The sequence below is a fragment of the Prenolepis imparis genome, unplaced genomic scaffold, assembly GCF_030444845.1.
Source record: "Prenolepis imparis isolate NDT839.2.m4 unplaced genomic scaffold, iyPreImpa1.0 SCAF_3, whole genome shotgun sequence".
In the NCBI taxonomy this organism is placed as follows: Eukaryota; Metazoa; Arthropoda; class Insecta; order Hymenoptera; family Formicidae; genus Prenolepis; species Prenolepis imparis.
The window spans coordinates 2,562,570-2,678,348 of NW_028141161.1; the positions used below are offsets into that span (position 1 = coordinate 2,562,570).

Genomic DNA, 115,779 nt, shown 5'->3' on the forward strand with positions numbered 1-115,779 from the left:
ATTCAGAGGCGATCTATTCGTGTACTGATTATTATTTAAAAAACATCCAGTGTACTGGTATTATTTAAAAAACATCCAGAAGCGATCTATTCGTTACTGGTTATATATATAAATATATATATATATTTTTTCTTTTTACATAAATATTTCATTCTACATGCGGTTCGCATGTCTAATTATTAAAAAATAAGAGACATTTATGTCAAAATATTATATATTTTATTTCATAGAATTTTTTATCAATTATATAAAAATAAACAAAAGATTGTACCTATTTTTCAAAAATTGTACTATTTTCGAGATTAGCAATATTTTACAAAATACTAATTTATTATTTTTTCTTTTTAGGCGACAGTTATTGAAGCTGATCCAAGAGACGCATGACTCCAAGAGTAAAGTTATGGGTTCTAACAACAAATCCATCGTTTATCAAAAATCAGTGGAATCACTTCCAGACGCAATGGATTTGTTAAAAGTTAGTACCCAAACAATGCAATGCCTGGAGTCAACTTCAAATACAGGTATGTATAATCAAAATGTCGAACTTTGCGAAGATAACGATGATTTCGTTATCGAAAAAGGCCGCCTGGATATAAATCGTATCCAGGAAAACTTGCCCGAAGGCCGTCGCATTGTCGATCTTCCTTTTCTGTGGACTGAAATCCACAGAACATTTGATAACCATTCGCGAGGAATAGAGTGCCAATTTAAAGATTGGAAACTCGTAAGCACTAATCCCGATGGGTTATTAACACAGTTAAACTTTAAATGCCAAATATGCAATCATACAGATGATATATGGACAGAACCGAGAGAGTCGAAAGATGTATTGGACATAAATACAGCCACTGTAGCTGGAACTATTACGACTGGTATCGGTTATTTTCAGCTGCAAGAGCAATGTGCAGCCATGAATATTCCCTGCATGGCTGAGGATAAATACATTAAAAATAGAGAAAACGTAGTCCATGATTTCGAGAAAACCGCTATGGAAAGTATGAAAATGGCGGGCGAGACTGATAAGCAACTCGCTCTCGAAAGAAACGAAATTATTAATGGTATTCCGTACATAACCGTTGTAGCGGATGGTAGTTGGATGAAAAGATCCTATGGTACCGTCTACAATTCACCTTCTGGTGTTGGTGCCATAATTGGTTTCCGCACAGGAAAAATTCTTTTTATTGGCATCCGCAATAAATTTTGCGCTGTCTGTGAAATAGCGGAGCGAAAAGGTATCGAACCCAGAGTTCACCGATGTTACAAGAACTTTGATCGCAATGCAAGCTCCACGAGTATGGAGAGCGATGCCATTGTGGAAGGTTTTAAAAGTAGTCTCGAAATGCATGGACTAATTTACAAAACTGTTGTTGCCGATGGTGACAGTAATGTATATCAATCCATTATAAACAACAGACCATATCACGAACAGATGGTAACGGTGAAAAAAGTAGAATGCACCAATCATCTGCTTCGCAATTTATGTAAAAAATTAAGGGTGTGTAGTACAGACTACGCAGCCAAAAAGAATGCGTGGCTTTGTACAGCTGCAAAATATTGTAAGAAACAGTATTTTAAATATACGACAAGAGGGGATAAAGGCAGCTGATCTACGAAGAGAAGAAAAGCTGCCTCAACATCTCAAGGCTACGGAATTACAAATAGACATATTGAATATTCCTAGCCATGTATATGGTGAGCATAGACGATGCAAAGAACGCGGTCTTATGTGTTTAGAAGATCGTGATAAAAATTATGTTCCACGTTTGAAATTGCATGGTCTCTATCAAAAAATAGAGAATGCTGTCGCGTATTTGAGCGCCTATTCTGATAGCTTGTTATTAAATTTAACAAACAATGCTGCAGAATTATTCAATTCAATAATCTGCAAAGAAATAGGCGGTAAACGCATTCATTTTGGTAAACGGGGCTCTTATAATGCTAGAATTGCGGGAGCAGTTGTACAATTTAATACACAAAATGTTATGTCGCAAGTATATGAAAGCATGGGTAAGAGTATTCCTTCCATTATCGAGAATCTGGAAAAGCGACGACAAATAAAAGTTGCAAGAATCAGAGAATCTCGAAAAGAAAGTGGAAGGAAGAAATTCAAACGAGACTCAGGAACAGACCGTTATTATGGTCCGCAATCACAAAAACCAGATGTTGCACCCGATGTGTTTGAACAACTTCGTCAAAATCATTTAAGAAAATTGTTCGAAAACGGAAATAATTGGAAACAAATTGAGCGTGATACTATACGTCAAAGAGAATCGGAATTGTGGCACGTATTGAGAAATGAAATGTTGACAGCTTCTAATTTTGGAACTGTATGTCGTATGAGATCAACGACGTCTTGCGCAGCAGTTGTCAAAAGTATCTTATTTCCGGCAGCAATTGACACCGCAGCTATGAAATATGGTCGCGATAACGAGGAAATCGCAAAGAAAGAATTAGTTGTGAAAATAAATAAAGTAATAAAAGCATGTAGATTTTTCATTGATAATGAAAATCCATGGTTGGGTGCATCTCCCGATGGGCTTATAGACGAGGATGGTGTGGTAGAAATAAAATGTCCTATGTCAACAGAGGATTTAACTGCGAAAGAAGCCATACAAACATTGCCTCACTTGAAAAGCATTATTGATAAAAGAAATCCTGAAAAACTGAATCAAAATCACAGATTCTTTTATCAAGTTCAGGGTCAATTAAATATAACACAGCGAGATTATTGCATTTTCGCTATATGGACATCAAAAAGCTTATTAGTAATACGTGTCATGAGAGATAAGACATTTCTTTTGGAGAAATCACATGCTATCACTATTAACACGTTTTTATAACGAATGTATGCTTCCAGAAATCTTGGATAGCCGGCATAATAGACATATGCCAATTAGAGAACCACAATATATTATAGAAGCAAAAGAAGAAGCATGTAAAAATAAAAATGCTGTAAATGAAACAATGCAAAATGACAAAAGTGGAAAGTGTTATCAAAGCGAGCAAACGATTATTGTCGAGCACTACTACCACTATTGTTCCAGAAATGGAGCAAGATGACGATTGCATTATAACTAATTACTCGAATGAAAAACGAGATCTAACTGAGGATGACATGAAAAGACAAAGAAAAATGTTAGATGATGTGATACCCTCTCTCTTATTAGTGAAGAATAATATTTTGCCCATAGATAGTAAATTAAATGTTGAATCTTTAGATCTATTTTTACGCATTGTAAGGGAGACTTGTTGCTTTGAAACACAAAGTGTGTTATACTTAGAATACCCGCACATAATTGAAGCTAGTCGCAGCAATAAAAGCTTACAAATTATTGGTGGAAATTGTACAGATCATTGGCGGTGTATTTATTTTGATGGCACTAAACTTCACGTGTACGACAGCCTACCTGGTAGTACGTACGATAAATTGGCTGCTAAAGAGAAAGAATATATTCGCCTTCGTTACCCCAAGATAAATAAATATGATATAATTTTCGAAAAAGTACAAACACAACCGGATTGCACTTCTTGTGGAATTTATGCTGCGGCTTTCGCTACAACTGTAGCCTTGCAAGGAAATCCTTGTAGTGAAAAATATTCCAGTGACGTAAAATGCATGAGACGTCATTTAGTTAACATTCTAGAAAGCAACAAATTATTGCCTTTCCCGAATTAAATATTTTTCATTTCACCATTATGCTTCAAAAAATAAGCAATGATAAGATAAGATGATAGAAGTTATCTGTATTTGTCATTGTATAGAATATAATAACATGTAATTGTTACTCTACCTCGCAAATGCAAATAAAAATCTCGGAGAGACGATGAAAGAATATTGGTTGCGTTCTCACGGGAATGGGCGTTGGAGGGGCCCATTCTATATTACAATCACAATTTTGATTTTGTAATATTGTTTCAGTATTTGAAACAGAAAAGATAAGATAAATTAATTAATCAATTTATATAAATTATAAATACAATTCCATGAAATCGAACAAGAAATGACCTCGAAAATATCGAACGAAACTTTTTGCACATGAAATATACATAAAATAAAAAGATTCGTGTTTTTGTATTTGTCTAAAATACTTTTTTTGTAGAAGTTATAAACAACAATTTTCGTGAAAAGTGAAAAAGTTGTCAACTTTAATTTATATCTGTGATTATATTTGTCGTAGAGAAATTTTCAAAAATGCGTTTGGAGACAATCTTTTTTATAAAAATAATTGCAAAAAATTGCTATTTATAATTGTTACAAATAATTAAATGTAATTATTTTTTGAAATAATGCTATTTTATTCTCCACTTTATTCAGAAAATGTACATATTTTTTAATTGTTTTATATTTGTAATAAATAAATCGTTGCGCCGTGACCGTTGCGCCGTGATCACGTTATTGGCTCGACCAGATAGCATGGCGCATCGATTTCTTCGGAAATCTTTTGTAGGAAAAATGTATAATATAAATGACATAATTTTTGAATGTAATCAACATTATATAACATTATACAAATTATATTTTCATCGACGAATATTACATTTTAGAACGCGATATTTCTGATAAAGTAAATCATTACTGTATGATTTGACCGTTACTTTTATTCTTACCCCTTTCTGAATTGCAAGGATTATCAGAAATATATACTAGAACTAATGTAATATTCACAAAAAATATGATTTGTATAATGTTGATTACATTCAACGTTACAAATTATATCATTTATATTGTATATTCTTCCTATAAAAAATTTTCGAAGAAATCGACGCACTATGCTTGGTTGAACCAGTGAGTCACGGGGAACGTGCGCACGGCGAATATATATAAAAAAATAAAATATATCGATTCTGCATAAAATAAAAAATGTACACTTTTTGAATGAAGTGGAAAATGAAATAGCATTATTTCAAAAATTTTTAAAAGATAACAATTTAAATAAACAACACTAAGAATATAAGTATCTTAGTGTTTAATTCACGCCGGCTGAAAAAGGCGTTATTTACAAATAGTTATTTATCAAGGCAGGGAAAAATATAGAGTCGAAGGGTCTGAATAGCTCAGATGGTGAGAGCAGTCGCCCGGCAAGCGAAAGGTCTCGGGTTCGATTCCCGACTATTCAGCGACTTTCGGATCTATATTTTTCTCGCCTATAATTCTGAAGGGGGTTAGAGGGGATCTTTGGAATTAAAAATCTCGAATTGAGATTGTTCCGTAATAAAGTCTTGGCGGTGTAGCAAAATGTGTGCCCCGTGCACAATTAGTTAATTCCAACGAAAAATTAATTTTCGTTGGAATCGACATCCGCGTACGGCTCGAATAGCCTATCTATTACCGATTTATATTTAAATAAACAATTTCTTGCAACTATTTTTATAAAAGGATTATCTTCTTAGCTAAATGTATTTCTAAAAATACTATGCATGATAAATATCAAAGATATAATTAGTTGACAACTTTGCTTATCATTTTAGATGAAAATTTTGTTGTTTATAACTTTTACAGAAAAAGTTTTTCGGACAAATAAAAAATACATATAACAATATTTCCTTATAGATGTTGCGTGAAAACAGTTCAGATCGATAAAAATATGAGGTCAAAAAGGTCGATTTTGGTCTAATTTGACGTGGAATTGCCCATATAAACTACATAAAAAAGTTATTATTGATTCTCGATCAAATCGATTCCAAAAATAAATCTGTACTGCACAATTTCTTGCATAATAATATCAAGACCATACGTATATATATGTATATGTTCATATTGTATAATGTATATACTCTCACACATATAATTATCATATATATATATATATATACGAGGGTTGTCTGAAAAGTTTCCGACCTCAACATGAAAATGGCAGCACTCGTAAACAAAAGTTGGGGAATATGTTTGCGCATGCTTTGAAAGGTACTCACCAAAATTTCAGCCATTTTGGACGCGCAGTTGTTGTTTGACAATCATTTGAGTGAGTCGATGTGAGTGTTTTTGTGAAAATGGAAAAAATCGAGTATCGAGCTGTCATTAAATATTTGTTTTTGAAAGGCAATACGCCTACGCAAATCAAAGACGAGTTGGACGCTGTGTACGGGGACTCTGCACCATCATTTACCACCGTGAAATTTTGGGCTGCTGAATTTAAACGTGGCCGTACCAGCTTGGGTGACGATGAACGTTCGGGACGTCCAAAAACTGCAACCACTGACGATAATATCGCTCAAGTTCACCAAATGGTGCTAGACAACCGTCGAATTAAAGTTAGAGAGATAGCAGAGGCTATGAACATGTCCAAAGAACGTGTTTGTCACATATTGAATCAAGATTTAGGCATGAGAAAGCTGTCCGCGCGTTGGGTGCCGCGTTTGCTCACTTTGGACCAAAAACTACTATTTGGACTACTATTTGGAGTACTATTTGGACGGGTTGAAGAGATCGGAGCATCGCTGGGAGAAGTGTATAGACTTACAAGGAGACTATGTAGAAAAATAAAAATTAATTTGAAGAAAAAACGTCTTGTATCTTTGTTAGGTCGGAAACTTTTCAGACAACCCTCGTATATATATAATGATTGATATCCTCAAAAAGAAATGCATGTATTGCCGATGCATATTTACGTTCAAATCTATATGGACGTAGCAAAAAGTGACTCTACGGTTGCGTTCGGAAACGTCATCGAGTGCATTCCCTCTCTCTCTATATCATTTCTCTCTCAGTGATATAGAAAGAGAGGGAATAATGCACTCGGTGACGTTTCCGAACGCAACCGTAGAGTCACTTTTTGCTACGTCCATATAGATTTGAACGTAAATATGCATCGGCAATACATGCATTTCTTTTTGAGGATATCAATCATTATATATATATGATAATTATATGTGTGAGAGTATATATACATTATCTATATCATTTCTCTCTCAGTGATATAGAAAGAGAGGGAATGCACTCGGGTGACGTTTCCGAACGCAGCCCATGTATGCAATGTATACATGGATTTCTAACCTAAGATGATCGATAATGTGGAATTCAAAATGTTAGTAATTACCATTCGATAATCAGTCGGTAATTACCAACATTTTTAATTACAAAATAGTGGCGCTGCTTTTTTGTCGGAGTTCGTCGTTCGCTCGGGGATCCCCTTAAGTCATTTTCCAAAAAGTATGTAGTAAAACATTTTTCAATTTAAATATGTAACTAAAATTTACTCATAATTCATGATGTCTCTTATTGAAATACCTTTGTAAGCATTGTAAATTAGCATTGATTTGAGATTAACAAACATTTTAAAGTTTCTACTAAAAATTTACAAATTTGTGACTTAACACAGTTTACTTCTGAGATTCTGATATATGCTGATATATTTCATATACATGATATGGCACATTACTTTAGCAAGGCAAAATAATTTTGTTTATACTATCAAGATGACAGATTTTCTAATACGAAAATACTAAAATAATAAAAGCTTACAAATTCAGAAGGAGGCTATATGGAGCCACGCGTAGGATGTAGGTACGCAAATACTAAAAACAAACTTATTGGAATAACAAATTTATTAAATCTAAACGTTTCGGTACTTTCTATGAACCTTCTTCAGTAAATTTAATACAATAAATTATAATGGGGAATCTACATACTGCCGCACGCAGCGCAAAAACCGTGAGCCCCCCGATCGATACCCCACTAAATAGACAAAGTGAAATAATATGTCATGAGGTACTCAAAAGTGGACTCTAATGAAGAGTGTAGTGAGGAATTTCCGAAAGGGGGCTCATTCTTACTTACACACTCATCCATCGCACATTCACACGACCGTACGCGGACGCGTCCGACGCACGAGTGAAGAAGATATTCGGTTTGATGCTATTTATAAGGCGCCATACAATGGCTCATAGCCTGTTATCGAAGTCAATGTCAAACACAATGTGTGGACTTTATTTCTCTCCCTCTCTCTCTCTCTCTCTCCCTCTCCCTATCCCTCTCCCTGGGAGATATTTACGTACGGTCGTGTGAATGTGCGATGGATGAGTGTGTAAGTAAGAGTGAGCCCCCTTTCGGAAATTCCTCACTACACTCTTCATTAAAGTCCACTTTTGAGTACCTCATGACATATTATTTCACTTTGTCTATTTAGTGGGGTATCGATCGGGGGGCTCACGGCTTTTGCGCTGCGTGCGGCAATATGTAGATTCCCCATTATAATTTATTGTATTAAATTTACTGAAGAAGGTCCAAAGAAAGGACCGAAACGTTTAGATTTAATAAATTTGTTATTCCAACAAGTTTGTTTTTAGTATTTGCGTACCTACACCCTACGCGTGGCTCCATATAGCCTCCTTCTGAATTTGTAATTTATCAATGCAGGGAGCCTACATTGTTGACTTAATAAAAGCTTATTTGTATATTTTATAACTTTTTCTATTGTTGAGCGATTTTAGCGAGTTTAGCGTTTTTCTACAAACAAAAAATATCTAATAGATACTATTTTAATTAAAATTTGAGAGAAGTAATTTGAAACAAGTATCTCTTATTTCTTATTTCATTGGTAGAAAAAATTTAAAATTTAAAAACTTAAGAAATAAATGTTTTGTTTGTATCAAATTTAATTACAAGTTACAAAATTAACCGTAAAATTATTTTTTATATAAATTTGGATATTATTTTTAGTTCTGTGAATCTGTCATTCCATCAGCTTTTATTTTCTCATCTGTAAATCGAGAGTTTAATAATGTCTGAAATTAAGAAGCATTATATGAGAGCAAAGAGAAAGCGTTTTCAAGAAGAAGTCTTTTCTGATCCTGAGCTTGATCCTGAGCCTGATCCTGATCTTGAGTCTAATCCTTCTAAGATAACTACAAAAAGATTCCCCTCTGAACCAACAAATATAAGTATCCCATCAAATATAAATATCCCCACCAATGACACACAATCAGAACTTTCTGAAAATAACAATTTAGAATCAGATCTGTTTTTACATGAGTCTATTTATGAATCTGATAAATCAAATGAATACTTTCCACTTTCCTTCCACTCATCCTCAGATTCAGTCGATTTTGATATATATAAGTAATTTTCCTCATGACAATATTAAAGAAAATAATTCAGAAGAGAATATAGAATTAAATTTAATACAGTGGTCATTGACGCATAATATTTCGCATGCAGCATTAAGTGATTTATTAAAAATATTAAAAATTTGTATTCCTGAATTACCCACTGATGCTCGAAGTCTTTTAAAAACTTGTCGTACCGTTGTAAGTAAAGTTATTGAACCTGGGCAATATTATCATTTTGGTGTAGAGAAATGTATTAAAAATCTTATAAATTACTCAAATGATTTTTTTAAAAATACTGGAATTATAGAACTTGGAATTAATATAGATGGTCTGCCTTTGTCAAAAAGTTCTGGAAGTCAAGTTTATCCTATTTTATGTCGGCTTGTCAAACATCATAGTAATGTAGATATGATTGGCACTTATCATGGTTATGAAAAACCTAAAAACGCTAACAGTTACTTAAGCGATTTTGTTGAGGATATATCAAATGTTATCAATAATAGAATTATTATCGATACTAAACATTATTCTGTCAAAATTTCTTATTTTGCATGTGATGCAGTGGCGAAAGCTTATATTACCTATACAGTCATATGGGTTATTATTCGTGTACTAAATGTTATGAGGAAGGTATTTATATTAATAATCGTGCTTTCCTAATACAAATCATTTACGTTTAAGAACAGATACTTGTTATAGATTAAAAGTTCAAGAAGATCATCATAATGGCACTAGCATATTAGAACAGATTCCTGGTCTTGATATGATTAAATCTTTTCCATTAGATTATATGCATTTAATTTGTCTTGGAGTCGTAAAAAAACTAGTAGTAAATTTATGGTGTTTTGGAAAACCTTCCGTAAAATTATCATATCGGGATATTGCAAACATATCTTCTAATTTAATTAATCAAGCTAAAAATATGCCAATAGAATTTAACCGTAAACCTCGATCATTACTTGTAGCAAAAAGATGGAAAGCTACCGAGTTTAGGCAATTTTTGTTTTACACTGGCCCTGTTGTACTTCAAAAAATATTAAATAATGATAGATATATAACTTTTCTTTGTTTACATGTTGCAATAATTATATTAACGTCTTCCAAATATTCATCATTTATTGATTACGCTTCTAATCTTCTTTCGTATTTTGTGAACACATTAAAAATTTTATATGGCAAAGAAAATATATCTCACAATATTCATAATTTGTTGCATATTTCTGAAGATGTAAAAATTCATGGCCTATTAGACAATTTCAGCGCTTTCCTATTTGAAAATTATTTGCAAACTATTTTAAAATCTATTCGTAAAGGTGAAAAACCGTTAGCTCAAATAATTAAAAGAAAAAGCGAACAAAATTTCCATCAAATTCAAATAGAAAAGACAAAGAAAAAATATCCTATTTATGAAAAGGAACATTTTGAAGGTCCGATTCTTAATCTTAACATTTGTAAACAATTAAAAAAAATTATTTTACAAGACTTTGTGTTGCGTATAAATCATCTTAATAATTGTTGTACTCTTATCAATGGAGACATAATTTTAATTGAAAATATTGTGCATTGTAATAATGACTTAAAGTTAATTGGCAGAAAATTTTTGATTGTAGAAAATTTCTATACGAGTTCCTGCGAATCAAAAGAGATTGGAATCTGTTCTGTTGACAATGTTGGTGCTGTTGAAATATTTAATGTAGCAGATATTTCATTTAAATGTGTAGTATTAAATTGGGAGGAAAAACATGTAGTATTTCCATTAATACATTCAAACATTAATTATTAATGTTATCATCAACAATTGCTACTATTTTTTATAGCAGAAAATTTCTCAAATTTATGGAAAATAGTTTTGTTTTAATAAATTTGTTCTTTTCCTATAAACTGATTTTTAAATTTAATTAATTTTAAAGATTAAAGATTTTATTTTATAACTTTCCATTAACAAATTGTTTTGTTTTTTTAAAATTGAAATTAAATGTTGCATTGCCTACAGTTGATTAAGAAAAAAATCAGTGGATGGTTATTCTTTTTTTTTGCTCTTTTTCTTTGCTATTAAAATTATTGAAAGTTACACTCTTGATTACGAGTTGTATGTTTTGGTTATTTTTAGTTGTTTATGTAGAAGGAAAATGTGCGAACAAACATGGATTGTAATACAATTTGAAGAAGATTGTTCTGTGGAAGCAATACCTCAACATGGATTCAAGGGCAGTTTTGCCATTGGCCTATATATTCAAAAGACAAATTAATGAGTGCAATAAGAAAGCATGAATCGTTAAATACATGCTGGCTTAGCTATAAAATAAGAAGTTTTAGAAATTCTACTTTTGGTGAGTTTTTATAATATATTTAAAATAAATGTTAGATTAAAAGGAAAGACTAAGATAAAATATCATTGATGTAGTAAAGCGAGCTATATGAGAGCCTGGCGCGGTATAAATAATGCGTAAAGTGTTTATAATAGATATTTACTTTATTATTTGTACATTTCGATTCTTGTTCGATCCTTCATCAATGAACAATTAAATAATCAAACTCTACACGCATTATTTAACACACCAGACTCATGTAGCCCGCTTTATTACATCTAAAATAAATATATTTACTAATTTTGATTACATGTGAAACAAATGTAAAATAAAACAATTATATTTAACTTTTTAGATGACTATTCCAAAGAACGCTCAAAAGAACATACCGCTGAATTTACGAGCGACTTAAATTCTGAAGTAGAAACTAATACTAAAAGAAAAGTATTTCAGAAAGTTTTAAGTTCTTCTTCATCAGAAGAGAACTTATTACCACAATCACCAAAATTAAAAACAAAAACTAAAATAGAACAGAAAAAATTTAGTTCTTTAAGAAAAGAAAGTTCTAAATCAATTGATGTTAATCAGTCTGCATACGAATTATCCAATACAGAAAATGGTAAGTTTTTATAGATTTATAATAATATTTATAATAAGCATATAAAATTTTAACATTTTTTCTCTTGTTTTTCTTTCTATATATGTATCTTATATTTTTTAAATACTTTTTACAGATAATTCAATTCTTGATGAAAATGTAGATTCCCAAAATTATGAAAGAGAATTAATTAGTAAGTGTATTTTATATATAATTTCATAGTCTTCTATTCATTTTATAGTTTTATACATATATTTAGAATAGAAATAATTTCGAGAGACAGTGCAATTTAAGAAACAATAGAAAATTAAATATTTTTATTTAAAAATTTAATTTTTATTTTACAAAAATTGGTTAATATACATATATATATATATATATATATATATATATATACATATGTAATTTTTTGTAGGTACGCCACGCAATTCACCCTGCAGTTACTCCAGTAAGAGAGAAAAATTTGATGGTAATATTATATAAACATTATATACACACACGCATGTACGCACACACATGCATACATACTAGTACATATACATATATGCATACATACACATACATACATACATATACGTGTGTGCGTGCGTGTGCGTGTAATGACTAGTACATTTAAATATAAATTAAAATAACTTTTAGAGAAGACTGTTAAGAACTTAGTGGCTCAGAATTATTTAATACGAAGTGTGGTTCTGGATATATTATCCGAAGTCAAAGATATTAAGTTGCAACTAAAGAATAATTCTCAAGAAATAAATACCAAAGAAAAAGAACAAATTTCAGTATTCAGTAATAGAGTTATAAATTTTCCGCTTAAAACCGAAGAAGATCTTCAGACAGTGGAACTCATTCTAGAAAATGATGACGAAATTACTAAAGAGGTAATTTTTAACTCAAAAACCATGTCACTACATTTTTAATTTTAAAAATAATTTTCATTATACAGGGTGTTAAAAGTGTCGCTCAGCGCCATTCGATAGAGAATGGAAATCTAAAATTTCTTTTGTAGCTCCGCGCTGATTGACTGATTACAATAATTAATTGCGGCGAAACTATTCATCAGTAGTATGTGGGCCACTATAGTGAGTCAAAACAAACCCCCACCACTCGGCCACTGGCGCCAGAGGGGCGTGGCTAGACAGAGCTTTTCGATCCGTGATTGGTCGATCCGCTAATAGGGGTCATTAGGCCCAGGGCTCTGATAGGCCTAACTATAGTGGCCCAGCACTCTGATTGGTTGGTTTTATTTTTGGGAAGAGAGTGTGAGAGTAGGCAGGGTTTTTTAAAAAAGCCGACAAAATGGCGATAAAATATCGTGGAATAGCGTAGCAGGCCTGGGGATTATGGCACCCCACCCCGTCTATGATAGGCTTTAACTATAGTGGCCCAGCACTCTGATTGGTTGATTTTTTTTTGGAAGGGTAGAGGGTGAGCAGAGAGCATTTCTGAAAAAAGCCGAAAAAATGTCGATAAAAAAACGCAGTATAGCGAAGCCGTCATAGAGCGGTGGACCCCGGTGATCGTGTATAGCGCTGAAAAAAGATAAATAAAAAACGCACTAATTTCGGCTGACCGTCGTTACTCGGCGTCGCATTGACGGGTAACGTCGGCATCGTCGCTAATAAAGAAAACAAAAAGATATACAAAAAGTACATGCGGCTAGCCTCCGCTTTCAATTTAGGCTAATTATCGTCACCTCGGGTAACAAAAAGAGGCCTAATAGAAAACACGTGCATTCGAGTTCGCATTCTAGTGACGCTACGTAAAGGTTTTATTGCTGAAAAAAATAAAAAAGTACAAGCGGCTAGTGCCCGCTTGTACTTTTTTAATAATTTCGGCTAATCGCTTCAGCGTCGCGTTGTCGGATATTATCGACACCTCGGATAATAAAAGGAGGCCTAATAGAAAACACGCGCATTCGAGTTCGCATTCTAGTAAACGATACGTAGGAACAAATAGGAAGGGTAACATTCGCTGACAATGGGCGGGTAATAAAACAAAATATGTTCGGGTATCAGAGACTGAGACGCAATATTTAGACAAATGTCGTTGCCGAGACCGTAAATTACGCTAAAGTTTTTAAAAAGATCGAGTTTCTATTTCGCTATGAAGTAAAGGGTAGAAGATATGGGAAAAATATAAAAGAATTCAAGTAAAAAAGTTTCACACACATTTATTATTAATTTTTCATATATATTGATATTACAAATACATAAAGTTAAAAGCGATACATAAAGTATGTTATTAAAATTACTGAATTAAATATGATATCGGTTAGCAACTACGTTAACACGTTTCTTTTCAGCGAAGAAAGATTTTGCGAAATAAATGTACGATTAATCGGTCGTTGTGTTCACAATTTTCGGTAAATAGAGTAAGAAATTGATTAAGATCGTAACCGACAGACATGTAATATAGAAATACACAGCTTGCGACGACTTTATCAGCCTCGGGAACGCCGATCCCGAGGGAGGGGGGTCGGGCAATCTCTCAATTCAAAGTTAATTCTCAGCCCCTCGTTAACGGCATGAATTTCGGTATCAGGAGGGTTCGTTAAATCGACGAGCCTTCGATAACAGGGGTGTTCGGTAACAGACGGTTATTAGGTAACCCGGTATGTTCGCGAAACAAACAGTCAATCGATAATCCGTGAAAGTAGGATCGATACAAGTAATTGGGCGCCAGGCGCGATTTCTCGCGCCCCGGTATCGATATCGGTACGACGGAAATCCACGGGAGTCCGGCTTTCGCCCAGCTCAGTGTGAGGTAGAGGGGCGCGGTTCCTAAATTAATCTATGGGTAGATTCTGGAGAGGAGGAGATATAAAGATCGACACACACCATTAGTGATTTAACAGACATATTTTAATTTAAGAAACACCTCTCAATATATTTTTCTCACCTATTTTTCCATTGTAAGTACGAGGTTAATTGATAATTAATCAAATGGAACTCAGTGATCTCAAACCAAGAGATACTGTTCCGAAAAATTAAAAATTAATTTTCGCGCTTGGCTCTATTGGCCGACTTCTAAAACATCAGATTTATTTATTTATTATAACATATATTTTAAGACAAACACATTATAATTATACATATAGATGGTTCGGTGGGGTTTACGATACCCTTGACAATGTTTCAGTAGAAATATAAGTGACGGTACTGGAGTCGGAAACAATAATCGCTACTCGCTATAGCGCGATACAAGCATTAACGAAACTTCGGGATTCTGATACACGAACAAATTACTGTGGAAAACGACACCAGGTAGTCGACATACACGCGGTACAAAAACTAGCACATTCCTTAGCGGGACTCGGATAACGCGCGTAGGACCGGAATTCGACAACACTTTCCGACCCGAAGGTCAAACAAACATCATATAATCTGAATCGTTACGGAAGTGATATCGGAACAGTATACGGTAATTTCGCGAACATTTATGCGACTCTCGCCGAGTTTTATTTAACGGTACGGTAATCAATAACTCGCAGAGCGCACTCTCGCACAAATTCCGTTACTCCCGGTAATCTAAAATGAATCGATAGGTCGCTTCTCGATACGAGTGCTTTTCCGGAAGCGGCACGATACGGTATTATACGGGACGAAACGGTACATAAATTAATTCTACGACTGTCGGTGACTACCTCTCTGAGAGGGAAATCATTCGCGCTCCTCGGTGTAGCTGGTCTCGCGTTAATTACAGAGCGATGAGGCTCCCTCCCGGAATCGGTAACTATAACGTCGGCTCGCGGGTTTTACGCCGTGGCACGTAACCACTACACGACACGGCACGATACGACACCAGCTTGACCGAGAAGTATTACAATTATAACGGACTACCTGAGTGGCGGCTTACAATGAATTTTTCGGTAGCTGTTGGATCCTCTTCTGGTTCGCCCGCTCGATAGCACGGATCACCAGACAGTGCTTCTCTCCGAGAGAGCCTCCCGGTCCTTCGAGTCCCGCGCCAATTTCCCGCGCATCCTGTCGATATTGGTCTCTGTGGGGGTAGTGCTGATACGCCCATCGATCCCTCCGGCTCTCCCAGTAGGGTAGCCGTGGATCTCGGGAATTTATTTCGATGATGATCGATGTCGTCATCCTGCCGCATATCTGTGTCGGTCTATATACGGGCGTCAGGGGCGGACGTGGCAGGCTGGCCGGGCCGTATTCCAGTCCTCCCCTGATTGCTCCTGCGGTCGATCCGGGGTCCTCCACCCATTCTGCAGCATGAGGGTATCCTTTTTGCTGTTCGTTATATCTCTGAAACAGGCGGTATCTCAGGCGACTGTTAGGAGGGCGGGAGCGACGGGAACTCGATACTTGACCTGGAGGGTTTGATGTTCGTTCTTCTATAACTTCCTCGGTGTTCTTCGGTACCAGGTCGCCTCCGGGGTTTCCGGAGTCTTGCTGCACATTTTCGAGGTTGCCCTCCGCTCAGGCAGTCGTCTTGCGATCCCCCAAGGGTCGCCCTGACCGCGCGGCACGGTATCGCGAAATAAAATTATAAAATGCAAGGTCGCCTCCTCTCAGGTACGCAAAGTACGAGGGGCAACCCCAGAATCTTTAAACCCCCCCATCCCCCCGGGAGGGCGGTGGCCATTGTGACGGCGCTCACGTCACAAGCTATATTGTCCGCAAGTTTGTAAGAAAAATCCTTGTAGTTGTCGGGTATTCCATCGATGGATGATGGAGTTTCGTCGTAGACGAAGGAGAAATCCGGGCTCCAGAGGCGGTATTCCGTAGCTGTCGAAGTAGGTGCCTGTTCCGTGTTCATCGAGGAAAAAGGCGACCCAATGTTCTCCAGGTCGTTTATGATCGTCTGTATTAGCGACGATAGGCTCGTCCACACCCTCGGAACTCTGTCGGCGGGATAGACACCCACATGCTGGGCATCGATATGGCGCAATGCTCGTATAATTTCGCAAGAGTTCATTTTTTCGACACAAAGACGAACGCGTCGATCCTGGTATTATTTGAATAACTTCGGTTTTTATTTCTCCCGCAAATCTTTCTTCTTTTTCTTCTTCTTTTTTAATTGTCTGCTCGACGCTTGACAAATTTTTTGTCTATTATATTATCCGTTTGAGTTTGAATATTATGAATTAGAACGGGATTGACATTTATGTTGCTAGCAGCGTAACCCTTGTCGCAGTCAGTTTTCACGCTTTCGTAACCATTATCATCGTCGTCGTCGTCGTCGTCACTCAATTGATAATTTTCGGGAGAACTACAAGTAGTGGGCTGACTAACGCTGAGAGTATCGCTGCTGCCGGTATTATTTTGATCAAGTAACCAGCGTTTAAATTTGTAAGCGTTATGTAAGGCGCAATGAAATATCTGTCGAAATCCGTGATGAGTGCAATATTGTCCACATTCTTCCTCCAACAATAGATTTTTGAATGCTGGAGAGATACCTTCCAAATTATATATCTCTCTGGAAAGTAGATTTCGCAAGTAATGTGCTTTTTCACTGCCTCTAACGTAAATGTGACGCGTGTGGCTTATAATTTCACGTAAATGCCGCGTAAAATATTTTGGATTAGCCTCGCCATCGAACCATTCGATCCCATGATAATTTCGTGCGAGCCAGCAGTTTTGTCGTCTTACTTTTTCGGGTAATTCAGCGAACGGATAGGGCGGTATCATAATCCAATGGTCGACGATCGGTGCGTCAATCGCGACAACCGCGACTTCCTTAGGAAGAAACTTCTCGCTCGTATCGCGGAAGCCTTGAATGTCAATGACTATACCCATACTGCGAAGAAAAACTTATACGCTTTCGTTGGCGAGGTTTAAGTTTTTCACGAACCGTCGACGAACGCGTCTCGAAGGAAACTGATATTCCTTTTTGTTACATTATAAGTTTTTCTTCTCGTAAAACGCGTCGGCGAGTGGAAGTGGAAGAGAGCGAGGATAAGAAAAATACAAAAAATTTTTAATCGTACGTTGCGACGAGAGACATGTAAATGCTGCGATAAAAAATTTAACCGGAAAAATCGACGATGACTTGACGAGACGAGTCTATTTCTATTACATTATCAAATATGCCGTAAACAATATAGTTAATTGTCTCGGTGAGCGCTTTTTTGAATCGTACCTCTAATCGTAAACTGCCGTGTCTTACAAGATTCCAATGCCCGGCGCAATTAGCGGACAAATCGGGTGTGAGATCAAAAGCGAAAAGCGTGTATCCCTTGGAATAATCGTCTCTACTTATGGAATTTCCCTCGTTTAAGAAATGGATGCCCGTTCCCGAGAAGAGCGTTTGATAAGCATCGACGTAAAACGGTTTTTCCGGCGAGAAAACCGGTTGTAACGGCCTACTAAGAATTTGCGTGCCGTCGACGTACAGAGAGAAGAAATTTATGCCGTAATTTTTAAAATTAAACGGATTTAATTTTCTATCTCCGTTAAATGCTTTATTATTAACAAATCCGACTATTATTCGTTTCGGTAGTTGTCCGAGTATTACGTTATCTAATGATTCGCCCACAACACCGCTGTGAATCGTGAATGTTTTAACCTCGACTCTCGTAAGCGGATATTTAACTGTAACTTTACTCAGCATTCTAGCATGCGCGAGTAACACTCCGGCACTTATTTTCGCCCTTCTCACTAGCAAGCTGGCATCGAGAATATGTATTTTTGACGCGCTGTTGCTTTCGATGAGGCAAAATGAATCTTTCGAGCGGACGAGTCTCAGTCCTACTTCCACTCCGTTAATTAAGAATTTGTCTTGATTGAAAACTTCGCAATGGAGATGTCCTATAAGATCTATCGCTCGCCCGTCGCGAATGTAATGGGCGCGTCTCGCGAGAGCGGTATTGCCTTTCGATTCCAGCGATTCGTCCATGCGACCCGGTGTATCCGCGTCCCATAGACATAACGTTAGATGGGAAGTTTTTGCGAGTGAAGAATAATTTAACAATGCCTCGATGTACGCGCGGTACGCGTAAGCGTTGTTTGGAGGCGACACGAGCTTTTGATTGAAATACACGTCGACCTGATTGAAGATGGAATGAAAAAAATGATTTACGGAACCTACGGCGGTATCTGCTGTTGTGCCGCTTGTTCCTGGAGCTCGAGTCGCTGATTCGTCGCCCGATTTCACACGTACGCGAAGACTCGGCAGAGTATGCGTGAGATCTAGATATTCTTTTCCGTGACCGGGGACGACGAATTCTATCGGTGAATCGTCCGAGAGAGAGGTCACGGGCTTGTAATGAATCCATTGTGAACTCTCGATACTAGTTTGTGTGGGCGGTAGGGAAAAGAGATCGAGTTCAGTCTTTAAACACTCGCTCGAATGTATGTGAAGAAAAGACATACTTATTCTCCGACAATTGTTTCGTCGTCGCTGTCCTCGTCGCGGTTAAATGCGTGTAAATTAAAATAGATTAAGAAAATATATCGGATACGGTACGTTTCTTGCCGATTTTACGTCGTTTCGTGGACGTCTTAAATCTTTTTACCGTCGTACGGGCTTTCTTCCTCTTATTCTTCGATGATTTTGTTTTCGTCTTCTTTTTCGTCTTGCTTTTCAATAAACTTTTCTTACTCGAGCGACGGCGTTTAACGATGCGCGTGTCGAGCCCAACAAAGGGAAAATGAGCTACGTGCATTTTCGCATCCGATTTATATCCCGAACCTTTCATGAGGCTAGTTATTTTTTCTTTAGCTTGTCTTTTAAGATTGTTACGCGATTCTTTAAAGCGATGTTTGGCCGCTACCTTAAACGGAGCATTGTTTTCTACATCATCGATTATATTAACGCCCGCGCGTAAAGCTTCTTTACCCACAGCCCGCGCAGCAGTACCTAAAAAAGGCAGCACGCGCCTGAATAATCCTCCGAGAAAACTCCCGGTACCGTGCCCTCGTTGATAGGGCGATCCGACGAAAACTCGTGGAATTCCACCACCGCGAGCTCCTCCATTCTGTAAATCGTCGTAATACGTCGAGTAATAATCCATCAACAGAGAACGAACGAACGAATTTTTTTTTCTTTTCTCTTTCTCGTTTTCTCTGTCATAGACACCGAGTATTCTTACGATATCTATTCGATACGTCTAAAGTGCAATGTCACCGTCAGCGTCCCGAATTCGAATGGTATACTTTGGCCCAGCTGATCTCTTATATCTATTTCGATCGTACGGAAACACGTTTGACCATGGACGTAAGAATACCTGGACGGAACGTAAAGTACCCTTTTAGACGCGGGGTGTAGTTCCTGAGGGGTGAGGGGTCTACGGTTGCGTCCATTTCAGATGCCTCAGATTTAGCGTCTATTTTCACGTCGCACGACGTTAATCGAGACATTACAACGATCACATTCCGTGAAATTATCCGCTGTCATTATCCGCTATCAACATTTTATTACGCAAATAATAATTTATTAATTAATAATTCATATTAATATAGTGATTATTAATGTAGTGAGTAAATTATATAACATGCCGGATTGTTGGGCTAAAGGCTGTAAAAGCCGAAATAACAATAGCCGGAAGAATAGAATACAAGTGCAATGGGAACATTCTCATAATAAAAAAATTACATTTCACAGGTAAGTGTATTTAAGTACAAATTATATATGTCATATATTAACTGTTTTATTGTTAACTTTTAATACTAATTGTATAATTATAGAATACCTAAGAATCCCAAAGAACGCCAAAAATGGCTCAACAAGATGGATCTGGACGATAAAGTACTAAAAAATGCAAAATTGTGCTCGCTACATTTTGAAGAAAGCGCTTTTGACAGAAGAGATGATTACTATATTAGAATCCGATCTGGTGTCATCCCATCTGTATATAAAATTTCAAAGAATTATCTAAATTATAAATATATAAGGTTAAGGGGCCTATTCTGTAACATTCAAGGTTACAGAATAGGCCTCTAAATATGTAATATTTAAGAAAGTTTATATTTTTACAGGGAAACACAAGTGTGAGTGACACAGAAGCTCCAAAGAAGAAACAAAAAGTACTGAACACAAGAAATCAAGAAAATATTGATATTGATCCCAAAGTATTTGACGTAGAAGGTATGTCTATATATCAATAATGAAAATAAATTTTTATAAAATTGATAGCACAAGAACAGAGAATAATCTGAATAATGATTCTTTACAGAAACTGTAAAAGATTATTCTGATTGCCATTCTAACAATCTTGAGTCGACGATAGATAGTACTATTATTAGTATTTCTAGCACTTCTGAAGGTAATTATTCTTTTTTGTTAAGATAATTAGTTAAAGATAATAATTTTCTTGAAATAAATAATTACAGATATTTAGTTCCATTAAATTATTATATATTTTTATATATATAGCGATTGATACAGTTTCCCAACCAAGTACACCATGTAAAGTTAAACATCAGGGAACGGCAGTTTCACCACATTTATCAGAAAATACGCCAAGGAAACAAATATTGAGAACTGCATTGGTCAATACAAGAAAAGATTTTAACAATAAAATAAAATCTCTGCGACAAAAACACCGAAGATCAATGAAATGCACTGCAAATTTGAAAAATGTATTGGCATCTTTAAAGAAGAAACATCTTGATTCGCAACAGTTGGACACTTTAAACGGCATAGGTACATTTAATAAACAATTATTATTCCGTCAAAATAGTAAAATACATAAAACTCTAACGCGTAAACAATACGAACCCGAGTTAAGATCGTTCGCTTTAACATTACATTTTTACTTACCACGAGCGTACGCATTTGTTAGAAAGAAATTTAATACATGTTTGCCACATCCTAAGACAATTTGTAAGTGGTATAAATCGGTCAACGGTGAGCCGGGTTTTAATAAAGAAGCATTAAAATCGCTCAAACAACGCGCCGAACTAGTAAATTATCCTCTTTTCGGCGTTCTTATATTCGACGAAATGGCCATAAGACGACATGTCGAATATGACGGTAAAAAATTTATGGGGTACGTCGATTTAGGTCCTGATATTGATTGCGGAGATACTATAGCTAAAGAAGCATTAGTGTTTTTAGTAAATGTAATAAATCAGTCTTTCAAAATTCCCATAGGATATTTTTTGATAAATGGATTAAATGCCGAACAGAAATCCAATTTAGTTACTTAAGCATTAACAGCTTTACACGAGCATAATATAACTATAATAGCAGTGACTTTTGATGGAGCTCCTGTTAATTTAGCAATGTGCAATATTTTAGGATGCAATTTAATACCTACTGTGTCTTTTCAGACTTATTTTTCTCATCCAATGACACAAGAGAAAGTAGCAGTATTTCTTGATCCATGTCATTCTCTTAAATTATTACGCAATTGTCTTGGAAATCATAAATCAATAATTGATGACCAAGGTAATATGATCCGTTGGGAATATTTCATGAAGCTTCATGAAATTCAAACAAACGAAGGGTTACATTTAGCTAATAAGTTAAGAATACAACATGTACATTACCAAAAACAAAAAATGAAAGTGAAACTTGCGGCGCAAATCTTTAGTGCCTCTGTAGCTGATGCAATAGATTTTTGTAGAAATGATTTACAATATCCCGAATTTGCAGATTCGACACCAACAACACGATTTATACGATTAATAAATAATCTTTTTGATATATTTAATTCGATGAATATGAAACAAAGAGGATTTAAACAACCATTACATGAAAATAATAGCTCTATTATTATTAACAAATTAAATGAAGGTTATAATTATCTTTTACAATTGCGAACAACAAAAAATGGTATATTGTTAATTGAATTAAAAATAAATGTGGAATGATCGGTTTTATGATGTGTATTAAAAGTTTATTAGAAATTTACAATAATTTAGTTGTTAGTCAAGATATTTTAAAATATATACCGTGTTATAAATTTAGCCAAGATCACATTGAATTGTTTTTCGGTTGTATAAGGGCTCAGGGAGGTTGCAACAACAATCCAACAGTTCGGCAATTTAAAGCCGCTTACAAAAAACTTCTTATTCACACAGAGATTGCAGATATAAAAACCGGTAATTGCATCCCTTTGGATGCTATTGCAATTTTACATGTCTCTTCAAATCCTGAAAATATTATTAATCAGTCGACTCCAACATCACGTTTATTCGAAAATAGCAATTGTGAAGATGATAATAATAATAATTTAGATTTACCATTTTTGCCAGGCACAGTTTATCTTTCTCAATGTTCTACTCGAATAATTGCTTATATTGCTGGTTTTGTTGTTCGCTATTTGAAAAAAGTAATACATTGTGATACTTGTGTCGATGCTCTCTGTGGGAATGAAACACATGAGGAATGCTCTTTTATTAATATTAAGAATCGCGGAGGATTGACACTCCCTTCGCATGATGTAATTGTTATATGTAAAATAGCAGAAACTGTTATTCGTTTTGCTTTACGTGAAAGTGGCGGTAAGCGTTTATTTAAAAAAATGACTGAAGCTTTTCTTTTACATTAAGTGATGCATCGTTTTATTGGAAATAACAATATATTTCATAGTTTGGAACAGCATTCCTGCGATCAAACTCCATTACAAAATCATGTGGTTCATCTCATAAGAGCAGTTGCTTCTAAATACATTCATATTAGACTATACTTTATAGTATAACGGATAACGAAAACAATATAAGTATAAGACAACAATTTAACAAAATAGTTTTGTTTAAAGGACAATAATATTTATTATATAAAGGATTAATTTTTTAATATAATATTTAATCAATTACATATTATGTGCGCAAATGCAGTCTTTACGAAGCCAAGCTGCATTTTGCATAATATGTGATTGATTAGACAATTAAAAAATTCATTCAAAAGGACATTAAAACATTTTTGCAAAGTTTATTAAGTTTATAATGTTACGTTTAATAATATATATATAAATATAACAAATATATATATGTAAATTGTAAAACAATATGAATAATTTTATTTTATTATATATATATATACATATATATATATATAATAAAATAAAATTATTCATATTGTTTTACAATTTACAATTTTATTGGATATTATATACATATATATATAATATCCAATAAAATAAAAATTATTCATATTTTTATATATTTTATATATGTATAACAAATATAATATAACTCAAATGTTAAGTACAAATATAGTTATATAATTATTATAATATATTCAAATATATAAATACAACAACATATAAATATATAAATTTCTTTTATTCGTTTTTTTCGCGTGAGAAATAAAGCTTTTTCGTTTTAAGTTTAAATAGATCACACTCCGTGAAATTATCCGCCGCCGCCATTTTAAATGCCTCATCCGTGTCAATAGACATTTCATTCCTCTCACCCTTTGTGCTTCACCCCCGCAGTATTGCGTTCCGTCTAGGTATTCTTACGTCTATGCGTTTGACGCCGCGTGATGTATTGAGCGGGCGAGAAATGTCTTATCTGAGTTGACGCAAACGCGTATTCATTTCGCGAGTCAAGCGCGACTATTCGAAGAAGGGGAGATTGTACATCGCCGGTAATGTAAGGTTCGCAAATGTCGCAATAGACAAAGAATTTGTCGGGAATACCTCCCAACAAACTACCCGGCTCGTTGGCTATTATCATACGAAAGTGCGTGAGTTCGTAAAATAGCAGAGAATGCATCTCTTCATCATAGACCTGTAACGGCCAGCGTCTCGTCTTAGTCGCCGTCAGTCACGATTTTCTTTTTTCCTTAATCATTATTTTATTTTATTATTTATCTTCTTCCTTGCCACCGATCTTTAAATTATATTTTACACGAGATTCCACTATAATCACATTTAATCTCAACGCGGTAATACGAATAAATCGCATCTAAATACTGCCGACAACAATCGAAGGAATACACAACATCGCGCCTGTCAAAACTAGCAGACGACAAGGCGGCCATAATAGAACGAGAGAGAGTTTGGTGAGAAAGCTCTCTTCGATTAAAGCGGGAAAATTCAAATAGCCTAATAAAACGATTTATGCTCTTTTCCCTTTTTCAATATTTAAACGTTAATTTAATATTATTATCACTAGACCATTCATGTCTAGCAGTCAAACTACGATATATAAACATATTTATAAAGATATTATTTTAGATATATTAATAATTATTATATATTAAGAATTACGTACGTATCATTCAGTGAAGTATTGCAAATAAGATAGTATATGTAAGACGCTTACATTCATATATATATATATATATATATATATATATATACATATATATATAAAACTTTTAACGCACACAATCAATTCAAGATTACACACATACAAGTGCATATATGAAACTAACGTAGACATACGCGTATAACATATACATATGCATCTACGGTATAACTCTTTATCGATAAAATCATGAACATAAATGTGTGAGATTCTAAATTTAAATAAACCAGACGGATATATACATTTTAACATCTTTATTTAGACATATTATTGAATTTTACAAATATATATATATATGTCAACAATGCCTTATATCAGGAATTATAAACTTAAAATACTGTACATGCACTCATATATATAACTAGACTTAAATTATTAATGCTATCAAGTTCACTTCAATATATATATATATTTGCTAATATTAAAATGGTTATAACAACAAATGAGAATTCACACATACATGTATTCACATTTACATTAATTAGCGACCAACGATATTGATACTTTAACAAGGGTAATAACACAATAACATTTGTAGCCAATGTCGTACGATTTAACGGTTTATTTCAAACGACGATAAACATACTTAATTACACAGTCTTAATGCTCTTAAGGACACGATATTAATAACTTAAGAATCAAAACATTTTTAGAAATACAAATGTACTGCGCAAATATTCTAAGAAGTCAGCAAATATACCGAGAATGTTTATATTTTCGCGACACGTGTCTCATCGACACTGGTCCACGTATGACTACCGAAAAACTGGGGGTAGCCCAAAAATATGTATATAACCGCTCGCACATTCATTAAGATACAGATAGAGCAGAACAGATCATTACTGAAAATATTATCAGAGATATACCGAACAGTCTCAATAAATATCATAATAGTTATATCGATTTCTAGATACGATTCGCATTATTTAAGATTGTTAAACAGTTATACTTATACTCATAGTGATACTTATAAAATATATATACGTGTTATAATAAAATTAATAGTAATATTTATAACTCATTTATTCACATATCTGCGATTATCCAGTGTCCACAAACTATCATCGTAAGTATTTACAGCATATCTAATTCATTCTCTCTCTCTCACAGTGAACATTTTAACTTTTCACGATCACATTTTAATTAACCTTTCAAACGAAATTTAATCTTATACTAACAAGTGAAGTGACTTAACTCTAACAAAAACGTTCGAATAATAAATTAATTATTAATACGGTACGCTAACACTCGATGCGACTCCGCGACACTCGAATCTCTTCGGCGTCGGTCGATACTCGCATCTTTCTACTGTCGCTCCACTCGTCGAACTCTCTCCTTATTGCATGATATCTTCAACCTAGAAAATAACCACAAACTCAGACTGATACATACATATATATATATATCTCAATTATTATTTAAGAAGATTTTACACTTATCTGATAATAATTCGATCTTCCATTAATATTTTTATTCCATCTACCGCGCGCCTTTCACAGAACGTCGTACAGCTCCTATCCTTCTGAGCGCCTCCGAAAGGGCGAGCAATCCTTGACATTAGCTCCGTTTCTGTACCCATCTCTCGGAGAGCGCCTCTTTAAGGGTGAACTTCTATCTATCCACAAGGTCACGCCTCTCTCAGGGCGATACACACATCCATCTCAACCTGTAATTAATGAAAGACAGAATCAATTAACGCTATTTAAGAATTAATTAAACATTAGTAAATGTAATCCATAGGTGAAAATATATATATATTTTAACAATCTAACCGACGAGTTAACTGATTGATAACAGGACATTAACTGGTGAAATATAACAATATGGAAATCGTTAATATTTACGCGCTTGTTAATTATTTAGTAGCAAAATGGGACCCGGAAGAAGAGCCGGCAAAGCTCATCTAGTAAAACGCTTGAGCCGAGCGTTATATACCGGAGACTTTTCTCGGACCTGTCAAACTCGCCCACTATCGGAGCAAGTGCAGATTTTGATAGACTACCTCGCCTCTCGGAAGAGTGAAGCCGACGATTCGGAACCGGAAGTAGTTTTTGAATCGCTGGCACGGAAACGACCCAAGGTCAAAAGTGTCATATTACCGCGGACATTCCGCATTATAATTAAGCTTCCCAGGGAACCGGAAGTCATCACCCTAGACTAAAAAGAATAAACATATTTATATAATTTGAAACTTTAGCATTATTTTCTTATCACTGGCAGTAACATAGTAAATAAAAAATAGAATTCATTACTCACATTTCCTTCAAGTAGTATAATACCCGCACCTAGACTGAAGCGTGCGTATTAATTCACATTAATAATAATTATGTCATCCTGACACGTGAGCCAGGCTTGTTATCGCGTACCTTTGTAGAGTAACGCAAGAACGCGTCAAAAATCTCCCACCAGGACGTCACAGACCCACGAAGGTAAAACGTCGGGTATAACGGAACTACTTTCGATTTTAACTAGCTTTTCGTTGTTATTGTACATTTCGATACCGATTTCATTATAAAACCACGCGGGTAACGGAGATGGTACAGTGGGTTCGCTATCGAATTGAACAAGATCTCTGCGCTTGATGTGTATATCAAAGCCGAGTATGCGGCGAAGTTTGTCGGAAAAATTTACATAATGCGTCATACTACATTTATTTTCTTCGCAGGCACATTTCATGAAAACTTTACCACCCATGAAGACGTTGAAATGCCAAACGATATGCGAATCGACAGATTTAGCGGCGTAATTCACACTCTCGATAATATCGCGCATACATAAGTAAATACCCGCGGGTACTTGAGATATCATAGCCTTAACTGTCTTATCGCGCTCGTTAATATCGATGAATCTGATTAAACCTTCATTATTTCGTATATGTAAAAAACTACACGGAAACTGAATCTCCGTGAGCGTTACTTCCCAACGTCCGTGTAATTCTATACGCTGGGGTAATTCAGTGGTGAAACATGTGGTTGTATTTTCCGGAAAGTAACGCATGCTACTGTTGCTCGGGAGAATCATGTAAAATTCTTCTTCCCTCATTTTAACTCAAAGATCTTAAACTCGAAGCGGGTATCCAAGAGTCGAATTTGGAGGGATATCCTTGCCAACTAACTAGTAATTGTTTATTGTTGCCACGTCCCCTGCTTTTTATTACCCGCTCGACGATAAATTCTTCCCCTTGCAAATCTTTATTGACCGGAGTTAATTCTTGTTCGTAAAAAATTCCGTCTATATCCTCACCCGTTAAATCGCTTAATTCATATACGCGTGGTTTTTTCCATTCGAGAACGCGGCGAATTCGAAATATTTCTTCGCTCCACTTTGCCTCGTATCCTTTCTCAAAGACTACTTTTGCCTTACTGACACGCACGTGATCGCCCTCGTTATATTTAGCCTTTTGTTTATCGCCATGATTCTTTTTCTTCTCGTTGTCGTCCTTCCATCGGCGATTCATATTTTCACGCGCGATGCGTGCATTTTTCCGCGTAACGGCTGCGGGCTGCATTTTAATAGAGGTATGACGAGTATGGTTGTAAGCGCAAACGATATCCTGTAAAACATCGATGTAGCGTCGCGTATTTTTATGTGTAAAATAACGCCACATCCGTTCCTTGAGCGTTCTATTAAATCGCTCCACTACAGCTGCTTTAACATCGGGATTACGGGTTACGCGAAAACAAATGTCTTTTTCTTTTAAGAATTTCTGTACAGGCTGCGCTATAAATTATTTACCTTTATCCGTCTGCAGATAAACAAGTTGGCGATCTCTGTTTTTCAAAAGTACACGCTGAAAGGCTTTTGTCACGCAGGTAGTTGTTTTGTCGCGTAAAGTTCTACCCAAACGAATTTACTAAGGACATCTATAATTATCAACAAATAAGAATATCCGTCATTATAGCTCTTAAGATTACGAAGATCGATCAAATCTGCTTCCCATAAATCGTCGATATTTGTCACGTTGTAATGTAAACGAGGAAATTTTGTCGTACTGGTCGATGTAGCGTATACGCATATTGCGATTTAAGCCATACGACGACATCGTTGCGCGTAAAATTTGGTTTAGCAGCTCGAGATAAATTCTCCGTCGCGGAATAGCCTGCGTAATGCGAAGGAACGTAATACAATTTTTCGAGTTCCATTATTCGAGTTTATTCCAATGAAATAAACCCTTCTTTTTCTTAGGCGAAGAATTCGGCACTAATGTTTTATTATCGTCGCTGTCGTCAGTGGCGGATTAAAACACCGTGTCTCCTTCGGTCTCGTTTAACTCCCGACCGTATGACTTTGAACGCGACAGTAAAGTTTTCGGAGTGGAGCTTCCACGTGGTGACGTTTTCTCAATAGCAGAGATCTACGTGCGGACGTAGTCAATAAATCGCGATTCCTTATAAGATTGGTGGGTGTACCTATGTCGCGCAGTAATTGCGCAAATTGAAATCTCCCGATTGCTTTTATCGTTTTTCTCTCGCATATCGCGTCATTTATAAGATCGCTAATATTCGATCCCGCTACAACGACGCCGTCTATAGTTACGAGTCCGCGTTTATCCCAACTAATTTTCGATGACGGGATATCTAACAAATATTTCAATAAGGCGTTTGCTTTGGAACGATAAGTTTGCGGCACGCTGTTGAGTATTTCTTTGATTTTTTCCGCTGATTATGCACGTTTCTTCCCGAAACTACTTTCGCTAACCGTATTATTCTGCTGATTGAAGTATTTCCATAAGTTTGTATTTCCATAAGTTCGTCATCCAAACATCTCGGTATCTTTATCCTGATCGTCTTCGCCCCCGTCATTGTCAACATTACTAGCGTCGTCGGCATTATTGCGCGTATCGTTGCGTGAATCATTGCGTAAGTGTCTTTTCGTTTCTCGAACAAAGTGAAGATAACGCTGAAGTACTTCTTTATACAATTTCCATCTTTCGCCTTCATCGAGGGGAGTCGCGAGGTTGAGAATACGCCACATTTCCGCGTCGAGTCGCGATAAGGGGGTTCCAGGAGTTCGTACGGTGTTATTATTATTAGCATTCTCCTCATTCGATATCATTGTATTTTCTTTCTTCGGCGAGTTATCCAGCATTGTTGTAGTCTTCGCTATTTCCGGTTGTTATTGATAATGTTGCGTTTGTCGCATTCTTTCAAGATTTTTCATAGAAATCAGTACCATTTTTTTGCTCTGTCCATTATTCCATATGGCGAACGAGAACGCTTCAAATATTTTTATTACTTCTTTTCTAGTCACGGAAAAACCAAATATTTGCAAAGTTGTATTTTTTTTTTTACTCACCGATAATCCGGGATAATACAACGCTGAGCAAAGGAGCAATAAAGTAGGGCAAAAAACCTCCGCGCTGAACCAACAGATTTCTTTTGGTTTTCCAATTGCCGCGTTTTGCAGCGACGCGTCGAAGGATAGATTTATGCTTGACTAAACGTGTTTTTTTGTGACTATTGAGCGGCACGTTACTTTTAAGAGTATTATAAATACACTCTTGAATACACTTTATGAGATTATTGTCGGCGGTACGTAAGAACGACGCTCTTTGATTTTTCTTCAGATAACATAGAGTTTTCAAAAGGCAGCCATTTCTCTCACCGTTTGGCAATTTTTATCGCGTCGTCGACGTCTCTTTTTACTGTCTTTTTCCGCGTGTTACCATTACGCTAAAGTTGCGCAACTGACAAGTCTCACATGTAAATGCTGACCTTTTATACGTCCTCCGTTACTGCTCGACTAATCGATCTACGAGGAATGTAGACGTAATGCAACGTATCGCTGGGAAAAATGCACGTGCGAAATCGATATTCGTCTGGAGTCGATTGTTTCAGATCGAGCAATAAATACCCGTGAGGTCGCGAGGTAGCGTCGTAGTATGCTTCTTCCAGAAATTTCGGATCGTCGGGATATACTTGACGCGCGAGATGACGAATTTGAGCACAATCGCGCGGATTTTTGAAAACTACTATATAATTAGCGTTGAGAGATATATCGCGTTGTCCGCGACCTTGGTGGAAGAGATTTTGCGAGATGAGTATAACGCTAAGATTCTTATAATGGCTTCCTTTGGTAAATAGATCTACGATAGCGTCGCACGATGACGATTCCCTCATAAGATCGTGAATTATCACTAATTTTGGAGATAGTGGATCGTTTGAATAATCTTCCGGGCACGGTAACCCCTCGCGAAATTCGATTATATTTTTCTTCATTTTTAGCAAAGTATCACCGTATCCGTTCGTATGTACATCGTTTGTTTCTTCTTCATTATTTTTACTCGTGTCGCATTGCAGGCGCTGATACGCATCTTGCCATGCGGCGTAATAAAATAAAATTCTCTCGAATCGAACATCGGACATGCCGGATAAATGACGAAGAAAAGTTTTCACGAAAATTGTTTTTCCGCATTCCGTAGGTCCGCAGACGATCGACGTCCACGGATGTTTCCATCGTACGTCCATTTCGCGAAATGATTAATTTAGGTTCTATTCACGAGTTCATAAATGAAAAAGTTAACGCATGCGATTTAGTAACTATTGTGTGTGTGCGTGCGTGCGTGTGTGTGTGTGTGTGTGTGTGTGTGTGTGTGTATGTGTGTGTGTGTGTGCGTGCGTGTTAAAAACGTACGCGCGTGTCGCATATATTTTTAAAATATTGAAGAGGAGTAGATATACTAGGAGAGTTCTAACCCACGGGGCTCCGAGGGGGGTGCGGGGCGCGGGGGTATCTCTTGGCGCGGGGGCTGACGTCATGCGGGGGGGGGGGTTCTCCGTGGCGAGGGGTATGACGTCACGCGGGGTGGGGGTATCTCGATTGTGCGGGGGCTGACGTCACGCGGGTGGAGGGGATGTTTCGACAAAGGAGGGGGAGTTTTCTGAGTGCAATATTTGTAGATGGATATCTTTACGACTTTTTTTTTTATGAGGGATCCTAGACATTTTCCCAAAAAGGTATAGAACAAGCGCCGATGATCGACAATTTTGTACCCTCATTAGTATAATTTTATTACGGAAGCGCCGATGTCCGGCTGCTCGAACTTGTCAACGGAGCGTTCTAGAATCCATAAAACTATGTTCTTCATTTTATGGACATTTTATCATTAGGAAAGAAATGAAGATTTTAGGGCCAACGCTGCGACGAACATGTTGAAACGTGATTAGGTGCAAAAGCGTTGACGTTCGGCAGCTTTGTACCCTCGCGGAAAATCTCCCATAAAAACGAGAGCGAAACATTTTTTCTTAATATTTTTTAAGGAAGAATGCAACTTATCGGCGCCAACGTTCGGCAGCTTGTGTCCTTACTCCTCTATCCATAAAACCGATATCTCGGGAAACTATCTTTTGAGATACGCCAAATGTTAGAAAAGGAGACAGAATTAGGTGAAATATATAAGGAGGATGAGAGCGCGTCAAACCATAGTACGATTTGAAAGCGTATAGATGCAGCAGTGAAAAAAGTTTAGTGGTTACTTTCTTGTGTCAGAAGTGTCAGTGGCATAATAGTGAATAAAAGAAATAATGGAAAACATCGAGCAGAACGAACACGACCTGTTGGAGCGGTCCCGCCAAGTCACCACCTTGGGCGAATATTTTGCATGGGCGCTGCGCTGCGAGGAATTTATCAAATTGCTCGAAGAAAACAGCCGTAACAAGCGTCCGCGACTTTCGATTGAAAATAGACAATCTTTGGTGGCTAGAATCGCGCGACTCGAGGGTGCAAAAATTCGATTGCAGAAACAGTTTGTATCCAATGGTAGTGAATACAGTGGCGACAATAACGCGGAAAGACTCGTTTGGCGAGAGATTGATACGGCGTTCGAGAACCGCATCTTAACCGGTGCGGTAATAAACAATAATTACATCGAACCTCGTCAATTTCTCGAAGATGCCAAAGACATTGTGATCGAACACGTGCAGAAAGTGATGCAAAAACACATTAATGTAAAAGTGAATACCGTGTTTAATGGCGAGTTTGTGTCCGGTGATAAACGCGCCAACAAAAGTATCAATACAAAAAACTATGAACTCTTTCGCACGTCCGATTTACACGAGTGGTACGAGCGCCGCGTTATCGAGCCCACGCTAGCATCGCTAGAAGAGTTTCAAGAACGCGATAGTGGTTGGGCGTTGTTACAAATAATTAACAATATGTAAGATATGATTTGCCAGTCGAATTTTTAAAACAAGGTTAAGATTTTATTGACCAACACTGACTAAGACTAATTCTTATATTCTAAGACTTTTTATTTGAGAATAATCTCAATTCGAGATTTATTTCCCGAATCCCCTCTAACCCCCCTATAGAATTATAGGCGAGAAAAATATAGATCCGAAAGTCGCTGAATCGGGAATCGAACCCGAAACCTTTCCCTTGCCGGGCGACTGCTCTCACCAACTGAGCTATTCAGACCCTTCGATTCTATACTTTTCTCTGCCTTGATAAACAATTCCAATCAACACCATTATTAGGTCCAGGTGTGTAAATAACAATATGTAAGATGTGATTTGCCAGTCGAATTTTTAAAACAAGGTTAAGATTTTATTGACCAACACTGACTAAGACTAATTCTTATATTATAAGACTTTTTATTTGAGAATAATCTCAATTCGAGATTTATTTCCCGAATCCCCTCTAACCCCCCTATAGAATTATAGGCGAGAAAAATATACATCCGAAAGTCGCTGAATCGGGAATCGAACCCGAGACCTTTCGCTTGCCGGGCGACTGCTCTCACCAACTGAGCTATTCAGGCCCTTCGATTCTATACTTTTCTCTGCCTTGATAAACAATTCCAATCAACACCATTATTAGGTCCAGGTGTGTAAATAACAATATGTAAGATGTAATTTGCCAGTCGAATTTTTAAAACAAGGTTAAGATTTTATTGACCAACACTGACTAAGACTAATTCTTATATTATAAGACTATAATTCTATATCGCCTATAATTCTATAGGGGGGTTAGAGGGGATTCGGGAAATAAATCTCGAATTGAGATTATTCCCAAATAAAAAGTCTTATAATATAAGAATTAGTCTTAGTCAGTGTTGGTCAATAAAATCTTAACCTTGTTTTAAAAATTCGACTAGCAAATCACATCTTACATATTGTTATTTACACACCTGGACCTAATAATGGTGTTGATTGGAATTGTTTATCAAGGCAGAGAAAAGTATAGAATCGAAGGGTCTGAATAGCTCAGTTGGTGAGAGCAGTCGCCCGGCAAGCGAAAGGTCTCGGGTTCGATTCCCGATTCAGCGACTTTCGGATCTATATTTTTCTCGCCTATAATTTTATAGGGGGGTTAGAGGGGATTCGGGAAATAAATCTCGAATTGAGATTATTCCCAAATAAATGTCTTATAATATAAGAATTAGTCTTAGTCAGTGTTGGTCAATAAAATCTTAACCTTGTTTTAAAAATTCGACTGGCAAATCACATCTTACATATTGTTATTTACACACCTGGACCTAATAATGGTGTTGATTGGAATTGTTTATCAAGGCAGAGAAAAGTATAGAATCGAAGGGTCTGAATAGCTCAGTTGGTGAGAGCAGTCGCCCGGCAAGCGAAAGGTCTCGGATTCGATTCCCGATTCAGTGACTTTCGGATCTATATTTTTCTCGCCTATAATTCTATAGGGGGGTTAGAGGGGATTCGGGAAATAAATCTCGAATTGAGATTATTCCCAAATAAAAAGTCTTATAATATAAGAATTAGTCTTAGTCAGTGTTGGTCAATGAAATCTTAACCTTGTTTTACAAATAATTAACTTGACTATAAATATAAACAAGTATAATTCAATGCGCGCAGGGTGTTATCTAAACTTGCCGCGAGAAATTGTGACAAAGAGAGCGGTGGTGAACATGCGATCAACGGACAATGCATGTTTCGCGTGGTCAGTGGTGGCCGCTCTGCATCCAGTTGCAAAATATAGTGAGAGAACATCGTCATATCCTCATTACACGACAGTGCTCAATCTCCAAGACATTGAGTTTCCAGTGACCATAAATCAAATTAAAAAGTTTGAACTAGCAAATAATATCTCCATCAATGTATATAGTATTGAGAATGACATCGTCCCGATACGTCTTTCGGAGCAAAAGAAAGACAAGCATGTCAACTTGCTGTATGTGCAAGACAGTAACAGCGTTGGACATTTCGCGTGGATCAAGAATCTATCCCGGCTTGTCAGCACGCAACTGAGCAAACACAATGGTCAAAAATATATCTGCGATCGGTGCGTATATTTATTACAATAAAATTATATATTAAAATAATCATAAATAAAATTTTAATTTTTTCTTTCATAGATGCTTACACTATTTCGGATCGAAGGACAAGTTGCAATCACACATGGTAGACTGCGGAGAGATGAACGACTGCGCCATCAGATTACCAAGCGATAAGGATAAGTGGCTCAGCTTCAATAACTACAACAGAAAGGAGCGGCTTCCGTTTGTAGTGTACGCCGACTTGGAATGTGTTTTGGCAAAGACTGAAGAAGCGACAAATTATCAACATCACAAGGTATTCAGCATCGCTTATTATATACATTGTTCGTACGACAACTCGTTATCCGCGTATAATTCTCGCCGTAGCGTCGATTGCGTTTCATGGTTCGCCGAAGAACTTAAAAATTTAGCGTTACGTATAAAGACTATTTTAACAACAAATATTCCCATGGTAAATTTAACATCGGACGAGTGGAAAAAATTTCACAGCGCAACGCATTGTCATATATGTGAAAAACCATTTGTACAAGACGATACACGCGTACGCGATCATTGCCATCTGACTGGACGATACAGAGGTCCCGCGCACTCAAATTGCAATCTAAATTATAAAGAATCTTTTTGTATTCCAATAGTTTTTCACAATTTATCTGGTTATGACGCACATTTCATTATCGAGGATATAGCTACAGCGTTCGAAGGGAGCATTGAATTACTTCCGATAACGAAAGAAAAATATATTTCATTTACAAAAGCGGTCAATAGTACCAACGATGACAAAGATTGGAAAGCTTGTATAAAATTACGTTTTATCGATTCATATAAATTTCTGGCAACAAGTCTTGATAAATTAGCATCTTTTTTGAATAAAGAAAAACTCAAAATTTTACATTCTGAATTTAAAAATTTACTGACAGAAAATTTTAATCTATTAACACGAAAGGGTGTCTTTCCATACGAATATATAGACTGTGTTGACAAGTTACAAGATACATGTTTACCGCCGCGCGAATCATTTTACAGTTCTTTAACCGGTGGCACAATATCCGAGAGCGATTACGCGCACGCCGAGAACGTCTGGAACCGATTCTCCCTTCGAACGCTAGGCGAATATAGTGATCTATATTTAAAAATTGATGTCATGTTATTAGCAGATATTTTTGAAAACTTTCGCGACACTTGCATCGCGAGTTATGGACTCGACCCTGCGTATTATTATACTCTTCCCGGGTATACATGGGATGCCATGTTAAAACACACAAATATAACATTCGAATTGCTTACCGATATCGACCGATGGTTATGTTTATCGAACGGGGTATACGCGGTGGTTTAAGTCAATGTTCCAATAGATATGCCCATGCTAATAACAAGTACATGCAATCGTATGATCCGTCGAAACCATCATCATATTTAATGTATTTAGATGTAAATAATTTGTATGGATGGGCAATGTGTCAACCGTTGCCTTACGCTGATTTTCAATGGGTCAATGACATATCTAATTTTGACATATCATCTATCACGCTCGATTCGCCTATAGGCTATATCCTCGAAGTAGATTTAGAATATCCACAACATCTTCACGACATGCACACTGACCTACCGTTTTGCCCAACACGCAATAAACCACCCGGTAAGCGGGAAGATAAGTTACTCGCGACATTATACGATAAAAATCGTTACGTGATACACTACCGCAACCTGCAGCAATGTACGCATCACGGCCTTCAAGTTACAAAAATACATCGCGTATTACAATTCACTCAATCCACATGGCTTCGCGGTTACATTGAACTTAATACGCAATTTAGAACTCAAGCAAAAAATAATTTTGAAAAAAATTTATATAAATTGATGAATAATGCAGTATTTGGCAAAACGATGGAAAATGTGCGTAATCGTGTCGATGTAAAACTCATCACACATTGGGATGGACGATACGGAGCAGAGGCAATGATAGCGAAACCAAATTTTCATAGTAGAAGCGTCTTTTCGGAAAATTTAATTGCTGTAGAATTACGCAAACTCGAGGTAAAATTTTATAAACCAATCTATGTCGGCATGTGCATACTCGACATCTCTAAAACGTGTTTGTATGAATTTCATCATGAGTACATGTCACCGCTCTATCGTGACAGATGCCGGGTAATGTACACCGACACAGATTGTTTAATATACCATATTAAATGCGAAGACGTGTATGAAAATATGAAACGCGATATCGCTAGATTCGATACGAGCGATTACACTGCGGACAATGCGTACGGTATACCGCTTGTGAATAAAAAAGTACCGGGTCTAATGAAGGATGAAAATAATGGCGCGATAATGACCGAATTCGTCGGGCTTAGAGCAAAAATGTACGCGGTGAGGGTGGACGGCAAAAAGGACATTAAAAAAGCAAAAGGTGTCAAAAGTAACGTCGTAGCGCGTAGTATAACATTCGACGATTATACGCGGTGCCTGAATGACGAGATTGAAATGACACGTCAGCAGTCATGTATTAGATCGAAATTGCATGAAGTGTATATCATCCGCGAGACAAAAATTGCTCTAAGTCCGTACGACGATAAGCGGTATATCATACCTGATTCGACCGACACATTACCATGGGGACATTACCAGATACCCTTATAAAATATAATGTAATATAATGTATGTGCGATATAATGTTATGTAACATATGTGTATGTATTTCATATATTGGAACGGAAAGGATGTATTAATAAAGATCTTATATATATTTTTATATTTCAAATACTTCATATATTTCATAAGTTTTTTTTTATATGTTGTACACATTGTATATTTTTTAATTTTTGAGTAATTAATAAACAATATTTTTCTCGCCTATGTTTCCGTTGTAATAAGTCGAGGATTATTAATTTGATGGAACGTTGTAATCTCAATTCGAGATACCGTGCCGAAAAATTAGAATTAATTTTCGGGCTTGGCTCTGTGGCCGATTTTAAGAATCACATTTTAGTAATTAATAAACAGTTTGTATGAATTAAATCACATTGTCCTTATGTATCCAAGAGTTATGCGAATTGTCAAATCCCAGCCATTTTACGTAAATCTCGTCACTCCTGCGCAGTACTTTCTCCACAAGATATACGTCTGGATAATTCGCGCTATGCAACTCGTGCTCGTAAAACGCTCCAGCGACAGATGTTTTGCGATAGTCCTCGAGTAGATAGGTTACGGGATTAGTACGCTGCACTTTAACAATTTTAAACACTTCGGTTGTCCAATTTGGTGTGTAACCCTTCTCAAAAAGTTTCTTGTACTTGCTAACGCGTACCGGGTCACCTACTTTGAATTTCGCCGGAGCGGCAATCTTTATGTTACTATATACCGTTTTTAAAAGTTTATCAGCGATCGCGGGGGTGACGTCGGCGGGTCGCATGCTGATCGTTCGATGCTTGCGCGCGTTGTAATCCGATACGAGTTCCGACAACGCGTCGATCCACTTGTAAGTTCCGTTCAGCGTAAACATCTTCCACATGTCGTTCTTCAGCGTGCGATTGAATCGCTCGACGACCGATGCCTTCATTACTGAATATGTAGATTAGTGATTGATGTTATGTTTCCGCATAAGCCGTTGCACGTCGGCGTTGTAAAATTCCTTCCCCATATCGGTTTGCATGTTTCTCGGGCATCTCTTGCTATCTCGAATTATCTCGGCGATAGCGTCAGCCGTCTCGCTTCCACCTTTACTCTTGAGTGGTATGGCCCACGCGTACTTGCTCAACACATCGATGACGGTGAGTATGTAGTGATAACCTTTGTTGAAACGAGAATACGGACGCATCTCGACGATGTCGGCTTGCCACAGATCATCGTATCCCCGCACTATGACATGTCTTCGGGGAAAATTTTTCCTTGCCGGCGCGTGCAGTTCGTTCACCAACTGCCGTCTCTCCAAACTATGTTGTTTCTTCGCTTCGTCGATTTTTCTCGATCGCCGTTTGTCGCTCGTTTTATGATTCATTTTCGTTTGCCGTTCTTCAATAGCCGTTCCTGACCCGTTCTTGAGCCGTTCAAAGCCGTTTCTGAGCCGTTCGTAGTCGTTCGTAGCCGTTCTTGAGCCGTTCTTGCGTTGTTTACTTCCGTTCTTGACCCATTCGAAAATCGTTCTTGATTCGTTCGCTGCCTTGTTCACAGTCGTTTCTAACCCGTTAGTAACCTTTCCTGACCCGTTCGCAGCCGTTACTGACCCGTTCGCAGCCCTGCTTGAGTTGTTTGTAACCTTGCATGTAGCCGTTAATGACTTGTTCATAGCCTCGTTCGCAGCCCTGCTTGAGTTGTTGATAGCCTCGTTCGCAGCTGTTGCTAGGCCGTTCACTACCACTACCACTCATTGTAGTTAGATAGTAGTTCGATAATCCTTCGTAGCTGTTCGATAATTGTTCGTAGCCGTTCGATAACCCTTCGTAGATGTTCGATAACCGTTCGATAGCCGCTCCTAACCCGTTCACTGCTGCTCATTCGGATTGATAGCCGTTTCTGAGTTAGCGTTAGCCGCGCGTTGAAGTTCGTTTATCACAATCTGTATTGCCCGCACATCCTTCTCGAACGAAGTCAGCTTCTCATCTGATTCTTTCTGTTGATTCATCAATCTTTCAACGCAGGATTCCACATACAGTTTGTTGACGGCATCGGTGTCAGCCTCAAGTTGCGCTACACGACGAATCTTCCGCGACCTTGCGTCATAGTCCGTAACGACGCGACACAGAGCGTTTTCGTGCACATAACTTTTCACCAATCTATCCCAAGAACCGCTTGTGCCGGTTGCATCATTTCTTGGTTCGAATAATCCAAATTTGTTGATAGGCATTTTTTTTCCCCCGATACGAGTGACGCTGATCGACTGATTAGATTTGTCGAGACACCATTCAATTTATAATAATGCCTGCTTTGCGAAGTTCCTCGATGATCGACAGGATCTCAGATCGTGAGCGTTGTGACCAGCTCGGCGCGAAGCGTCCAGCAATCGTACCCGATCCACTAGCTCGTTGGGGTCATCCCAGTGTATGTAATCGATCTTATTGTCGGTTAGCGCCATCGCGTGAGGCATGAATACTCCCTTTCCAGATTTTTTCTTTTCAATCGATATCAATGGTGTGATTATATGTTTGTACTTGTATCCCCTGTTGCTTCGTAATTGGCCTTGTGTGTCATAATTGCGTTTATGCGCATTCGTCGCCAATAATATGCTCTTGTATTTATGCATATCATCCTCCGTGTAAATGTCATCATCGGGAATTCTCTTGAAGATCAACTCGTATCGTAATCCTGGTGTACCAATGTACCTCACTTTGTCTATAATTATAGAGTCATATTTGTCAATGTCGAATCGTTTGTTACCGAGACGCATTTCATCCTTGTCGAAATAGACACCGTACACGTGATCGATTTTCCTTTCTTTGTCGCCACCGAGGAGAGTGCTCATGTACTCTTGTCCCAGTGGTCCCAAGTGGTTTCTTGACCTTCCAGCGTTTGTAATGTGTTTCGAACAAATGATGTTTCGAGCGTGCTGCCCGAGGTTTCGAAAACATTTTCGTTTGCGAGTGTTTCGGGTATCATAGGTTGTACGATTCTCGTTGTCGCGAACGGTGTAGAGGTTATCATCGGTTCATCCAGTAAAGCATCTGATGTACGCGGTGTCGATGAGCGATTCGGGTTTGACCTTTTCCTCTTTTTCGGTGTCGCATCATCCTTCTCCTCTTCCTCCTCCTCCTCCTTGTACCGCATGATGGGTAAGATTTTAATCTTTGCGGTACTTTCCGGCTCGTTTTTCACCGCGATCGAGTTGTCGACAATCTTTTGTAGCTGCTCAATAATAGGTCTAAAATGGGTCTTGACCGCGATATCGTCATCGATCTTACCGGTCTTCAAAGCGCGATGTTTCTTGCGGATTGATTCACTCGTTTTCGCAATCTCCTTCGCTATCTTTTCACGCTCGCGAATATTATCGCTCTCAGCCATGTTGACAGAGTGTCGAACGCTCGTGTTTCACCTCTCTCGACAGAACATCGGCAACGACTAATTGTTTTGCGGTATCGCGAACACGTTAAATCCGTTTCTGTATCGGCCATTCGTAAGCGAGCTATCCTTATCTACTAGAAATCCATACTTTTGCTGCCAACAAGTACGACATAATTCACTGAAATTCTCGTATGACATGTCGGTATTCACGTGATCGTTGTACACATGTTTCAAGTTGGTACCATCATGTTTAAACAAGATTAGCAGGTTTGCGTTGTCGCGTATAAGATGTTTCGGTATTCTTGCGTATGTTTGACAGAGATAGAACCAGTCGACGTTCGAGTGGCGTCCCATTGAAAAGTATTCTCTTATCGTATTTTGTTTGTCGCACGCCACGTCATCGAAAACGAAAATCGAGTTTGGACATGCTTCGCTCGGTGGAATGACGTCACTGTTATTGGAGAATGTAAAATAGCCGATTTCATCGATCGACGTCAACAAATTCTCCAGATACCGATATTTTGGCTGTTGCAGCGACTTTGAGTACACATACACGTTTTCAAAGCGGACGCCGTGCGGGCTTTCTATCACACTAATCAACACATTAGATTTACCGCAATTCGAGGGGCCGCAAACGATCGCGCGTATAGTAGTCGGCAGTATCGTACTGTGTCTACGCATCTCCGCGTTGTCCCCCATCGATCGTAATCTGGCGTCGTAATTCGTCACGCGTATCGCGAAAGGTAGTCGCACGAAATTCATTTTCACACTCCAGACTGGATCGAACGTCTGCCTATTTATAGCTGTGCGGAACCGTGAATTGCTCAGTAACGAAAAAATGTTTGTCTTGCTATCAAGTCCTTACGATATTTGTAATTTGAGCGCCGAACAGCTACAATTTGTGTCGAAAACAGTTTCATTGCGAATGTACGGCAATTACGTCCACTGCGTGTGGGACAAGCTTCCGGAACATATAAAGGCGGATTTGGAGGTTCAAACCTATCGCCGCTGTTTCGAACATTACAATCGACCGTGACAGCGAACGCACATTGACGGTCCAGCGCCGATGATAAAAGAATGCAGCGAATATCAACGAAAATAGGTAAAGGCCTATTAAATCACGCGATAAACGCACTTCCGATCGAATTCCATATCCCCGGCTATCAGTTTTGCGGTCCGGGCACGCGACTACAAAAGCAATTAGCCAGAGGCGATCGAGGTATCAACCCATTGGACGCGGCGTGCCGTGCACACAATATAGCGTACTCTCGAAGCAACGATCTCATCGAGAGACACGCGGCAGATAGGATACTCGCTAAGGAAGCGCGCATCGTTGTGAGAGATTCGACTCTCGGTGAGAGAGCCGCCGCTACAGCTGTCTGGGCAGCGATGAAAGCCAAGACGAAGTTCGGTATGGACCTGAAGACGACAAAGACGAAGACGAAGAAAAAGATGGCGAAGAAACGAATACTTCCGGTAGCGAAACGTGGGGGTGTATTACCGATTCTACCAATGTTGGGCGCGCTCGGATCTCTGGTCGGTGGAGCGGCTGGTGTAGCAAAGATGGTGAACGACGGAAAAGCTGCACAACGTCAGTTGCAAGAGATGCTACGTCACAATCGCGCCATGGAAGGTCACGGATTGTATCTCGCTCCATACAAACACGGACGAGGAGTTTCAACGAGCAAAAGGAAAAAAAAACGTCAAAGAGACGCTAAAAATGCCGCAGGGCGTAACTACCAACATACAATTGCTACAACTGGCAAAACGTATGCACATTCCGTATTTTAGAGGTGTTTTCATGCGTGATTCATTACCGATCGGTGGTATATATATCGAAACGAGAGCGGCATCGTAAATTTGGATAACGCTAAAGGATCGGGTACTCATTGGGTAGCGTATGCAAAGAGGGAGGATCGCGCTATATATTTTGACAGTTTCGGCAATCTTCGACCGCCGAATGAATTGGTGCGATATTTAAATGTGACAAAGATACAATACAATTACACACCTGTTCAAACTTACAATCAAAGCATCTGTGGACAATTGTGCTTACAGTTTCTCCGAGCGGTCGATGCACGTGAATTTAAAGACTGACATTGCGCTATTTATCTCAGTATTCGTTTAACAGTTTAGTCAACATGTCTATGACATTTACACTGACCGGTAAGAGTAGTGTTCTCGCGGTAAACTACTTTCCCGCCGTAGATTTGAGCGACGATGAATAGGAGTTAGATCTAGCGGATTTTGAGACTTATCATACGATATCGAACGTGAATTCCTCGAATAATAAATTTTACTTTGGCAAAGATGACACGGAAATTACGATTCCCGAGGGATCGTACGAGCTGCAAGCGATACATGAGTTTTTAAAACATGCAATTTCACGAAAACGTCCGCGACACGCTGTTCGTGACGATAATAAAAAACACGCTGACACCACGCATATTCGGACGAATGACGACGGTGACTTTAAAGATGGAGAATATCCGATAGTGCTCCGCGCTAATTATAATATGATGAGGAGCGAGATTAAATGCGCCTACAGAATGAATTTTAGCAAGCCTAACAACATTGGATCGCTGCTAGGATTCTCGAATCGTATACTACAGACGCGAAAATGATACAAGTCGGACATGCCGATTAATATTATCAACGTGAACATTATCCGCGTAGAATGTAATGTGACCGCGGGCGCGTACAGCAACGGCAAACTCGTTCATACGATACATGAATTTTCACCGAGGGTACTACCAGGATATAAGATATCGGAAACACCGGCGCACATCATTTACCTGCCGATCATCGTGCGGAGCATTACGGATTTAACGTTACGCGTTGTCGACCAGGACAGACGATTGCTCGATTTTCGAGGAGAAGAGATCACCATTAGATTGCACGTACGACGACGACAGCGATAACGTACGTGTGCGGCGTATGAGATGCTCGTTGAACGGATCGAAAGACACGAGAGATAACACAATCTTTATGGAGTCAGCGACAACAACAACAACATCGACATTCATTAATATCCAATCATCCGGTTGCACTAAGAAAAAGAAACTGAACGCATCAAACGTTGCGTTTTTACAATCTTTGGGATTCGCGGTGCGAAACATCTGAACAATGACCGACATCCTCAACATCGGAGACGAGCCAATCTTCGACGATCGCATCGTCAAGATCGAGACTCACACGTACAACCCGTTCGCTAATACAACACAGTGATGAGATAAGAATACCCATACAACAACAGGATCTGTATACGTTGCCGTATGAGAGTTTCCTATACATCGAGGGAGAACTAAAGATAAATAAACCAGCCGAAGGATCTGCTGTGATACTGGGAAATAATTGTGTCGCATTCATGTTCGATGAGATTCGATACGAACTCGATGGCGTGGAGATTGATCGCAACAGAAACATGGGAATAACAAGTTTGCTCAAAAACTATGTAACGATATCATCCGATAGAAGCGTGATTATGAGAAACGCCGAAACGTACGAATGGAAACTTCAATTTTTGCGTACCGCTCTACATGTTATTGGGATTTTGCGAGGATTACAGACGAGTGGTGATTAACGCTCTTCATGAGTTAATCTTAATACGATCGCGCAATGACAACAATTGTCTGGTTGGAGATTCGACGCTGGAGCCTGTGATCAACATATTCAAGATACAATGGCGAATGCCACATGTGTTGTTGAGCGAGATTAAGAAGCTGTCGATGCTGCGCGCTCTGGAAAGCGGACATTACCTCAGCATGGGTTTTCGCTCGTGGAATCTGTATGAGTATCCGCTATTGCAGCGTACAACCAAGCATTCATGGGCCATTAAGACAGCGATTCAGCTGGAGAAGCCACGATATGTTATCTTCGTTCTGCAGATAGGTCGGAAATACATCATGTCTGAGGATATGAGTCAATTCGACGATTGCAAGATGACCAATGTGAAACTCTATCTGAACTCGGAATGTTATCCGTACGACGATATGAATCTGGATTTCGATAAAAACAGATGGTCGATTCTGTACGATACGTATGCGCGTTTCTGCAAGAACTATTATGGATACGAGTATCTCGAGCCGAGTCTCACCGTCTCAATGTTTCTACGTAACGGTCCGTTCGTGATTATCGATTGTTCTCGACAAAACGAATCGGTCAAGAACGCAACCGTGGATGTGAGATTGGAATTCGGGTGTAAGGAGAATGTGCCGATGAATACTACTGCGTACTGTCTCATCATACACGATCGCGTGATCCAGTACAACCCGTTGACCAACGTTGTGCGCAAAATTACCCAAACGCACCAACAATTTAGAGAGAGGAGGAAGCATAGCAGAATATAGATCAAAGTGTTATGAGATGGTTGTCATTCTTCGTTTTAACTGATGCATCGAAGAGAGATCTCGTCATGTCCGTACCAACGTTTGTGGATCTACAGGGGTTTATCCTCAATAAACAATTCATTGTAAAGGAAGCGGAAATCCTGAGAAGAGGATTTATTTTATCACATTATTTTTTCACATGTCCTGTACCATGGGGTGTGCTCATAAAATCGGAGAGACACCAAGCCTCATGGTTGACTCAAAATCATCATGGATTACAATGGAAAGATGGAAACGTTCCATATAGCATGGCTCAGCGTTTGATTACAATAGCTATCGTTGGTGGACCACATGAAGAAGAAGAAGAAGAAGAATCCTTTCTCGTATATGTAAAAGGACTTGAAAAGCGAGAATGGTTAGCCGATATATTGGATGATGCGGGAAACGGTTTCATTATTGAGACCTTGGATGCTGATTACGACGATATCGAGTCTCTAAATAATCTAGATGTTAAAAACACTATGCGATGTGGAAAACATGTTAAGAATTGCGCATTACAAAATGTATTCAAAATATTTAACTGGTGGTCGCAACGCCAGAAAGAATTGCAAGATTTGGAAAAATAAAATATTTAAACATTAATGTTTTATTTCTTATTCCCCCTTCTCATTCCTTCCCTCGCGAGTCGTTTAAGAATTCTTTTTATCCGAGCACCGTCTCTCCCTTCTCCTAAATTTCAGAGCGCCAATTGTATTCTAGAATCTCCCACCACATTTACCCCACTACTTTGAAAAATAAGTGTCACGTATATTCTTAATTTTATATGATTAATGTTGCGTTAACCGTTCGTACTGGTGGTTCACTTTTAAAATCTGGAAATATGTACTACGCTGAAAGAAGCAGTGGCTCCGGCAGACTTGTGAATAATTACGTACCGAGTCGTGATGACACTCCATCGTTTGAGAATAAATGTGACGAGTAAGTTTTGTTTAACTTCTTTCTATCTTTATATTTTTTTTTTACATATTGTATTATTTTAAACTAATTTCGTTTTTATAGCATTTTGTTGGAGCGTCGTGCGGTTCGTATACTAGGCAGACGATACGCATTGACAGCTACCGAGTTCAAATTCCTCGCAATTGGTATCAACGTGAATCCACCGAGTTACGTGGAGATCGTTATAGTAGATCATCGAGGAAAGGAACTGATACTATCTCTCGAAGCGTGGAAGGGACTCTACGAGCAACGTCACAATATCCAAAATTTTCTTCGGAGCGACTCGAAAGATGTCCACAGTTTTATAAGCGTTGGACCACTAACAGTGAGATTTCATACGATTAACGACGCCAAGTTAATAAGTCTTGAATCTTCAAATGTACGCATGATGATGATCGAATCGACGTTACACCGTATGTTCGATCTCGATCCATGCATTGATGTAACTTTTGACCGATTGGTTAAAATTACCGATACAGTCGATATCAAGTTTACACAATTTTCAAATATCGCGTCCAATGTAACGAATCCTAAAGAAGTATCAAATGTAATACACACTAGCGACGCCTTCAACAAGCATCAGCTCATCGATTGCGAGCTGGCAGCTTTAGTTTTTAGTGCATAATATGTAAGAAAACAATATTTAAAAGAAGAATAAAGAGTTTTTAAGTCTAAATTATGATGTAATTTCTTTGCATGCATTTCCATTCTCCATCTTTCTCCCACCGTAAGCAGCTCCCTAGCTCTTATACGTATAGCTCCCCAATAATTGCGGGGTCCTTGCGGGGGATGACGTCATGCGGGGAATAGGACCGCGAGGCTAGAGACCGAGAGGCTAGGGACTGAGAGGCTAGGGACCGAGAGGCTAGGGATCGCGAGGCTAGGGACCGAGAGGCTAGGAACCATGAGAGAGGTAGCGCGAGAGAGATAGCGCGAGAGAGATGACGCGAGGCGCAGCGCGAGAGACAGAGATAGCGAGAGGCGCACGCGAGAGATGATGCAGCGAAGGAGAACGCGAGGTGTTCGCAAGAGAGAGAATTTTTTTTAAATAATGTTTTTTTTTCCAATATTAATAATAATTCTTTTATAATAATATTCTTAATATAAATGGGAGAAAAGAGAGGAATTATTCTAAAGTAAAATGTGTTCTTATATTTAAAATAATTTTTATTTTATTCATAAAATAGGTATGTGTAATATTTATAATTTTGTGTGTGTGTGTGTGTGTGTGTGTGCGTATGAATGTGTATGTGAATTTAAAATTTAAAATATAAGAATATAAAAGAATATAATATGAATATAATATAAAAATATAAAAAATTTAATAATATAATATGAATATATAAGAAAAATACAAATAATAAGATAAATAGATAAACAATATAAATTTAAAATACAAAATATAAACATTTTTAATGCGTCGGCGGCAAGCGGAGGAGCAGCGGTTGCGGTGGATGCTGTGGTTGCGGGGGGCGGGGTTGTGCCGACGATGGTGGGGGTGGCAGAGCGACGGCCGTGGGACTGCTGCGAGGCAGGACTCCTGCATAACAGAAAATTTTTTTTTTTATTAATTTATAAATATTTTAATTTATTTAAATAAAAACTTACAAGTATTACATACTGCCTCCATGACAGGTTAGGGAGAATACGGTTCCTCAATATCTCGGTCTGAAAAATCATAATTGTTCCTCAATATCTTGGTCCGAAAAATCATAATCCGATGATTCGCATGATGCCGATGGTGATGGCATATCTATTCGACCAATATATGGGTCCTCAGATCCTTTAAAATAAAACACAGCTTTTATAGCGACGTCGAAAGCATTTGATATTGTTGTGTGCTCTGAAGCATTTAGATAAACCGCCAGTTGTTCTTAAAATATCTTCATGAATTTCTATAAAATGGGCCAAATCTTTTGTTTGGGGTTTCTGTACACCGAGTTCACGATTTCGTAGAAACTGTACCACCGAAGACATGTCCTTCGATTTTTTCTGAGTCACCATTTTCACAACACTTATAGAATTCTCACTTTAAGTGTCCCAGCACAATCTCCAAAAGTTTATTTTGTGCAAATAGGACACATATCACATGGAAATATCTGACACAATGATTCTCTACAATTGCTACAGTATCGACCATCCACTGCGTCGTGTAATTGAATCACATGCTTTCTAACAGCATACATGTGCCCGACATCTTGAATAGAGATCATACACTAAATACATAAAGCAAGAGCACCACCCGTAGAATAATAAAAGTATATGGCGCAAACTTTTGTACGTCCGTTTAGCGCAAAGATTTGTGAATTAGACACTACCTTGTCGTGAATATCCGTAAGGTCCTCACTGCAATCACTAATATAATTACTGTCACTCGACAACGCGTGATCTTCGTCAGATTCGTCTACACTGTTATCCGACAACTCGTGATCTTCATCAGACGACTCGTCTAATATTGCCTCGAAATTATTATTTTCCATTTTTACACATTACTGCACAATATTGACACTTCGCATAGGACACTTTAACTCATCGAATGCTGAAGACTTTTTGACGCGGAGACCCACTCTCCATAAGTTTCAACCCCCATTCCTCTCAAAATTATCGCAATTCTTCCTTAAAAATATTAAGGAAGATGTTTCGCTCTCGTTTACGACCGATTTTCCGCGAGGGTACAAAGCTGCCGAACGTCATCGCTTTTACATTTGCACCTATAAATAATATTTTGACATGTTCGTCGCAGCGTCGGCCCTAAAATCTTCATTTCTTTCCATAATATCCTAATGATTTTATGGACATTTAATGGACATTTTGTCCATAAAAATGAAAAAAACATAGTTTTATGGATTCTAGAATGTTCCGTTGACAAGTTCGAGCAGCCGGACATCGGCGCTTCCGTAATAAAATTATACTAACGAGGGTACAAAATTGTCAATCATCGGCGCTTGTTCTATACCTTTTTGGGAAAATGTCTAAGATCCCTCATAAAAAAGTCGTAAAGATACCATCTACAAATATTGCACTCTGAAAACTCCCCCTTCTTTGTCGAAACATCCCCTCCACCCGCGTGACGTCAGCCCCCGCGCCATCAAGATCCCCACACCCCGCATGACGTCAGCCCAACGCCTCGAGATACCCCCGCGCTTCGCACCCCCCCCCCCCGAAGCCCCAAGGGTTAGAACCGGCATAGTATCACTACTTACATTCATTTATATACTCATATATCCATTTTATATTATAATTTTATATCCATTTTATATTCACATTTATATATTCACATTTATATATATTTATATACATTTATATTCTTTTTAAATTCACACACACACACACACACGCGCGCGCGCGTAAATACACATTTATAGTAATGAAAAATTAATGTCAATATTAAAGAAAATGTTTTTAAAATTCCTCTTCTTTTCCTTTGCAAACCTCTCTCGTAGTCTCTAGCTTCGCGCTATCTCTCTCTTTCATGTTTCTCACCGTGACACCTCTCTTGCGGTCCCTAGTCTCTCTTCTCGCGATCCCTAGCCTCTCGGTCCCTAGCCTCTCAGTCCCTAGCCTCTCGGTCTCTAGCCTCGCGGTCCCCTTCCCCACATGACATCATCCCACGCAAGGACCACACAACTATTGGGAGCTATACGTATAAGAGCTAGGGAACTGTTTACGGGTGGGAGAGAGTGCGGATTGGAAATGCGTACAAAGAAATTACATCATAATTTAAACTTAAAAATTCTTTATTATTCTCTTTTACATATTTTACATATTATTACAACTAAAAACTAAATCTATTTGCGTGGGCCTAATATGCGTTATAATAATTTTGGATTCAAATATCACAGATTTAATTTCGATTTTATTTATAGAACATTTGGTGAGCGAACAGCTTATTGGGTAAAAAAAATAGATTGATGTTAACTACAAATTAGTAAAAACCACATCAAAACTAACTTTTTTAAGGTCATGCAAAAATTGGGATTTATTTCCCAAACATCTAATGAATTTATGTAACTTTGAATTTAATTTATATCATCATAGATCATTAAAAAGAAGAGACAGAATGCTGCATAAATTCAAGGTTGATTAATTAAAAATTGAGATTTTTGATCTTCACAGATTAATTGAATTGTTACATAATGAAAAATACATCATAAACCAAATTCTTTCCAATAGTTTTCCTACATACATATGGTCTGACATAATAAAACATTACATGAGAGCTTTTGATAATTACCATAAAAAATTCATTATCTACTTATGAAAAAATTTCAAGTGTAATTTTACTAAAGGAAAAAAACAAAGCATATATTAAAAACATCAAACCAATAACCTTCAGTTATAACTTAAATAATAGTTTAAAACATAAACCAATTACTACTATTAATAACAATCTTATTATCACAGATATCAAAGCATCTGATTTCCTAAAAAAACTTGTTCATCCTTTAAATAATACTAATGAAAATTGGTTCATAAATTTATCTGGTCATGAAATCCCAGGAGAGGTTTCTAATTTGTTACAATTAGGCAGTAATTTCAGCCTCCCGATCACAAAAAATAAAAAAACGGCCATACATGAGTTTATTAATGATATTGAATTTAACACCAACAATATCAATAACATTATAACTATCCGCAACATTTCCATACCACAGTTCCATCATTTTATTCGGAATAATCATCACACGAACCCTATTCAATCAAGATTATTATCGATGCTTCGTTTATAATAACTAAACAATTTTGCTCTCATAATCCTAACATCCTTTTCACGCGTGCTGATAAAGGCAATGTAATGATTGCACTAAACAAAGACAATTACATTGAAAAAGTGGAAGACCTACTAAATGATAAAAAAAACCTATACTTTGATCAACAAGAACCCCGCATCAAAAATTGAAAGGGAACTTAATGACATATTAAAGAATTGGTTAAAAAATGAGCACATTACCAAAAAAGAATATTATTTTTTGCATTCGAGTGACTCGATACTACCCAAAGGTTACGGTCTACCTAAGATCCATAAAGACAATGTACCGTTCAGAATTATTGTATCTTCTATCAGCACGTCTTTATATAATATATAGCCTCATTTATTCACAATATCTTAACAAAAAGCATCCCGAAATCGGCTACCTACATAAATAACAGTTTTGAATTGTACAGCATTCTGTCAGGAAAAACATTAAGAGAACAGGATGTTTTAATTTCACTTGATGTGGTTTCACTTTTTACAAATGTACCTCTAGATCTTGCAATTGGAAGTATTATTAACAGATGGAATTATATTAAACTACACACAAAAATTCCAAAAGAGAAATTTATTTTCATGGTTATAACTTTGTTTTATCATCTACTTATTTCATATTCAATGAAAAAATTTACAAACAAACTTATGGTACTCCCATGGGTTCTCCATTATTGCCAATAATTTCAGACCTAGTTATGCAAGATCTAGAAAATTCCATTATAAACACATTAGATACAACAATATCATTCTACTATCGCTATGTAGATGATATCATATTAGCAGCACCAGCGAATACAATAACAGACATCGTTGAAAGATTTAACAATTGTAACAATAGATTAAAATTCACTGTTGAATGGGAGGCCGATCGTTGCATGAGTTTCTTGGATTTAAATATCATAGTTAATAACAACAAAATATATATAGATTGGTTCCAGAAAATAACCTTTTCAGGAAGATCACTATCTTTTTATTCTAATCACCCTATTTGTCATAAAATAGGTACGATTTATAATTTAGTTGACAGAGCATTGCTATTATCACATCATACTTTCCATAAAATGAATTTAGAGAAAATTATAAATATATTGCTCTGCAACGGTTTTCCTCTCCATCTAATTTTTTGATGAAATCAATCGCAGGATAAAATACCTCATTAAGAACAAATTCAACAACAATGAAATAACTTCATCACGATTGACTCAAAAAAATGCTGAAAATAAGTTCTTAGTTATACCATATACATCAACTCGATTTCCGAATCGATTACCCATTCAATGAGAAAATCGAAACATAAAGTGGGATACAGAATACGTAATAAACTTAATAAATTTATTAAAGTATATAAAGATAACGGGAATCCATCTTATAATGTAGTTTATATAGTAAAATCAAAGAACACATAGGAAATATAAAATTAGATCCAACAAAGCAGTCAGTGATTTCAGAACATATTACAAATCAAAACCATGCTTTTGATTGGAATAATGTTAAAATTTTAGACCGCGAAAGCAATTATCACAAAAGACTAATTTCCGAGATGTTACATATTTTTAATAGAACAAAAAACGGTCTTAATCTAAACAAAGACACGAAATTATTGGGTGGGTCATATTTTGACATTCTCGACATCTTAACAGATAAATAATTGTTTACAGTTATATTTGTTTCAATCTGTTATATGTTTATGATTAGCTTATTTACATATTTAAACCGAGTTGATGTACCACGCATGAGTTTGAGAAAAAGCATTAGTTGTTAGTGCGAGGTCAGCGACACAGTATTTTCTATACCTCTAGACAATAAAAAAATTATTTGACCATGGCGGGTGATGTAAGTTATCGAATTAATTTGCCAATCATTACTACTTACAATCATTTTTTAGTAATCAAATTAACATTAATCCACAGAAGATTTCCAAAAATAACAACACCCATCAAAGCAATTTATGTAATATTTGATAAGCATCTTCTCGTCCTCGATGAATATGTTTTCCATCTCAAATATATCAAGTTACTTCTTAGACCATTACAACTCATCTTTGGCAAATCAATATATATTACATGTTTTTTGTTCATCAAGCTCATATCATTAAGGACTTAATTTTTATATTAATATGTTAATTTCGCTACAATAAGTATGGATTGCGTTAACTGTTTAATGTTAACTCTTATTTCATTATATTATGACACTCTTCACATGTCAACTTGTAATTATTAAATTGTTTTTAAACTAATGTATTGATAAAGACTGCTGTGACAGTCGAAACGTCTATTTTTATTTTTTATTTTTTATTTTATTAAATATCAATAATTAATACAAAATAACAACAAACCATATTTAGCTATTTTTGACCTTTTAATGTCTCCTTTTATAAAAAAACTAAAGTTGCCAGCTCGCAATCGATGAGCTGATGCTTGTTGAAGGTGTTGCTAGCGCGTATTATATTTGATACTTCTTTATTATCCGTTACAGTGGACGCGATATTTACGCGGTTATACACGGTAGCCAAGAGTCTTTCAGCGATCGCGGGGGTGACATCAACGGGTCGCATGCCGATCATTCGATGCTTGCGCGCGTTGTAATCCGATACAAGTCGTGGTAACGCGTCGACCCACTTGTAATTTCCGTTCAGCGTAAACATTTTCCACATGTCGTTCTTCAACGTGCGATTGAATCGCTCGACGACCGATGCCTTCAATACCGAATATGTAGAATAGTGATTGATGTTATGCTTCCGCATAAGCCGTTGCACGTCGGCGTTATAAAATTCTTTCCCCATATCGGTTTGCATGTTTTTCGAGCATCTCTTGCTATCTCGAATTATCTCGGCGATAGCGTCAGCCGTCTCGATTCCACCTTTACTCTTGAGTGGTATGGCCCACGCGTACTTGCTCAACACATCGATGATGGTGAGTATGTAGTGATAACCTTTGTTGAAACGAGAATACGGACGCATCTCGACGATGTCGGGTTGCCACAGATCATCGTATCCCCGCACTATGACATGTCTTCGGGGAAAATTTTTTCTTGCCGGCGCGTGCAGTTCGTTCACCAACTGCCGTCTCTCCAAACTAAGTTGTTTCATCGCTTCGTCGGTTTTTCCCGATCGTCGTTTGCTGCTGTTTGTTTTATCACTCATTTCCGTTCCTGAGCCGTTCGTAGACATTCTTGACCCGTTCTTGAGCCGTTCGTAGCCGTTCTTGATCCGTTCGTAGCCCTTTGTAGCCGTTCTTGACCCGTTCGTAGCCGTTCGCAGCCGTTCCTGACCCGTTCCTGAGCCGTTCTTGAGCTGTTCTTGACCCGTTCGTAGCCGTTCGCAGCCGTTCCTGAGCCGTTCCTGAGCCGTTCTTGAGCCGTTCTTTGGCCGTTCTTGAGCCATTCTTGAGCCGTTGTTGCGTTGTTTACTTTCGTTCTTGACCCATATGGGCTCAAGAACGGCTACGAACGGATCAAGAACGGCTCAGGAACGGGTCAGGAACGGGTCAAGAACGGCTACGAACGGCTCAAGAACGGCTCAGGAACGGGTCAGGAATGGCTGCGAACGGCTACGAACGGCTACGAACGGCTACGAACGGCTCAAGAACGGGTCAAAACGGCTACGAACGGCTCAAGAACGGGTCAGGAACGGCTACGAACGGCTCAAGAACGGCTTTCGGCCGTCCGGCCGGGACGGCAGGATTCAATATCATTAATAAACTCATGTATGGCCGTTTTTTTATTTTTTGTGATCGGGAGGCTGAAATTACTGCCTAATTGTAACAAATTAGAAACCTCTCCTGGGATTTCATGACCAGATAAATTTATGAACCAATTTTCATTAGTATTATTTAAAGGATGAACAAGTTTTTTCAGGAAATCAGATGCTTTGATATCTGTGATAATAAGATTGTTATTAATAGTAGTAATTGGTTTATGTTTTAAACTATTATTTAAGTTATAACTGAAGGTTATTGGTTTGATGTTTTTAATATATGCTTTGTTTTTTTCCTTTAGTAAAATTACACTTGAAATTTTTTCATATGTAGATAATGAATTTTTTATGGTAATTATCAAAAGCTCTCATGTAATGTTTTATTATGTCAGACCATATGTATGTAGGAAAACTATTGGAAAGAATTTGGTTTATGATGTATTTTTCATTATGTAACAATTCAATTAATCTGTGAAGATCAAAAATCTCAATTTTTAATTAATCAACCTTGAATTTATGCAGCATTCTGTCTCTTCTTTTTAATGATCTATGATGATATAAATTAAATTCAAAGTTACATAAATTCATTAGATGTTTGGGAAATAAATCCCAATTTTTGCATGACCTTAAAAAAGTTAGTTTTGATGTGGTTTTTACTAATTTGTAGTTAACATCAATCTATTTTTTTTACCCAATAAGCTGTTCGCTCACCAAATGTTCTATAAATAAAATCGAAATTAAATCTGTGATATTTGAACCCAAAATTATTATAACGCATATTAGGCCCACGCAAATAGATTTAGTTTTTAGTTGTAATAATATGTAAAATATGTAAAAGAGAATAATAAAGAATTTTTAAGTTTAAATTATGATGTAATTTCTTTGTACGCATTTCCAATCCGCACTCTCTCCCACCCGTAAACAGTTCCCTAGCTCTTATACGTATAGCTCCCAATAGTTGTGTGGTCCTTGCGTGGGATGATGTCATGTGGGGAAGGGGACCGCGAGGCTAGAGACCGAGAGGCTAGGGACTGAGAGGCTAGGGACCGAGAGGCTAGGGATCGCGAGAAGAGAGACTAGGGACCGCAAGAGAGGTGTCACGGTGAGAAACATGAAAGAGAGAGATAGCGCGAAGCTAGAGACTACGAGAGAGGTTTGCAAAGGAAAAGAAGAGGAATTTTAAAAACATTTTCTTTAATATTGACATTAATTTTTCATTACTATAAATGTGTATTTACGCGCGCGCGCGTGTGTGTGTGTGTGTGAATTTAAAAAGAATATAAATGTATATAAATATATATAAATGTGAATATATAAATGTGAATATAAAATGGATATAAAATTATAATATAAAATGGATATATGAGTATATAAATGAATGTATATAAATGTGAATATAAATGAATATATAAATGAATATATGAGTATATAAAATTTTAAGGATCGCGAGAGCGCTTAGAAGAGATAGCGCGAGGCGTTTTATGAGAGAGCGAGAGATGGGGAAGGGGAACGCGATTCATTTATCACATTTATAATTCTATTATTAATTTCTTCGACTATCATTACTTCCTCGTCACTATCATTATCGATAATAATATGTCTCTATCCATGTCTTATACACACTTTAACTTTCTTCTGTACTATACGAATGTTAAAGTGTTTTTGACGCGGAGACAGACCCACTCTCCATAAGTTTCAACCCCCATTCCTCTCAAAATTATCGCAATTCTTCCTTAAATAATATTAAGGAAAATGTTTCGCTCTCGTTTTTATGGGAGATTTTCCGCGAGGGTACAAAGCTGCCGAATGTCAGCGCTTTTACATTTGCACCTATAAATAACGTTTCGACATGTTCGTCGCAGCGTCGGCTCTAAAATCTTCATTTCTTTCCATAATATCCTAATGATTTTATGGACATAAAATGAGAAATATAGTTTTATGGCTTCTAGAGCGCTCCGGTTACAGCCGAACGTTGGCGCCGATACGTTGCAATTCTTCCTTAAAAATATTAAGGAAGATGTTTCGCTCTCGTTTATGGGTGATTTTCCGCGAGTACAAAGCTGCTGAACGTCAACGCTTTTACATTTGCACCTATAAAATGTCCATAAAATGGGAAACATAGTTTTATGGGTTCTAGAGTGCACCGGTTACGAATTCGAGTAGCCATCAATCACAAAGATAATCAGTTGTCGAACATGTTTATGACCCCCCCCCCTCCCCCGATTCTGCGATAAGCGGTCCCTTCAGCCCCCGCGCCACAGTGATCCCCCCCGCCCCGCGTTACGTCAGACCCCTCGCCAAGGAGTTACCCCCGCACCCCGCATCCCCCTCGGAGGACCTGGGTTAGAACCGGACTTGTATCACTACTGTTACTTGGAGTATTATATAAATTGGGACATTTCGGCGGCGATAGAGAATTATTAAACGCCGCCGCTGAAATAATATTAATGCGTGAGGCTTTTCAACACGAAGAAGAGGATGTGTGTGGATATGCAGCCCATCTACTGGTGGATCAAAGAAAACAGTTAATAGGTAATTATTTTATTCCTTTCGATGAGAAAAAATATGAAACAGTAATTATATTATAAGCCTAAATTTTTAATCGTTATTAATTATTCGTAGCGAGGAATACTCCTGTAAAATTAGCCACAGTACACCCCACCCGAAGACGCAGAGCGGAAGAAGAGCCCGAGGCAGGACCTTCGCGTAAGTTTACCAACGTTAAACATATATAATAATTATTTGTAAAATATATAACAGTTACTGATAAAAAATTTAATATTTTCAGGAAGAGCACGAATACACCCACCGGAAAACTTGCCGATTGCTGTTATCGATATATATGGTAAATTAACATTTTTTAAAAAATAAAATATTTTTTTAAAAATATAAAAAATTAGTAATCTTAATATATAAATAAATTATTTTAGATGACGAAGATGATATTATTAATAATAATAATAATGTCGACGACGACGTTGACGACGACGACGACGCCGCTTCTATAATTGCTGTAAGCTCAGCGGATAGCGAGGTGTTCACACAAGGTAAGACGATATTTAGAAAATATAAGTTTACATAGCTCTGCAAAAATTTAAATACAAAGTAATATAAAACTTTTAAATTATATATTATATATTATTTTTATAACAAAATTTCAAATGTTAAAATAGTAGAAATGGAGCGGGAAGAGGAACCGGAGGAAGACGAGCAAGAAGACGAGGAGGAGGAAGAGGAAAATTATGAAGAGGAAGAATAAATGGAGGAAGAAAATTACGAGGAGGACGAAGAAGATGAATACGATCCTCGTGTGGAAGGTAATGGAGTTATTTTACTTTTTTCAAATTTTTATGTTCGAATTTAATCTTAAACGGATTTAAATTTTTAGCAATTCGTCGCTTGTCGATTAACTATTCTCCGGAATATTAGCGGCGGGGTAGCGGGAAGCGTTACTCGAGATACGCCGATTACCACCAAAAGGTGAGTTATCTCGTTGTATTATAACGCTAGCAGTTGCGCGAAGATGAAATTCGAGCATAAAAGAAAAGCAATATCTTAATATTTTATATAATGTATATTCGATTTAACAATTTTCTTTTTTCAATAGTACAAAGTGGCGGAGGAGACAGAGGAAGTGAGCAAAGCGACGCGCCTGAGAGAATATTATTATCGCACTCGCAGAATAATGGAGAAGAAATCGCGACGGAAGAGCATGAACAGGATAATATTTCGTCGGAGGCGGAAGAGGGTGAAGAGGAGGTGGAAGAGGAGCAGCATAGACAATCGCAACAGCAGGCGCGACAATAGCAACATCAAGTCAGCGACAATTTTAATTATATAACTTTGCTTAGAGAAAATGCGCGTCGATTTAGAAGATTCGGGGTAATCGGCAGAGAAGCGAGTTTCGCGATACGTCCGCTACCCGAAGGCGGGGATATTTATCGTTCCTTAGAAAACGCGTTTCGAGAAATTCACGCGTATGCGACAAATTCAAGTGAACCAGGCGATTATATAGGATTATCGTTCGATTCGCCGAATTTATCGCACGGTCCCGCGGGTTTATCTTTTCGTCCGGTGTGCGACTTGACCTACGAGGATATTTGGGGTCTCGTGAGCGCGGTAGCGCAGAGCGCGGGAGGACTCGATATCGCCGAACAATTTAATGTACATATTTTCAACATCGCTGTTCCTTCGGGTCGCGGGCGTGTCGCATTAACGCGTGAAAATATCGCGAAGCGCTCGATAATCGAAATAGCTAATTCTGACTAGTGTTTTTCGCGCTCTCTCTTAGTAGCGCAAATTTATTGTGAACGCGGTAATATACGTACGGGAGAATTACACGATAAATGGAATAGAGTTAGGCATCCGCAATCGGCGTTACAACGCGAATGGGCGTTAGAATTAACAAGAAATGCTGGTGTAATAATACCCGAAGGAGAATGCGGGATTCATGAAATCGAGCGCTTCCAGTGATATCTCGCCGCTGATAATATCGGTATCGAATGTATATAATTTTAGTACTTTTGGTCGCGGCGAGAAACCGTTCTATGACGGCACAGCGATACTCGCTTCTCTCGGACGCGAATCCTCTCATCGGCTAAATATTATGTATTATGAGGATTCGTGTCATTTCAACCCTGTATTAAATTTAAAAGCCGCCGCGGGTTCTCGTAATTATTGCGTAGCGTGTAATGTAGGCTTTCGAAACGATAGAGGTAGCGGCCACCGGTGTTCAAATAAATGTCCGCGTTGTTTTGCCGTGCCAGCGTGCGATTACTTCGACGCGCAAATCGTAAAATGCGACGCATGCAATCGGACGTTTTACGGTGCATCGTGTTTCGAGCGTCATCGTAGGGAAAAATCATATGACGGTAGATCGCACGCGAGTGTTTGTAGTGTCATACGATTTTGCGATGAATGCGGCTGTGTAGTTAAAGCGAAAGCGAAACACGAATGCGGCGTTTCTTACTGTAGATTATGTCATTCGGCGCAACCTCGAAATCATTTATGCTATATGAGACCTCTTCGTCGCGACGTTAATTCCTCCGCCGGATCATCGTCGTCGACATCACATCCGGTGGTAGAAGCGTCGACAGTAGGTATATCCGCCGAGGAGCGCCAAGAAAGCGCAATTGATAACGAAGAAGCGAGCAAATTTGCATATGAAGGCAGAAAAGGACGCGTAGCATTCGTGTTTTACGATTTTGAAATGCGGCAGGACGAAACGATCGAAGGTACGACGTCCGTAAAAAAACACGTTCCGACACTCTGCGTCGCGCAACAAATTTGCGAAGTGTGCGCGCAAAACAACGATATGTCCGTGCGTTGTCACTGGTGCGGAATGCGAGAGTTCGTGTTTCGTAACGATCCGGTAAAACATTTTGTCGATTTCGCAACGCGAAAGACGAAATATTTCAAACAGATCATATGCATAGCACACAATGCGAAAGCGTTCGACGTTCAATTTATTTTAAAATATATTGTAGAAAATCGCGTGAATCTCGAGCCGAAAGTGATTTTGAACGGGATAAAGATCGTCGTATTAACGGTTGGACGTACAAAGTTTATCGATAGCGTGAATTATATGCCGATGTGATTATCTGATTTACCGAAGGCTTTCGGGTTAAAGGATACGTCGGATAAAGGCATTTTTCCGCATTTATTCAATACTATCAAAAATCAATCGTATGTCGGATCATTACCCGCCGCACATTACTACTCTCCCAAAACTATGAAATCGGAAGAGCGCGAACGCTTTCTTGCGTGGCACACGGACATGCGCCTAAGAAACTCCGTGTTTGATTTTCAACGCGAGATAGTGCAATATTGCCGTACCGATGTTGATATACTTCGACGAGCGTGCATGGCGTTTAGAAAAATTTTTATAGATCGCGGAAATGTATGTCCGTTCGAGGAATGTACAACTATTGCTTCGACGTGTATGACAGTTTTTCGGAAAAACTTCTTACACTTGAATATAATAGGTGTCATTCCAGCCGGCGGATACAGAAAAGCGAACATGTATTCGCGTAAAGCTCTGCAGTGGCTGGTATGGAAGGAGCGCGAGTTCAGTCATCCTATAAACCACGCAGGGCGTGCGCGCGAATATCGTACAATCAACGGCACACTCGTCGATGGTTATTATGAAAAAACATCGGAAACGGGAGTAATGTCGCGTCACGTGCTGCAATTCCACGGCTGCTTTTGGCATGGATGTACATCGTGCTTTCCGATAAATCGCGATAAAACGCTTTCGTCGGCTATGGACCGTAAAGATACGATTGACTCGCGATACGAACGAACTCTCGCGATCTCGTGGCGACTGCGACAACGGGGGTACTTGGTGACAGAAAAGTGGCAGTGTACCTTCGATCGGGAAATGCGGGACAATTGCGAAATGCGCGAATTTCTCGAGAGCCATCCGATGGTGGAAACAGCACCGCTCGATCCTCGCGACGCATTTTTCGGTGGACGTACGGGAAATATCGCGACTCTTTACAAAATCACGGATGCGGAGAAAATACGTTACGTGGATGTATGTTCTTTGTACCCGTATGTATTGAAAACGGGTGCTTTCCCGGCCAACCCGATATTTATGTCGGCGATGAATGTTCCACTTTAATCGGAACGGCTCCGAATTATGATTTTGATACTGTCGAAGGCCTCGTACGTTGTACGGTACTTCCACCGCGCGATTTATTTCATCCAGTACTCCCGTATTGCGTGCACGGAAAATTGTTATTCGCCTTATGTCGCAGTTGCTGCGAAACATTTTCGCTGACGTCGTGTACACACGAGCGTCCTAGCGAACGCGAATTCGAGGGCACGTGGGTGACCTGCGAATTACGCAAGGCCATCGAAAAAGGTTATCTCGTGACAAAAGTAAATGAAATTTGGCAATATAAAATTAGCCAATATAATCGCGAAGCACAGCAAGGTGGATTGTTCGCCGAATATATAAACTCATTTCTACAACTTAAACAGGAAGCAAGCGGGTGGCCGGGCGAATGCGAGGACGATGACGCTAAAGAGCGATACCTGCGGGAGTACGAGGAAATTGTACCGAGGGTATTGTTCTCGATAAGCGTAACATCGCGCGAAATCCCGGTTTACGCTCGGTCGCCAAGCTTTGTCTGAATTCATTCTGGGGTAAATTCGGCCAGCGATCCAATTTACCAAACACCGAAGTCGTTAAGACACATCAGCGTTTTATGTTGTTATTAACAAGTCCCGAGCACGAGATAACCGATATTTATTTATTTATTTATTTAATCATATAAACGGGAAAAAGATCCCTCTAGTACAGAAAAAATACAGTTATCATTGGTATATCAGAAAGGTGTAAAACACAGAGCAGAAAGTGAATTCTCGCTAACAGAATATCCAGCAAATACAGTACGATGCAGAGCACTCTTTATTGAGCCCGGACTCATAACAAAAAAGTCAATGTGAGCCGCAAAGTCATTAGCCAATGAGCATAAGCGGTTTAGCGGCTTATGCTTCCCATAGGACGTATGGTGAGACTCAAGTGCAAATAATTGGTTAAATCTAAGCAATCTGCCCGGCACATGCAGCCCGATGCACTCCAGTAAGTCCGGGCAATCAATAGAGCCATTCACTATTTTAGACAAAAAGATCAGGTCCAACATGGCTCTCCGATCCTTCAGGGTTAGCAAGTTTAACTCTCTCATTACGCCATCATAATTATGATCACAGATGCTCATTGGCCTGTTTAACTTAAAACTAACCCCACGAAGAAAACGATGCTGAGTCCTCTCAAGCACGGCACACTGATTCGCCTGATATGGAGCCCAGACAATCGAAGCATACTCCAAATGTGGCCTTACAAGGGAGCAGTACAATAGCTTAAGCGTATTAATGTTGTTGAAAAGTTTACACGAACGATTGACGAAGCCCAGCATTTTAAATGCAGATCCCGAGATATGAGAGATGTGTTGATCGAAGGATAGATCGCTGCTAAAAATAACGCCGAGATCACGAATGGAGTCAACGGCTGAGAGAGAGGTTTCATTCAACACATAATCACACGTAAATTTATCCTTCCTGCGACTAAAATGCACAGCATTTGACAATATTGAAGTCAAGCCGATTCGTTTTACTCCAAGCCTCCAAACCATGCAGATCCCGCTGCAATTGGGAAGCGTCGGCCACATTTGATACCCTCCGAAAGATCTTAAGATTATCGGCATAAAGCAGAAACCTGGAGTGAGCAAAAACCTCTTTAATGTCATTAATAAAGACATTGAAAAGTAATGGGCCCAAATGTGATCCTTGAGGAACCTCCGATAAAACCGCAATACTTCTAGAATAGGCGCTATTAATTTTTATAGTTTGGGATCTATTAGAAACAAAGCTCGCTAGCCACTCCAAGAGCCTACCATTTATACCGAGGGCACGCAACTTACCGATCAGGATCGTGTGATCTACACTATCAAACGCTTTTCTAAAATCTGTATAGACCGCATCAACCTGGAAACCTTCCTCAAGTGCCGAAACAATATAATCATGATATAAAACCAGGTTGGTGGTTGTAGAGCGAGAATTCATGAACCCATGCTGTTCCTTAATGATTATGTTTTTTAGTAGTTGTGACAATTTCATTGTAATAATGTTTTCAAAAATTTTAGGTATTATGCATTGTTTACTAATAGGTCTGTAGTTCGAAGTCATGGTAAAATCTCCCCCTTTAAAAATCGGCGATACAATGCAGGTTTTCCACCGCTCGGGGAATGTACCACAAGCCAAAGACTTATTAAAAATCAGCCAGAGTACTCTGGCCATGATGAAATTGCATGCCTTAATAAATAGTGGGGGAATGCCGTCAATACCGGGACTAGCGTTAGTATTTAGCTTGTTTACAAAGTCTAAAACCTCTCCAATGCTTATATCAACGTTCGTTAAATTCAAGTTAAGCTCATCACTAACATCGACACACGCAGAATTGCTTCCGGTGTAAACCGTCTCGAAATAGTCGGCAAAAGAATTAGCGATGGCTAAATCATCTTCAATAAGTACATTGTTATTCTGTATGCACGACGGGGAGGAACTTTTATTTCGAATGTTGTTAACAAAGCTCCAAAAAATTTTAGTATTACTGGATATAGCGGATTCAGTACTCCGTAAGTAACCCTCCCATGCCTTCCTGGAGAGAGTCTTACAACTGGATCTAATGCTTGCGAACTCGAGGTAATCGGAAATTGATCCCGTTCTCTTATAATTGTAGTGAGCTCTCTTCTTATTTTTAATACTTGCAATTAGCTCCCCAGAAAACCAGGTGGGAAAGGATGACTTAAACACAGTGCACGCAGGCACAAAAAATGAGATCACATGATCCAAATGCATATATAAGAAATCTACAGCACAGTCGACTGATAAATATGATATATTACCTGTAAACGATGAGGTAATATATGTTTCGTGGCGGTTGCGACAAGAGGCTGCCGTACGCTCGCCGATAACCAACGTAGTGATAGCCGCATATACGACAGCGCAAGCACATTTAAAATTATACGAATATTTAGAGCGTTTAGATCGTCGCGTGTTATATTACGATACTGATTCCTGTATTTATGCGAGCACCGGTGATCCGATTGAATATGAACCTTACACGGGTAATTTTCTAGGCGATATGACCGACGAACTCGAGAGCTACGGACGCGGTAGCTACATCGAAGAGTTCGTGTCCGGTGGCCCAAAATTTTACGCCTACATCGTGCGAAAACCCGAGGATCGAGTATATGAAACCTGTAAAGTTAAGGGAATAACCCTCAATTACGAGAACTCACGGCGCGTTAATTTTAATAGCATTAAAAAATTATTATTAGCGCGAGAAAAGAATCTAGAAAAAGAACAAGAAGATAACGAAGAAGAAGATAAAACTACAATAAATGTACGTTTTAGCGCAATTCGACGCACTGCGTTTCATGAAATTGTAACGCGGGACGAGACGAAAATATGCGCACCAGTGTTGGTGAAACGTAGATTTATTAATAGCCGTTACTCGATTCCGTACGGATATTTATCATCGAAATAATTCTTTTCTTGCGTATTTTCTTCAATATTTTATATAAGTATTTTATACATTTATTAGGAAAGCAATGTAAATTTTTGTAAAAAGTATATGTATATAGTATTAGTAATAATTCTCTGCAGTTGTAACAATAAATTTAAAAATAAAATGTGATAGTCCTGTTATTTTAAATGTAATATGCTATAAAGGAAATATATTTTTATGTATCATGTTTATGTAATAATATCGATTTTATTTAAAAATTACATAAAGTAAAATTTTGTACCTTAAATTGTCTTACATTTTCATTCTCTATTCTTCCTTTACCTCGAAATAATTTTATTCTTTTCAGCAATAAAACCTTTACGTAGCGTCATTAGAATGCGAACTCGAATGCACGTGTTTTCTATTAGTCCTCTTTTTGTTACCCGAGGTGACGATAATTGGCCTAAATTGAAAGCGGACGCTAGCCGCATGTACTTTTTATATATCTTTTTGTTTTCTTTATTAGCGACGATGCCGACGCTACCCGTCAATGCGACGCCGAGTAACGACGGTCAGCCGAAATTAGTGCGTTTTTTATTTATCTTTTTTCAACGCTATACACGATCACCGGGGACCATCCGCTCTATGACGGCTTCGCTATACCGCGTTTTTCTTATCGACATTTTCTCGGCTTTTTTCAGAAACCTGTCTGCTCACCCCCTACCCTTCCAAAAAAAATCAACCAATCAGAGTGCTGGGCCACTATAGTTAGAGCCTATCATAGACGGGGTGGGGTGCCATAATCCCCACGCCTGCTACGCTATACCACGATATTTTATCGCCATTTTGTCGAGTTTTTTCAAAAATCCTGCCTACTCTCCCACTCTCTTCCCAAAAACAAAACCAACCAATCAGAGTGCTGGGCCATTATAGTTAGGCCTATCAGAGCCCTGGGCCTAATGACCCCTATTAGCGGATCGACCAATCACGAATCGAAAAGCCCTGTCTAGCCACGCCCCTCTGGCGCCAGTGGCCGAGTGGTGGGGGTTTGTTTTGACTCACTATAGTGGCCAACATACTACTTTCATCGCATTGAAAAATAGTATTAGACATTTTTTCTTAGATTTCCATTCTCTATCGAATGGTGCTGAGCATATGCGATACTTTTTTAACGCCCTGTATGTATGTATATAATGTAAATTATTTATAAATTAATCATATGTTAAAATTAATTAAGTGAAATAACTCGTATTTCTAACAATTAAGACTTTTACATGAAAAATGTTTTTTTTAAATTACATTTAATTTATAAGCAACATTTATTTTTATTTTTTAGATGAATGACTTGCAACAATTAGGAGGGAATAATGGATATGAATTTATTAGAAGAGCTTTATCCATGATATTAACAAATGAGATTGCGGATAAATATAGTTTCTTTGGCAGAAAGAAAAGCATTTTGTAACCTTAATATTTGCAAAGTTTTAATAAGTGAGTATTACATTCTAGAAAAGTTTTAAATAAAAATTTCAAACAAAAATATAATAACTATATGTGGATATTTATCTCATTTTTTTATAAATTGCATAAATTAAATAATTTTATGTTTGATTTTAATAATGATCATTTTAAATAGGTGCATCAAAAAAAGGAGGATATTGCCAAACAACCAAAGAATCGGAAAAAAATGTTCAAAGATGGTTAAGGGGATCCTATTTGAGTCTATTTTACCGGCCGAATGCGAATATTAATAATTGTAGAATATCTTTTTATTCACTACACAGATCAATAAATCCTTTTCCACGATTAAAGTATTTATAAAAACGGACCGCGTAAGTTATAATTCCATATATAAATCATGTAAAAACCAAAAAAAGTTAAATAATTACAGTTTTGTCGTCTGCTTCTTGTGTCAGCTCGTAACAATACTTATTTAATAAAAAAAGTTCTGCAGTTTGTCTGTGCATAAAATATATTATACGCGCTAGGGATAACATGAAGAAATATTAATGAACAATTAAAAGTGAGATGGCAAGTCTAATAAAAAAGTTATATATAAAAAATGTTTTCACGCATATGTATGTGTGCGAATCGAGGCTGAGGAATAAAACAGAGCAGTAGATTAGTTGCGTGATGTCGTGATAGATGGAGCTGACAAAGACAGATATGTGGGTATTTTATGTAAAATAACTAGACTTCGGATGTATTTTTAAATCTTTTTATATCAAGAAAGATGTGTACAAGAGAATGGTTTATTAAAGGATAATAATTAATTAAATGTTATAAACAAAATATAATCTGTTGTTAAGCATCATTAATATATAACTAGAAGTTAGTAACAAATTAATTGAATGAGGTTGGTAACAATAAAAGTTCCTAAAATAAGGCAGGAATCGGAACGGGAACGCCACAGTACTCCCCTCCCAGCGACGTACTACGTTGCGAATTTAACTCTTCTAGGACCAGAGTATGTTCTGAGTGTTCCGCATGAAGTTGTAGTAGCAGTAGTTTGATTCAATGTCGAACTAACAGGTGTCGAACTCGGTTTAGAACTCGTAGAGGGAGATTGTACGACAACTAAATCAGTCTCTCGTGGTAAGAAGGCTGGCTTAAGGCGTTCGGTAGTGATATTAACGTTCCTTCCTGAAACATCAACAGTGAACAAATTATCATCAATTCTTTTAAGAACACGAAACGGTCCAGAATAAGGAGGTTGCAGGGATTTCCTAAGAGTCATCGCGAACCCAAACATGAGTGCAATCATAAAGATTCTTGTGAAAGAAAGGTGTCTTCTTAGAATGATGTGCAGTAGGTCTTGATTTAATTTCTCTCATATAAATTCTGTGTTTTTCAATAAATATTTCAGGATCAGATGAAAAATCCTCTTCAATGAAAAATTCTCCAGGAATTCGAAGTATGGAACCATAAAGCATTTCTGCTGGTGAAGCGTTTAAATCTTCTTTGAAGCAGGTGCGAAGACCAAGTAAAACAGTGGGTAAAATTTCTACCCAATTTTTATTAGAGTAACACATGATGGCACTTTTTAATGTACGATGCCATCTTTCCAGGATTCCATTTGAAGCAGGATGATACGCAGAAGTTCTAACTCGCTCGCAACCTAATAAGTTGGTGAGAGCTCTGAAAAGTGCAGCTTCGAATTGAGGTCCTTGATCGGTAGTGATAGTATGTGGAGCGCCATATCTTGCAACCCAATGTGAATAAAAAGCTGTGGAAACAGTCTCTGCAGAAATCTCAATCAAAGGAATTGCTTTAGGCCACCTGGAAAATCTGTCGATCATAGTAAGACAGTATCTAAAATTTTTACAAGGAGGAAGCGGTCCAACAAGATCAAGATGAATATGTTGAAAATGATGATCCGGAACAGCAATCTTCTTGGGAAAATTCTTGGTATGTTTACTTACTTTCGCTCGTTGACAAGCAAGACAAGTTCTAGCCCATTCTTTAATATCTTTTCTTAAAGACGGCCAAATAAATTTCTGTTGTATCATCTTACAGGAAGAACGTGCACTAGGATGAGCCATTCCATGAACAACATCAAAAATTTTCCTTCGGAGTTGATGAGGAACATATGAACGAATATTTACAGTTGAACAGTCACAGAATATGGGAGTAGTTGAACCGGTGAGAATGAGTTTCTGTAATTTAAGAGAAGAATCAGTAAGAAGTAATTTCAATTCATCATCTTCCTTCTGAAATTCTGCTAACTCTTCTAGAGAAACTATAATTGGCATCAATACGGATTCAACTCTTGAAAGAGAGTCTGCAACAACATTATCTTTTCCAGAAATATGTTCTATATTTGTTGAAAATTGAGCAATAAAATCCAGATGACGAATCTGCCTGGGAGAAGCTTTATCTAACTTCTGTTGGAAGGCATAAATTAAAGACTTGTGATCAGTCCGAATAATAATTTGTCGTCCTTCCAACAAATATCTGAAATGTTTGATGGCTAGATAAATTCCAAGAAGTTCTCTATCATAAGTACTGTAGTTTTTTTGAGTACTATCTAGTTTTTTGGAAAAGAAGGCAATTGGTTTATTTATTCCATCTACTATTTGTTCCAGAGAGGCTCCGACAGCGAAGTCAGAAGCATCGCAAGAAAGGATAAGAGGCACAGTAGGAGCAGGATGGGATAAGGTTGTGACTTTCAAAAGTTCTTCCTTACATTTATCAAATGCTTCTTCAGATTCAGCAGTCCAGATAATTGATCTTTTGTCTCTCTTCTTACTATCTTTGAGATAATCTGTAAGTTTTGCTTGATAAGCTGCTGCATTTTTTAAACATCTCCGATAAAAGTTAATAATCCCTATGAATCTTCTCAATTCATGTACTGGTTTAGGCTTTTTATAATCAATTATTGCCTTAACTTTTTCAGATGTTGGTTTAATTCCTAGCTTGGAGACTAAATAACCAAGGAAAGGAATTTCATCTTTTCCAAAAAGACATTTGGATAAAGGGCATAGCAGGATAAGCATGTATATGCTGCCCCCGCTAGGATCTGGTTGAAATTTTTACAATAAGTTGACATTGATGTGAGATTAAATTTCCCAAAAGATTATATCTGAAAAAAAATTTTTATGGGGGTAAGAAGAAAAATGGAAAAAATTTTTTTTCTCGTAAACGGCTGAACCGATTTTAATGAATAAAATATATGTTATGGGTTTCAATGCTATAATGTTATTAAAAAATTACGGAATTTTTTTTTCACAAAATACGGGTAAAAAAAAATTTTCAAAATATTTTTGAATTTTTTTTATGGGATGCACTCGAGGCACTATCACCATTTTTTCCCTAAAAAATCTTTAAATACTCTAGAATAACGTGTTCGAGTTTCATAACGATCGGAAGAGTAGTACTTACTTAGTTTTAAAAAATGAAGATTATGAGTGCGTCGCGTGCAGCGTATGGCGCGCTGTACAGTGTCTCGCTCTGTATGCAACAGCATCTTATAATTCATTGTGTAACTAGGAATACTTGAATAACTAGCTTTTTTTTAAAAGACTTATAATTCAAAGTAGTGAGTTCGGTATAGTGACAATAATTGTGAATTGTTTGCAGAATCGCATAATGCTCAATGATTGCCCAAGTCATTTATTCTAAATATGATGTCATAATTTACGAACTGAAAACGTACAAATTGAAAAAAAATCAATGCAATTTTCTATTCAAACGCCTACGATCAGCTTACACCTCTCATGAATCAAAGTGCTTATTGTCTGCAAGATCTCTTCAATCCTCATCGCTGTCTTCTTCGATTACAGGAATAATATTATCCTCCTGAAACATTTTACTGAGAATTTCAGCTGGTTTCAAAACTTTGGACAAATATCTCGCATGAGATAAATAGTAAACTATTGTAGCAATATGTGAACAACAGCCAATAGTTCTTCTTCCGTTGGCGCAGTCACATGTATACTGCAATAGACCTGAAATACCGACACTATTGGGCTTATATTTCACGAAACACCGATACATTTTTCGCGACATATGACGCGATTGAACTTGCAGTTTTAGAACATTCGTTTGATTTTTAACGAATTGCAGGTTAACTTTACCATCCTTATCAACCATTTCAGCTAAGTAAGATATCGCCTGCGATAGTTGATAAGAGCCAGTGAACAGAATTTTCAGATCTTTTGCGGTCATTTCAGGGAAATCTAAGAGGTCATCTGATGAGATACTTTGGAACATCACTTTTTTACGTAACCAGCCTTTTTCCTCTACTTCATCAGCTAAAGAATTTTCAATGTATCTCCGGGCTTTCATCCTTTCCAAAATCTCATCTGAAAACTCTGTGTCAGATTTTAACCTTTTTCCGAATAGATTGTTTAAAAACGATGCAATTCGAAAATAGCTTCCAACATTTGTGAGCGTTTTGTTGTCCAATTTATGGTCAAGCATTCGGTATTTTTGTTTCAATATTCCGTGACCAGCTTCTACTGCCCACCGAATTTTTGTTACATAACGAGACTCGTTCGATTCATTTGTGGTCAATTGCTTTCGTTTCCCTTTCAATGCAAGCATCAACACTTTGATTTTCTTATGTTCTAACTCAGCTTTGACGTCTCGAAAGCCGCGATCAAGAACTGCATAGTCATCCTCTTTCAACAATTTGCACAAGTTGTTTGGACCTTGTAGGAGAGTTTTTAGAATCTCTGCATCATTTACATTAGCAGGATATGGTCCCAGCATATCAACCACGTAACCATCAGTTGTGCAAATCGTGAAAGGTTTGCAAAGTGGGACTTTCTTTTGCCCAGAAAATGATTTTCTTTGAAACTCATTCGTACTTTTTTGATGATGAGCATACGTCCCATCGCAGATCAACATTAGATTTTCGTGACTAGCAAATAAACTCTTGGCAATTTCAGTCGTATGATTCTGAATAAGATCGTTTCTGTTAGAAGAATTTAATCCAAAATGAAAGGGTAAGATGTCTTTCTCAAATGATTTGATTATTGCTGATGAATATTCTGAGATAAGTTGTTCATTTTCCAGTTGTAAAATAGAAGCAAGAATTTTATTCGAATTGCCAGTGCGAAGTTTAAAAAGAAATACTACGAGTGCTTGAGTTACAGTACGTGTCTGTCTGTTTCGCATTGAAGTCATCATGTCTTTCAAAAGTATGATATTTTCCCAGTTTAATCCTGTGAAAACAAGAAGTTGCTTTTCGGAAAGAGTATAATCTCCAAGCTTATCATAGAGGGTGGAATCACATTTGATTGCGAGACTTTCCATCATTTTCGATAATTCCGAAGGACTTATACTTGACGAATTAGAGTACACCTTTAAAAGACCAAGATCTTCGTCGTAAAATCGATTCTTAAGTGAGTTCGGCAGCATCAATTACCTGCTGGTATGTGTATTGTCATCTTAATATAAAATTGCATTCGAGCTTCTTCTGGAATAACTGTGAGATTCGTTGTGGCAGAACAAAGACAACAGTATTTATGAGTTGAAACAGTTCTTTTAATTAGAACTTCAATTCTCTCAATATTTTATTCTTCCACTTTAGATTCGAGTCGAATAATGATTGTTGGATCATCAGTTGATTGTGATTCATCGATCTCGTTCTCAGAAATCGAGCAATCAACATCAAGCTTCTCCTTTTTATATTGAAAAACTCGACATTTTGAACACAAGATATCATTAACAACAATTGTTCGTTGAAGTTTGTTGGAAAAATTCATTGCTTCATCTTCAGTTTTAATTTTTTCTTCTGGCCACGTACTTTAAATAAAAACTTATCACATCCAACACATTTAGGATTGTTATTTGTCACAGACATTTCTTGCTATGACAAGTCAAATCAAATATGGCAAAGATCCAAAGCAAGTATTTTTAGATGGAAAAATGCACATAAGGAAAAACACAAGGTACAACAAGAAGAACTCAAAAGAACTCAATACGCCAACAATGGGAACACTTACTGAACAGCAAAAGAAACAAATGAAGATCGCAGGAATAATTGACGTGAAAAAAATGAATGCTACAGTGCTACATATACCTGTTATACACTAAGCGTCATGAATGCCTTCTCACTTGAATTTATCTGAATTTGCATGCGTATATCTGTTGCGCGCAAATTCAGGTGGAAAGGCATTCATGACGTTTAGTGTATAGCGCGCCATACGCCGCACGCGACGCACTCAAGATCTTCATTTTTTAAAACTATGTACTACTCTTCCGATCGTTATGAAACTCGAACACGTTATTCTAGAGTATTTAAAGATTTTTTAGGGAAAAAATGGTGATAGTGCCTCAAGTGCATCCCATAAAAAAAATTCAAAAATATTTTGAAAATTTTTTTTTACCCGTATTTTGTGAAAAAAAAATTCCGTAATTTTTTAATAACATTATAGCATTGAAACCCATAACATATATTTTATTCATTAAAATCGGTTCAGCCGTTTACGAGAAAAAAAATTTTTTCCATTTTTCTTCTTACCCCCATAACTCCCATAAAAATTTTTTTTCAGATATAATCTTTTGGGAAATTTAATCTCACATCAATGTCAACTTATTGTAAAAATTTCAACCAGATCCTAGCGGGGGCAGCATATACATGCTTATCCTGCTATGCCCTTTATTGTCATACCAAATTGCTTGAGTCTTGAGAAAATAATATGAAGATGTTGAGCATGTTCCTCCTCATCAACAGAAGCTATAAGGATGTCATCTAAATAGCAGAAACAAAAATCAAGACCAGACAAGATTATATTCATGAGACGCTGGAAAGTCTGAGCAGCATTACGTAATCCAAAAGGCATTACAAGAAATTCAAAAAGATCAAACGGAGTAGAAACAGCTGTTTTAGGTATGTCTTCTTTAGCTACTGAAACTTGATAATAAGCTTTAACAAGATCTATTTTAGAAAATGTTTTTTCCATGTAGAGAAACAGTAAAATCTTGGATATGAGGAAGCGGATATCTGTCAGGAATCGTTGCCGCATTTAAAGCACGATAATCTCCGCAAAGCCGTCATGTGTTTAGTTCACTCTTGGGAACCATATGAAGCGGGGCTGCCCAAGTACTGCTAGAAGGTCTGCAAATTCCTTGCTCTACCATGAAAAGAAATTCATCCTTCGCACACTTCAATTTCTCGGGTGACAATCTGCGAGGAGTAGAAGCAACTGGTGGTCCTTTAGTGACGATATAATGTTCGACTTGATGGATCTTCGTCGTGGAAATCGGAGCAAAACGTGTCAGCTCAGGAAATTCAGCTAGGATCTTATTAAAAGGTGAGGCAGGAGAAGTTGTACAAACAGACAAATGATCGACTTTAGATAGTTTTCCTCTAAATGTTAGTCCGATAACACTATCTAAAAGTCATTATTTTTTATATCTACTAAAATAGCATAGTGACTTAAAAAATCTGCACCTAAAATAGGTCTTTGTATGTCTGCTACACAGAATTTCCATTTATGGCTCCTCCGCAAACCTAGATTGAAAATTAATGTTTTTGATCCATAGGTATCGATCTTGGTTCCATTGGCTGCAAAAAGTTTGAGAGAAGAAACTTGAGTTTTCTGTACAAACTTTTTGGGAAGAAGTGAAACATCTGCTCCCGTATCAACTAAAAAATTTATACCAGAGGACTTATCTGAGACAATGAGACGATTATGAGGTAAACCGTTGTTATCCGTCTTAAAATCCAACGGTGCAACTAGTTTTCCTTTTCCGCAATGGATTTGGACATATCGCAAGGAATAGTGCATTTATACGCTTTGGTACCGAATTTTTTATGGTAAAAACAAATATTTTTGGTCTCTTTATTATCTTTACTATCATTTTTATTTCTAGAAGATGATCTAAATCTTTTTCCTTTGTATCTGAATTTAGATCTGCTACGAGGACGCCGAACTTCTAGAGCAGCAATTCGTTTTTCAAGAACCGCAAGACTAGAGATTTTGACAGCTTTTTTATCTTTGGAAGAAGCAATTGTCGCAACTTGAAGGCAATTATCGCGTTCCAAAATTTTATCAGCTAATTCTGCCAGTTTAATCAAAGGACTTTCTTCGACAACAGCCAGAGTGGCTTGAACTTGATAAGGTAATCTTTGCAACCAAATTGAATGTAAAATATTGTCAGAAATAGCACCGCCAGCTAATTGCTTAATCTCTCTTAGTAAATCTGATGGCTTTTTACCACTTAATTCAACTCCAGCTAATAATTGGCGTAATCGTTTTTCTTCCGAATCAGTAAATCGATTAATCAACAAGTTTTTAACATGAAAATATTTATCTTTTTCAGGAGGGCTTTCTATAATCTCAGAAACTGCAACTAAGGCTTGTTCGTCAAGATGTCTAATCACCGAGTTGTATTTAATATCATCGGAACGAATCCTATATAGAGAAAATTCACTCTCTAATTGAGCGAACCATAACTTAGGTTGCTTATGCCAAAAATTCGGCAACTTGAGAAGACGGAATTCGTTGGAATGGATCTCGTGTGATTGACCTTGTAAGTGCTGATTATCACCAGTAAAACAGAGAGACTGAGACGCAGTAGCCTGATGCTGTCGAATATCCATATCCTCTTCATTAATTGGAACTGTTGCCGTTGCAGGAGTCGCAATCGGAGATCGATCCAAGGGCATCTTGAAATTCTCCTGAAGTACACGAAGTCCAGAAACTTGGAATCCTTGAAACTCGACGACTCGAAGATCTAGTCGGTTCGAAGCTCACAAGGAGAAACCGCACAAGGATCACAGCAGAAAAACTGGGAAAACTCGAAGTTCTCGTAGATCACTGATTTTAAATATGCCGTATAATCCAAAATAACGGGGTCACCAGTTGTGGGTATTTTATGTAAAATAACTAGACTTCGGATGTATTTTTAAATCTTTTTATATCAAGAAAGATGTGTACAAGAGAATGATTTATTAAAGGATAATAATTGAATAAATGTTATAAACAAAATATAATCTGTTGTTAAGCATCATTAATATATAACTAGAAGTTAGTAACAAATTAATTGAATGAGGTTGGTAACAATAAAAGTTCCTAAAATAAGGCAGGAATCGGAACAGGAACGCCACAGATACAACAGTATATCCTTGTCTATATTTTATGTGCGTGTAGAATAATACACATACATGAAACAGACATATATATATATACTAATATTATTGCAATTTCTCATGTATGTTCTCTCGATCGTACGCTCATTCTATCATATCGCACATCTCTATAAATATCTTTTATTTTGATATAAATAAAAAATTATGAAGCAAATAAAAAATGCAATTGCAAGAGATAATAAAACTTATGATAAAATAATTACTTTTTTTATATTCCTTCATATTTCATCGCAAAGAGGCGTGGAAAAACTCAGAAGAAATAACTATACTAGAGGGAGAATGGATATTGGGCGAGCTATCAATTTACATTTATCGATATACATTATTTTATTGTACTGTAAAAGTTTATTACTTAGAGTACTTATACACATACAACATAGAGCATACACAGTCTGCGAAATAATACAGTATTACTTTTTTTTTCAAAGACCTTCATATAAAGCCCGAGAGAATAAGCTCGAATCTAATGTGCCAATGTCCATGATGCTAGAAATCGGTCCCAGTTCTCGGACCGAGAAATTTGTAGCCAATAAAACTGCCGCTTTTCCGTAAAAGCTGCAACTTGACTACAAACTTCTCCGTCCGAGAACTCGGATCGATTTCTAGCATCGTGGACATTCAGGGTGTCCAGCAGACTAAGTGAAAAAAATCCCCTGACTTTTTTAGGTTTTCCAAGACCAGAGAAATTAATTTTTCCCTGACTTTTTAGTATTATTTTTTTTCAAAATGCATAATTTGCGTATATCTGTATGGCAAGTCAAATGTTAAATTACGAAATTATTGAGATATTTTTGTTAGTAAACAAATAAAATTTTGAAAAAAAACCAAAAATTTCAAGCAAACCATCTGCATTATGAACGATAATCGAAATGAACATGTCACTACAAACTATTTATAAGACGCATATCAATTAACAATTGCTTAACTCAATTTTTTTCAACATATTAACTAATATGTAAACTTAATACTTTATTTATATATTTTACTACAATATTATTGGAGTATACAGGCTATTGCGACGTAAGATTTGTAGTGAGTATCATAGTATCAAGTACTAACAGCTAAATTCTCTCTCTCTCTCTCTCTCTCTCTCTCTCTCTCTCTCTCCCTCGCTCTCTTCTCCCTCTCCCCACCTCTCTCCCCACCTCTCTCCCCTCTCTCGCTCTCTCTAGTCAAATAATCACTTTACATTTATCTTTAAAAAAATTTCAAATTATTATTGAGAAAAAATGTGGAATAAAATTAAAAAATCCAAATAAATCGTAAAATTTCTTGACTTTTCCCTGACATTTCCAGATTTATAAAATCTGCTGACAATTCGCGGTTTTCCAGATTTCCCTGACCGCTAGACATCCTGACATTGTACACTTAGACGTGGAGAAGCTCAGTTATTCTGAGAATTGTAGTTTTTTGTTTTCTTTAGTTTATTATCTCGACATGTACAGAGTTCATCTTTCACCTTATACATTAGTATTATAATATATGATTACTATGGAACAACGCCGCTCCATATTCCTCGGAAGCCTCGACGCATATAGACTTGCTAGAAATCAGAATAAATATGATTTAGTAACAAGCTATTATTTATAGATTTGTGTGTGTGTGTGTGTGTGTGTGTGATTGGACGAATGAATGGGTGGGTAAATCTGTGTGTGTGTCTGTGTGTGCGCGTGCGTGCACGTAAGTGCGTTTATATGTATGTACGTGTGCATGTATAGATTTTTTTACCTTTTATTTAATAGCGAGGAATATAAGTTGCGGAATGTATAAATCCACTTGCAGGCGGTGCGGGGAGGTACGCATTTGCAGGCGGTGCGGAGACGTACGCACTTGCAGGCGGTGCGGGGAGGTACGCATTTGCAGGCGGTGCGGAGACGTACGCACTTGCTGGCGGTGCGGGGATGTACGCACTTGCAGGCGGTGCAGGGGCGTACGCATTTGCAGGCAGTGCGAGGACGTACGCACTTGCAGGCGGTGCGGAGACGTATCCACTTGCAGACGATGCGGGGACGTACGCATTTGCAGGCGGTGCGGAGACGTACGCACTTGCGGGCGGTGCGGGGATGTAAATAGGGGGAACGACGTAAAAATGTTTCCTATTTTTACGCCGTTCCCTATTTACCGCCCGCCTAACTGCTTCATTTATGCGCTGAAAAAACATAAGTAAAAATTATTTTTTTAATTATTTTTTTTCTCTGTACACTTTTTTCCGCCATGTATAAAAAACTTACTTTTTTCATTCTTGTCCTGTGGTCCTGTGGTCCTGTGATCCTGGACCAACGGCTGCGACGACGACGATGCCAACGGCGACGTCGCTACCGTCCTCGTCGCCCTTGCTGCCATTGTCGCCGTCGTCGTTGTTGCCGCCATCGTCGCCGCTGCCATCGGCTTACTGCCCTCGCTTCGTGCTACAAAAATGCATTTTATTAAATATTTCTCTTACAATATTCTCTTTCTTAGGTTATGAGCACATGCGAGTTGAGACATTTAGGTAAGTGTAAGTTGTACAGATAACGCTGCATAAATTACAATATGTATAATTTCTCGTTTTTTTCGTTCTCATCCTCTTTCTTAGGTTATGAGCACATGCTTGTGACGCAACAATTTACGTAAGTCATAGACGTAACGCACAATTTTTGGCGTGTAATAAAAACGTGCTACAATCGAAAGTAACGATTGTAGCACATTTCTACGACATATGACAAATCTTCTGCGTTACATCTACGATTTTCGTAAACTGTTGTGTCCCAAGCATGTGCTCATAACCTAAGAAAGAGGATGAGAATGAGAAAATGAGAGATTATATACATATCATTATAATTTATGCAGCGTAATCTGCATACGACTTACACTTACCTAAAAGTCTCAACTCGTTATTTTTAAATAATTTATATAAAATAAAATACTTACGTCGCGGCATCGTTGTATGAAGAACACAAGTACGATCGACGACAACCACAGAACATACGACAACTGACGATGCCAGTGCCAGTAACGAGACGCTGGCAACAGATACAGCGTTGCCAGTTTCGAGACGCTGGCAACAGGCAATTACGTGTGGAGTAAAGGTGCCTTTTCATGCTGACGCTCGACGCTCATTTTTAGCGGCATAAGACGTCACGTGACCAAAATGGACGAATTGGTATCTTTATTTTTGGTCACGTGACGTCTTTTGACGCTAAAAATGAGCGTCGAGCGTCAGCATGAAAAGGCACCTTTACGCAGCTATCGAAAATTGTATATAGCTCGGCGTCTCAGTACAGAAGAGGACAGATATATTTTGTTTTCTGTCTTCTTCATACCAAGCCGGCAATGAAGACGAGAGGCACAACTATTCACGTGCGTGTGACGTGTAACAGTGTAAATGTTTTTTACAGCCTTTATAATATATATATAAAATATAATATATATATATATATATATATATATATAATATAACATAAAAGAAAATGTAAATATAATTTTTGCAAATTGAATACCGAATTTATTTATGATTTGTACATATTTATGACTGTAATTATTTTCTATTGTACGATGACATATATAGGGTATAAACATTTTTAAAATTATTTTAATTTTACCATGTATATGTCATCTTACTATAGAAAATAATTACATTTTATAAAGTCATAAACATGTACATTTTTTATAAATTATAAATAAATTTGGTATTCAATTTGTCAATAAATTATTTTACATTTTCATTTTAAAAAAATTGCAAAAGTGTGGTCTGCGCATATCAGCGCAGACACGACACGTATTCAGATGCGGGCAGTACGGAGACGTATTTTTATCCACTTGCAAACGGTGCGGGGACGTACGCACTTGCAGGCGGTGCGGTACTCGGATTTGAACTCGAGTCATATGCGGTTCATACAAGCCACCACTTAGGTTGCGTGGCTACTAATTGTACCGAGATTTATTGTATAAATACTATTATTTTTACATTTACACAACAATTCCGAAATATCGTGACTTTTTTTCAATAGTTCAACCTTTGTGTCACTTTATCTATATACGTACCACGCGATAGCTGTAGTACATACGTATCACGTAGTACGCCGAGCTATACTCTATGCGAAATAATTTGCTGCTGCCAGCGTATCCATTCTGGCATCACTGCGTGCAATGACATATATATATATATATATATATATATATATATATTTGCGCGGGATTACCATTGTCCCGCGGTACTACGTACATGTAAGCAGTGCGACTCGACCGTTACAATGTGTAATAACGTGTCGAATACTCTGATATATACAGTGATATTTTCAGTGATATTTTTATATTTATTATATAGTGTATAATGGGAGCAAACCGAAATAGACGCTTGCCTCTCTCTGCTCGCAGATTGTGTAGAAAGGGAGCATGCTTTAAAAGGTTAGTAATGTCATAATATCATAATTGATTCAAAATTACTGTTACACACAGCACAAATACACAACATTATATATCTGTTTATTATGCACATAAATGTATATAACAAATAGATGGATAAAGAGAAAAATGAAGAAAAAGAGATAAGAGAAGAGAAAGAAATATAGAAAGAGACCGAGCATTTTTATAGACATTGATAAGCAATATGTTATTATGGCTGTGTATTCTCTGTATTCTCATGCCGCGATGTAGGAGAAAATCATCTCCGAGACGATTCACACGTCGTCCCGGAGATGATTTTTCTAACACAACAAATGACATGACATCGCGGCATGAAAAACGAGAATACAGGGTCGTAACAATATATACATACATACATACATATATATATTGCTTTATAATATCTTTATAATATAAAGAGGCTAGAGACCTCATATTCACTATCTTTCTCTTTTTTCTCTTCTTTTCTTCAGCTTTCTGTATCTGTTCATTTATTCATTATGTACACTGACGGGCAGGAATGGTGTCCGGAGATAGATGTGTGAATGCATGTATGACAACCGAAAGTCATACGCACACATTATTTATTAATAATAACATTTTCGTACCTCTAAAATAAGAGATATTCCAGGTGGACAGAGTTATATTATACTCCCCACCCTATATATATATATGTATATATATATATATATAACTTTTATATAAGATGATTCAAAAAGAGGTTTTGGCGAAAAATTTATTTTCAAGTAAAGTTTTTTTTGTTTTTTATTTTTTTTTCTCTGAAAGATAAGAATGCAATCCTTTGTTTACTTTTTCATATATAATTGAAAATTATTATAATTTTTATAGTAGTTAGTGCCAGAGGCGTCTATTCGTGTGCTGGTTGTAAAAAATAATCCTAGAGGCGGTCTATTCGTGTGCTGGTTGTAAAAAATAATTCCAGAGGCGATCTATTCGTGTGCTGGTTGTTTTAAAAAATAATTCCAGAGGCGATCTATTCGTGTGCTGGTTGTTTTAAAAAATAATTCCAGAGGCGATCAATTCGTGTGCTGGTTGTTTTAAAAAATAATTCCAGAGGCGGTCTATTCGTGTGCTGGTTGTAAAAAATAATTCCAGAGGCGATCTATTCGTGTGCTGGTTGTTTTAAAAAATAATTCCAGAGGCGATCTATTCGTGTGCTGGTTGTTTTAAAAAATAATTCCAGAGGCGATCTATTCGTGTGCTGGTTGTTTAAAAAAATATTTTATACTAAATGCGGTTAGCATGTGCGCTTTGGTTTTGTGAAAAAATTTGCATTTATGTTGTCAAAAAATTTTTTAATTATTATTTCTATTATAAATTTACGATTTTAGATTTTATAGACAAAGATTTGCACTTATTTTTCAGAGACTTGTAACAAAGACTTGTAAAAAAATATTTTTAAATATATAGAATTGTTATAAATCATGTTACAAATGTGGCATTTTATTTCTTTGCATAAGATTTTATAATATAATAATCTATTTATTTTTGTTTGCAGGCGACAATTTTTAAAGGAATTGAAGGCCCAAGAAGCTAAAAACTCCAACATTATAAAGATTACCAAGGGTACTGACGATGAATCCATCGATTTTTGTAAATCAATGGGATCACCCAACATGGATTCGAAAATCAGTATCCAGGTAATGCAATGCTTGGAGTCAAATAAAGGTATGTATAACCAAAATGACAATTGCGATGATAACAATTCTCTTGTTATTGACAACGAAGCCCTTCCAGACAGTTCTTGTGTACAAAAAAATTTGCGTGAAGGCCGTCGCATTGTTGACAATTGCGATGATAACAATTCTGTTGTTATTGACAACGAAGCCCTTCCAGACAGTTCTTGTATACAAGAAAACTTGCGTGAAGGCCGTCGCATTGTTAACAATTGCGATGATAACAATTCTGTTGTTATTGACAACGAAGCCCTTCCAGACAGTTCTTGTATACAAGAAAACTTGCCTGAAGGCCGTCGCAATGTCTTTTTCTTTTTGGCTGGAAGGCTTCAGAGAAACGGTCGCATTGTCGATGACAATTGCAATGATAACAATTCTCTTGTTATTGACAACGAAGCTCCTGTAGACAGTTGTTGTATACAAGAAGACTTGCCTGAAGGCCGTCGCATTGTCGACATTTCACATATGTGGAATGAAATCCAAAGAACATTTAATAATCATATGCAAGGAATAGAGTGCCAATTTAGAGATTGGAAACTCATAAAGACTGATACCAAAGAGTTTAAGACGCATTTGACTTTCCAGTGCCAAATGTGCCATACTAAAGCCACTATCTACTCAGAACCCGAAGAGCCAGAAACATTAGATATTGGTATGGCTGCTGTAACAGGAACTGTTACAGTAGGAACTGGCTATGCCCAGTTGAATGAGCAATGTGCAATCATGAATATTCCTTGTATATCCGAGTCAAAATACATAAAAAATAGAGAAAAATTAGTCGATGCTTTTGAAAAAACAGCCATGGAAAGTATGAAAATAGCTGGCGAAGTTGAAAAGCAACTCGCTCTTGAGAGAAACGAAATTATAAACGGTATTCCGTATATAACAGTTGTAGCAGATGGTAGTTGGATGAAGAGATCGTATGGCAGTGCCTACAATTCTCCTTCCGGTATCGGAGCTATAATTGGTTATCGTACGAAAAAGATTCTCTTCGTCGGTGTCCGCAATAAATTTTGCGCAATATGTGATATAGCAGAGCGAAAAAGTACTGAACCAAAAGTTCACAAATGCTACAAAAATTTTGATCGCAACGAAAGCTCCACAAGGATGGAGAGCGATGCCATCGCGGAAGGTTTCAAATGTAGCCTCGAAATGCATGGGCTGATTTTTAAAACAGTTATTGCCATGGTGATAATAGTGTTTATCAGGCCATTATTGATAACAGACCATATAGTGAACAGATGGTTACAGTAAAAAAAATAGAATGCACGAATCATTTACTTCGCAATTTATGTAAAAAGCTCAAAGCTGTGGCAGAGACAACTCAGCCAAAAACGCAGAGACAGCGTAGTTTTACAGAGTTGCGAAATGTTGTGAAAAACAACATAAAACATATCAGAAAAGAGGTAGAAAAAGCAGCCGAATTACGAAGAAAAGACCAACAAACACCTGAACATTGTAAGGCTATGGAATTGCAGAAAGATATATTGAACATTCCTAGCCATGTTTTTGGCGAACATAAGCGATGTGAAGCACGCGGTCATATATGCGAAGAGAAGGATAGTAAAACGAACAAAAATTATGTTCCACTTTTGAAAATACATGGTTTATATCAAAAGATAGAAAGCGCTATCACATATCTAAGCGGTTATTCCGACAGCTTATTGCTGAATTTAACCAATAATCCTGCAGAATCGTTTAATTCGATAATCTGCAAAGAAATTGGTGGAAAGCGCATTCATTTTGGTAAACGAGACTCTTACAATGCCAGAGTTCCGGCAGCAGCTGTGCAATTTAATACGCAACAAGCCATTACAGAATTGCATAAGAGCATGGATAAAACTGTTCCGCCCATTGTTGAGAAACTAGAAAAACAACGACAAATAAAAGTTGCAAAAACCAGAGAATCTCGACAAGTGCAAGGAAGGCAAAAAAAATGCAAACAAGAGACAGGAACAGATCGTTATTATGGTCCGCAGTTTCAAAAACCAGATCTTCCATCTGATGTATTTGAGCAACTTCGGCAAAATCATTTAGAAAAATTGTCCGAAAATGCGAAAAACTGGAAAAAAATTGAATTCGATACGAGACCAACTCGGAATTATGGTTATCATTGAGACGAGAAATGTTAACAGCATCCAATTTTGGACCTGTATGTCGCATGAGACCGACAACGTCTTGTGCAACAACAGTAAAAGCCATTTTATATCCTTCGTTCATTGATACCGCAGCCCTAAAATATGGTCGCGAGAACGAAGAAGTAGCAAGGAAAGAATTGGCTATAAAATTAAATAAAGAAATAGAACCTTGCGGATTATTTATCGATACTAAAAATCCGTGCTTGGGTGCTTCTCCTGACGGAATTATTGATGAAAATGGTCTAGTGGAAATAAAATGTCCTCTGTCAGCTGAACATTTGACAGCAGAAATAGCTGTAGAGACATTGCCTTCTTTGAAAGGTATTTTTGATAAAAAAGATGCACATAAAATAAATCGAAATCATCGATATTTTTATCAAGTTCAAGGTCAATTGAACATAACACGGCGAGAATATTGTATTTATGATGTTTGGACTCCACAAAGCATGAAAATATTGCGCATTGAGGCAGACAATATTTTTTGGTGAAATCAAATGCTGCCTTTCTTAACACGCTTCTATAACGAATGCATGCTTCCAGAAATCTTGGACAGTCGTCACAATAGGCATATGACAATCAGAAATCCAAGATACATTATAGAACCTAAAGAAGAAGCAGCAAAAAAAATACTGACAAATCAAATAAAAAGACCAAATATAATAAAAAGCGAAATGACATAGAAGAGAGCAAACGATTCAAACCGAACGTTTCGATGGAAGTAATAACTGATATTGCTGATATTGCTCTGAATAAAGAGCAAGATAATGATTGCATTATCATAAGTTACACAAATGACGAACGAGCTATATCTGAAGATGATATAAAAAGAAATGAAAAACTTTTAAACACATTTGCTCCTCTTTATTTGGTAAAGGACAATATCTTGCAAGTCAATTAAACGATGAATCGTTGGATCTGTTGTGTGCCTCGTGAAAGGCACAGGGGTCGCGTCGAATTTGGGATGGGAATCCGTGGGCGTCAGGATGGTTCGGTCCGTGGATATATATTTAATGAAGAAACTGTAGATCTTCGTATAAATATATTCGATTTTTATTCAAACTGTCTACACTTTTATTTAACTCTTATTTCAGTTAGAGTACTCGCGCTCGCGTCGTATTCTTGAATGGTGTAGGATTACGGTCGTTCCTTGACGTTCGTATGGTTTAGAACGTCAGGCGGGTCGCGTATGTTATAATCTTAGCGACGGCGTTACACTTAATTCGGTTCTTAATTTGCGACTTTGGAGTCTTTTGATCGGAGGGGGTGCCTGGTAACAGGCCCTCTTGGTCAAAGTCCCGGGTGCAAGCGAAGGAAATTCGAAGTCTCCTTCGCTTCGCTTGCATTTTTGCAATTTTAATATTTCGCGCGTGACTCGCTGCGTATGCGGTTTTTTCGTAGCCAGCGCGTTGACAAGCGGATGTAACTTAAGTAGTTATAGCTATTGAGGGCTATAACACCCCTCCCCCGTTGGAAAAGAAAAACGGAGGTACGTAATTTTTCGCTTAATAATATAATATACAATATATTTTCCCGTGTACAATATAATTATAATCGTTTCTTAATTCTAGAAACGCGTGCTTTGGCTTCTTTTTAATATGGATCTTGATACTCTCCACTCGTCATCGAAGACGACAGATGATCGCTTCCCGATTTTATTTTCTTGTTTGTTCTTACTTTTAACAATAATCCATATTAAAAATGCTGTTATTAACACTATGATTATTCCACTAGACGCCATAGGGTAAATAAATTGTTTTTGTGTATAAAAGTTTTGTTCATTGTTTTGTAGATCGTTGTCTATATTTTCTAATTTGGCCTTGAGTTTTACTAATTCTGCATGGTGTTGTGTACTTTCTAATTTGTCATGTTCGTATATTGTCACGTTATTGTCCTGTGTTAACGTTATATTAATTTCGGGTAAATAGGTTTCTATTTTTATTCCATAGTTTGCTTCTTTTGTCTGTATCGTCATGTCTGTCGTTGTTAGTTTGCATTCCCCTCTTAGAGTAATTTTACCCGTATTTTTTATTTCTCTCTTTTCGGATTGTTCGTTGCATTGTATCGTGATTGTTCGTTCCGCGGCGGTAGAGTATAACCAAGTCTGGGGTTGCTGTAATGTGATCCATATCATATGGGTCGAAGCGTAATGTCTTATATTACAAAAGTGCTGATATTTCGATTGTTGTGTATATATTTATACTTCGCATGGCGCATTCGAGTTTATTCGATATACTGGCGTACTTTGTTCGCCTATATAATGTGAGTTTATTTTATTACATTTTTGTAAGTCGTTTTCTGTTACGGCTAAATACGTTAATTTTTCCTTATCTATCGCGATTATCTTATTATTAATTTCTATATGACTAAATACATTTTTATATGAAGGTGTGGGGAATTCAATCGTTTTTATTATATCATATGTAGGTTGCGTAATTATAGGAAAGCTTAAAATAGTATATACATTTGTTTTATCGCAGTATGCGGTTATTACTATATTTTCCTCTATTTCTAACCAATCTTCCCCGTGAATTCTAAACGGAAAATATTCTCCTTGCGATAGCTGAGTTGATGCTTCTTTTAAGTAAGTAATGATACTATCGATTGGCATTAATTTTGGATGTAACATCCCTTTACGTATATACGTGAGATATTCTATTATATTTTCTATGTCTCGTATTAGGTCTGTCATAATTGCTATAATGGTTATAAAATGTTCTATGATTTCCTCGTGATTTATATATTCGGTTACGCGTTTTTGTAATAATTTTTCGTTTCGGTCAATTATATCTTCTAATTTATCGAGATGAGCTACTGTGTCATTTAATACTCTTATTTGATTTCGTACTGCGTGTTGAGTGATTTGCTGTTGTGTTTGAAGTATGTATAGCTGTTCGTTAATATGTTTTTCGTCGTTTGCGTCCATTGTTCCGAATAATGTTTTTGCTATTGTACCTATTCTATCAGTCCTCTGCGTCTGTTAGTTGGCGTTTTATATATGGAATTTATTTGCGTCATAATATTTTGTAAGTACGTTAATTCTCTTTTTATAATATTATTTAAATTGATGCAAGTTTCTTTATGATATTCGTTTTGAAATTCCATTGTGTCGCATAATGTTTTTGTTTGTTGTAAATAATTCTTTACTTGTTCCTGTCTGCGGTTTATTGTTGTTAAGTCCAATTTTATTACTAACTTCCATTTTTTTGTGGAGTGATGTAACTGACCTATTTTTTCAAAATACATTCCTGGGTTGTTGATGAATTTTTCGATTTCATAGTCCTGCTCTTGTTCTGGCTGTCTTATTAACGCTGCGTTGGCACTGAATATGAGCATCCTGTAATGATATAATTCTTCTTATTCTATCTTTATATGGGATCCTATTACTGGTTTTAAGTGGGGCGTTTTCAATTTCTTTTTTGCCTCATGGGATATTACTGCGAAAATTTTTTCTTAGTCTTTTCTTGACTATTCATCGCATCATGTGCTCATTTTATTCCTGTTGTGAGTGTGGCGTATCTCTCTGTGAGGGGCAGTGTACTCCCCTTTGTGAGTTATGTTATCGCAAGCCTGTGGTGGGGCTTGAGTTGCCGTGTGACCCTATGTTACGGGCCTGTGAAGCGGTGTATCGATGTTCCGATACACTGTATTCGTTGCGTGTGACCTTCGACGTTACCACTGATGAACGGGTGGTTCACGAAGTTGTTCCTGTACCCAGGGAGAGGGTGATCGATGTTCCTCTTCAGTGCGCCTTACAGGCTGTTGAGGAAGGTCGGTCCTTCCCTTATCACGGAGGTATGCCATCATCATTGCTCCCCTATGAAGGATTGTCTCCGATTGTGCCAGAGGATGCTTGGTCCATGGTCCTGCTGCGGGTGTTGCTTTCTTCCGCTCATGCTAGTTGTAAGGAGGAGCTAGCGGTTGTCAAGGACGAACTAGCGGATGGGTATGTTTAAGTTTTATTTTCTTAATTTTCTATGTACGGTTTTAATTTATTTGCATGTATGCGTATCGTCCGTCTTCCCTTTTTTATGGTATAGTTGACGTCGGAGTTCTTTTCGATTACCGTGTACGGTCCCGTCCATAGCGCGTCAAGTTTCTTTGACCGTCCGCGTCGTAGCGTTTCATCATGCATTAGCACTTTTTCGCCGACTTTGAATTTTGTCTCTTTCGTGTCTTTATCGTAATATTTTTTCGCTTTAATTTTTTCTTCCTTTATGCGGTCCTTCGCGATCTTCTGGGTGGCCCTTAATCTTTCCTTGAGTTCTTGAGCGTAATCGTCGTAATTGTATGTTGTTCTCGGTGATTTTGTCAATGCCGTCGGTAGTTCGGCTCTATGTCCATAGATTAGCTCAAAAGGTGTGTATCCCGTTGCCGTGTGTGGAGTTGTGTTGTATGCAAACATTGCGTAAGGTGTCCATTCGTCTCAGTCAGTCTGATCGGCGTTAATATAATGACGAAGGTATTCGGCTAGCGTCCTGTGTGATCGTTCGAGTGCTCCGTTTGTTTCTGGGTGATACGCGGTCGTTTGTAATTTTTCGATTTTTAATAGTTTACATGTATTTTTAAATATTTCGCTGAGAAAATTCGTCCCTTGGTCTGTTAAAATTCTATCCGGAATTCCGTGTTCGCAAATTATTTTGGTTACAAATTCTTTTGCGATTGTTCCGGCTTCTTGATTCGGTATCGGGATCGCTTTACTGAACTTTGTTAAACTGTCTTGAAAGGTCAGCAAATATTTATTTCCATTTGTAGTTACTGTTAATGGTCCTACAATATCTAACGCGCATTTTTCAAACGGTTGATTAGGCGTATCCGTAATTATTAGCGGTACTTTATTTTTTCGCGATAATTTATTTTTTTGACATGATTCGCATTTTGCGACATATTGTTCAACATCTTTTGTTAAACCCGGCCAATTGTGGTTTAGGCGAATTCGTTTAATTGTTCTTTCGATTCCTTGATGTCCTTCAATGGGCGCGTTGTGATATTCGTAAAGTATTTGTCGTTTTTCTTCTTCTGTGTATACTTTTTCGTTATCGGAATCGTCTTTTTCTTCCTTCCTTTCTAACTTGTGGATCTCTTCTTTCTGTTCCTTTTTGTTGGCGTCTCTGGTTACGTTTCGACTTAGCGCGTCGGCGTTCGCGTTCGCTCGTCCGGCCTTGTGTATGATTTCATAATCATATTCTTCTAGTTTCAACCTCCAGCGGATTAATCTTGATCCGGGATCGTTTACGTTGAAAAGCCATACCAGGGGTTTGTGATCCGTAATAATTTTAAATTTTGTTCCATAGACATATGGTCTAAAATGTTTCACGGCCCATACGATCGCTAGTAATTCTTTTTCTGTTGTGTTGTAATTTTGCTCCGCGCGAGATAATACTCTGCTTGCGTAAGCGATGGGTCGGTCGTTGCCTATCGGTCCCTGTGACAGCACAGCTCTGATTGCATAGTCGGAAGCATCTGTGGTCACATTAAATTCTTTATTGAAATCTGGATATTGTAATACTGGTGCTGTCATTAGTTTTTCTTTTAATATATCGAATGCTATTTGTTGTTCGTTATTCCACGCGAATGTTTCACTTTTCTTTGTTAATTTTGTTAGAGGTTTCGCGATTCTTGAAAAATCTTGTATAAATTTGCGATAATATCCGGCTAGTCCAATGAATGACTGGATGTCTTTTACTTTTCTCGGTGTCGGAAAGTCTTTTATCGCTGTTAATTTTGATGGATCCGGTAATATTCCATTTTCGGAGATAATGTGTCCCAGATATATTACCTCCTTGCGCAGAAATTCACATTTATCCGGTTGTAGCTTCAGGTTGTGTCTTCGTAGTCTCTGCAGGACTTCTACGAGTCTTTGATTATGATTCTCCAGGCTAGATCCGTAGATAACGATGTCATCTAAGTAGACTAGACATCTGAGCCCTTGTATTCCAGTAAGTACTGAATTCATCAGGCGTTGGAAAGTTGCTGGCGCATTCTTCAGTCCAAACGGCATTCGGTTAAATTCGTAATGTCCGTAGGGGGTTGAGAAGGCTGTCTTGCTTTTATCCTGTTCCGCCATCTGTATCTGGTGGTATCCTGATGCCAGATCCAAGGTGGTAAAATATTTGGCGTTTCCCAGCTGATCTAATATATCTGTGATATTTGGCAGCGGGAATGAGTCGCCTATTGTTAAATTATTTAACCGCCTGAAGTCTACGACTACCCTTAATTTCGGTTTTCCGGATGTATCTGCTTTTTTCGGTACTACTAGTAATGGCGCGTTCCATTGACTAACGCTTGTCCGAATAATACCGGCCTCTAACATTTCTTGCACTTGTTTGTTTACTTCCGCCTTGTGTTTTTCCGGCAGACGATACGGTCGTACATTGACCGATGATGTGTCAGCGCGCGTGGCTATCTCGTGTTTCACTGTCGCGGTGCAGCTCAGTGACTCTCCGCTTAAATGAAATAAATCGCTATATTCTTCACATATCCCATGTATTGCCTGTCGTTCTTCTGAGTTGAGGTGCTCTGTCCTTAGTAATTGTCATATTTTTTTGTTTCTTTCGGACGAATACTTCGGAGTTTCTGTTTCTATACCATTTATTTCGTGCGTTGATGTTATGTTTATGTCGTCTATTGTTACCAATGGTGTTCTGATTTCTGATTTCGACGATCTCGTCGGTGGTATTAATGACGCTAATCGGACATTCAAAATTTTTTGGTTCGACTAAGCATCGCCCTATATAGACTCTAGGTGTGATTTCCTCGGCTCTTACGATTCCTATGCTATTTAAGTTTGTAGCGGCCCGTACTATCGTTTCGCTGCGCGGTTGTAACCGGATCTTATCGTACGGTTGTAGGTTTAACACGGCGTTTCCTATGGTGAGTTCCCGTTTCTTAAAATCGCAAGTGGCTCCCTGTTTCCGCAAAAAATCCATCCTGAGAATTCCTTCATATTCCATGGGGAAGTCATCTTTGACGACATAAATTGTATGTTTTATTTTCTTCTTGTTTAAGTTGATTGTTGCATGTATTTTTCCTATTGTCTGTGCTTTATGTCCTGTTATGCTAATGAGTGTAATTTTTTCTCTATATACTAGTGTATCGTCTTTTAAATGTTTAACTTTCATTAATGATATTGTGGCCCCTGAGTCGAACAGCATTTTAACTGTGCCATTCCGGGCTTCGCGCATCGGCAGTGTAATTAGATCTAACCCCGCGCTCTCTTGTTGTGTTCGTCGTACGTGCGATACTCTAAATTCGATCGCGCGCGCCGGAGTCTCCTCTCCCGTCTTCCTCGTTGCTACTGCTCTCGGTGTCGGATGTATCTTGTCGCGGCCTACTTTTCTTTCGGTCGTCCTTCTCCGACTCTATCTGGGCTATCTTCGCGTTTGTTTTCTTTGCTTTTTCCGCGGTATTTCTTTTCGGTCGCCCGTTTAAAGACCAGCATTCTTCACGATTGTGTCCGCGTTTTTTGCAATGGTCACAGAATTTTTCAATGGCGGTTACGCGGGAAGATTTCTCGGGTTTCGGTAGGGCGTATTTGCTGCTATGACAATCGTAATGACCTGATTTGCCGCATTTGTAGCATTGCGTGCTCGTTCGTTGACTTTGTCGCGGTTGTTGCCCGTTTTTATTTTGCGAGGCATTTGTTGTTCGCGACGTGTTAGGCCCCATAAGCTTTTCTTCCGCGGTTGTGCCTGTTATTGCTTCTTGGAGGGTTGCATATCGTTGTGACCGCACAAGTATTTTCAATTCGTCGCGTAACCCGAATTGGAAATTCAGTAACGCTTGGCTTTGTATGGTCTCTAATATAGCACGCTTATACGTGCTCGAACGGTTTTCTCCCTCAATCATCGAACCATATAATTTTCTAGCGAGTTTATCGACGCGCTGTCCGAAACTTTGCGCTGATTCGTTAAATTTTTGTTTGAGTGAGTTGAACTCGATTTGCAAATGCGCTGTACTCCGCTTATTTTGGTAGGAATTTTCGAGTTGGTTCCTTAATTCTTCGAACGTTTGGATATCTCGCGTCTCGAAGTCTTGCATGGCTTTTCCCCGTAATTTCGTAAATAAGATTCCCTGAATTAACGCTTCCTCGTCATCTGGATGAATATTTTTAATCGCGTAAATACAGGAATTTAAAAATTCTTGTAATCTAGTTTGCGTTGTACCGTCGAATTCCGGTATCATTATTCGGTTCTTTTAATGACATGTAGCGTTGTGCGGCATTCCGCCGGTTTCGTATGTCACGTTCGGTTCGTCCGTAAGCCATACGAGGCTCGTGTTCTTCGGCCGAATCTCGATTACCATCGCGTTCGCGGGATCTTCTCTGCCTACTGCAGCGCCTATCTGCTCCTTGTTCGCGTGTGTGTCCGCGTAAATTCCGTCGATCCCCTGCGTCTCGATCGCGAGGGTGGTTGCGGTGATCCCGTTGATTATTTCTGTGTCTGTCCACGTCTCGCTCAGGAGTGAGTTCGCGTAAATCTTGCCGACTGTCATATCTCTCTTCCGCATCTTGATTACGGGTATGTTCACGGGGATTTCGTCGATTATCGCGATGCCTATTTGTATCCCGATTTCGCGTGCGTTCGCGGGAGCTGCGACGACTGTCGTCTGATGTCTCCCCGCGTGACCTTGAATCGCGTATTTTGTTTATTTCCGTCCGCATTTCAATTCGTAGGTCTCGTAGGCCTTGTAATACGTCGCGCATCAAAGGGTTTTCCTCTTTCGCGTTGTTTTCGACGGGTGTCCTATGTTCGGCGGGTGTCCTGTGTACGTCGACTTCTACGCGATGTACGTTTCCGCGCTCTATCGTTTCGCGTAGGCGACCAATTTCGCGGTCTACAGCATCCACGGATACGTCCGCTGCACCATTTGGTGGAGTGTGCATTACCGACATGTTGTCGTCGTTAGAGTCAAAATCGCTACTATCGTACGTAGTTGACCATCCGCTCTTCTGCGACGCGTTGCTAGCAGTGTGGTGATATGGGCCGGGTTTTTCGCGCATGCGCGGCCAGTACGCTTTCAGTAAAGTATCTATTTTCAAGAAAGAAGGGTATCGTTAGTCACTCGCGCGAATGTTTTCTTTTTTAATTTTTGAAAATCGATAAAAGGTTATATATATATACCTGTATATATATATAATTTTATATATAAGATTTTTTTCGATTTATGTATACATATATTTAACCCACCTTACTGCTCGCTGTTGCTAGGCTCGTCAAAACTTTTGCGCCCATTTGGTAACTACATAATACGCCGTTGTTTCGGCCGCGCATGCGCGAAAAACCCGGCCCATATCGCCACACTGGTTGCTAGGGGTTTGGCTTGCGCGTATTTTAATTTCCTCTTTATTTTTGTTATTACCATCAGTTCGCGCTTTTAGTATGCTTTCGTCAAAGCTATTGAAGGGGAACTCGCGTTTAACGATGACGTTCGCGGGTAATACGACTTCGCTTTCGCTTGAATATTCGTTCTCTAATTTTCTTCGAACTCGCTCGAGTCTTTCTACAGTTAACGGTAACGCTTGAATCGCTTGCTTGGCTGAGTCGCTATGTAGCCAAGATTTGTTCGCTATCGGTTTCGGGGGTGTTTTGTTCCCTTCCGACATTCACGCAATATTTTTACAGTAATTATTTTCGGACTTACAGTATTACGGCTAGCATGATCGTGCGCTGTGCTGCTCGACTGCTGACGCTGCAGGTCATTGCTCGTCGGCGTTGATACGGCTGGCGTTGTAAGTTGATACAGCGGGTCGTTGCTCGGTTGCGCTGCGATCTCCTCGGTGTGTCGTAGGTCGCGTTGGTCCTTGGACGGCGGCCTACTCTACTTCTGCTTGATACGTTGTCCGTGTGTGTGAGACGTACCGTGGTGCACGTACGGTACGATGCTCTTGATTCGTCAGTTGTTTTGTTATCTGACGTGCCTGCTTCTACACATTGTATATATGTATGTTGCAGGTCTTAGTATGCTGCCTTCTGTGTTGTCCTTGTTCCGTCGATTATTTTCGACGTGCCTGATTTCTAATACTTTTGTATTATTTCAGGTCTTCTGGTTCCGGTTGATCCTGGCGGTCCTTCGGCGCGATCCCACCGCTGCCACCAATAATGTTGTGTGCCTCGTGAAAGGCACAGGGGTCGCGTCGAATTTGGGATGGGAATCCGTGGGCGTCAGGATGGTTCGGTCCGTGGATATATATTTAATGAAGAAACTGTAAATCTTCGTATAAATATATTCGATTTTTATTCAAACTGTCTACACTTTTATTTAACTCTAACTTTCAGTTAGAGTACTCGCGCTCGCGTCGTATCCTTGAATGGTGTAGGATTACGGTCGTTCCTTGACGTTCGTATGGTTTAGAACGTCAGGCGGGTCGCATATGTTATAATCTTAGCGACGGCGTTACACTTAATTCGGTTCTTAATTTGCGACTGCTCGAGCGCGTCTATTGTTCGGTTTTATAGCCGGATTTTGGAGTCTTTTGATCGGAGGGGGTGCCTGGTAACAGGCCCTCTTGGTCAAAGTCCCGGGTGCAAGCGAAGGAAATTCGAAGTCTCCTTCGCTTCGCTTGCATTTTTGCAATTTTAATATTTCGCGCGTGACTCGCTGCGTATGCGGTTTTTTCGTAGCCAGCGCGTTGACAAGCGGATGTAACTTAAGTAGTTATAGCTATTGAGGGCTATAACAGATCTATTTTTGCGTATTATAAGAGAAACTTCTTATTTCGAAACGCAAAGTGTGCTATATATAGAATACCCTCACATGATTAAAGCTAGTCGTAGTGATAAAAGCTTACAAATAATTGGAGGGAATTGTAGTAATCACTGGAGATGTATTTCCTTTGACGGCACCAAACTTCGCGTGTACGATAGTCTACCTGGCTGTACATACGATAAATTGGTAGCTAAAGAAAAAAATTATATACATCTTCGTTACCCTACAGTAAACTCGAGTGACATCATTTTTGAAAAGGTTCAAACACAACCTGATGGCATATGTTGTGGAATTTTTGCTGCAGCTTTTGCCACGACTATAGCCTTAGGAGGCAATCCTTGCGAGGAAAAGTACTCCAAAAATGTAAAATACATGAGAGAACATTTCTATAAAATTTTAGAAAGCAATAAATTCTCACCTTTTCCAAAATAATAAGAAATTATTTTAAAAAATCTATTCTCTACAATTGGCCAGAAAAAGCTGCATCAATCATCTAGATTGCAAATTATAATCGGAGAGACGAAAAACATATTGGTTGCGTTCTCACGGGAATGGACGAGGAGGGGTCCATTCTATATTTAAAATATTCAGAATATTGTAAAAGTATTCTGTTGCAATCGAGACAAACAATGTATTGTAAGTGTGTGTGTACATGCGCACACATAATATTGAAGTAATAAATTTTTATCTGTTGGTTATATCGATTGGAAATAATGAACTGTATTAGATAGATTGCGAGTTATAGAAAGAGGATAGTCTTGCAAAGGGTGCTAACAGCATCCCGTACCCGAGTAACGGCGGGTACATCAACTCCCCGAGTTCTGGGGAGTCTCCCCAGTCTCGGGGAGCCCTCCCTGTGGGAGGAGGGGGCCCACTTCCCCTATAGAGCTTCGGCTCGTATGTGGTAGAGGATAGCGACCTTGAATTCAAACGCCCGGTGGTATGGCACCGTTAGGGGATGGACATTGCACGGCGCCTTTGGCGCTGTCCTCCCTCCATGCAATGGGGTGATGTGGCAGGTGTTCCTGACTGGGGGTGTGTGTGTGTGTGTGTGTGTGTGTGTGTGAGTGTGTGAGCGTGTGGAGAAGACAATCTCGATAAAAAACGTGTGTGCAGGGAAAGGTGTTAGGCACCGTGCCGAGTCTCTTGTGGCCAGGGCACTTCCTGGTCGCGAACGGTCCTTATAAGAAACCGGCCCGAATCTTATAATATGAAGGGCATACCTCGGCAAGGCGGCTCTGCCGGGGGGAATATCTTTTCCGACCATACTCGTGGGAACAGAATGGAGAACAATACTAACCAAAACAAAAACTTTGACGATGCTAAGGGTGAAGTGAGTAAGGCTGAAGGAGGTGTAGTCCCCACTCCTTCGATCGCGGCGTGGACAAGTATGAATACGGACGTAGATATAACCGGCGTTACCAACAGCGTCGAAGTGAAGAATGACGAAAATGCTAGTAACTTCATCTATGCTAGCAAGACAGAGGAGATAGGGAGGGCAGGCCCTTCGAACGAGGTGACGCAATGGAACAGTCCCATTGCTGAAGAACCGGTTGCTGATGTAGACATGTCATTGAGTACATCGATCGCTGGAAAGAGAAGGAAGCTTAGCTCAGAGGAGAGCTACGTATCCAAGAAGCAAGCTAAAAAGAGAGGCACCAAGAGGATAAGTTCGGACTCAGGAGACGAGGAGAGCGACACGGAGGCGCAGATCGACTCGGAGATACTAACATCCGAGAAGTCGGAGGAGGACACGACAACGCTGCACAACACATGCAGCGGATCAAGGCGCAGCGGGAGAATAAAGAAACAAGCGATCTGGAAAAACATTCCAGTCGTGGAGGAAAAGAGGAAGCCTGGCCGACCCCCCAAGCCACGAAGAAGGATATACACATCACCGGAGTTGATAGAGATGTTCGGTAAACATCCGGATACATACGATCTGGAGAGTATGCCTGCACCCGATGTAGGCTCAATAGTCATGGATTGGCTGAGAGAGGTCGATTTGGTAAGAACCAAATCGAGCAGAATAAAAGGGGACTTGAGTGGCCGAATGAGAGACTGGGTAGCCGCGGTCGAAAGCGCCCTCAAGCTATTAGTCGCGAGGACATCTACGGCCGGGGACGCGGACTATTGGCGAGTGAAGTCATCGGAACTCGCGACACAATTGGAAGCATCCAAAAAGAAAGAGGAGAAATATCGGAAAAGGCTGGACGAAGCGAACAGCAAAGTCGCTAAAATCGAGAGAGAGATGGAACGAATTCGCGAAAAAGACAAGAGAGCCGCGAAAGAGAAGAAGCCTGACAAGGGCTCGAAGAAAGAGAAGAGGAGAGCGAGGATCGCGTCCTCTTCGGACGAAGAGAGGGAGGCCTACGAAGAAAGCCGTAGGAAACGACCCTCAATGGACAAGACAATGCCTGAGAAGGATACGGTGATGAGACCTCCGATCAAAGGAATCTCGGTTCCAATTCCGGCACAGCAACCAGCCATGCTGATCAGCAATGAGAAGCATAGACTGGAGATAGAAATTGATCAGCAGATCGTTACGCTGACAAGACTGAGAGCCGAACTAAGAGCGAGCCGTAGGAAAGGAGAGAGAATGGAAGAGGAAGTCAAACAGAAGACAGCCTCTATAGAGAGACCGGTAGAGAAAGGTGCCAAAGGGATAAAGGTAATTAGTAACGTCCAGCTGGTGGCGCCCCCTAACCCAAAGGTACCTTCGGTCAAAAAACCGACGGGACCTGTAAAGGAAGACCGGAGGGAAGAGGAATGGAAAGTGGTTGAAAGAGGAAGGAAGACAAAGAAGGAGTCGAGAGAGGGACCATCCAAAGTAGGAGGCAACAGGGCAAAGTCTAAGCAGAACTCTAGGCCTAAATCTAGAGATTCTAGCGCCAAAATGACGAAAGAGGCAGCTCCTAGAAGGAAGCCACCGAGGACCGCGGCAATCGCTATTAAAATACGGGACGAGAAGATCTCTTATGCAGATGCAATAAGGAAGGCCAGCAAAGAGATCTCCCTGAAGAATATGAGTATCTCCAATACCAGGATACGAAAAGCGGTAAATGGCGGTATCCTCATTGAAATACCGGGGAAAGAAAAAGCTGCAAAGGCAGACGAACTGGCCAGCAAGCTAAAAGAGGTCCTGAGCGCAGAGGCTGAAGTTACAAGACCTACTAGAGGGCATAAGAGCAGAGAATGCCGGACTGAGAAGGCGGGTTGCCACCCTGGAGAAGGAGGTCTCGAGGGTGACTGGGGAGCTGGGGGCTCTCAGAGCCAGTCTTCCCAATCTTGGGGAGGAGGTTGAGCGCCTCCTTTATCGGGAGGCACCGAAAAAGGCGGCCAAGGCAGCGGAGTTGAAGAAGAGGAAGAGAGAAGACTTGGAGGAGCTTCAGGCTTCCAAGCGTTGCGTGGAGTCGGAGGGGGCTCTCTCGCTTTTTAAGGAAGCAGGGGGCACCTCGACCTTGTTGGAGGAGATGACGTCGCTCCTCGATCAGGGTTTGCTGGACATGAGGGGCGATGTCGTTTCGGCGGTCTTGGCGGCGTTGCGGCCGGGTCCGGTCGGGGAGTCTGGGGCCGGGGTTCCTCCTCTTGGAGGATCTCCCGAGCCCCCTTCCTCGGCGGGTGGAGGAGGTGCGTCTGTCGCAGGTGCCGCCCCGGTTTCGGGGGGCTCCGCGCCCTCTGCCGCTGCGGAGGGTGTCGCGGATGCCTCTCGGGCTGGGGCGTCTAAAAGACGGAAAAGGAAGAAGACCCGGCGTGGGCGTCTGCCTGGCGGAGCTTCCGGTGGAGGGGTTCCGGCGGTTGCGGACTCTGCGCGTGGGACTCGGGAGAGAGTCCACGTACCGCTTGCCTCCGTCGTGTCGTTGACGGTGGCGGGCGACGGGGAAGATCGCCCGTTGTTGTCCGCGGCGAAGGCGGGCGTAAGCCTGAAGGAATTGGGGATTGGTGGATTGCGGATGCGGTGGGGAGTTGCCGGTGGCATGCTCCTCACAGTCCCGGGCGAAGGGTCGGAGGCGAGGGCGGACGCTTTGGCTGCCAGCCTCTCCGAGGTATTTGCCGGCTCTCGGGCCGTTCGAGTGGCTCGCCCCACGAGGACCGAGGAGGTGCGCCTTAAGGGCGTCACCAACCTGGTCTCGAGGGACGAGATTTTGGCGGAGGTGGCCTCTGTCGGTGGATGCGGGGTCGGGGAGATTCGGGCCGGAGAGGTCCGGATTCCCCATGGTGCTCGGTACGGGACCTTGTGGCTGAGGTGCCCGGCGATCGCGGCGCGTAGGCTCACGGTGGCGCGGGGGCTCTGTGTGGGCTGGACGACTCTGACGGTTCATCCGCTGAGTCGCCGGCCCATTCAGTGTTTCCGCTGCCTGAGCTTCGGGCATGCGGCATCGCGGTGTGGTTCCTCCGTGGATCGCACCGCGTGCTGTTTTAGATGCGGCAAGGAGGGGCATCGAGCAGCCTCGTGCGCGGCCCCTCCGCATTGTGTCGCGTGCGCGGGGCGTGGGCGGCCGGCGAGGCACAGGTTGGGTTCGTCCGGCTGTGCTAAGTTGGTCGTTCCGCCCAAGCGGGTCGATGGGGGACGCGAGGATGCTCCCAGGGGGTCGGAGGCAGGCCCCGGGGCGCCCCGATGGGGGGTCATCCGGGTGTGCGCCTGTTAGTGTGTCGCAGGAGATGGAGGTGGACCCGGCTAGCGTCGGGCTACCTCCCTCTCCTGTTTTGCGTGGTTTGAGCGAATGAGTCGTCTTAATATTGTGTATGGGGAACGCGGCCGGCATTCTCTCCCTCTTTGGAGGGAGAGCGGCTGGTTTTCGGTTGAGTCCTCTGTCTGTGGTCTTGTTGTTTGGTCTATATGTGGGCTGCGGCCTACCTGCTCCCCGGAAACGGGGATCGTGTGGTCCGGTTACGCCTCCTGTCCTAGTTACTTTACGTTGTAAAGTTTAGTGTGGTAATGGGGGCTGCGGCCGGCATTTCTCTCCCTCGATGGGGGGAGAGTGGCCGGTTCGGTTACGCCCTCTGTCTTTTCGTCCATACGCGTTTTGTCGTATGTTTGGAGAGTGTGAGTGAGTCGCTGCGCGGCTCGCCGTCCGGTTCGGCAGGGAAAGGGAGTGAGGGCTCTCTTTCCCATTGCACGTCGTCCAGGGACGAGGGGAGGAGGATTGGTAGCCTGGTCCTCCTCTCTACCTCGCAAGAGCACGGGTTTTGGTTAAAGGGGGGGAATCCGCCCTTCGGGAAGGGCCCGGAAACGGGTCAGGCCATGGGGAAGCACCCGAGGTTATGCGAGAGCGGTTCCGGGTGTTTCCTCGTTCGGCTACGGGCTACGGACTGGTTTTAGGGCATCGGTACTAACATCGGGGTTAGTACCGTGTGGTATTCAGCCTGGCCGCACCGGTGGTCAGGCTGTGAGTCCCCCACAAGTCCGGTTACTTCCCCTCAGGGGTGCCGGACGAGTGCGTAAACGCATTTCCAGTCTTTAAAAAAAAAAAAAAAAAAAAAAATATCTTAACACCACAGTTCTGCAGCTGCTTCTGTCATCAATTTTTTTTTGTTATCAATTTTTTTCTAAAAGAAAAAAAAATTATCGAAAATTTGCGCTTAATCATTGAGCACTGGAATGGAATTCCCTACATATCTTTTTCCTATATAATCGAAAATAACGACGATTTAAAGTTCAAGGAAGATTCAAAGAAATATAAGATATGTCGTTATATTGCTTGAAAAATGGATAAAAAATAATTAACTGAATTAAAAACACCCACGACTCGTGTGGAATAGCCCATATACGATTTTTGACTATCTTTTATGAAAAATTGAATAATTTTGTTCACTACTTTTGCAGCTGACTCCATCTAGAACTGAAGTAAATTAGTATTTTTTTCAAATTATTAAAAAATATCATATAAATAATATTTAAATAACATATAAATGAATAAATAAATGAATTGATATAAGAATATAACACACAACTTGAGTGAAATACCCCGTATACAATTTCATGCTATACCTCACGGCAGCGAAACTTATTTAAATCAGGTTTGTTGATTCTATTTTTAATCTAAAAATTAAATACTTAAATTGGTATTTTTTTAAATGGAAAAAATCCACGTGCAAACAGGGAGACTCAGAGCTGAAAATAAAAATCTGAAAAAATTAGAGAATTATTTTTTCTACATTTGGAGCTGATTTATGACCATCCAATGATCTTCCATTTAACGACCACCCTAATATATATATATATATATATATATATATATATACAAGATATTTTATTTGATACAGTGGATTATCAGAAAAATAAAACATTTGTGGGAAAAATGTTTTATATAAAAATTATAAGATTTCGAAGGAGGGTAATTTCGTGAAATTGTTCTTCAATGCATTTTTCAAAGATATTTAGAGATCAACCTAATTTTTGAAATGAACCTATCTTATTTTTATTATATAAATCGAATCTTCGCAACATAAAAAGTTATAAAATGGGTAGAAAATGAAATCATTACAAGAAATTTTTATAATTACATAAACTATGAAATATATCTCATAAAATATTCATTTTTTTATAATCTTACCTCTACTTATGCACAAAATAATGAGAGAAATAAAATAGTGTAAAAAACAGTTGTTTTCAAGAAAAAGTATGTAAATTGAAACTATAGCAGCTACATGTTTTTTTACAACTATATATTTCCTTTACACCAATTTTTTTTATTTTGTGCATAAGTATTGAGGTAAAATTATCGAAAAATTAATATTTTATGAGATATTTCATAGTTTATATAAAATTATATCAATTATAAAATATCTCGTAAAGATTTCATTTTTTAGCCATATCCTATAATTTTTTTTATTGAATGTTGCGAGAGTTCGATTTACATAATGCAAATAAGATAGTTCTAAGAAAAACTAGATCTAAATATAATTGGAAAATGTTACTCAAGAGCAATTTCATGATATTATCCCCCTTCAAAATCTTACAATTGTTATATAAAAAATTTTTACCGAAAATTTTTTATTTTTATGATAATATCTACTGTATCAAATAAAATATCTTGTATATATATGTATACATATTATGTATGTATGTAAATATAAGAAATATATGACGCATACAGATGTATGTGTATAATACATATATATATAACTGGATATTATAATGTAACTTTCTAGTAAATTACAATCTAATACAGTTCAATTTTTTTCAATTGATATAATCGACGATTATATAACCCAGTAAACACAGGAGATGTAACATATATCTCTCAAAGTTATAACATGATGTATCATACCCAGCAAACACACATGTATAACTGATATTTCCCGTTATATAACCAGAAAGTATCTGGAAAGTATCATTGATATGTAACTAATTTATGTATATAATACATAAATGTGCTTTTGCTTATTTCATATATGTAAAAATAGCATATAAAAGATACATAATTATACTACTATCTGATACGTATCATTATCTGTGAAACGATATTATGTAGTATAGTAGCATGATTATGTAACATAAATATATTTACATTATATAGATATATCTCTGATATATCAGAGAAGTACTTTTGTTGCTGACATTTTTAGCAGTACATGTAACATACATGTATGTTACTTATTATGTAACTATGTATAACTATGATACGTATCAGATAATAATATAATTATGTATCTTTTATGCTATTTTTACATATATGAAATGTAAAGCAAAAGCACATTTATGTATTATATACATAAATTAATTACATATCAATGATACTTTCCAGATACTTTCTGGTTCTATAACGGGAAATATCAGTTACATGTGTGTTTGCTGGGAATAATAATGTATTATTTATATAAACATTATAAGTATATATATGTTTGATTATATAAATAAGTATATTAATATAAATATAATTACATATATGTAATAGATATTTATAAGCGCAATACGCTCACACATATGAACAATTGTGTTGAAATATGTATGTAATAAAGACAGACACACATATGATATACTGTTATCTATGCGCTTCGCTTCGATACTTTTTGATACGCGTGCAAAGCGATAGAATAATAGAAATATATGATGTTGTCTTTTCAATATATTGAACACAATTTTTATTCGCTTTTTTATTGCCCTGTAACATGTATAACGCTGTCGGTAATGGCAGAACTACAATTATCGATAATAATCGACAATTTTAGTTCCGCTCAGATGAGGGCGCAAATCCGTCGGAGTTTGACCATCCGACTAGGATCCCCTTAAGAAGAGCTGCTGAGAGAGGAAAATTAAGGCAATGATTTTAATATACTTAATCATAAGTATCAGACGCGTTCGAAAGTTACGCCGGTGAATCCGCAACTATACGTTAAACGCGTAAGTACGTAAACGACGCAGCAATTACTCCAGATTTTTCGCGCAAAAACATGGCGATAGAAGTGATGCAACTTCCTCATCTAAAAGTCTTCAATCGTGAATATTCATCATCGAATTGGGACTTATCAAATCCGCGACGATTTATTCCAAGATGAAGGGCTCGCATCAATCGGTGCATTGGGCACTCATCATCGCTGAAACATATCGCCGTGCCTGCGAAGAGGCTTGAGAGTCGTAAAAATTTCGTCGATCTCACGTCTTTTGGTTTTAATAAAATTAAAAAAATTTGGATAGGAAATTTTTCAGAGATGGTAGTAGCATTAAGTACTTTATAAATAATTAATTTTTCGCACAAGCGAATTTGTGATACATTAGTTGTAATAAAGCGATTTAATTTTCGATACACACTATGTCAATGTAACTGTGATAGATTAAAATAAGATTGTTAATGATAAAATACGGTATAAAACGGCGAAAAAATAGAAGCACAAAGTAAAAAAAAAGGCGAATAACTTTAATTTTTTTTCGGTTTTTTCTGCGCGTGTATGATTTTTATTTTTACATTCTAAAAATTAATTTTATTTATACTTACAGGGTGTCCAGAGTCAATCATCCTGTCGTATGCAAGTAGAAGCGGTTAACCCGAAAGGAAAATTCTCTATACTTTTGCGATCTTTGCAATAATTAATGAGCAATTTATTAAAAAAGATTGACCAATTTGCATTAGTGTACAAGCGCACGCTGAGAAGAGACAGTCTACTGTTATGGTACTCTACGCACGGCGAAGTAGTGAACGAAGCGGTCTACAAAAAAAATTCTTACGGACGAGCAGCGAGTTTCTCTATTTCTCACGTCTCTCTCTCTCTCTCTCTCTCTCTCTCTCTCTCTCTCTCTCTCTCTCTCTCTCTCTCTCCCCCTCCCTCCCTTCCTCTCTCTCCTTTCGCGTACCTTTCGCAAGAAAGATCGAAACGCGAGAGAAGAGAGAGTAACGTAAGAGAAAGAGAGAAACGCGAGAGAAGAGAAAGAAACACGAAAAGTGAGAGAAACGCGAAAGAGAAAAGAAGGTACGTGAGAAAGATGAGAAACTCGAGAGACGAGAGAAACGTGAAAGAAAGACACGCGAGAGACAAGAAAAACGCGAGAAATGAGAGAAATGCGAGAAGTGAGAAAAACGCGAAAGGAAGAGAAATGCGAGAGAAGAGAGAGAAACGCGAGAGAGGTGAGAGAAACGCGAGAGGGAGAAAGAAACGCGAAAGATGGAAAGGGATACGAAAGGCGACAGAAATGCGAAAGAGGCGAGAGAAACAAGAAAGAGAGAAATCCGAGAAGTGAGAAACGTTAGAGAGAGAGAATAGTACCTGAAAAAGATGAGAAAAACGAGAGAGAAAGAGAGAAAGAAACGCGAGAAAAGAGAGAGAAACGCGAGAGAGGTGAGAAAAAGAGAGAAAAAAAGACGCGAGAAAGAGAGAGAAATGCGTTGCTCGTACGTAGGCATCTTTTTTTTGTAGAGCACTTCTTTTACTACTTCGCCCCGCGCCGAATATCATAACAGTAGGCGGTCTCTTCTCGCCGCGCGCTTCACTCACGTAAAATTGATTTTTTAAAATTAATTACTCAATAATTATTGCGAAGATCGCAAAACGGTACAGGACTTTCCTATTCAAATTAATCCCTTCTACTTGCACACAACGGATGGGGCGACATTGAACATCCTGTATGTATTGAAACTATAAATAATGTTTATATTTATTTTTCATAATTATGTCTATTGTCTTCTACAATTACTTTGTGTTTTGTTAAGAATTGAATTTACATATACATCACGGATGTAATATGCTATATTATAATAAAAACTACTTTTATAAAATCTATACTAACTATAACTGTAATTTTCAATACAATGAAAAGTATATTCATAAATTAAAATTGAAAAGTATATTATATTTGTATTAAATAATATAATTAAATATAAAAAACAATAATAAAACTTAATATATAATAAAAAAGCTATTAAATTTGTTCTTTCTATATTAAAGTTTGATTTTAATGCTATATTAGGAATTTAATTTGTTAGCAGTTACAATATTTGTATATATACTTATATTTTTTTTTGCACTATTAATAAGTTGCTAACAAGTTAACTCCAATTTGCATTAAAAATGAACAATATTTTACCTACACCTACCTACTATAAAAAATTCGTGTAATGTTCAAAACAGGTCCAATTTTAGTCCGTTCGGTCCATAAAATGGACATTTTTTGATTGTCCAAAACAGTAACACTGGATATGTTTAAAATGTCCTAAAAATGTCTGAGGCTGTAATCTGGATGTTTTAAATATGTACGAAACGTCCAATATGTATATATTTAATACGTTTTTAAAACGTTATTGTGCTGTCTGGGATATTTTAATCAAAACATTGGCCGTTTCTATTGACAACTTTTTGTCGCTTTTCGGGCAATAATTTAATTCCACGTCGATAAAATGACTCATCTTTTGAAGCAATCCATTGCTCGATCCATTTTTGCACTTTTTAGCATTTTGAAATCGTGTATTGGATAGTAGACCGTGTTGCATCGATTTAAATAGATAAAAATTAGTTGGGGCGATGTCTGGAGAGTACGCTGGTAGAACTTTCCAATCCAATTCGAACGTCTCTTTAGTTGCAACAGCAACATGCGGTCTGGTTTTATCATGAAGTAGGATGATTCCATTTTCAATCGCGTTAAATATGAAGTTATATTCGGAAGTTATGATTTATCAGCTATCAATTCTGATTAAATATAGTCAACATTTAAAAACAAGAAAGCAACTTAAAAGAAAATAATTATTAAATGACTGCAATCTAATCTAACGCGCCATTTATTTGTAACCTTACGAACTTTTGCAAACTCCTAATAATAAAAAATTTTTAATTATTTTATATACTGTTTAAACATAATTTATAATAAGTAAACAGATACCTATATTGGAAATTGTAGTGTTCTCCAATCCATCACAACCCGATTGACAACAAGATCGTAATCCTTGAATTGTGATGTCTTTTTCGATTTGGTCAACATTGTTCTCCAATAATGCTGAAAGTTTAACTTGTATCAATGGCAATGCTTTCACTCTGTCAGGACAACCCTTGGAACATTTTGAAACTTCCTCGAATGATGGATATCTCTGAAACAATTTTCTATACAAGAAATCACAATTGACACTTCGCAATTAATAAGAATACAATTATTTGGTAACATTTTGCTTGTAAATATTTCTTTTAAGATAATTGCTCGAAGTCTGTAAAATGATTTTTTAATACCGTAAGATGTTACTTCTTTAATTAATTTAAAAAAATTTTTAATTTGTCTCAGTAGATATAAAATCTCTAATGCTTTCTATGTCAAAATAAGCAGCAATAAATAATTGTAAAATACTGTCAAATGCACAAGTATTTGTTAATGAATATTTTTCTTTTCCAATGTTAACTGATTTTAGAGATAAATTATTACCTTTCTTCATTATTGGTATCTTACTTATATTACTTTCTAATAAAAATTCATTTTGTATACTCCCTTTTTGTAAATATCGTCCTTTAGGTCGTGTATCCGCTGTTGCCAAGCCAATTTTCAATTTCTTTCGTTGCAATTATATCTCGAACATTGTTAATTTGTTGGCAATCAACACATATCCGTTGTTGTCCATATCTTTCTTTCCCTATCGGCAAAGAACATCCATCCAAAGCATGTACGTATTTTTTGCATACATAACACGTGTATCCGCCAGTTGGTTCATGTCCATTTTCACAAGCCGGGCATCTTTTCTCGCTTCTTACATTATTTTCAGTTTGTCCAACGATTTCTTTATCTTTATTATATTGAATATCTTTTTCTAATTCTGTGTCTTTTGACATAACTTCTTGAGTATTAACATTTGCTAGTTTTAAACGACCACTCATGAAATTCACGTGCTTCATTACAAATTCATCTGCACGCATAGGAGTTCTTTCACTTTTTAACATTATGTTTTTTATTATATTAAAGTCGCTTTCTACACTAGCACTGGAAGCTGCTCGATTGGTACTCGATCAAATCCAAATCTATCTCGGCATATGCAAGACCATAAAGGAAATAATTTTACATCTCTCATAAGATAATCAGCTAATTTTGGCATGTAATGGGCATTTTCTCTGTCTCCCTCATCATCAGCTAATGCAATCTTAACTTTATCATTAATGTTTTTAGCCTAATCACTCCATTTATTGAAATTTTCTTCTTTGTCCTGTACATCATTATAATCTTTTAAATTTTCCGTACTTAATTCTTCAGGTAAATCTTTTGTAAGAAAATCTCTCATTTTTAATTTATATTCCTCACATATAGTTTTTTTATTTTCTTTTGTTTCACCTTCTGTTTCACTTCGTGCAATAATTAAAATTCCTTTTAATAAATCTTCTGCACTTTCAATATTTCGACATAAAATTAATTGTCCTAATATAGATAAATAAAATTTTTTTATGCGAGGACGAATCTTTTAAATAATTAACATATTTTTTAATAAAATGTGCTATGTCGATACGTATATAGCAAGTAGGTAAATTATTTTCTTTGCACGCGTCCGCATATTCTTCAAGCGTAAAATAATTGGTAAAACTTCGTACGGCTGCTGTTAATAAAGCGCGTGAAAAATCGCACACAACTTCACGTGGTCGTGGTGCGCCAGATCGTGTCCACTCTATTAACCAGTATTGAATAGCATTTGTAGTATGTCTTTCTGATAACATTTGTGATACTGGAAAAAGTCCACTTTTTTCCGAATTAACAACACAATTATATAAAAATATATGTCCTGTCTTTGATTTATCGGGTTTTTTAATTTTTTTAATAATGCTACCAGTTGCATCAATGTAAATGCATGCTGTTTCATCGGATGTATACATATGTTCTATAGACATCTAACTCATATTTTGCACAATAATGCACAAAAAATGGACTTAAACCGATATTATGAATAATATTTTGTAATGATTCTAATTGCATAATTTCTAATGCTTTTATTGGATCTTTATGAGAATAATTTGCTTGCGTTATGTCATATTTAGCAACACGTAAAACATTTGCACTAAATAAATGCGGAGGCTCTACGTTATCTGTACTGTCCATCAAATTTTCTGCCATTTCCGCTCTATATTTCATTACACTAGTTCCCCGTAATTTTTGAATAACTGTTTGTCTAATAGGATTTCTTAAATATCGTTTTCCGCAACGCCCTTCTCCTTTAATAAACTTACATATTAATTTGGTAATTAAGTTATCTATATTAACTATAGCGCACTTTATTAACGATCCACATTTACATGTACCGTAAGCGTATCCCGATTCTCCATCGCGTATTAATCTAACTCGTTTAAAATTAATACCGCACGATAATTTGGTAGTTTCCCAAATTTTTTCAGTAAATACCTGCTGCCATGTTCCGGGCTGTCATATTGTATATTGTCGCGTAGAAAGAGGTCGACCCTTTTCTTTCCGTCTATATGTTTTGTTAATGATCATGGAAGTAAAATCCGCTTTCGCCATTGTAATTGTAAAACACGATACCTCATTATTATTATTAATTGAAGGCTGCTCAGATTCGTTTAATATTGATACGTCCATTGTTTCAGAAGGAATGCTTGATACCTCTGAAATTCATTGTTGCACATTAGAATCGATGTCCATCATTTGCTCTCGAGAAAGAGATAGAAGGGGCTGCTCATTGTCATTTAACTTTTGTCTTAATTTGTGTCTATCACAGGTTACATGTGAATATAATGAACTTGGTGTTATACGATTTCCCAATTCTTGAGCTATTGTTATCCAAATTGCATTGTGTTTCGAAATAATCGTCTGATCTTCCTGCACAATTTGGTCCTTGTATTTCATTAAACAGTCAATTAACAAATCTTTATTTATGGCTGCCGGTCTTCCACACCGCATTTTTATTATTAAATATTATAAATAACACGAAAAAAAATATATATATTATATAATAATATAATATATAATATAATAATATATAATAATAAAAATAATTTAAAAAATAATAATAATATAATAGAGTTCACAAAGAAAATCACTCGCGCACGTCACTAAAACGAAAACTCGAAAAAAAATCACGGTGTTTTCACTGCTACGATCGCGAGAACACTGACTCGCACAGCGCACGCACAGTGGTCTAGTTTCCACCGATGCGTTAATTCGCACCTAGTGCGGCGTAGAACCAAATTTTAAGTCGATGGAAATGCGACTGACTGGTTCATTTCACTCCCGCTTCGCTCTACAAACTTTACCGGAGTAGCAGCGAATTGACATAAAATTTAGTCGGTGGAAACGATTGAAAGTAGATAGTGCCAACCTTTACTTTTTATTTTTAACTGATAATTCAACAAAATTATTTTATTATCTATTTTCCTTTTATTTATCTCAACTCAATTATCTCTGTATTCAATTAATATGTACATTTTTCAGAGTTTAAGTTTGTTTACATTCAACAAGCAAAAGTTAAGTTGGCGTTAAGTTGGCTCTCCTAAAATATCAATCTTCCTCGCTTCTAGCCTACTTTCGGTGGAAACAGTATATTAAATTCGACTCGCACCGAAGCAGAATCGGATTGAAGGCTTCGGTGGAAACTAGACCAGTGATGCCAGATTGGATACGCTGGCAGCAGCAAATTACTTCGCATAGAGTATAGCTCCGCATTCTCGCGGCGCTCGGATAGTAGAGGAGGACAGATAAACTGTCATACGCCGAGCAATACCCTATGTGAAATAATTTGCTGCTGCCAGTGGCTCGCGCACGCAAGATAAGCGCAACGCAAAAACAAAGATGTATATTGAGGTAATGCTAGATGAGTGCGGCACGGCTCTAATCTCAAAAATCGCGCTTATTCCTCATCGATCACAGAGCGTTGCCGAAAAATTTATACCAAAAACAACCGAGCAACTAATTTTTTATTAATTTTATGATATATTTCCGCGCGATATATATGTTCCGCGGCAACAAAGTGTCGCGTTTTGATAGTTTAAATCGAGCAACAAATTCGGTTTTTGCATTTATTTAGTTAGCATATTGTTTGTAGATCGTTTTAATACCAAAAACAAAGGATCAACACATTTTTAGAGTTATTTTTACTTGACACGGCGCGGAGCATTCTATATATTTTTTTCAATATGGGGGGGGCTAGCTTAATGTCATTTTAAACGTTAATTCCTGCTAAACGGTTTGAGCGACAAAATCCGGACTACGGCAACAAATTAGCACATAATTAGCACTAAATTAATTGATAGGTGCGACTTTATTTGGCATTGGTGGTGGGACCAGCTTAATAGGGGTGATAGACCCGCCTATTTTGTTCGCATATATAGTGATTGTCTACGTTAATACATTTTTCTAAATTACTTTGCGTTATCGTTAGATAGTTTTGATTTTCGTTATCAATGGCTACTATCGGTTGGTTTATTTCTGCAAAGGTAAATAAATTCCCGTGACTATAAATCGGTAGGGGGATAGCCTTCACTATGTTATATCTAGGATGCGAAATTAGTGGGAAGCGCAAAATAGTGTGTACGTAAGGGTTATTAAAATATGCGCTAACTGTTACGAATTTTTCAATCATAAGCCAATTGTCTTCGGAGATTCCGAAGAGGAAGAATAGTTCTTGGGGCATTTGTGACGTGGCTTCCTTGAGACTTTCTATGATTTGATCTAACGGAAATAACCTCGGATGTATCTTTCCTGTTTTTACTGCCATTAAGTGTTCGATGATGTCTTCCGCGTCTCTAATTAAATCCGTTATTATGGCATTAATTATGGAGAAGTATTCGTGTATTTCTTCTCGTTGTACTTGACTTACCATCTGTTTTTGTATTTTGGTGGTAAAATTTAGTAGTAGTTGTTCGTTGTATTGTGTTGTTTTTTCCAGATTATATATATATATATCGATGTGGGCGATTGTTGTGTTTAAAATTTTAACTTGAATTTTCATAGTGTGATGCAGTGTTTGCTCTTGAATTTGTAAGAGGAGTAGTTGTTTCTTAATGACTTTTTCGTCATTGGCATCCATGGTTCCAAAGAGTGTTTTTGCTAGTGTCCCGATCCCGTCGAGTAGTCCTCTTCGTTTGTTTGGCGGTGTCCTGTATATAGTGTTTACTCTTTAAGAATTATGTTAATTTATCATTCTCCGTTTCAATAATCGTTTTTTGGGTTTGGTAGTTTTCTTTATTTTGTATCTTGTCTAGAAGGTGTCCGTGATCAATATAATTTTGTAAATCGTAGAATCTTTTATTTAAGGTTCCTAGGTCTGTATTAATTATTAGCTTCCAGTTGGATTCTACTTGATGTAGATCGCCGATTTTTTCGAAATATATCCCTGGCTCTCGATTAAATTGTTCTACCTTGTATTCCGCTTCTAGGTCTTTTCTTGCGGTAGTAGGCTGCATCTTCCATGTTATTAGCGTTTAGGAATGGAAATAGATGTGCCGAAATTTTTCTTTCTTAATGTTCTATGAACGCTTTTAAACGGTTCGCATGTGTATTTATTATCTTTCGTCCTACTTTAATATTATAATTGACATCGGAGATTTTGTCGATGATTGTGTATGGTCCGGTCCATAATGCATCGAGTTTTTTGGATCGGCCCCTGCGGACGGTTTCGTTGTATAAGAGCATTTTTTCTCCTACCTTGAACGTGGTATTCTTCGTCTTTTTGTCGTAGTTATCCTTCGCTTTCACCTTTTCGTTTTTTAAGTGTTCCTTTCCGATTTGCTGAGCGGAGCGTAACTTTTCTTTCAATTCTTGCGCGTAGTCATTGTATGTATATGTCGGCTTCGGGGGTTGTGATAATGCCGTAGGTAGGGTCGCTTGATGCCCGTAAAGTAGTTCGAACGGCGTGAACCCCGTTGCTGTATGAGGTGTGGTGTTATATGCAAACATCGCATACGATGTCCATTCATCCCAGTCTGTTTGTTCGGCATTAATGTAGTGGCGAAGGTATTCTGCTATAGTACGGTGTGATCTGGAACGATGTGATCTGGGCTCCGTTGCTTTTTGGATGGTAGGCAGTTGTCTGAATTTTCTCAATTTTTAGTAATTTACAGACGTCCTTGAACATTTCGCTAAGGAAGTTTGTACCCTGGTCGGTTAAGACCTTTTCTGGGATGCCATGTTCGAAGATAATTTTTGTTACAAATTCCTTTGCGATTGTTGCGGCTTCTTAGTTAGTTATCGGAATCGCTTTACTGAATTTAGTTAGGTTATCTTGGAAGGTGAGTATATATTTATTCCCATTACTAGAGATCGTTAGAGATCCTACGATGTCTAAAGCACATTTTTCGAACGATCTGCTTGCGGTGTCTGTTATTACCAGCGGTGCTTTGTTTTTCCGCGAGAGTGTGTTTTTTTGGCAGATGTCACGTCCGGTCACATAAAATTTTTACTTTCACATGAAATAAATTCTAAGTCCTCTAAGCGCTGTTTGAAAAGCGCGCCAGTGCCGGCCATGATGCCTAACTCAGCCTAGTGACTAAAAGAGGCGCTGCGTAACGTCTAGGAACTTCCCACTACGGGGAAACGCCCCCGCCACACCGAGCGTCTCCCACTCTCGGGCCGCCGCAGCGCCGAGCTACCGAAAACGAAGGACCTCAGAGCGGTCCCAAAATCCGGCAGATCACATCGCGACTCCGACTAGAGCAATCATACCTTGAACGCTCTCCTAATTCTAAATCTAATTCTAACATTCTAACTCTAATATTATAAGTCCTAACTCTAGTATTAAAACTTTAACTTTAGTTAACTTTGTATCGTGTAGTGTTAATTTAGAATAAAAGTGTGTGTTTCATTTATAATAATTCTCCACATTTATTTTAAACAATTCCAATTCCAATTTCACGCGTTTCCAATATAATATTTTGCTTTAATATTATTACTATTCTAATATTACGATTTTAATATTTCTAAAATATTCTAAAACGAGTTCTTCCAATTTGCACGTGTAGTGAAAATCTATTATATAAATAATTGTCTTAGTGGAATCCAAGCTGCGACTTAGAGAGGACGAACCGCTCGTCGCTGCCGCACGATTTCACTTTTCTTATAATTTCTGAATTCTGTTGTGACTACTTTGAGAGGACGAACCGCTCGTAGTTACGCACTGGAACAATAACCGACAGTGAGGACCGCCGCACGTCGACTTATTGTAAAAGTGACGCAATATTCAGAATGTTTTATATTATAAATCATTATGCCTAAGACACGCCGTGCAGGCAGGAAAAACCAACTTCGCCATTTAACCGCGCGACTCTACTATCCAGCATCATCGAGTGAATATTCAAATCTCATCGGCACCTACTATCATAACGACTCAGAGTACGATAATTTATTTGACGGAACCGCGCCGTTCGCTGTTAATAATAAAGACGTTAAACTGAGAAAGTGGCCAGTGCAATTGACTCCAATCGAAATCGAGAACCCTCGTATTCCGAGAGACGACATCCCGGACAACGATCCTCGTCGCACTCGGTACTTGCAAATCAGGGCGGACATCCTGCACACCCATTACGACGCGTCTATTCCAGAGCATCGGGGAACCACTGTCCACCCCCTAGAGATCAACTAAGGTAAGTCTCAACTATTATAAACAATTGAAATAAATAATAAAATTCAACGCTAAGATTCTAATACTAAAGGATAAGACTATTTACCGTCACAAATAGCCAAATTATCGAAATAATTTCAAACACATACGTGCGTGTATAATTATTGTTTAAACATATTTAAAATTAATATTTTCTACGAAATTTGAAATATAACTTTACACGTGGTCTCTAGAATATTCGTAAAGACTCTCGGAAAACTGCTTGGAAAACTTTTCCAAGGGTCATAAAAGTGAAACTCTGTTTTTTGCCTAGGGTCATAAAACTGACCCTTGGACCCTTGATAGAAAAAAGGGGTCTCGACGATTTCTCTTTTGCAAACTAAGCTAACGTAGCACACTCAATGAATATTCTAGAATTCCGAATAAAATAACGCGAACGTTTTATTCATTTATTTAATTCCATTTATTTAAATAATTCACCCATGTGCCCAATAAGGCCTCAGTACCTCACCGCCCCGTACATCTTGCCTCTTCCCGAAGAGGAAGAAGAGCCTATTGAACAGGGAACCCCTTACTGCCAAATATCAGTCGGGTTTATTAATAAAGAAACAAATGCCGCCCTTTGTGTAGACTGCCACATGCATTTACGCGGTACTGCTCGAAACGAATGGTTGAACATTGCCAAACATTTGCTCGTAATCGGTAACTTACCAACCGGAATACTTTGCTCAGCGTGTAACTTCCATCGACTGTCGGTAACTCGCGACCCTCAACTCCACTGTTACCGTTGTCAGATCGCTTACCTACGGTACATCAACGGCGAAGAAACCTTTCGTATCGACACCGATGGTAACATCGTGATTACAATTTTCCACTCCGTCGATGATTCCCTCGAACGTTTTCAGGATTATATTCGATAATATCCCCATACTCCTGAGTAACATTTGCAACTCCCTCGTACGAATCTTAAGGCGACACCCTCCACTCCGCAAGACATTGAACCGTTGCGTGTAGCCTTGGCGGAACACCCTTCGTCGTGGGTATCCCCGGAAAGGTTTTCCGAAATACGACGTTGTTCAGCGCGATAGTCCGAGCACGTGGACCGCGATAATTATTTCTCGCGAATTTCACGCCGCGACTGCGCTCCGGACGTAACACAGAGTTCACATTTTGCTACATAATTTTCTACGTCCTTAGTCAATCCTTTCCAGTTGTGTAATAATCGGATTCTGTTAACGGTGCGTTCTGTCCCTTGATGTCCCCCTAGGGGTGCATCGTGATACTCATATAGTATGCGGCGTTTCTCCTCTTCCGTGTATTTCCGCTCTGTTTTTGTGTCGTCGATTTCTTCTTCATCGATTTTATTAATTTCGCCTACGTGTCGGCTTAGTGCATCAGCGTTTTTATTCGCTTTGCCCGCCTTGTGTACAATCTCGTAATCGTACTCTTCAAGTTTTAATCGCCAACGCATTAACCGCGATCCAGGATCCATAACATTAAATAACCATACTAATGGTTTGTGATCGGTGATAATTTTGAATTTCGTACCATACAAATAAGGCCTGAAATGTTTTACTGCCCATATTATGGCTAGTAGTTCCTTTTCAGTAGTATTATAGTTATGTTCCGCCCGCGACAAAATTCTGCTTGCGTAAGCAATCGGGCGGTCTTGTCCTACCGGGCCTTGCGACAGTATGGCTCCGATGGCGTAATTTGAGGCGTCCGTTGTTACGAGAAATTCCTGATCGAATTCCGGATATTTTAGTATGGGTGCGGTAATTAATTTATTCTTTAGTGTGTCAAATGCATTTTGCTGTTCGCCGTTCCATTCAAATTTTGCTCCCTTTTTTGTTAATTTTGTCAACGATTTAGCAATTTTGGAGAAATTTTCTATTAATTTTCTATAATAACCTGCTAAACCTATGAACGCTTGGATTTCCTTAACTTTGGTGGGAGTGGGGAATTTTTGTATGGTGTTTATTTTGAAAGGATTAGGCATGATCCCCTTTTCTGTAACAATGTGCCCTAAATACAGTACCGGCCAAAATTATATCACCTTTTGATTTTTTTAACATAATTTGTCTTAAAGTGCACGGATCAACAAATTGTAATATGTTTTGATGGTAGGTATAGCTTATTGAACAAATAACTTTT

At 38.1% G+C, this 115,779-nt stretch overlaps 1 protein-coding gene and 3 pseudogenes across 1 annotated transcript; all 4 read left to right on the forward strand.

Moving 5' to 3' along the window:
• The first annotated feature begins 490 nt into the window (after positions 1-490).
• On the forward strand, positions 491-2,058 carry LOC145934235 (uncharacterized; annotated as a pseudogene).
• Positions 2,059-11,177: 9,119 nt separating this feature from the next.
• LOC145934236 (uncharacterized) lies at positions 11,178-69,569 on the forward strand (annotated as a pseudogene).
• On the forward strand, positions 20,411-22,240 carry LOC145933307 (uncharacterized). The gene is made up of 6 exons (XM_083032892.1): positions 20,411-20,520; positions 20,604-20,773; positions 20,893-21,003; positions 21,092-21,181; positions 21,292-21,561; positions 22,191-22,240. The coding sequence occupies exons 1-6, from the start codon at positions 20,411-20,413 to the stop codon at positions 22,238-22,240; spliced, it is 801 nt and encodes a 266-aa protein (XP_082889018.1).
• Positions 69,570-81,578: 12,009 nt separating the features above from the next.
• Positions 81,579-95,095, forward strand: LOC145933311 (uncharacterized; annotated as a pseudogene).
• Positions 95,096-115,779: the final 20,684 nt, after the last annotated feature.

What these genes read in the sequence shown, in the direction of transcription:
- LOC145933307 (XM_083032892.1), top strand. Translation starts at nt 20,411, where the DNA reads ATGCCGGATTGTTGGGCTAAAGGCTGTAAAAGCCGAAATAACAATAGC. An exon ending in CAAAGTATTTGACGTAGAAG is followed by an intron (nt 21,004 to 21,091) that starts GTATGTCTATAT and finishes GATTCTTTACAG; the next exon opens with AAACTGTAAAAGATTATTCT. An exon ending in TATTTCTAGCACTTCTGAAG is followed by an intron (nt 21,182 to 21,291) that starts GTAATTATTCTT and finishes TTATATATATAG; the next exon opens with CGATTGATACAGTTTCCCAA.